General features: G+C 42.6%; 1 protein-coding gene across 1 annotated transcript; it reads right to left on the reverse strand.

Moving 5' to 3' along the window:
• Positions 1 to 9,877: 9,877 nt before the first annotated feature.
• FAT1 (FAT atypical cadherin 1) lies at positions 9,878 to 121,403 on the reverse strand (the record flags this gene model as incomplete). The annotated part of the gene is given in 57 exon segments (XM_045073780.1): positions 9,878 to 11,320; positions 12,109 to 12,144; positions 16,616 to 16,753; positions 17,959 to 18,590; positions 20,069 to 20,179; positions 20,290 to 20,443; positions 21,914 to 22,376; positions 23,007 to 23,164; positions 24,830 to 24,961; positions 25,102 to 25,903; positions 26,322 to 26,519; positions 27,089 to 27,232; positions 29,364 to 29,501; positions 29,755 to 29,969; positions 31,524 to 31,913; positions 32,912 to 33,145; positions 33,975 to 34,128; positions 36,595 to 36,791; positions 37,352 to 41,419; positions 46,666 to 46,876; positions 47,002 to 47,277; positions 51,628 to 51,767; positions 53,944 to 54,154; positions 54,504 to 54,833; positions 57,909 to 57,970; positions 80,781 to 81,095; positions 118,170 to 118,206; positions 118,209 to 118,250; positions 118,253 to 118,339; positions 118,341 to 118,364; positions 118,366 to 118,476; positions 118,479 to 118,733; positions 118,735 to 118,923; positions 118,925 to 119,080; positions 119,083 to 119,118; positions 119,120 to 119,176; positions 119,178 to 119,246; positions 119,248 to 119,364; positions 119,366 to 119,401; positions 119,403 to 119,486; positions 119,489 to 119,593; positions 119,596 to 119,637; positions 119,639 to 119,713; positions 119,715 to 119,822; positions 119,824 to 119,940; positions 119,943 to 120,086; positions 120,088 to 120,279; positions 120,281 to 120,316; positions 120,318 to 120,452; positions 120,454 to 120,591; positions 120,594 to 120,635; positions 120,637 to 120,744; positions 120,746 to 120,889; positions 120,892 to 120,999; positions 121,002 to 121,159; positions 121,162 to 121,363; positions 121,365 to 121,403. Coding segments are annotated over 57 exon segments (13,731 nt in total), but the record flags the coding sequence as incomplete, so codon positions are not given.
• Positions 121,404 to 139,230: the final 17,827 nt, after the last annotated feature.

Consider the following 139,230-nt stretch of genomic DNA (forward strand, 5'->3'; position numbering starts at 1 on the left):
ATGTTGCCTCCTTTATCCATTAAAGGCCTCATATTAATCAGAGTTTTAAAATATTCCGATCTGATAATTCCAGCATTCCTACTGTCACTGACTCTGTTTCTGATGCATCTTCTCTTCAAGCTGGTTTTACCTTTTAGTATGCCTTGTAATTTTTTGTTCCAAGGTGCACATGATCTATTTTTATTCAATAGAGAAAAGGAACTGTGGTAAATATGCCTTTAGTATATAGCAGGAAGGTGTGGGGGGAGAGAAGTGTTCCATAGGTCTCTGATTAAGACTGTTATGGAGCCTGTGCCCCTGAACTGTGAACTTTACTAATGTTTCTGTCCCCCCCGACCCTTTTGTGGGACAGGATGGTTGGAAGGGATTGAGGACTCGTATTTCCTTTCCCCCACATAGAAGTCTAGAGCTAACTGGAGTAGGGTATTTCTCTCCCCCCTCCCAGTTAGGTAAGGCTTTGATAAACCCCCAGCAGCTTAGAATCTGGGTAAACAGTTTCTCTTGAGGGCAGATCTTATTAAGAAGAATAGAATGCTCTGGACTCTTTCAAAATGTTTTTTCCCCCTCTGCCTGCTGAAAGCAGTAGAGAATTTTCTGTGATACTCTCTGTGAGGGCCTAGAAGGGCTTCTCATGGTAAACTCACAGAAACGTGAGGGCCCTCTCTAATTGAGTCCTTCCAGGGTTTTTAATTTTCAGACTTGTCCACACTGAGCCTCTACTAATTCAGTTACAGTTCAGATTTTCCTGTCACAGCTGGTGGGTTTCTGCTCTGCTGAGTTGTGATTCTCTGTATCTAATGTCTCTCTCTTCAGTTTTGGGGGTATTAGTGTGCCTGTGCCCTCACTTCTCTTATGGCTCTAGGAAGAGTTGCTGATTTCTCGTCTTGTTTAGATTTTTACCTTGCAGTTAGAATGGAGTGGTGGCTTCTAAGGTCCTTATATGCCAGGAATAAATAAGTATTTACAAAAAGTTTATTATGGTCAAATGGGGTTAATTCCAGAAACCAAGGGTTTGTAGAGCATAAAATATATTAATATATATTACTGTATATATAGATCAAAGGAGATAAACCACCTGATCATATTTATACATGTTAAAGTGATATTTTATTTTATTTTATTGTTATGTTTTAAAGATTTTATGTATTTATTTGACAGAAAGGAAGTGCAAGCAGGGGGAGCAGCAGGCAGAGGGAGAAGCAGGTAGGGGGAGGGGCAGGCTCCCGCTGAGCGGGGAGCCCGATGCAGGACTCCGGGATCATGACCTGAGCCGAAGGCAGCCACTTTAACTGACTGAGCCATCCAGGCACCCTAAAATGATATTTTAGAATTCCCTATCCATTCCTAATTTTTAAAAGTTTCTATAACTTTAGTAAGAACAGAGTGAATACTATAAAGAATATTTCAAAATAATTCTCTTTAACTTAAAAGAGAAATGCAAGAGTTATTTTCCTTTAAGTCGGGAAGAAGTAATGCCTACTAACATCACACCTACTTAGCATTGTGCTAGGTGTTTCTGAGAATGAAACGATATTAAAAGAGAAAAATGTAAAAATCAATATTTGCAAAAAGGAGTATATGTACTTTCTTAAATTCCAGGAAAAATGAGAGCACCTAATGAGAAGGTCTGGCACATAATAGCAATCAATGTAGAATTACTAGAAACTGGCTTCATCAGCAATGTGCAGGGCAATGTGTAAAGAAATTTTTTTAAAAACTAAATACCTCAAAACTTCATTGAGTATCTTGAAAGAAAACACAAAGGGACAGACAAACCATGCTCCTGGATTGAAAGCTTGAAAATTAATTTCCCAAATACTTTTTGCCAGCCCAACAAAAATAACAATAGCATTAAAAAAAAAAAATCATGAAGTTCCTTGAAAGAATGTGTAGAAAAAAGGATTTGAATAAATGAGGGGGAGAGGGTATTAGTTGCCAATGTTAAACCATCCATGAAAAGTTACAATAACTGTGGGGCACCTGGGGGGGCATAGTGGGTTAAACCTCTGCCTTTGGCTCAAGTCATCATCTCAGGGTCTGGGATGGAGCCCTGCATTGGGCTCTCTCCTCAACAGGGTGCCTGCTTCCCCCCATCTCTCTGCCTACTTGTGATCAATATGTCAAATAAATAAATAAAATCTTTAAAAAAATTACAATAACTGAAATCATGTGAACATTAACAATTGAAAATAACACAAGATCAAGTTTTGATGATTTCCCATCAGTGAAGGAAGGTTACATTATAAAAGCAAAGATTCATTTAAGAAAATGTAGGTAAAAAATATATGTATATAGGTTAAAAAATAAAATAAAATGTAGGTAAATACTTCTGTAACTTTGGTGTGAAAAGAACTCCGGCATGAAAAAGAGGATAGGACAGACAGCACTCAGAACCATAGAAGGAACAGTAGTAGCTACTGTATGCTGCAGACTCAACACGTCCCAGTTCTGGGACAAGTATTCTCCGTGCATTCTCCACACAATCTGCTAGTGGTCCTAAAAGGTTGGGTATGGCTGGGAGTATTTTATGGACGAGAGACTGGTGGCTCTAGAAGGTCATGTGATGCACCAAAGGGCCACAGCAGGTAGGGGATAGAGGCAGGATTTGCACTGTGGCCCCTCGGGCTCCTGAGAGGTGGTGTTTCTCAGCCAGGATAGATTTGACTGCACAAAAGTTAAAAGTTCTTCTCTTTTTTTTTTTTTTTTTTTTTTAAAGTGCCATCAACAAGTAAAAGCCAGTTTAGACCAGGGAAATGATTTGCGGCCTATCATATAGAATATCAATGACCTTCATTATGTAGAGGATTTTTTTTTCAAATAAGAAAATGATAGAAATATATTTTAAGGATATAATTAGAGAATTAAAAACTAAAACCTATATGCAACTTCTCATTGAGAAAACAAAAACCAAATGTATGGGAAGTTACCATTATAGTTACCAGCTATCACTTTTGAAAACATTAAGAGGAATGGTAGGTCCAAGTGTGATAAAAAAATATATACATATTGAAATCTGAGAAAAATTCCTGTGCACTACATAAAAGTCTTAAAACTGCATATTCATTTGACCTAATAATTCCACTGGTAGAAAATAGTGTATGGACACGTGGTTGTGCCTCACAGCATTGTCTGTAAGATTTAAAACCTAAACCTATAATTGGGGTTTTGGTAAATCAGTATAATCAATAGGTGAATAGAGCAGCACAGATGGCTGTCTCCCACCAAGGGGATGGTGTGATGGGGGAGGGGGAGAGTGCATATGGAAAGCTTCACAGTCTTTCTGGCTGGGAATGAGGGAAGGGAATAGGAAAACCATAAATACGCAAAGAATGGGAAATTCCCCAAGAGGAAGGAGCCAGAGGGGGGATTCCCCAGACTCTGACTGCCCCTGTCAGAAAGTGAGTGGTGTCTAAACCCACACATATAAGGAGTACACTCAAAGCAGTCCTATAGACAAGGGCTAACTCAGACTGGAGTGGCCACCCTTCAACGATGCCCTTTGCTCCTTGACCTTCTTGACCTTGGCCTTTCCAGCCTTGACCTTCCTAACCATTCTTTCCCTCAGCCAGGGCATCTAATCCAGCCTCCAACCCATGAACTTTCTCTCATTCCTCAAACATCCTATTGTCGGGACCACCTCCGGCCGGGAAAGTCCCCGCCGTTACAAGATGGCGCTTGGCTCACTGACAGCAAAATAGCTGCAAGTAAACAAGGAACGTTCTGGTGAAGCCTGCCTAAAGGAGGACATAGTCATTGGCTGTTTCAAATTTAATCAGCATAGTAACAGCACTCTCATTGGCTCTCCCCATTGCTTGGCCCCTTATTGGTCACCCTGCCACATATAAGCTAAGGAAGTTGACGGAATGAAGCATTAACACCATACCAGGCTGATTGTCGTTCTTGCGGGCCAAGGGCGACACCTATTACCCACTTCCTGTTTTCCATACGTTCCTTCTGCATGGAATGCTCCTTCCACACTCTTCTCTGGAATCGCTTTGCTTTCCCCATGAAGTCAGGTCCCACATCTTGCTTCTCCTTTCCTCCTCAGTGCTCCTGCAGGTCACAGTATGCCCTTTATCCTAATACTTACAAGCCACACGTACCTCTTTTCTTGCTGGAGTCCCACCACATGGCTGGGAAGCTTGGGCCGGGGGCTTGTTCTCAGTTGCATCCCCAGGACTGAGCATAGCATCTGGGCTACAGTAGACACCAACAATTTTTTGTTGAATAAAATGAGAGAATAAATGATTCCATTATTGCCTGCTGGCTTTAAGCTGATGTAATTTCCATGAAATTATGTCTTTCATCATATTTGGAAACTTCTAATTTATCAGAAAAAACATTGCTATTTGTCAGACTAATGGATTTTTAATGCATTTGTCACCCTCAAGTCATGAGACATTTTCTCTGTTTCTTCTGTTAATAACAAGGAGAAGTATATTTTTTCAAAGAATTTTTATGTTGCATTATAATAGAGGAGTTAATATGGATTTTATTTGCTGGCCTGCTTTAAGAAGAACATTATAGTTAGGTACTCGAAAAGTTTGTAAAACAACACAAGAATTTAAATTTTATTTAGAGTATATATATTTTCACCAAATGTAAATGTATCCTAATTTCAAGAGCTAAATATACCATTAAAGAAATACTTTGTTTTTTACCATTACTTTATATAATTTACAAAGTTTCATTTCATACTAAGATGAGAAAGATTGCTTGCAGAAGAAAATAGTTCAAGGGATATTAAGAATAGTGGACATTTTCCTGGTGATACATGTAAAAATACACTACAGAATCATAAGTACATGCACCGTGGCAGGGGTTATAAAATATATGTGCCCATGATTTTGGCTGGAAATCAGTGAAGTAAAGGGACAGATACGTGCTTATATGAGAACAGACCACCTGGAATTGGAATTGGCGAGTGAGGGGCTGATTTGGCCAGAAAGTCCTGAGACTTCCCTCTTGGCTCAGGGACCCCATGTGTGGACCCCTGGGGTAGCTATGGTCTGAGGCACCATACCTTTGTGTTTCTTGGGTCTTCAGGAGGCACGCTGAGAAGGCAGAAGAATGCCAGTCAGTTCGTGATCAAGTTCCAAAGTGTGTATTGTGACATTTCCAGTAGCAGGGATGAAGGGGAAACTGCATAGAACTAAAAATGACTGCTATTTCAGCACTGACATAGTCTAGAGTGCTTTAGGAGTTGGGAGAAAGAGGGTTCAACTTCGTAGTTCAGTTTTTAGTCAATATACATTGCTGCATGGAACACAACCCTTGACCACACTGAAATTTGTTTTTCCTCAAAGGCTACATGACCGCTCATTAGCAAGTTTTGCCCACTTTTATGTGTGCAGGGTATAGCAAAGGGTAGGCTAGACCAGTGTTTGTTAATGCAACCCAGGAGATAATTTAAACCGAATGAATGAATGAATGTATGGAAGGAAGGATGGAAGGGAAGAAGGAAGGATGGATAGAAGGACGGACGGACGTACAGACGGAGACAAGAGACAGAGTGTGAGGAGGGGCACCTGAGCCTCAGGAGCACTACAGTTTGAATCCCAGGTGAACAGAGAGGATACTTTACTTTGTTAAATGAAGCAGGTGGAAAAATAAGACGCGGGGTGGCAAGCTATAAATGTGACCCCAAACACTCCTCTAATTACTAAGAGTGGGGACTTAGTCTTGCCCATCCTTCACCGAATGGCAAACACGATGCTTCTGGCCTTCACTGACTAGAGCAGATACTCAGAAACAACTTCTGGATGAATGAGCAGCAAAATTGGCATCTTTTTTTTTTTTTTAAGATTTTATTTATTTATTTGACAAAGATCCCAAGTAGGCAGAGAGGCAGGCAGAGAGGGGAAGGGGAAGCAGGCTCCCTGCTGAGCAGAGAGCCCAATGTGGGGCTCGATCCCAGGATCCTGAGATCATGACCTGAGCTGAAGGCAGAGGCTTAACCCACTGAGCCACCCAGCGCCCAAAACTGGCATCTTGAGACTTTACCTGGCCCCACGGCGTCCAGTCTCCAGCGTGGAATGCTCTGACTTCGTAGAAAACAATGCAGATGCAAATGGCCCAAACTCTCTTGGATTCGAGGTCCTTAGTCAAATCTAAACTAGGTTAGGAAGCTTCTTTGAATTAGAGCATGTTCTATAAAGGCACTAAGTCAACGAAACTTTCAGGGATGCCTGGTGGCCCAGTTAGTTAAGCATCTTGATTTTGGCTCAGGTTCTCAGGGTTGTGAGCTTGAGCCTGCGTGAGACTGCGCTGGGCATGGATTCTTTCTCCTCCCCCCTCCCCCAAATATGAAACTTACATATGACACATCTTAAAAATAAGCTATTAAAATACCTGTTTGAAGACTGGGGTGGCAGTGAGGGAGGAAAGAGTACAGCAGCGAAAGCATTTGGTGAACATCTACTTTGCGCCAGAATGCTGGTGAGGACTTCTGCGTGTGCAGGCCGGTTCGCTTCAGTGATGCTTCAGAGGGAAGGCTGGGGATGGAGCTTTGAGACCAGAGTCAGGGCGCTGGATTTCAGTCCCAACACGGACCTGTGGAGTGACCTTCAGAAAATTATCTCTGAAAGTGGGAATGCTAAAGGGGAGGGGGGTCACTGGATAGATTCAAAGAGTTACTAACTGCAGAATGGAAGGTAAGCAGGTCTCCTGAGAAGCCTGGTTTCGATCGCTGGTTTGATTCCACGGAGCTCCTGTGTGGCACTGACGGCTCACACCTCCTTTTCAAAGGAAGCACCTAAATACAAGTTGGTTCTTCATCATACAGCTAATGAGCGGCAGGACACAGCTTAGAACTTTGAGGTCTGTGGCTCAAAAGCCAGCAGTTTCCACCTGCCACCGATGCCAGAAGGCACGAGAGTTCGCAAGTGTACCCCGAGAAACCAGTTTTAAAAAGGAGCCCTCCTGCAAACGGAGTTAAACTGAACCCGAAACTATGCAGAGCTACTTTAGCAGGGGTGCAAACTGCGGTCTGAGCCGGTCCTGGAATGCCCTGTTTCCCCGAGGCAGGGCATTCGGGGAAGCAGGGCACCTGCCGGGTGGGGTAACAAGTCTTGGTGGGCTCTGGCCTCAGACCCCGCAGGCTGAATGGGGCTTTACCGCTTGCCAGCTTCGCAGCAGACAGATGTCTGTTTCTCTTACATAAACTGTGAACGATGACAAGAGATGAATGAGATCCTCCCCCGTCCCCCTACATGGGGGTTGTAAGGGTTATGTAGCCACAGCTCTTAAAGCATGGTGCAGACACAGGTGTTCGCTGCTGCTCTTAATAAAGAAGAAACTGAGCTCTGACACTCATGAGGAGGGTAGCTCCAGAACCCCAGTGTGACTCAAAACTATGGCACAGAAATTAAAGGTCAGTCCACTGTTTCCAATGACCAGAGGGTATTTTTGAATCTTTTTCAAAACTTTTTAAATCTTGTGAAATTCCCCATTAGAAGTAAAAACGTAGCATTTGAGATCATTATTAGAAACAATCTCAGTCCAGTAAGAACTTTTAGTTGGAGAACCTTTGTGCATTTTACACATGTGGTTTAAAGAAATTTTAGTGAGGTCTACAAATAAATTTTATTTTGTTCCACCCTATCTTAAAGCCTCTACTGAAAGTATACTTACCCTTGAAAGAAGGGAAAGGCTCAATTAAGGTAATTACCTAAAAACACAAATCACAAGAGCATCATTGAAAAACGTTTGCCGTCTTCATTGGCAGGGACTAATATTCCGTATCTGGTGAGGAGGTGGGGCTGTGCTTCTCAGTCTCTGACAGGCCTGAAGAGGCGGACACAGCATCGGGGTGGATGAGGGTTTGTTCCTCCTCCTGTATTCTTCCTGTATCCTAAACTGTTAGGTGGTACTTACAAACATTACAATTAATTGAAGCAACCATCATTAGACATTATGAGAATTTCTCTTTACTCCTTGAGACAACTGGGTAATGGCTCTGGTTTAGAACCACTGAGCTATCTCTCATGTCTCCTAGAGACCCTGCTCTCGTAGCTCTTTGTGAGATCTATTAGGTCCAATGACAACTGCATTCAAACGTTACACATTTTCTGTGTCTAGCATCCTTTGAAAACCTAGCCTCTTCTAGAGCCACACTTTCTGACAGCATGGGGACAAGCGCATTCATTCCCTAAGGGTTCACATAAGCAGGGGTTTTCTTGGGGGAAAGAAAAATACTTGTCCTTTCCAAGTGGCTCATTCTGTTTGCAGTAGAGGCAGTGAACTGCTGTGAAGAAATGAAATTCTGACAAATAACTGGCTCTCAGCTGGTGCACTAATTGAAACTGAACCTAATGCTTCTGATGAAGAGTGATCATTAAGTCCACGCCAGTCTGCACATCAGAACGAGCAGCCCACGTGGACCTTCAGAAGGTTACAGAGCGGAGCCAGTGGGCTGGGAGAAGGCAGCGGTGGCCAGTGGAGGGGAATCTGGAACTGGAGCAAGGCTGAGGGTGGTGGATGGGCGCTGGGGTAGTTTTCCAGGTCTGATTACAACCTAACTGCGAAATTTCTATGAAGTTACTGAAAACTCCATAGGAATTCAATCTAATTTTGTGAAGATGATCCAGTTCCTGACTACTTTATTTTTCACAGAAACCAACTCAGAGCAGGAGGAGACAGAGCAGGATTTCCCAGAGTTCTACCAAAGCTTCCTCGCATCCAGATGCTAACTGTGCAGCCCTCAGGGCGGCAGGGAGGAGCCTGGGCCTCACCCCACGCAGCGCAGCGACGCGCACACCTGTGGTTTTCAGCAGCCTCCCCTCCCCCCGACCACTGTGTATATGCCGTGACGGGGAGCAGACAAGGTAGGGGTTTTTGTCTTTTTGTGAACAATCACATACAGTAGGTGACCAAAAAATTCTTTTGGATAAATTAATGAAATGGCTTCAGATTTTGAAAAGTAAAAGAAAAATTAAGGCAACTGTTTCAGAAAAAGGGAAAGTAGCAAGGTAATTGGAAATAAACATCATGTACTACACTTAGTGCAGCAGTGAGTGTTACCACCACCAGAACAGTGCGAACCCTGTATGTGCATTAATCCGAAAATCAGGGTTTAACTACAAGGAGGTGGGTTAATAGTTATAAGGCCTTCCTTGAACATCACGCTGCATTAGTACACAATTCCTAAAAAAATTAGTGACCCCAGAAGCAATACAGAGACCTAAACATATGAACAGGGAAACAGGAAACTGCTCAGAGTTGCACCTGGATACAGCAGAAGGTATGACATGAGGGTGCTGTTTCTCCGTTATCACAGCCAGCTCTGATGTTTAGACTTTGCACCTGATCTCCTCTGGTAAAGCAAAGAAGGCATTTACTTCATGTACTTAAAGGAAAAAAGTAGCTTTCTGAAGTTCTGAGAGCGCCTGAATCTGTCCTGCGTGTCATAGGACAGAGGGCAGGTAATAAGTACCGATTTCACTGTATCCACATGGCAAATAGCTTCTTGGTTTCAGACTAAATCATACACAAGTAGGTGTTTCTCGATTACAGAAGATAAAGTGCTTTGTACTTCGTTTTTGATAAAGTCAGAGGGGAAGACCATAGGAGCCTTTAAATGATACCCAACAAATACTGAGAAAATGTATAAAGTAAAGTTTTCTTGAAGTTTTAGTTGGAAAACACATATAAGAGCAGGGTCTTGGGCCTACACCTGGAACTCTGAGCAGGCTCCAGTGGCCGTGTACTGCCACCTAGTGGCTACATCTGTAAGTACCACCTGGTTTGGCATCTGTGCCCTTCACATCGAAGGCCCCAAAAACCTAAGGTCTCTACACCCGTCCGCGTTCTTTGGCAACTCCTCTTTAAATCCTAAGCAAGGGCCTAAACACAGGAAAAACAGGCAGTAACGCTACAGTATTTTATTAATAATTTATTGTCAGTAAGAAAGACTGGCTAATGGTAGTTTTCAGTAAAAACCTTTACATGACTGTTGCATCACAAATATACAGACACTATAAAAACTGTGTCGTGATGGTTTTGGTTCTAAACAGGTAAGCAGAAGGTCCCCATTACACTTTCCAGTAATGAAAAATGTTTATAATTCTAAAATACAGTAACTCATTTAAGACATGTCCATGTGGAAGATCTTTCCTCCTCCTATGTACAGCGAGAAATCAAAGACTATATTGAAATGTCTTAATGAAATGTCGTACTTCAGTGGAAGAGGACATATAATGAAACCCTGGTTATATTAAAAAATCAGGGTGCTAGGTAATGACGCTAACACCACCAAATTTCGGTCAAAAACAAATGCACCAAGTATTTGGAAAAACCTAGTTAAAACTATAAGAAATCAAATCTGTACATAAAATTTACAAAAAAAAATTAAAATAATCAAATCTATATAAATACATGAATCATGCTAACAAGGTGATAGGACTGATTTTTTGTTTCATTATTTTAACAGACACATGTAAATGCAGACAGAGGTTTGGAAATGGCACGGCCAAAGGAAACCTCCTCCCGTTACAGTAGGTTCGGACACCGGAAATGGCTAACTTGTCCAGAGGTGCGTGACTCAGTGCAGCCATGCCCATCGTAGCTCACCCAAAAAGAAGAAAAGGAAAGAAAAGCGCTGAAGCACTGCTGCGGAGAACGATGCGGAAGATCACGTACAGAACCAGCTCCAGGTTCGGTCGGGTCCAGGCACTTTGGGGGGAGGCTGAGCGTCACACCTGCGTGTGTTGCTGTGCATCCAGCGGGGGCACCGTCACCTCCTCGAAGTGACCGTCCTCCCCGCTCTCGTAGTCACTCATCATGACCTCCGACTCCACGTCACAGCACGCCGACACGTCAGAGCAGGAGGCCGTGGAGGCGTACACGGACAGGGGCATGGTTTCTGCGGGAGGGGCTTCAAAGTTTCTGGGGTACCCCGGAGGGAAGGGGGCATAGGGTTCTCTGCACGGACTGTTCTCGCCGGCGCCTGGTTTTTGAGGTTCAGACATATCGACGGGGTAGAAATTGGGCAGATACTGATTCAAGTGGAACCTCTGCCGGTTTCGCGAGGAGGAGCCCAGACTGCCCGCGGCGGGCATGTCTCTGGGAGGGTGTATGGACTCGAACTGGTCGCTGAATTCCGGAGGCAAGGGCGGCAGTTCGTCAGGGGCGGGGAAGTCTTCTGGTGGCGGTGGGAAATCGCTCTCGATGTCATAGCCTCCGGGGTAATAGTCTGTGTCGATGGCGTTCGGATCTGCTGAGTAGAGTGGGGTCTGCTCGTCAATGACCTCGTAATTGGGAAATTCTTGTATATCTGGCAGAGGAACGCTCGGCATCCAATCCGACGTATCCCAGTGATAGCCTTGGTAGGAAAGAGAACAGATTTCAGTTTCTTTCCTCCCTGCTATCTATGCCATCGCACAAAGAGCTCAGCATAGAACAAGCGCGAGGGCGTCCCACGGGTTCCTCCCTGTGGAATCCGCTGCTCAATGCTTTGAGGGCCTCCCGCTGCCCCCCTCACCCCGACTGAGTTTTGACAACCTCTCTGAACTAAGCTCTAGTTCCAAAAGGGGGACCGAGAGTTTCACGTAGGTGCCTGACTTTCAAGGAAAGCAAACAAGTCTGAACAGAAGCAGTGTGCCGGCATCTGAAGGACAGGTACTTTCCAACAAGCGCTTCCCAACAGCCCTTCAGGACCCACTGCTCTATCCAAAGGGGATCAGCTCAGGCTCAGGACACAGTGACATGCTAACATTACAAAAGAAAATTCCTTTATAGACATTAATAAAGGTACGTAACAAAGCATGCTTCCAAATCAAGCAAAATGCAACCCAAAACTGAAAAATAGCCCAAGTTTGGATCGATTACAACACCCAGTTTTTGTTACATTTACAAGGACAAAGAATCATTTTGGACTATAATTTTTTTTTAGAAACCCCCCGATATGGGGATGCTCCCTCCGCCCTGGAGATTACGGAACTCCTCGGACACGCAGGCGAGGCGACAGGTTTAGAATGCAGCACAGACAGCTCTGGACTCAGTTACTGCGGCATCCACGGAGCAGACAAGTGAAGCAAGTCAGCCGTGGGGGCAAACCTTTACCAATTTTTTTTAGTGAGTATCAATGAACAACTGGCATGCATAAGTCACCTCTTGATTTGCTGAGGTCAGGAGCAGCCAAAGACTCTTTTGGTGGCAGAGTAGAGAGAAAAGAAAATATTTATAATTAAAACAGAAAGATGACTGGAAAGGCAATCACGATCAGTACATAACACAATGCCCACTGTCTATCAAGGCCCATGCAGCCATGGACCAGCCTCGGAGCCGGAGCCGTGCTCCCCGGAAGGTCCGAATGGCTGAGAAATGCACGCGGCACAAATGAAATGGGACGGGGAGGAGAGGAAAAGACTGGGATGATGAACTCTGCCGGGAGCTCCGCAGGAGTTTACTTTCTTTTTCTTTTTTCTGGCTATCGGAACCTGAACGCACCCAATTTGGTTAGGAATAGTCTATAAGCCCCAATAGCACGTAAATTGAGAGGGAACTTAAAGGACACCTTCGTGATACTGAACAGTATGATGACACAATCCAAATACATCTAAGACACACTTCACAGCACAGTACAGCCCTCAAAGGTACGTTACATTCAGACAAATCCACTATTGCAGGGACTCATGAATGGACAGAAGAAACTCTCTACAAACCCTGCCCATTCTGAACGTGACTCGATCTTCCCATTGTTCCCTAGTCCTGGGAGAGAGCATGGGCTGTGCTGACTCCTGCCCACACCCCAGAGCTGCAAAGCCACTCGCTTCACGACTCCGGGTTCGTACACAGAACTCCAGCATGGAGGCCGCAGGCCCCAAAAGATGTAAATCCCACTTTAGTAAGGGCCCCGGCCCTGGGCAGGTTGCTTACCCTGGCTAAACTTCAAGTTCTTATCTTTGAAAGGCAAGTGGAAATCCCTTTAATAGAAGGATTAAATCAGATAATGTAGGTCGAGCCCAAACTCTTAGCTGTTGTCATGATTCTTATTCTTGGAAAGTAGTAATCACAGTAGAAATAGGGTCATTTCAGAGCTTTTCTGAATGCTTTCCATGCATTGTACAATTGTTCCCGAAAACCCATGTAATAAATAAAGAAATCTGGAGCAAAGAGGACCTGACTGGTGGTTCTCTTCTAGGAATTTAAAGCTAAAAGTGAACCACCATGGTGATGCTAAAAAATAAGCCAGTATTTAGTCAATGTGTAACTACAGAATTGTTTCTAAAGTCTACAAAAATGTAATTTCTTGGAGAGAACTTGACCACCTGTTACTCCAGAGGCACTAGATTCTTAAAATTCAAGCAAGCGGTCAACTTTAAATACAGTTTCTATTACTTTTCAGTGAAAGAGAACCCATGAAAGAATGGTTTTAAGTTCTGCTTTCTAAAATTCCATCCATATTTTAACTAAAATCCACGAGACAAAATACAGATCACAGTACCTGTTCCTGGGGAAGTTACAAGCTTCCGCCTGGCCTGCCCTATCCTGAAACCATCCTCTCAACTCAATCTTAAAAACACACCTGTCTTCCCAAAGACAATCCCCTAAGGGTAATGCACTCTTGATTGTGTAGAGAAAGGCAAATTCTAAGCCCTCCTGGAGATGGGATTTACAATTTAAAAGCTACTAGGCTGTGCAATTTACATGTGATTACTCCTACTTCAGTGCATTAATAAAGGGCTTATTTAAAGTAACATTAGGTGCTGATCAATGCCCTTTCAGAGAATTTTAAACAGAGATAAAGCTTCATATTAATTTTCACTACACCATATAATGAAAAGAATTACTTTCTGCCATGTTCTATCATTATCCTTAATCACACTCAGGTAATTATAAAAGCTGTGTGTTAGTGTTATTCCTATGAAGAAGATTGAAAAAAAGAAATGTTCAGCTAGAATGTAACTACTAAGCCTCTTAATACCATGTCATGTAAAGCCAAGCTGTCAAGATCCCACAGGTCACTTCTGATGTCTATATAAATTCACGACGAGTGGCAAAGAGTGACAAAGACGTAACATTACGTAAGGATATTTTTGCAACATATCTGGATTACGAATATACATACACACCATGCACAAAAGTACTCAACCCCCTCAAAACCACACACTTTTTTTTTATACACTACAACAGGCGAAAGCACAGGATTCTCTGTGGCAGGGACTATAAACACAAACACAGCACACGTATTGTGACTATACCTTCTTCATTCACCGTGTCAACGACAGCGTTGACAAGGTGGATTACAGTCACTATGGAAGCTTGTAAAAAGGTACAAAAGGAGTAAATTAGGAAAACCTTCAGTTAGAAAATAGTGCATGAAATAGGATTTCTTTATATAATTTCTACTTCCTAATTTAAAAATGTGAAAACTTTAACATAACACGTAATATAGTTATGCATGAGCCCTGTACTCTTGCTATTATGTATCTTAGATATCTTTCTAGTCCAGCTATACGCAGTCGTTGTTAATCAAAGGGCTAAAGTAAGCACACTATACTGTAATTTAAGACATATTTTAGCTCTAAGTTTTCTCACTTGCAGATCTAGTCATGACAAAACAATCCTTATTTAAACATCTCATGGGCAAAAGACTTCACATTTAAACAGTAAAGTGCTTGCTAAGCCAATTTTCTGGGTTTATTTAATGAATTTGTACCTTCCAAGAAAAATTTAGTATTACATAATAAGATAAAATATGTAATATAAATACAAAACTGGCTTTAATTCTGTTCTATATACTCCCAACTACAAATTTCTTATCTTTTTTTTGCAGACGGGCTAACAGCTGGGGAGCTAACATACCAGCAGAGAAATGCAGACTGTCTGCCTGGCTGTTTCCTAGGTAAATTCCCTTTTATTTATAGATCAGATTGTTTTAAAGCATCTACGCCAAGATAAACATGTGTGCATTGTGGAAAGCTGAACAATGGCCCTCCAAGATGTCCCCATCTAATCCTGGGAGATGGTGAATATGTTAGCATCCCTGGCAAAGGGACTGACTTTGCTCGTATGATTAAAGGTCTGGAGATGGGGAGATTTTCCTAAATGGTCTGTAGTGGGTGGAGGGAGTGAGGACTACAGAAGAATGGCCAAGGAGAGAGGCAATGTTGTCTTTGCAAGGAGACCATCTTCTAGAAGCTGGGAAAGGTCAGGGAGCAGGTTCTCCTCTAGAGGGGGCAGAAACACAGTGCCCTGCCAACACTTTCATGTGAGCCCACTGACCTACGGTGGGATTTCTAAACTACATAACTGTAAGATGATAAATTTACCTTGTGTTTAGCCACCACCTTTGTGGGGATCTGTTATGAAAGCCTCAGAAAACTAAAAATATAATTTAAGTCCACATTTTTTATCTGGACTTTGACTGATAAAAATTAAAATACAAACACTCCTGGATATGTTTTCTTTCTCATGCTAAATTTTCCAGCAATTAACTTTTGTAACTGATGGGCCACAGTTTATTAAAAGCCGTTAGCAGTATTAAGAAGAATGATGTTCTGAGGAAAACATTGACAAGATTCTGAAATTTATTTATGAAGAGCATTGAGGAACCAAAATATAAATTACATAAACTGGCAACACTAAAGTTTTAAATTAAGCCTAATGGAAAAAAGAATTCATTTTGTTGGTTTAATAAGCAAAGCTACGCTCATAGACTCCGTCACTAAGTAATAAGTAATAAACACAGGTGGACTCTGATCTGACACATAAGATGCTTGAAATCATACGAATGGAGTAAACTTGTGGCCATCTTTACTTTGGGAAAAGACTGAAATATATTATGAACTATTACTCTGGGTTTAGAAATTAATAATAATGGGTTAATTATTTGAAATGGCTAAACACATTACATTTTTATGCAAAAAAAAGGTCAAACTTACTAATTCTGAGCTGCAAAAATTTCCACTAACAACTATTTTATTACTGAATATTGACCATTTTCTCTACTGCTCTGTGTTGTCATGGCAAAGCTGTTACTGATGCAGTTTACCTAGAGAAATCAGATCAACAGAACTGGCATCAAAGATCCCACTGTCAAACTTTCTTCATTAGAAATATAATCAGACTTACTAGCAGTCTCTTAAACTGTGCTCTCAGTCAGTACGCTCTGATCCAAATGGGAGCTGGGGCCGCAGGGGAGTTGGGGGAAGAGACAAATAAAACCTTGTAATAGTGAAGGAGCTCCCGGAGCTGAACATTCCGACTACCCCATCGCCTCCCAGGGGTGCAGCAGGAGGAGGGTGGGTGGGGGGCTGTGGTCAGGAAAGCTGCTGCAAGCATTTTTTAAAACCCCACAAAACCTCTAGAACATTTACTATTGTGGGGGAAAAAAAAAAAAACAACCAACAATAAGAAAAACTCTTTCAGTTAAGTGTATTTTCTTCCCTACTTCCGACAGGCTGCTGCAGTTCAAAGACCTGTCCCATTAGGAACGTCTGAAATACTCTCCCCGCTGCAGACGCTCATGCAAGTTGTACAAGGGGCTGTGCACCGGTGGTCCTGAGTGGGACGTGAACAGTCGCAGCCTCCACACCCACGACACTCCCACACGCAATGCCATGCCCACAGCGTGGCAAGCAAGCCTGCGCCGCGTTTCAGACTCTTCACTCACCATTGTCATCGCAGGACTCGGACTGGAAGGAGCTGAGAGACTGCACCTCTGACAGGCTCTCCCGGGCGCTGTATGGATGCGAAGGCTTTTCCTCCAGGGGTTTCTTGGACAGGCAGGGATCAAGGTCCACGACTTTAGCTAAAAGGAAAAGGACAATGGTCAGCTCCAGGAGGGTGAGGCCTCCGCTCGGCTCGCTGCTGTGTCCTCACACAGGGCAAGCACACCCGAACGCTGCCTGAGCCTGCCGGCCTACAGGCACAACTGAAAGAAAACGGGGGAAGCGACTGAAACCTTCAAACCTGCAGGTATTCCGGCAGATTCCCAGAACAGAAAAAGTCTCCATAAACCCAACTGTGGAGATCATGAGACAGTATGGGGAATTAAAACCTCCTCTTAAAAATAACATACAGGGGCGCCTGGGTGGCTCAGTGGGTTGAGCCGCTGCCTTCGGCTCGGGTCATGATCTCGGGGTCCTGGGATTGAGTCCTGCATCGGACTCTCTGCTCAGCTGGGAGCCTACTTCCTCCTCTCTCTCTGCCTGCCTCTCTGCCTACTTGTGATCTCTCTCTGTCAAATAAATAAAATCTTAAAAAAAAAAAAAAAAAGACACATACAGCCATTTTTAAAGCATCAAATGTTACAGACTGCTGTTACAAATACTATGCTTCTCTTTTTAAAACATCCATCATACAGGGGCTCCTGGATGGCTCAGTGGGTTAAAGCCTCTGCCTTCAGCTCATGATCTCAGGGTCCTGGGATCAAGCCCTGCGTCGGGCTCTCTGCTCAGCGTGGAGCCTGCTTACCTCTCTACCTGCCTCTCTGTCTGCCAAATAAATAAAATCTTTAAAAAAAAATTCCATCAGGGGCGCCTGGGTGGCTCAGTGGTTTAAACCTCTGCCTTCAGCTCAGGTCATGATCTCAGGGTCCTGGGATCAAGCCCCACGTTGGGCTCTCTGCTTGGCGGGGAGCCTGCTTCCCCCTCTCTCTCTGCCTGCCTCTCTGCCTACTTGTGATCTCTCTCTGTCTGTTTAAAAAAAAAAAAAATCCATCATACAAATATTCTTCCTAATTTGTCCTAATAAGCCCCCCAAATCCTGAGAGCCCATATCCATCCCAGAAAGAGCTGCTCTCTCCTGAGTATGAGGTCCTTGATTGACAGACCACCACGGCTCTCGGCCACGACAAGCATCTCACATCACACCCCCAGGTCTGGGAGCCCGAGCGCACTGATCCCTGTCGTGGGCTCCACCACGTGACCGGGCCCACTGGCTGCTTTAGCAGAAGGTACAAGGTCACAGTTCAGCTCAGTGACATTTGATGCAGGTGCAAAGGGCCACGCTTACTGTCGTAGTCGAAGTCCCAGCTGGGCTTCTGTATGGAGTCACTGTCCGACGGGGAGTTTGAGGGCGGCGGGGGCGGCAAGTTTGGAGCCACGCTGCAGACGGCCACGGCTTTCCGGTGTCCGTGCACGGCTTCGGGGTTAAAGGTGCTGAACTCCGGATGCTCCGGGATGGCAGATCCTTCAAAGGAATTGCGGTCCAGGTTGTTCCTGGAGTCGCTTGGAATGCTTGGAGTGTAGGAGATAGGACGGACAGGCACCTGGGGTGGTATGTCTGAGTAAATGTTCTTATTGAGCTTGGCATCAAAATACGGTCTTTGCAAGAAAGCGGCGCTGGGGCCCAGGTGCTTGTCTTCGGGTTCGGCCTGGTGTTTCTTCTTCCGACTGACTATCTTGCGGCAGAGGACAAACAGCCCCACCAGCAGGAAGATCCCCGTTACAAAGACGAGAATGCCTATGCCCTCGGCCAGGCCGATGTTCCACGGAGTGGACACGTACTGATTGGGCGTGGCGTCCTCGCAGTGTCGGCCCCGGTACTCACGGCTGCAGTTGCAGTGGTAGGAGCCGTGCGTGTTCTCACACAGCGCCCCGTTGCGACAGGGGCTGGCGGCACACTCGTCAACGTCACTCTGACACCTGCCAAGAGCGAGGACAGACACTTGCCACACACGTCTCAAGAGGCCAGCCCCCCTAGTTCCCAGAGCCCAGGGACTGAACACAAACACAACAGCGTGAGTAACCACCAAAAAAACGCTACCAACAAGTTATTACAACGAAAAAACCCCTCATGGAGTAATTAGTCACGTGAGTCTACACGGGGTCCCTCGGGGAAAGATGCAGGACATCACGCTGTATGTAACTGATGCCACAGATGATTAACCCAAACCCACCGGCTAAGCATTCAGTCTGCGTCTCATTCTCTTTGTTCAGAATGCACACTGGATAAATGGCCTGCTGGCAACTGTTCTGAAAGGCTAGCTTAAATCTCTAAGAAAATCTTCCTGTTTAGAAATAGGATGGTTGCATAAAACATGTGAAAGATTAGAAATTTTCCATTTTAAAACAGTTCTCCTGCTGAAAACCTCCCACAGCCCCTCACCTGAGTACTCCCAGGCTGCTCCACCCCCTCTGCCTTTCCAAACGGGGGCAGATGTGCCCGACGCTTCTCAAAGCCTCCCCACTTTTATAAAATATATCTACTGCCCTTCCCTGTACTCAACTGCCAGTCAACAGTGGAGACATTTTTGCCAAATATATTATCAACTGACTGGAATTAGGAAAGTCAGTTTAAGAACTAAGACCACAGGGTGCCTGGGTGGCTCATCGTTAAGTGTCTGTCTTCAGCTCAGGGTCATGATCCCAGGGTCCCAGGATCAAGCCCCGCATGAGGCTCCCTGCTCAGTGGGAAGCCTGCTTCTCCCTCTCCCACTCCCCATTCTTGTGTTCCCTCTCTCAGTCAAATAAAATCTTAAAAAGGAACTAAGACCATGTGACTGATGGCAAAACTCACTACTCCAACCACCACTGAAGCAGAAGCGTAGGCAGACGCCCACAGGCCGCCCGCCCTCACAGCCTGCACACAGGACGGGGCACACCTCAGTGAGGCGGGAGCCACTGACAGACAACGTGCAGTTACTTGGTGAACCGAACAGTGACCGGGCATGCAGGAACTAACACGCCTGCTTCTTTCAAGGTGTAGCACGAGCCCCCCTGGGCCCCATTTTCCTCCCCCAGAAAGCAGCTGCTAGATACTAGATAGACGTGAGTTATGACATATTCTGAAGAGGGGTCACTGCTGTCCCACTGCAAAGACAGGTAACAACTCCGGGTGCGTCTGCCGTAACAGAATTACCGCTCCCCACACGGGTCCTGCCTGTGAGCAGCTTGTGCGTGAAGACGTCTCGAGGACGGAAGTAGGCATTTTCAAGCACGACGTTGCAGTTACCTGCTCCGTCTTTTAAAGAGTGAAAGGGTAACAGCAGCCGAGACCTCAGGGTGTAGAATGTGAGGTTCTAAAGCAGCGCTGCCCCACATGAACAGAGCTCTGCTACGTCTGCGAATGGACGTGACAAGACGGGGAGGTGCAAACACAGGTGCTAGAAGAAGCCAGTTACCTTTCTCCCCTAAAACCCGAATCACACTGGCAGACCGCACCATCCAAACTGTCAAAGCACGTGCCCCCGTTCTTGCAGGGCTCATCCTTGCAGTAGGGGCTAAGCTGGCACCTGCGGGGGGAGAGGAACAGAGGCATCGGCGTCACACTTGTACTGCAAAGGACACAACAGGGAACAAAAGGAGGCATTTCCAGGACTCTCACCCCGAGAGCCACACTGACCTCTGACCGGTGTATAAGCCTCTGCACTGACACACAAAGTCCCCGTTGTCCACGATGCATGTGCCGCCGTAAAGACACGGGTTGGAGGAGCACGGGTTAACGCTCAGCTCACAGGACGCCCCAACGTACAGGGCACTGCACTTGCAGTAATAACCTGTAGGTGCGAGATGGGAAAAAAAAGCTCATTCAGTAACTCAAAATATCTGAGTATAATACTGGTTTTCACTTTTAAGAGAAGCCCTCGTTAACAGCCGCGAGACCCGCAGAAGTTCGTACAGTTCCCGTTCTCTCTGGGCACAGTGTCGTCTGTATCAACAATCTCTCACTTCCGCTGTTGGCAAAACCAAACCAGAAGAGCTGCACGGAGAACCCATAATTAGCTTCAGTTAATCAGAACTTGTGGGCCAAGGACAGACAGCAAAGAAAGTCCCTTCTTTGAGTGACCATGCGGACTGAGAGCCCTTCCGGCCGAACACATCCCCGTTCGTCCGCAGCTCCCAGACTTTTAAAGGCTGCGATAGTAACGTGAAAGCCCTCGGGAGACTATGAACTACCATCGGGGAAAGGGACTGTCACAGGTGTCCCAACGAGCATAAAGAATGTCAGATTTCTTGCCAAGACTGTGGCCTGGGACGATTCATGTGGTAGACTTCCTCCTACTGTCCCTGGGCAGGACTGCGCTTCCCCGCTGCCGCTGCAGGGGGGCACGGCTGTGAGAGCTTCTCTAGCCCAAGACGCGCTCCTCTGAGCCCGAAGCTTTATGAGCCTGTGTGTGGCACCACGCTCTCCTGCTGCTGCTATAGGGATCACGGTAGCCCGTTTCAAGAAAAGGCTGCTCAGCCCCATCCCTGAGTGAAGGAGGATGGGGTCCCTGCTGAGCTGACGTGAGCATGCAACGTGAGCACAGGATAAACCTGCACGCGGCGTCCTCTGGTGGGGATAACCTGGCCTGTTCTTTGCATGCATAGGGCATGCACAAACATGTCCCCAAAATAACACAACGCCAAATCCTCTGAAATCCCACTGAAGCGCCATTCTCATTTTTGCTTCATTCATCACACACAGCTCTACTGATCAGGCACTGTGACTGTCCTGTCCTTTCACAGCATTACTGGGAAAGGGACAAAAAGGGACCAGGTTAACAAAATGCCATGGAGTCCTCTACTACTCTACTACTACTTCGGGACAGGACTGGTTATACTCCAAGAGGGTTCGAGGCATTCTGCAAAACCAAACCCCATCTGTAGCAAGGCTAGCAGTCCCTACATGCTGAGCCATCAGACCTAGGGGGCCCTCCGGAAGGAAAGAGTGCACAGTTCTGAGTCCCGGTGGGTCAGCCCCGATGTGACTGGAAGAAGACTGTGCAAAATAAATACCACAGGGAAGAGGACAGAGTCAGCTGTGGTTCACCAGTGGTTACTGGTGCGGAACGAGGAGGAAGTTCTGCAGCCTGACTGGGGGGAACCATCCTGAGTCCAGCCCTGCTCTGGTTTCCCTCAGTTCCAACACTGACTGCAGGATCCGACACCATCGTTCGCATGGGAAGGGGAAGCAGAAAGACCTGAGGCTCTTCCCAAGTGTCTCCACGTGTAGCGCTCTGAAGATGACTAGTGCCGAGGCCTACCTCCAGCAGGAGACGGGTGGCAAATGCCTCCATTCTGGCAAGGGTTGCTGGAGCAGTCTTCGGTAGCTGTTAGTAAGCACCCAGGAGAGACGTCCACCCATTCTTCAATGTGTGCATAGCTTCTCGGTTTGTTGTTCAGAGGGAGCTCCTGCCCGTTCAAATAGATGGAGTCCATACAGCCCCGGAAACCGTTCCCGACTTGGGGGCTTCTCCCGTGCCTGGTGCCTTGCTGACGGATGTGGCCACCGAAAAACACATGGTTATCCAGGTTTAGGGTTTTCAGGGTCCCGGGGGCTGTGCCTGATGCAGTATGAACTTGGTCTAGAACCAACCTAGCATAGTTTCCATTCACTTCTAGAGACACGGCATGCCACAGCCCATCGTTGACTTGAATGCTCTGAACAGACACGATGCCAGGACCACTTCCACAGTCAAACTTGTACTGCAGCCTTCCATTATGAATCTGTGTCAAAGACAATTACCATTCACATTACTCTTACAGGACCGTCCACGAGGAACTAGTCAAACATCCAAAGGAGAGGTACATTTAGTGACTGAAGGGAAAAGTGAGTGAGACTGCCTTTAAGCACTGCAGAACACACACTCGTCTCATCAGTGCCCAGAGTAAAAATGAACCTAACACAAGTTCAAGTGCCAAGTGCACCTCCGAAAAGCATCATGGAAATCACCCACAATTAGCTGTTAACCGAATAACAACCAAAAATAGCATCAGGTAAAATCAAAAGTGAATTAAATGCATTAAAAAAAAAAAAGACGATGATTAGCACTACTTAAGCAGTTACGAATGCTCTCTATAAACTGTCTCTGTAACATTAGTAAGATGTAATACCACTGAGAGTTTGAATGTTAACTGTCACGTGACCTATAGATGCTGTGAGAAACAGAAGTCAATCTCTGTATTATGGAAGAGCAAAAACTTTTTAGCCCCAACGTCAAAAACTTAAGAGAGGTATCAAGGAACTATTTAAATGTGGAATAAAACCATGTCCCTTAATTTTTTCCCCCCAAAATGGACAACATGAACATAAAACAGAATTTCGTGTTTTTAAAGTCTTCAGGTACAAAAACGTACCTCCAAGATGCTGTAGTCGGTCCCGCGGGCATACATCACAACCGCGTGAGCAGAGTAGGTTCTGAGCCTCATGGTCAGCTTCATCTCCAGTCTGTTTTCATTTTCCATTAGACGGTATTTCACAAAGCTGTTTCCAGTAAATGTGACCGATGAACTCCCTGAATCATGAAGAGGAAAACATGAATCAGAACCAAGTTGAAGCATATTTATAAAAGTGAGATTTCCCCCCAACAGTGATCCAAGTTTTTATCTAAGGTTACAACATTATAAAACTCAATTCAACGGAAAATGTTTATTTGCTTTAATAAAAAGCACAGCATAACTGGATTTCTTTTGTAAGAGAACTGGTCTACTATATCAGAGAGAAACGAATTCTATAACAACGAAAGATCTAAGTATAAAAAGGTTCAGTACAAAATTATTAGGAGACAATTGAGGAGAATATTCACACAGCCATGGTGGTCTGGGGAAACTTTTCAGCAAAGTATAATCCCCAGTCTCCAAAAATGATGAATATCACTCTGCAGAGGTAGTAATGGTTATGTAAAATTACACAGAACTGACAAAAATTAAATTTCAAAATGACAAGAGACACTTTAAACAAATCAAAACACCAGTAATAGACAGTGGGATGGAGGTAACATTCACGCTCACAGCACACGGAATGTTCTAAACACTGAAAACAAGACACAGATAACCCCGACAGGCAAGGAAAGCATAGGAACAGGCCAGTCCAGAGAGGAAATGCTAGGAGGAGTAAATAAAACTTTCACAGGAAGCTGCAGCAATGCAAACTAAAACAACTAGTTAACATTTCATGCCTACTGGATGGGGGAACTTGTTTTTTAATTGAAAACCTTATACTGACAAGAGAATGGACAGACGGTCACAAAGGACTGTAAGTAAGGAACTGGTGTGACTTTCTGGGAAGCTAACATAATAGAAATATTTAAAAATTAAAAGTGTAGTTAATCTTTGACATAGTAAATCCTAGTTTTTAGAAAGCACCAATAAAGGCTCTATGTATAAAGTACTTTTTAAAAAAATTAAAGTACAATTAACATACAATGTAGTATTAGTTTCAGAACTACAACGGAATGACCCAATAATTCTGTCCATTCTCAGTGCGTCACCATGATTAAGTGTAGAAAAGGATTTGTTGTTTTTTTTTTTTTTAAAGAATTTTATTTATTTGACAGAGAGTGAGAGGAGGAGAGAGAGCACAAGTGGGGGGAGCAGCAGAGGGAGAGGGGGAAGCAGGCTGCCTGCTGAGCAGGGACCCTGAGATCATGACCTGAGCCGAAGGCAGCGGCTTAACCCACTGGACCACCCAGGTGCCCCCAAAGGATTCATTTTTAACACGAGAAAACATCTTCACAACCTCAAGCTCATTTATAATTAAGGACAAAGCTGACAAAAAACAATCCAGCCCCTCAGAAGCATTAGGTTTATGGGCATGGACTTGGGAAGATGCCCACAACACATGTTAAGCCACAGAAAACCAAGCAGGAGACTGTGAGAGGTGGGGAGTCCAGTTTTTCTTTCTTTTTTTTTTTTTTAGTAAAGAGAATGTGGGGAAAACCACTCTGAGTATGTACTCGTGGGACTGTGATGTCGGCACGAGCAGTCAGAGGGAAGGAAGAGCGTCGCTAGTAACTCAGCGGTACACACAGAGAACGGAGAAGTGACTTCGGCTCTCCATTCGTCTTAAGCCCAACTTGTTATAATCAATGCGCTTTACATCTGTCAACTCCAATAAAGAGAAGGATGGCAAGAAAAAGTGACTTCTATATAAGAAGCATGCTTCATCACTGAACTCTTACCCGGGCACGGACCAAACTTGCCACCCGGGCAGACGCAGGAGTATCTGTTGTCTCCTGGATCCGGGACACACTCAGATCCCTCAGGGCACGGACTGTCTTCACATCCACGATGGACAAGTGGGCATTTTCCCTCTTTGTTTAAAAAACAGAGGGGGAGGGGAAGCTCATTAACAGGAATTTCAGGAAAACAGTCGTTACTGTGTAGACTTCGAAGGCTGCCCATGGAATGACCTGGAACCCCCCCCCCGCTGTCAGGGACTTGTATGTGTTACCTGTGCAGAGACACACGGCTGTTCGGTGGTGGCGCGGGGTCACAAAACTCAGTCTGGCCGTGCTATACGTTGACATGACGTTTTCATCCATGGTCACCTTCTCGTCACAGAATTTCCACAGGCAATCCAGTCCTGCACAGAGCTTCTGGAATACGTCCAGTATCCTGACACCAATGATTTCTTCAATATCCGTCACGGAAGAATTAATCTTGTGCAGGAGCTGCTTGGTTGAAATGGGGGTGCTACCCGAGTTCTCCACGAAAAGCAGGACATCCAGATGTGGAGGAGGCTCAGAGGGCTGCAAACTGACCATCTGTACGTCGTTCCTCCTCACCCCCAAGATGTTCCGTAAAGCCCGTTGGAAGTTGCGCCAGTAGTCCCCAACAAACTCCTCCGGAGTGAGATTGGCGAAGCGGAGTGTGATGCTGTGGTTCAGCATCTCCTGTGTCACCTGCCGGATGTGCACAGTGATGTCTGCCACCGTCGTAAATCTCCCATCGGTGACGCTGACGTTGAGGAGGTACTGCCCCACATCCAGCTTTTTGTGGGCTATCAGCTTACCGCCGGTGCTGGAAACAGAGAAGAGCTTGTCCATTTGGGGATCCAGACTGTAGGTTAAAGTGTCATACACATCTTGGTCTGTGGCGTGAATCTTCCCAATGACGCCACCTGAATATTCCTCTCCAAAAGCCGTAATGAAAATCTCTAGTGGCAAGATTGCAGGTGGATAGACGCTCTCCTCAATGACCCGGATGTCAACATATGTCAAAGATGACAACGGAGGCTTTCCATTATCTGCCACCTGTGAGGAAATTAAAACAAACAAACAAAAAAACCCAAAAACTCCTTTGTCTTTGTTTACAATTTCTTACTAAAATATATTCACACTGTTCATGTTTCAAAAAATTACCAATGACCAGATACTTATTTCTCTACATAAGAAGCCTAGCTAGGAAAAGGAAAAATATTTCTTCACAGCCTTTTTGCTAACTCGTAAGGAAGCTTAGCTCTGTCAAGGTCTATGAAGTGACCAAATGAATAAATGAGACCCCTCAATGTACACTGGGATCAAAACAAAGGTATGGCAAAGAAATAAAAACAAATAAAAAACCCCCACAATTCTCATTTTGTTTTCTCATGAAACGTAAGCTGTTCACACAGGAGACAGCTTCCAAAGGGGCTCTCCTCTAGGAATCCACAACAAAATCAGACTTTCATACCTTCACGTGCAGGAGGTAATGATCTTTCTCCTTCCTCTTTACGGCAGCGGACGTCAGCAGGACCCCTTGCTGGTTCACTTCGAAGGCCCCGTCCTCATTCCCACTCACGACAGTAAAGAAGAAGGGCGGGCCATTGTGCGAGGAGTCCCTGTCGGTCACAACCAGCTGCAGCACGCTGAAGCCCACCGGCTTATTCTCCTGCAGGACACAAGGACCAAAAGACACAAGACTTTCAACAAGACCGAATCTATATGGTACGAGACACAGGCAGGTTTTCTGTAACACGAATTAAATAGAACACAAAGCGCTGCTGTGTCCCACCGGACAGGACAGAGAAGACGGGGTGAGGGTGGGGCAGTGATGTGGAGGGGGAGGGGCAAAGGGGGCGGTGGGGGCTGGGGGAGGGCACGCGTGAGAGGCGAGGATGCACGGGCAGAAGTGCGAGGGGGATGGAGTCGGGGAGTCGGGGAGGCGGAACACGGAAGATGTGGATGAGAGTCTCGGACACTTCTCCAATACAGGACAGCAGAAAATAAGATTAAGGATCAAGCCAGTGAGAATGTCTTAAAAAGCACAAAAAGAGAGAAAAGTTTAGCTCTATCTTGAAAACACTCATTCTGTAATACTGACAGACGGATTTTACTCTCCCTGTTTTTCTAAATAGTTGTTTTTGGAAAAGAAAGCTGTTTCCAACAAACTGAGGCCGAAAGAAGAGCTCACTTCCAAAGGCAGGTGTTCGATGAGCCCTCTAGCATCCCCGAGACTACCTGGATGATGACGCTGTAGTTTTCCCTGGAGAAGACCGGGGCGTTGTCGTTGACATCCGACACGTCGATGTTCACGGTGGTCGTGTTGACCCGGGGCGGACTGCCGTTGTCAGACGCTTGAACTGTCAGTGTGTAACCTGAAATCTGTTCAGACACAAGAGAAAAAGAACACATGTCCACTTCACAAAGCCCAAATACGGGGTTTCATCAGACGCGGACTGGCAGCCCGGAAGGGCAGACCTGCGTAACCGTCCTCACGTGCTGTGTCTCGTATGCGGGCAATTCTCTGAGCGACGACAAGCACGCTGCAAAGACCTACACATCCGAGTGTGCGCTCAACAGAAGCGACCACTGGTGGTTAGAGTCTCTGATGCACGCTAGACCTTCTCATTCCGTGAAAGCATTCCCACTTTAATAAATAACAGATTAATGGAACTTGTAACAGAGAAGTAATACAGTGAGAAAAACGGAACAGAGCCGGAAGGCTGCTGCACTCGAAGTAAGAGGGATGGCAGCTTTCTCTAAGGCCCAAATGGGACCATCTGCCGAAAGCCGAGGGAAGCCGTCTTCTGGCCCCAAGGGTTTCCTCATCTTCAACACCTCAGGACACTCCAGATCACCCTCCCCATCCCTTTTACACTCAGATTACAGTCCCTGTCCAAATCCCCTAGGGTGAGTTCTCTGTGACCCCCTCCCTACAAAGGAAACTACGTCAAGTGAGGTGGATTCCGTTCGAGGGCAGGCCCCGTGAAGCTCTCTTCCAGAGGGAGAGGTGGAAGATGCCAGAAGTGGGCTAAACCCCAGAGTATGTTCTGCAGAACAGGAGTCCTGGAGGGTGCCCCAACAGGAAAGGGCAAACGGCCTGGGACATACCACATGCCTTTGTCCTGAACATCAGCACATTAAAGGAGCAGACAGGCGCGTCCGTCACAAACACTCATATCTGTTCAGCCAGCAGCACGGCAACCGTCAGCCTAACATCGGGCTTCCTAAGCTCTTGCAAAGTCCCTGCTCAACAGTAACAGGTCACAGAAGGAATGGAAGAACTGAGACTTGAACGAGGTAGCTCATCACTGTATTCCCAGATCCCTCTCATCTTAGCTCTACCTGCTAGTGTTCTGAAACTATACTCCACTGTCACCAATGTCCTTTTAATTCACTTCTGGACTTTGGGGCCTCTCCAGGCAGCTCCCTGAGTGTGTGAGAGGAGGGACAGAGGGACGGAGGGACAGCCTGGCGTTGCTCATACGAACTCACTACCTCAAGCTGCTTCTATCATCCTCTTCAGAGGCTCGAGCCGTATCTGTATTTCCAGCTTTCACATTTCTTAAGTTTGAGTAAAATCTCCAAATACTGGCTGAAAATTTCTCCTCACATAAGCCACTCTCCTCTAAAACTCAACACATCAAACCCCACAGGCCACTGCCTCTCCTCCCGGGGCAGAGTCAACGGCCCCACGACCGGCTCTCGGAGGGCAGTCCCCAGGCCCAGGTGGCGAACGACAACCGCCGTCTCGGACGCGGCTGCCTCCCACGCAGGGCCTTATCTGAGCTGTGCAGATTCGGATTTCTCCCTCACGGAGCCTCCACAGTTGTCTTCTCACTTGCTCGTCGGCACCTGCCAACCGGGCTGCTGTTGCGTCACGGTAGAGTACTGGAGGCTGGTCTGTCCGCCTCGCTGGCACCACTCACACCGACCCCGGCACTCACCTTCCCACTGGTCTCCTTCGAGAGTTACACCAGGCTCGCAACTGCTCACTAACTCCCGCTGCTTGCGGCATCCAGTCTGAGCCTCGGATGTGTTCCTCGCACACCATTCTACTGCGTCCCTCACTTCTTGGTAGGATTCCTCTACTCCAATACAGCCCAATACAGTCACCTGAATACTACACACATCCTCCTGTCCCCATGCCTCGGTTGACGAAATTCCTCACAGGGCCTCCCCTTCTCTCAACGACCATGGTTTTCTGAAGTCTCTGCCATTATTGAAAACCTAGTGACTAGCTCCATGAAGTGTCTCCAAACAATGGAGCCAAGAGTAGTTTCTTCCTGAAGATAAGCCTTTATTATTTAAACTTCTATCCATATGAAACACATCTCTTACACTCTCGAGATTTCCCTACTGGAATTGCTTTTCAAGTGTTTGTACCTTGCTTGTCAGTGCCTGAACAAGGCTGGTTCTACCCTTCCCATACTTCCCATCATGTGACAGATGTGAGCACAAGAACTTGTACGTACTGATTTGTAAACAATTTAAACCAAACTTTTGCACATACCGTTTCCCGGTCCAGAAGCTTGGTCACTTTCACTTCTCCCCTGGTAGGGTCAATCGTAAACGGACTTCCTTGGTTACCATCTATAATCGAATAGCGGATGTGGCTGTTTGAAGGTCCATCGGTGTCATCAGCCATAACCTAGAAAACATCAGACTCCTGCTTAGGAGACAGCTAAGGAAGGGGCAGGGGTCTACTAAGCCCATTTCTGGTATCAATAGCTAGCTGTTATAAAGCAGTAATTTACAACAGACTTAATAACTGACTATGATAACAAAAGACATTTCCACATCTTCCAATTATTTTTGAGTAAGGCCACAACAAAAATAACAAAAAAAAATCCTCCGAAATTTCCTGCAAAGATCCAGAAGAACATAGTAGAGAAGAGACACACCGTGATGACGGACTGCTCGAGAAGGGCGTCTTCACTGATCACTGCCGTGTAGGTGTCTTGGCTGAACACAGGGGAGTTGTCATTGATATCAGTTACATTAATGTTCACGGTTGCAACATCACTTAAGGAAGGCGTGCCTCCGTCAGTGGCCTCGACAGTCAGGTAATATTCATGAGAGCTTTCATAATCCAGATTCTCAATGATAAATATGGCCCCTAAATGGAAAACAAAATGACTTTCAGGACTTTTAAGTGCTACCGCTTCCTTCCATGGTGACGGGAACACACTTCTACACAAACCATTTCTGCCCTAAAAGTTTGCTTATTATTTATGTAGGTTTTCTAGTATCTTAACTCAGCAATTACAAATTATAAATCTGCCCACTCATGGATGCTCATTTATTTCTCTGTGGTATTTAAATTGCTTCCCTAGTCAACACTACCCACATCCCACTAGAAAGTGATTATATCTCTTCTCTCTTCCAAAACACAGTTTACTACAGACATCTCTCTAATAACATAAAAAGGAAAAAGAATTCTACTCTTCAGCTTTTATTTTCCCTTTCCTTCTCATAGATGTTTTCCTTTTAAAGAAATGTACATCTTTTTTTTTTAATCTCCAGAATAACTATTCACATCCTGCCCCCCCCCAAAATCACTTTTTGATTTAACAATTCCTTTAACACCCCACTTCTTCAGGGTGCCTGGGTGGCTCAGTCGGTTAAGCAGCTGCCTTTAGCTCAGGTCATGATCCCGGAGTCCCGGGACTGAGTTCCACATCAGGCTCCCAGCTCCATGGGGAGTCGACTTCTCCCTCTGACCTTCTCCCCTCTCATGCTCTCAAATAAATAAATAAAAATCTTAAAAAAAAACAAAACCCAAAACAACACCCTTCTTTATAGACCATCCTAGGAAGGAGCCCTAAAAACAGTAATTCTTTGATATGCATTAAAAATCCATTTTTAGGGTGCCTGGGTAGCTCAGTGGGTTAAGCCTTTGCCTTTGGCTCAGGTCATGATCTCAGGGTCCTGGGATCGAGCCCCACATCGGGCTCTCTGGCTCAGCAGGGAGCCTGCTTCCCCTCTGTCTCTGCCTGCCTCTCTGCCTACCTGTGATCTCTCTCTGTCAAATAAATAAAATCTTTAAAAAAGTTTTTAAACAGCATCATCACACTCCTACTCTTCATCTCAGTCACAGACAATTAAATACGGTTTGAAAGGAGTGACTTTTTACAAGGTTTGAAGACTTACAGCGGATTCAGACCACGGTTAACAAGACAACAAAAGTGTTTACACAGCAAGAGTCACTAGCTGCTTCCACTCTTGACCTTGCCAATAGCTGCCACTCAGTTTGATTCAAGGACTTCGACTACTCTATATAACTAACATAATGAAAACGTCAATTTTAATGAATCATCAGATGCCCCCTGTGGAAACTAAGATCAAAGAGGTCGAAACCACTGTTTCGCAGAAGAAGCTACTTTCACGTGGGAGAGAGCACGGGACTGGCACGCAAGGTCCTCTTCTGTCTTCTACTCTTTACCGTTATGCCAGCCTGACTGCATCACTAGAGTGGGCTTCTTTAATTTTTCACTTAAAGGTCTAAACCACTCTGAATCCCACTTAAAGTAACAACACAAAGAAAACTCAAGTTTTATCTTTTCAGAGTAGCCACAGCCGATTTCTGATCTCTCTGTAGCAGGTAAAGTGCTGGGGGAGCGAGCCTTTGGGGCAGAATCAAGGGCCTCCTCTCATTCACCGGGTAGGTCACCTGTTTTAGAATCTATGCTGAATTTTCCATGTTCATTTCCACTTATTATCGAGTAGGTGATTTCTGCATTTGCTTCAATATCCCGGCTGGCCGCATACACTTGAAGAACTTCTGTTCCGATGAGAATGTCCTCGGACACGGTGGCACCGTATTCACGGTATTCGAACACAGGTGGGTTGTCATTTATGTCCAAAACCGACACAACGACAGTGCTCGTTGCAGTCAACCTCCTCGGCAAACCTTGATCCGTGGCTTTCAAAGTCAGGGTGTACACGGCCTGCTGTTCTCTATCCAAGGGCTTTTCTAACTGAATGATTCCAGATAATTCATTAATGGAGAACTGCCCATCAGCCGAGTCGATGAGTGAGTAGGAGATCTTCTGATTCAGTCCTGGTGATACATGACCATATGTAAGACTTTTATTTTGAGAAATTTAAATTTTCTGAGAAAACATGCAGCGTATTTTTAAAAGGGAAAACACTCATACGCATTACTTAGACATTCTTATGACTATCACCTTTAAAAAGCAAATGTTTTCATTAACAATTTACTAACTTAAACATGATTTCATAGTCACCTGGCTTTTTAAGACGACACTCTATAGGAATGTATGCTAGAATACCCAGCAGCGCTTTTAAAATGAAGTCAAAGATCTGAGAAGCAACATTTTTGTTATTGCTCTAATTCTTCAGTACTAGTCTGACCTAAGAAATTATTTTTATTCTCTGCTATGCAAATGTTATAAACATGTGTCCTAGAGGATTGTACTCTCTATAAAATTATGAGAGGTCTGTTAAACTATACCAATGTAACATTTGCTTCTGTTCTGCTTCCATATTAACATCTCTATGGTACTAATGGTTTATTCACAACATAACACCTCAGTTCATTAATTCAAATGGATACAAAGATCTGTTAATATAGTCACTAACCATAATTTTAAGGACACCACAGATGTCCTACAATAGTTAAGTACATGGGGCACAATTTGGGGACTTCAAATATTCATTAAAAAATGAATTCATGGGTGGCTCAGTGAGTTAAGCCTCTGCCTTCAGCTCAGGTCGTGATCCCACAGTCCTGGGATCAAGCCCCACATCAGGCTCTCTGCTCGGTGGGGAGCCTGCTTTCTCCTCTCTCTGCCTGCCTCTCTGCCTGCTTGTGATCTCTCGCTCTGTCAAATAAATAAATAAAATCTTAAAAAAAAAAATTCATTATTCTAAAGATTCCATTCCACTTTTAAAGCTGAGAAATAAAATAATACAAGTTATTCGATATGCCTAAGGTGAGGTTAAGTCAAAGAGGCTGAATTTGGGATGTGTTCTGGGCAGAGGTCCCTGTAATCCTTGAGCACATCTTAAAGACAAAAAGCATCACCTAGACAGTACCTGCATCTGCGTCCGTGGCCTGCACCCTGGTCAGCAGCGTCCCAGGCTCTGTGTTCTCAAACACGGTGATGGCATATAGGTCGGCGGAGAACTCGGGGGCATTATCGTTCACGTCTTCTAATGTGAGCACAAGATTAGCCTGACAGAATCGGCCCCCTCCGTCTGTGGCCTTGACCAGGAGGTTATAAATTGCTTGCTCCTCACGATCAAGAGGGGCTAATGTTTTCAGTTCACCTAAAAACAAACAAAAATAAACGGACTCATTTGAAATGTTAAGATGCGAACTGCAAATGCACATCTTACCATTTCTCCCCATTTTCTCTTACGATGACAGAACTGGGGAGGCACAGTGGTATCAGTGACAGGAGTCAAGAGCTGCAGGAGCCCAGGGAGAGCTAGGTTTCCAGACCCTGCCGCCTGCCAGCTCTTCAACTCACAAAGATTTCGAGGCCAGCGCCTCTCAGATTATACATAATATAACAAAAACAGAAGAAGAAGAAAAAAAAGCACTACTTAATTTACCAAATCTAAAATATTTTTAAATTGACTCATAGCTTCATATGTTTACAATTAGTTCTGGGGCGGGGGAAGCTGCCAGAAAATTGTAATTTTAACAAAATACAAATTATAAGAGGGAAAACACTTTTAGAAGATTTAAATACAAATAGAATACTACTAATCATTTTAAGGAGTATGCTAAATAATTTATGTCCACGGATTGAAGAAAACAAACTATATACAAAATAAAGCAGAAAGTTTGAGAGATACTTAAATTTTTGAACTATTTTTTAAAAAAAGAAGTTGATACTAATCTCAATTTTAAATCCTTGGTTCAAGTAGGTGATGTTGTTAATTTTTTAAAATCTTTAAATCTTTTTTTTTAATCTCAAATTTTACACAGTAAATTGCTGTGTAGATTTTTAAAAGATGCCAATTTTGTAGTATCAGAGTACATTTTATAGGAACAGAATGTAATTTCAAATTTTACATGGGACCTAAAATCACCCGGATATAGGAGAGGACTTTATTGGAACATAGTTAATTTTGCAAAGCCCGTCTTTACCTGTGTCTGGATTTAGTTTGAATTTTTCTGCGCCTGGACCAAACAACGTGTAAGTCATGTCTGCGTTGGAGCGGATGTCCGCATCTGTAGCGGACACCTGCAGGATCAGCTTCCCAGGAAAGGCGTCTTCTGGAATCGTGTCCGAGTATAAAGTCTACAACGATTTTAAGTAATGTCGTGAACATAAAACATGAAGGGTTAACATGACTGCCAAGAGAATAATGGGAAAAAAATCATTTAACTTTGGTCACAGAAAACATGGGACATGACGGAATTTAAAATCCAAGGAGCTTTGAAAACTATTTTTCTTTTAAAACAAAACAGAGTCGTGTAACAAGTAACTCCTCTCTCTCACTGAGAGAGTCTAACCTGACATTTACGCACAGAAATCTGAATACTTGACATCTCTGAGTTGGGTTCATGTTCAACTTAAGTTCTTATAAGAAAACATAAGTAGTATTCCATATTTATCCAAAAACTGTAGAGTAAATGCCTGTTACATCATGTCTACTTCTTTTCAATACAGGAAATTCATTAGTTGCAATCGTTCCCAACACATGACCAGCTATAATTGCAGCTGAGACAGCAGTGATGCCCATGTCATGAGGGAAAACAGAGAATCCCCAAGGTCCGGGGGGCGGGGGCTCTGGGGCTCTTCTCCTCCACCCCTCCCTTCCCAGCTGACCGAACTCTAACATAACGAATGGTTAGTTCCACTTCCAACTAATCAGAAACTTCCACCATAAACCAAAGCATAAGACAAACAGGTTAAGATTTTGTTGACTTTTCTCTCTTAATGTGAGCTCAGTTTTAGGTAAACGACATTTTATGGCTCATGAAACAGGATATTTTGCAATACTGATGATTTCAAATGATCTAATGTCCTAATTTTATTATTTCCAAAGATGACAAGGCATTGTATCCAAGTCATATGCCAAGTATTTAAAAAAAAAAAAAAAAAAAAAAGAGGCAAGCAAGCAAGCAAGCAAGCTAGCAAAACACATTTATTTTCTGTAAGACACACAGACATCCTCCGCTCCCCCGCCACCAACCCACTCAAAACGCTGCTGCCAGAAAGTCCGCATGTGGACTGAACTCTTCATTCCTCTGGAGCGCCCTTCCCTCCTGATGGCACCGTACTGTCCGGAGAACGGCTCTGTCCCCTTCCACTGCTGCGACACTGCCCCAGCTCCTCTGCCCCTCTTCAAGGCCACTGTCCCCCACTGTCCCCCACTCCCCCAGCCTCCCCTTTATCTGCCACTCTTCATCCTTCCTCGGACTCCCCTCTTTCTTCACTGGCCAAATCCGTGTGTGTGTTCACACACACCCTCTCTGGAGTCTGGCGTCCGTCCACCTCAGGATACAAAGCTCGTGGTCTCTGAGCCAGTCTCCACGTCCCAAAGTCCCAATCCACATCTCCCTCCTCTGCTTGGCCACCAAAGCTCCACTCGCTGGCCTGCCTCCTAAAAATCGTCTCCTCCTGGGCTCTCAGTAACACTGCCCGTATGGTTCCCTCCACCCGCCTCTGCTTCCTCCTCCCTCTCCCCAGGAAATACCCCTGTGGACTCTCGGTCCCTTTTTGTTATTATCCTCTCAAGTGGATTCCAATGTTAGTTCACGGTAGAAACTGTCAAGTTTACATCTGTCCCGAGTCCCCATCTTCAGTCTTACCGTCTCTCTCAACGTCTACAAAACCTATTCCAGACTGTCCCACTACCTCACACCAAGTCTGACCTGGACACAACACGCTTCCTTTTAGACCAATGCCACCCTATGCTGCATCTTTGGTCTCTCTCCCTCTTCTTGTAGCAAACAGCAGTCACTCCTGATCCGACACATCTGCCGGGCTGTCCCACGCAGGCAGCACCTAGGACACCGGCTTGTCCTTCCTCTCCCTCGGCCCCCTCTGCCTACCCCCCAACCCAGGCTCTCACGTGATCACCTACGTGCACCTGATCCCAACACACTCATCGTCTTTAAGGAACTCTTCCTTCACGTCATCGCCACCTTCCAAGTACAAATGGGGGAGGAGTCCCGACCCCCGTGCTTATCTGAGCACCACGTCCCCGAGGTGGAGCTTCTGCTCCCTCCCCGGCTGCAGGGAGCACGGCCGCTCCAGGCCTCCCCCACGGCCCCGATGGGAGCGGCTCCTCTCCGGTGCACTTGTTCTCCTAAGTCAACGGGCTCTACCGCTGTAGCAAAACCCTCATCTGCCTCTTCATTTCTCAGGTGTGTGCGAGAGCAGGTGCCGCCCAAAACCAACTTATGAAAGCAAAATGGAGCTTTGCAGATGAACTACTGCTCGGGTGTCTTCCCAGAATAATCGCATCCCCCAAGACAGGGAATGAAAATTTCTCAGAGCTTGTTTAGAGTTAAACTGTAAGCCTGCCCATGATTTCCAGTGTTTTTGAATGAGACTTTGAAACGACTTAGCATTCCCCCAAATAGTTCTGGAGCCACTCCAGTTCCTGCTCCACTGAACACTCACCTTCGCTTAAACCGTCAGAGGTTATAATGTGAAACGCATCTGAATCACACCCAGCATCCCATGACAGTCCTACTCAGAGGGTGAACAAGGAATCATAATATAGAAATTCATAATATAGAGAGAACAGCCCACCTTTTCACAGACTGGACTGTTGTCATTTGCATCAAGAACTTTCACTTCAACTATGGCTTTGGATGAGAAGGTCCCATCAGTTGCTGTGATGGTCAGAAGATAATTGTCCCTTTTTTCCCTGTCTAGAGGTTTCTTCACATAGACCTTCCATTCATTCTGTATGTTTTCAATAGCAAACTGTCCCAAAGGATCTCCTCCTATTAAATCAATGGAAGAAAAGGACAGTCAAGTTTATTGAAATAAGGAACGATCTAAGTAACAGGAGAAAGAAACTGCTCAAATATATATATAATGTTATACATTATAACAAGAATTTTTACATTTTTACAAGAATTACTTTAAAAAAAAACTATTACATTTAAATTTGGTATATTAGGTTTCCGACTTACCACCCCTTCCCCAAATCACGGCATTAAAATGTGTACTGAAAAACAGTATTAAGCTAAGTAAAATGCAAAGCCTACTAAACAATACTTCAGCCTATGCTGAAGCTATAGTTAATTATAATGTATCTGTCATATGCTAATTCAACAGAATGAATCATAAAAATCAAAAACAGTCAAATGGAACAAGTGTTCACTTTCCTCAGGCAGAGAACTTGAAATGTAGCTTAACAGATGTTATTTCTACTTATTTCAGATATAACGTTACTAAAATCATCCCCTTAACTCCCCATTTTCCCAAAACATGCACTTCAAAATGTGTACCTCTAGCACAATTTATTTTTAACTTACACCCTCACATTGAAATATTTTACCTGTGATGTAATATGTAACTTGTCTGTTAATCTCCTCAGAATCAGCATCCGTGGTACTTAAGATGGCGATGACACCGCCTGGGGGATCATCTTCACTCACAGTCCCCTTATAAATCTCTGCCGTGAACCGCGGGGGGCTGTCATTGACGTCAGTGACTGTAACATCCACAATGGCTGTGGAGGACAGCTGAACCTTCTCACCGTGATCTGAGGCAACCACTCGAATCTGGTAATTGCCTCTCTCCTCATGGTCAAGTTCCTTCAGGGTCGTAATCCAGCCTGTCTCCACATTAATGGCAAAAGATTCGATGACTTCTACACTTTGTGACTGATCTAGACTGTACATGACTTGGCCATTGGTTCCCGAATCGAGATCGGATGCCCGGATCTGGATGACTCTACTTCCCCCTGGCAGGTTTTCAACAATAAATGCCTCATACGGGTTCGACTCTAACACAGGGCTGTTATCATTGGCATCTTTCACTTGGATGCTGACATCCACAGAAGCCACCACTTCGTAGTCCTCATGAGTGCACTTGGCAAGTACAGAAAACTGGTACCACTTAGTTGTCTCATGATCAAGACTCTTCTCCAGTTTCAGTCTGCCACTCTGCCTGTCGATCACAAAGAACTCATCCCTGTTACTTTCGGGAGTATTCCCTTTGACTAGGCTGTAAAGAATGGTCCCACTATGTTCTGCTCGGATGAGATCGATCTCTGTCCCAATAGGCATGTCTTCTGAAACCGTGTAGGTGTAAAATGGCTCTGAAAATTTTGGAAGTTGTATTTCTGGTGGAAGTATTTTTACATAGACGGGGACAACAGATTCTCTGGATGGAGACCCACTATCCACAGCTCTCACGAAGAAAGTGAAGAACTCATTTTCCAAGCCAATTAAGCTTTCTTTTGTAGTTATTACACCAGAGAGCTTGTTAATTTCCAAATTCTCTTTGACACTTTCAGAATCTGCTTCGATGGCATAGGTGACATCAGCATTGGATCCCTCATCAGCATCACTTGCAAGAACTTTAATGACTGATGTCCCTTTGGGAGCGCTGGAGCCAATGTCCACTTCATACCTGGTTGCTCGAAACTGGGGTGCATTGTCATTGTCATCTGTAAGGATGACGTTAACGGTGCAGAAGGCAACCTTTCCTCCAGCATCCTTAGCCATTAAACGAACCGCGATCACTTTCTCCGCTGGGGTTTCTCGATCGAGTTTCTCCAGAGTAAATATCTGTCCTCTCTCATTTGTGTAAAATCTGTCTTTGGCAAAGTCATTGACAATATGGTAAGTAATGTGACCGTAAATACCAGAATCCCCATCGGTTGCTTTGACCTCAATCACCAGGGTGTGTACGGGAGCATTTTCAGCTAACTCCACTTCATATTCGCTCTGAAGGAAAACAGGGCTGTGCAGATTGCCTCCAATTACAGTTATGTGAACCTGAGCCGAACCCCTAAAAACTCCATCGGAAACAGAAATGTTAAGACTGTAAAACGGCTTCAAGGTGTGCCGGCGCAGGTTTGAGAGTGTGATAATCCCCGTCTCACTGTCCATGACAAAATTCTTCTGGTCGTTGCCAGAAAGAATGGAATAGTCCAACTTGTCTACGTCTGAATTGTCTGCGTCATAGGCTTTGACACAGGTCACGAAATGCCCATGGCTGGCATGCTCGCTAATTCTGGCTTCATAAATCTGCTGGTCAAACAGCGGCGGATTATCGTTGAGGTCTGTGACCTCCACGGTGACGATGACATCACTGCTCAGGGGGGGCATGCCACTATCCACAGCCCTCACAAAAATCCTGTGTTGCTGGAACTGCTCATAATCCAAAGTCCTGACGAGCGAAATGAGGCCAGTGCTGCTGTCGATGTGGAAATGATCATGGCTTCTGCTGTGATTCCCGAACATGTGGTAGGAAATTCCTCTGTTGGGTTCGGAATCTGAATCGGTCGCTCTGACTTGAACGACAGATGTGCCGATGACGGACGCCTCCGACAGTGCTGTGGCGTAACCCTGCTGACTGAAGACGGGAGCGTTATCATTGACGTCTTCCACAATGATGTCGACAAACACCTCGGCATGGGCGCCGGTCAGGGAGTCGGTCGCTCGGATGCTCAGCTTATACGCTGGGTGCGACTCAAAGTCCAGAGGAGCTACGACACTTAGGACCCCGGTGTTGAAATTAATGGTAAACTGGCCAAAGGGATCTCCCTCGGAGATGCTGTATAACACTTTCAAGCCTTCCGGACTGTTGGCTTGTACGTGGACGACCGGACTGTGCAGCTGGATGTTCTCTGGCACCTCGGCGCTGTAAAAGGGTTTCTCAAACACAGGCATGGCTTTATTCATAACAGTGATGGGCACGATCACTTCAGCGGAAAAGGCTGGGTTCCCTCCATCTTTTGCGACCACTGTGATGAGGTATTCTTTATTTAAAGTGTCAGGTTCAAATTGCTTTTTCAGGGAAATTTCGCCTGAGGCTCCAATCTGAAAATGTTCGTGGTGCTCCTTCAGGTAGTAATTCACCTCCCCATTTCTGCCGCTGTCTCGGTCCACGGCGGTAACGTAGCGAATCACGTGGCCCACCACAGTGTCCACTTTGACAACGGCATAGTAAGGGAGGTTGACAAACACTGGTGCATTGTCGTTCTGGTCTTCTATGGTGACCTTGACGACAACGTGGGCCACTGCCGAAGGCTTCTGTTCTTGGGTCACTTCTACCACCACATCAAATGCCTCCTGCTGTTCGCGATCGAATGGTATGCCCGTGGTTGACAGCACGCCTGAAGTCCGGCTTATCTTAAATCTGCGGTCTGGGTTGAGGATCTGATAAAACAAGGGCTCATTGATGGGGTTCCCAATGGCAGTGATGACAGCTAACGTTCTGGCTTCAGTGGAATTCTCTTTCACTACTGCGGAGTAGAAATCCCGGGTAAACTTTAGCTGGCTTTCTTTGCTTTCTTTCACGTTAATTTTCACAGAGGTAAAGCTTACAAATCTGCCGTCAGAAGCTCTCACGGTTAACTCGTACCGGCTCCTTAACTGAGCTGTGTTCTGTACAGTTATAGTCCCTGTCTGGTGGTCCATAGAAAACTTCTCCCCAATGTTGCCTTCGGTGATGGAGTACATCAACTGTGAGAATGCACTCGAATCGGCATCTGTGGCATTTACTGTGATGACTTTGACTCCTCTGTATGTTGGCAGCAAGAGAGATGCTTCGTATAACGATCTGGAGAACACAGGAGGGCAATCATTAATGTCGATTACACGGATGGTCACGTTAGCCGCATACGCAGCAAATAAACGCGGTGTACCCATGTCGTGCACTTGTACGGTAAAGTGGAAAGTACTTGTTTCTTCATAGTCCAAACTCAGCACGGTATGAATAGCACCAGTGCTAGAATCAATAGCAAAGTATTTGTGTACAGATGGTTCAACAATGTGATAAACGAGCAAAGCATTGGATTCTTTATCAGCATCGGTTGCTCGAATCACTAACGGGATGTTCTTGTCAGTTAGCACCACACTGTTGATTGAAGCTGATTCGCTAATGAGTCCCGTATACTCTGCCTGCATAAAGACGGGCAAGTTGTCATTTTCATCTTGCAGGTGTACCAGAACAGTTGTGTTAGTAGACAAACCAGCCATGTTAGTTCCTTGGATGATCAATGTGTAAATGGGCAAAGTTTCAAAATCCAGGGCTTTCTGAGTGATGATACTTCCAGAATGTGGATTAATATCAAAAGCATCGGCTACATTTCCATCTTTTATTTCATACACCACCGATGACTGACTGTGGGCTGTGACCATCCCGACGAAACTCCCAATGCTGACAGTTTCACTGATTTCCACAGAATATTCTTTTGATGTAAACTTAGGAGAGGCATTGTCCGCAATCGTGACAAAGATATGCACAGAAGTTATTTCACTCATAGGTGGACTGCCTTGATCTGTAGCTTTTACCATTAAGTCATATTCCACTTGGCTGTTTCGATCTAACTCTTTGGCAGTTTTTATAGAGCCCAAGACGGGATCAATTGTGAAAGAATTTCCAATATTTCCTGGGGGTGTGTGAAAAAAAAACATGTTAGAGAAAAATATAAGGACCAATACAAGTCACAGTTGGAGATACAGAGATAAAGCTATCCTCAGAAGTGATATTCTAAAATGAAACAGAAATTCAGGAGTTATCAATATTTGAATGGAACTCATTTCATTTTTAGCCACCTATAATACAGTAGATTTTTCTGAGTTTTGTCCATAAAGTATGAAAAGCAAGAAACAGAAGAAAGATTACTCTATAACCTAAAGCCAGAACTCACTTGCTATTGGTTGAGCCAGATACTTGTTGTGGAATGTATGGTTATCCTTTTGTAAGGTAAGGTAAGAATTTTCCATCAGTTCCGAAAAAACCCTTTGGAACATACTTCTGGTTTCAGCATGTATCTCCTCTAAGTTCTCAAGATTCTTATTCATTATGAAAGGGAAGACGTCAATTCACTAAGAAAAACTTTAACAAGCTTCAAGAGAGTTGTCCCTTATTTTAAATATTCAGGAAATTGATGAATTATACCTTGTGTATAATCTGCCCCACTATGCAGGCTTCAAAGATTTCAGTCATACTCCCTTCTTAATCTTTTCCGCGTGAATCTGCCCTCTGTGTCCCTGGTTCTCTCTACTGGGGGTGATCTCGCCTAGATGGACAGGCAGCCATGTCTAGACACATTTTTGGTTATCACTACCTAGAGTGTGCTGCTAACACCCGCTGAGTAGAGACCAGGGATGCTGTTAAACATCCTACAATGCACGGACAGCTCCCATAAGGAAGGATTTTTTGCTCCCAAGTATCAGTAGTGCTGAGAGAACAAACCGCCCCCCCACCCCCACCAGAACAGACTGTGTTCCTTGCTTCTCTTTGGACCTTTTCTAGCTATACTGTATACATATATTTAGCTTCAAATGCAATTCCGTAACAGTTCTCGATTTTGTATCATCACCGAGATCTTTCTGGAGACACCAGCAGTTTACTGAAGTTTAGCAGTTTACATCTCTGGATAGATTCAGGCAGTGCTGTGGGGTCCTCAGATCGATCCATCCACCCACACTTCATGCCTTTTCTGTTTCACACCAGGGTCCAGAATCCATTATCCAAGCCACAGTACTGCATTTATTTTCCCCAAATGAACTATTACACTTCCCCACAACAAAGCTGACTTGCCCCTTACCTGCTTTTTTAAGTTTTGTTTTCCTCTAGGTTTGCAACTGTGTGGGGTACACTTCAGAGGCCAGAACAACTTACTGAGTGATGTGCAAACCAGGAGATTGACCGAGCACCCCTTTCCCCACATCACTACTAGTCAACACTTCCCCTGTAGCCTTCATTTCCTTCTTTTAATATGTTTTCTCAAAATCCATGATACCATTTTTTCTGAGGCCAGATCCAGTCTGGTTTTCATTAAGCCTGCCTGGCTCCGCGTCTAGGCACCACAGTCTGCAACACAGCAGAGGCCCAGGCTGTCTTCAGGCCCCCAAGTTCCAAGCTGAACCCTCACGCACAAATGGGGTCACACTGCCTCTACCACGCCTCGCAGACCTCTAATTTCTTCCTGTCTGCATTTATGAGTCAACAATCCCAGATTCTCATGTTGTGCTTTAGCCAGTCACCGAAACTCCAAGGACCTCTTTCTTCCTACGTGGGCATCACCCCATCTTTCAAAAGCATGACCGGTTGCCTGGGACTGGGAGGGTGACCATGAAAACCTGTGGACGATGGTTTTCACCTGCACCCCTCAGGCTATCCTATGTCTGTACTAACAGCAGCCGACCTACCACAGTTTACATTTAACCGTCTCATCCCTCTCTTATTTTATACGGTGAAACCTTAAAGCTTCAAACACGCAAGGCCCTCCAGAGCGGAATAAATACATATTCTACCTGCGCTAAAGCAAGCTGGTGGCGTCATTAGAACTTGCCATCTTCTGCACAAAGTACTCGCTGCCCTCCGGCCTTGCTAGCTCCTCACACCTCAACCGGGAAAGCACATGCTCACTGCAGCATGACTGTATTTGGGGGGTCCTTTCTGGAACTGTCTTCCCTACCTATTCTCACTGCTTCTTCATTCATTCATTCAGGTTTTACCCAAATGTTCCTCTGCTTAGAGAATGCGATGGTGAAGCCTCCCTTTACCTCCCTAATCAGAACGGCTGTTTCTGCCCCCATACCCTCTTCTTTTCTTTATAGCACATATTGCAACCTTCTTATTCATTCTCCCTCTAGGACATAAGTCCCCATTTAAGCATGGCTTGTTTTACTATTTATCATCTGTGCTTAGAAAAATGCCTGACACATAGGAGATACTCAGTAAGTGTTGAAGTTGTTGTATGGAAAGATAATAAGGCACTATTTTTATCTGATTTTGTTTTCCTGCGTTTTACTTCTATCATCTCCAGCAACGACTTGTTAGATTAAGCACTACAGTTGAAAGTATTAACAAAAAAAAGTCTACTAATCGGAAATTCCTGAGAAATTTTTACCAGCATGTAAAATTGAGGAACATTACTACCTGGAGTATTATCTTAACAAGAGGCTAAACAGGAACCCAGGCAGTCAATTAGCAGACAGCTCCTACATACATCTCCACTGTGGCAGAACTTCTTGGGTTTGCAGATGGGCAAGCAACATGTTCCTGTGGCAGAACACGAAGGGCCACTGAGTGGCTTACGCAGACCCCTGTCTGACCTAGTAACAGCTACATCAGATACTGAGACACACACGCAGTATTTGTAAGGGAACTCCCAGCACAAGCAGCAGAGTCTGCACCAGCTTGGAGGCTTAGGCGTTCACTTTAGCTGAAGATACTGGTGATTTCTAAATAGTCTTAGATTATTGTTTGAAGAAGGCGATTATCCAAACGTGAATCTGTACTCATTAGCAAGGACTGTACTACACACATACACCCCAAAGGGCATGTCAGAGCTGTGCGCAAAAATCCATTTCTCCCCGCTGGGCACACGCTGCGGATGCTCAGTAAAGTGCTGCCTTCCTGACCACTGGCGGCCTCGAGTAGGAAACCTCCAGTTTCTATTGCAATTATATTTAACCTAACTTTGGGGAAGGAAATCAATTCTAGTTATTAAGTTCAATTACTGACTGTCTTTTATTTCTAGGCATTGTGACAGTTTTGAAGTTACAATAATCTACCTAAAAAAAAAAGAAAAGAAAAGAAAAGAAAACACCAAACAATCCAGAGTATGGCCCTGATTGTCTCTAAACACACAAGTCAATTGTTACGGAAAATTTCCTTTAATTAATTCTTTTCCCTAAAGACTCTTAATCAGACCAAACTCTTTGCTCAATAAATTGCTGCTAATTAAACATGCAGTGTTACAGCCTGAATCTATAACTAGTTTTTTGAACTTTACGAAATGTAATCTGACATCAATGAGAAGCAGGTGAATATAATAAGTAACTTAAATGAAAGGAGGTACGACCATTTTACATTTCCTATTATTCCAACAGATTCACATACACACGCTTCTGCATTTTAATGGTAGCTGCTGCCTACAAATGCTTTTTGTATTACCAAATCTAGAAAGATTATCTTCTTAGGAGTCCAAATTCTGTATTGAAATAGGTCCTTGGTATCATCTATTCTTTGAGGGGAGATAGAGTTCCATTCTTGGAATACCAAATTACTAATCCCATCAGTCATTACAAGCATTTCAAGAATGTACATGCCTTCAGTCAGGCACCAACAATCATATTTTAACCACCCAGTTGTTGAAAATTATGTGAAAGCTAAGGGAAAAGTTTAACATTTTCTCCTACACAAACCCAGGCGGTTTGTCTATGAGAAAATTATTTTGCTGAACTGCTCAGGCATGCACAAATGGAATGCACTGTTTTTTTTTTTTTAACAGCTAAATTTCTAAAGAAGTGGAAAAACCTGCATCTTTGTTCAAGGCGCTAACTATACTACATTTGAATCCTGAACCCCAGGGAAGTACAGAGAATCTTATTTTGTAATTGACTAAATTTGGTTGTTTTCAGTGAAAGAAATGAGGCTTCAAATGTATTAAGAAATAAAAATAGTTTAGTCACATAAAACACATCGATTTTTTTTTTTTAAATTACTCTTCACGCTCAGGTTTTGACTATATGACCTAGAACTGATGCATCTACCAATTCTAATGTGTAGGAAAGGCACAATTTTTAAATATGCAGAGGAACGGACTTATGCAAATCAAGTTAAGTGCACGATATTCTAAAATCATTGTAAAGACAAAAGAATGAGAGAGACTATATTCTTTGCACTAACGATTACCTTGAGAAACATGGAAAAACGGAAGGAGGCTTCTTGATCCTTCATCACATACTCACTGCATGTGGCACGAGTAGGGAAGGTCCCCAAACAAAATGAATTCTGACTGTACAAATCATATGCTCTAAAGCAGACCCCTATTTCAATCAGAAGCTTCCTTTTTGCATGAACATATACAACTGCGGACCAATGATGGCCTCTACCTACATCCCACGCCTAGCACGGCACTTGACACAGAAAACAGGCTTCATCAGTCCATGGAATGAGGAGAGGAAAGACTATGACTAGCATCATACAAGAGAAGAGAGAACAAAACATTTTACTTTGATCCTCTTTGTATCTACCAGCAAGACTCGGGATCTCTTGCCCGATCATATGAAGAAGAAATGTTCAAACCCTTCCTTGCCCAGCTCTCCAAAAGACTTCCTGGGCTTTGCAACATCTCAACTTTGGGGGGCCTACATAACAACCCAATTCCATGAACGAAACCAAACTGTTAAAGATTCAGGAGGGTGAAAGGGGCAGAAAAGCTAACCCTGGAAGGGGCAGCGGAGGAACGACACCCAGCACTCTGTCATGGAAATTCCTACTATGCCCAAGAGAAAATGCTCTGACTAAAAGTGAAATCACTGAAGCCAGTGGTTTCTTAAGAGTGTTTCACAGTTAACAAGTATTATAAAGGAAAATGTTGTATGGTTAAAAAAAATTGTGGAAATATCGAATTGAATCAAATACAGTTTTCTTCACTCTGGAACTTCTCAGAGCCTTGAACTATGCTAATAATGTGAATCTTTTTATTTAACGTAAGACTTTTTGCTTTCTATTGAGTGAAAAGCTTAAAAAAAGGTCTTCTTTCTCCTAACAAGAAAAATGGTAGCTAAAGATTAATTTAAGCAATTTTTACGGCAATACACAAACGTTTCTACATACAGAACTAGTTTTAGAAAATAAATATACTTTTTAATCTACTGAGTGCTCCAAAAATACCTGATTCGATGGAATACAGCACTTCAGCATTCTTCCCTTTGTCCTTGTCCAGAGCTGTAACCTGCAACACAACTGAGCCGACAGCCGCTGATTCATAAACCCGCCCTTCATAGGAGGAACTTGTGAACCAGGGGGCGTGGTCGTTTGTGTCGCTGACATTAACAACAATCCGAGCAAAGTTTCGCTTTACAGGGACATCTTGATCCCGCACCTGAAAGAATCAATAGGTTATCAGTGCTGTCGGAGGTTTCCCGGTCTTTGATTAAAGATCACTCAGAAAGACGTGAAACCCTTCAGAAAACAAACGGTGGCCAACGAATGAGCAGAAAGCCATACCATGACTGTAAGAATGTGCTGGTGGATGGCTTCATGATCAAGTGTTTCAGAAGTCGAGAGAGAGCCTGTTGCAGGGTCAAGACGAAATTTCTTGAGACTCAGTGGATCAATGCTGCTCTGCAGAGTATAGATCAGCTTGTTTTTCTCATCCTTATCCATTGCACTGATTTGCAAAATTTCTGTTTCTGGCACTGTGTCTTCAGGAATAACAACTTCATACTTTGATGTAGAAAACTGAGGACGGTGGTCATTTGTATCTATTACTTTGATGAATACCTATTAAGGACATAAAGACTCACATTACAGTAATATCCTTAACTGTGATATTTTATTATTTACTGAATCAAGGGGAAACATGAGATGCACATTGAAAAAAAAAAACCTTTTTTTTAGCAAAATGAAACAATGAGAAATAAAAGAAACAAAAATCTAGAATAAAAAAAATCTTTAAAATTTTCCATTGATATATTACCCAGATCTGTAAGATAATGAAGACCTTTCTAATTTCTTGAAACTAACTTTGAAGGGCAAATGTAACATCCTTCAAACGCTTCTTTCTGACTGCACACTTCATTTCTCTCAGGTCTCCACAGGAGAGAGATTTCTAGAGCACTCATGTCAGGAGAACACAGAATTTACTTCAGCAGGATTTACAGAAGATAATTTCCTCTATCAGATCTGAATCTGCAGCTACCAAGCAAACGAGGGGACTATGGTACTAGATAAATACCGTATTCAAATTTCTTGTTCTAATTGTTGAGACTCCAAATTCCTACCAACAAATTAGAAATGTGCTTTAAAAATCTTTACTACATTTTTACAATCACAAAACCTACATATAAATAGTAAACCCATTCATTTCCTAAAAGCACTTTAAATACACTAAAGATAAGCTCTCTTAAATACCTCAACACAGAATAACAACCTTAAAGGGGGAAAAAAGCCAATACTGAAAAAAACTCAGCTGAATTTTAAAAAATATGTGTTTTTTTTTTTTTTTTTTTTTTTTACTTTAACGCTAAGAGGATTAATTTTCAGACGGAAAAGACGTGTGTGGAGATAAGGCATAGTGGAAATCACTACTGACTACAAAGATGGTTTATGGTTACAAACAAGAAATCTGAGCTTCGTTGGCACGTGTGGAATAAAGAGGTTTGCTAGTCCTGACGGCCCAGGAGGCCGCAGTGTCAGGAATGCACAGGTGAAGCTATTATCCACCCCGGTGCAGGCATATGAGCTGCAGGTCTTTCCATGACGATTATACCAGCGTTCTCATAAAACACGACAACATCAGTGATGGATTTGTAACATTACACTTTATATATGTATTAAATGCATTTGCTAAACCCAAGAAAGGTTTTATGTGGAAGTTACATAAACATTTAAAACCACAGACCGTTTTTAAAGGTCGACGATCCACAAGCGATGGTTTTATAATTTCTCTAAGTTTAATCATTACATATTCATTTCCACTGTACATTTACATAGTACTTTTCTAATGGAGTATTGGGTAGAGGTAGTTGATTCCTGCCCTCAAGTCAATTAGTCACAACTCGGTAGGAACAAGGAAGGTAAAAACCACCAATTCTGATACAGCGATTCAAAGGAAGCACACTCACAGAGCCCTTATCCACGCAGCACGCACCCCCACGTTACCGGGGAGCAAGTACGATGAACGTACAGCAGTCCCTGCGCTCGGGAAGCTCTCAGGCTCGGCCGGTGAGGTCGTACGCACTCCGAGATCAGGCTGCACATATTACCAAGCGAGTTATCAAGAAAGCCTTTAGGAGTCCCGAGATGGCGAGGGACATTCTGAAAGCTTTTAAGGAGAAGGTAAGGCTTTGCTTGCATAGGTCTTAGGTTGGTAATCAGTACTTACTAGGATGGGGTTTGGGGGGGGGGGAGACCTTGGTCAGAGACAGGAAGGCAAGAAGTGGCATCAAACACCCTATCTCCTCGACACTAGAGAGAAGGACTTGGAACTAAGGGATGGTAAGAGCGGGGAGAAGGTGGCATCCAGTGCGCAGAGCCTGGACTCGCAGGCAGAGGCTGGAGAGCTACAGCTCGCGTAGGCCCTAACCAGCTGATCAGAGGAAATTCACCTTTACCGCCTCTTCCCAACTGGGCAGACCCCTGCGGTAGTGGACACAGCCAGGTGAACCGCAGGGACAGAGGATGGAGACAGGCAGGGGACTGAGGTGTCCAGCAGCAAGTGCACACTAGCGCGGCTGCGACCTCACCTACCCCTCAGAGGGCCTTGTGAGGACAAAATCACTATGTCCCTTTCCCGGTGACAAATGGAAGCCAAGAGGGTTACAGCCACTTGCCCAGGGACAGGGTAAGAGGCAGAGCCAATATTCAAACCAATCGACCTGTGCATAATGCTGATGCTCAAGAGAAACAGAAGGAAACATTAAAAGCAAAGCTGTTTCAAAGAAGAAAAAAAAAAAGCCGTAACTGGATTTGGTTAAGTGATCTTGAGATAGGAGTGAAGTGAAGCAACTTGAGTTGATACTGGTCAGATCCCAAGCAGCAAACAGCAGGACAGGAACGCAAGGAGCAGTGCTGTTTCAGCAGAGCACTGGGACCCCCCACCTCCCCCTCTGCTGCTGATTCACCGTGGCTCACGCGACAGTGCCCCCAAACCTCCGACCTGCATGCAGCGACGTCCGCCCTGGTGCTTCCTGAGTTTTACCACAAGCCCAAATCTACCCTGTCCTCCCGTTCCTCAGCAATCCAGTTCTCATCTCCGTGTCGCCCTCCACGTGCGTTTGCTGCTCCGTTCTCATCCCTGTTCGGATCGCCCTGTCCTGGGCCCACGTGGAAACTGAAACCTAATTACTGCCTGTACCTTCACAGGGGAGTCTGGGCTCTGGGACCATATCTTTTGAGACTCGGACTCCCCTTTCCTGCCAGCAAATCATGAGGATATTATCAAGACTCCCTGAAAATAACTCAAAAGAAGTTTTTAGGTATAAAGGCAGCACTACAACTTAAGATATTTGTGTCCCTGGGAAGACTGCAATTTATTTCCTGGGTTTTACAGGAAATTTTAGTCAATCGACTTCACATTTCATATGAAGTTTTTAATGGTACTTGCTAAAAACTGCAATTATTTGGGAAGGGGCATACTGCTACTCATTCATTTATGTCACAAGCAATAAATGCTACAGGTAAATAGATCGTCTTCATTAATGAGAATGGCTGGCACGGACGGCCACTGCTACTGCTTAAGTTCCTTTTGCTGGATTTCCGCTTAGTAGATTATTTGAACTGGTCCACGTACAGTTATACTCTTTAAACCTTTCAAAATTCACCCTGTTAAGTTTATTACAACTCCATGTTTTTATTCTCATTTTCATGCTCTAAAGTTTAATTTCTATAATGAGAACGGTTACTGACAGAAATGAAATTTTAATACTGTACTAAAACTTTTACATAACAATCTCAAAATGACCCCAAAGCATGGTACATATGTCAATTTTAAATACACTAAAAATCACAACCATGTGGAGAAAGAAGGTCTTTTTCATAACTGGCTCTGAATCATCTACTCATTTATTAATTAAAAATACATCACAGACTTTTATTCTTCAGCGCAACTAAATGATGTAGCAGACGATCTCTCTCATTTGAGATTTAAATTAGTATCATCTAAAGATAAAAAACTGGAATTCGGAAGCATTTCTCTCCTAATATTTAATTTCTTCCTTTGTCTTTTAGGACACAGCAGATAGACATGTAAATCTTAGCTTCCACCATCCTAAGGTGAGCTCAACGAGGTTAGGACTGTTTCCCAGTATTCAGTTTCTTGAACAATACCTTCCACAACAAATGTTCAACAAATTCTCACAGAGCCCACACTAAGAATCAAAGAGAATTTAAGGTATAGGATTTTAACATTTAAAATTTGAAATCCCGGGCGCCTGGGTGGCTCAGTGGGTTAAGCCGCTGCCTTTGGCTCAGGTCATGATCTCAGGGTCCTGGGATCGAGTCCCGCATCGGGCTCTCTGCTCAGCAGGGAGCCTGCTTCCTCCTCTCTCTCTCTCTGCCTGCCTCTCTGCCCACTTGTGATGTCTCTCTGTCAAATAAATAAAATAAAAAATCTTTAAATTTGAAATCCCAGTAATCTGGCCATCTCTTAAATCACCATGTAGGAACAAGTAAAGATGTTAAAGTGATTACAAGAACAATTCTATCAACCATTTTATACAACCCTCGTTAAAATAGCCAAAAGGGGAAAGAATTTAAAAAGTGATTTAGAACATGATTAATCACTTTAATGAGCTTTAACGAAAAGGACTTGGACACATTCATCCTCAAGAGCGATACAATTTATACTAATGCTGTTCAAAGTCAGTATAAAATTGAAAGATCTTGATAATCAAAAGTGGGTAGTTGTTTCTAAGTCTTCTTTCAGAATTTCCAAAACTGGTTAATTACAGTCCAAACCTACATTTTCTTTCCCTAAATACAAATCCTTGGTGTGCCTCTATGTAAGCCCTATCAATACAGTAGCTGTGCTTGGGAGTCTTAGAGAACAGAATCACGTGGCCTGCGCACCCTAAAATCAGAAGGTCATTAGCAGCCCACCTCTGACGAACGCATCATCAGTGATTCACTTACCTGCGTGAGGATAGTGGTGGTTCCGTCTGTAGCTTCAACTGTGAGGTTATAGCTTGATTTCTGTTCCGCATCAAGAGGTTTGGCAACAATGATGGTCCCAGTGCCCTTGTCCACATCAAAGTGGCTGTCGTAGTTGCCACCTAGTTTAAGTTAGGACATACAGAAAAGTATGAAAACCTCTCACTTCTTTTGTGGCTTTCTAATTCTTCATGACAGAGGGGAAAAAAACCCCACTTCTGATATACTGCTCAAGGTGATCCCAAGGAGCTTTCATTTTGGAAGACAAGAAAAGGGCCAATTAGAAAGACAGAGCCTACTAACGCAAACTTGAGCCCGAACTGTCAAGGGAAGCTACTGAGAGGAAAGCAAGAAAGCAACTCTGAACGCGGAAAAACACTGCTAATATTGCCAATGAGTTACTTTCCATTCGCTTTTTCGGGGGTTCTGGATAGGTCTTTAATTTATATATCCCAGTAGCTATATATCAAACATCCTTTACTGAACAGAGTCAGCCATTCAAATGCTTAATTACTCAAAAAAGATTCGTGATGCCTGAAGCACACTGCCCTAAAAAATAAACTATTAAAAACAAATGTTAACTCTGAGAAAAATCATAGCAGTTAACATCAATTAGTTCTGCCTCTTATACACTTAAAAAGACATTTTCCTCATTGTTGCCAAACACAAAGCTTAATGAATCAAGTTTCTGTGCTGCTGACATCAAATGCATTCCCAGTTACGTTCTAGGTAGAACTCTTCCCACATCCACTGAACCGGAGATACTCTTATCAATGAAGTGATATGGAATGAAAATATAGTCTTAATGTCATGATGAGGCTCTACTACTAAATCTTACCGAAAAGTAAAATGACACGCACATTAAAACAAACCAAAAAACTTCAGTGAAATCTAAAACTAAGGATGATTTTGGGATGTCTTAGAAGTCAGCATGATGTGTGCAACTGGAATGGGTGACCATGGGCGCGCCATGAAAACAAGGGGCAATGGCAAACAGTCACTAGAAATAAAAAAGGTTTTAAAAACCGATGCTTTTCTTTTAGATCCCATAATCTAAGGCAAATTATGGGATCTCAGCAGATACCTTCTGCTGTACAGTTCGGGTCACAAGTCATCTGAAAGATGGAAAACACTTCTCTAGCGAGTGTGTCTCCTGGCACAGCCACAAAGAAGCAAGCAAGCATGGAAGGCAAGCACAGAACAAGGAAGAGCGTCAATCAGACCAGTTCCAACGGCGGTCAGCGTCACACACAGCCCAGTCAGGGCCTGGCTCATCTGGAAGTGTGACAGGAGTTAACAGGGAGCCAACAAACGACTCTGATTGTAGTTCACTGTGAAAATCATGTTTCTTCTTTAAAACTGAAAGTGAGGGTTTCGGAGGTGTGGATGACCTCAACGATTTCATACAACGCCCGGAGCTGGGGACGCAGCCGAACCGCGTGCTGGGGGAAATGAAGCGGTGAAGCCCGCGCCGCCCACGTCGCAGCCGCCTCACATGCTGACACGACATTTCGTGGGAGGGTGGCTATGGGCTGAAAGAGGGAAGCAGGGATCCGCGGGACCAACTGGAGAGGAGTCACAACCCATACTTATGCTTTTAAAGATCCTGATGATTAATAGCACGTGAGGAAATACCATTGAAAAAACAAAGATGTCAAAGTTTAAGGTGAATTTCTTTCCTATGTACAAGAGAGTAAGGGAACACGTTCTCTGTCTAAACTCAATTAAATGAAAAACAAAAAACTCAAATAGGCATATAACCTTTATTTTAGGGTCAATGAACCTCCTGAACCCTGCTTCCCACATTCCCAAAATGTGGTAAATAAAACACAGAAGGCCACAGATGGCATTCTCATTTTTAAGTTATACAATTAAATTTGTAACATTATTCCCTATAAAATACTGACATGTGACAGTCACAGTTATTTTAAGCATTCAAACCATATTCGCTAAAAATAGCAATGTGCCATATGTTATGTAACAAGAAGGAAAATTAAAAAGTTGTGCTTTTGGACCACAACATTCAGGTTTCTAACTCCTTCATGCACTTCTGAAAACCTTATTTTAACATTAAGGGTATGGTACATGCATGGCAGCAATTTTAAACAAGTTCAGTACACGGCTAGGTGTTGTAAAACCTTTTGTGATCAAAATACTGCAATTTAAGACAAATTCTCCACTTCTAAGTCTCACTTAATAATTTTAAATCCAGAGATATATACAAAAATCAGAAAACCAAAGATAGGTTCTCCTCAGTGTAACCTATGCAGGGACAATAAAACTCTGAGGAAGACTCACCAATGATGTCAAACCAAAGAGGCGTGCCAGGAGGCTCCACAGAGATCACGCCAATCATGTGAGCCACTGGATCGCTTTCCATGACAGTGAAGGAAAAAAATGGTTCTTCAAATGAAATTGGCTCCACTGATGGCTTGGGTTTGGAGATCCATTCAATATGGAGTCGAGTGGTTGATGACTTTTGGGGGCGACCATTATCAACTGCCTTAATCTATAAAATATAAGCAGAGGGGATGGAGGGAGCAAATTAGAAGTTACATCCCACAACCGAAGCACAGACTGGTTTGGTCTCAAACTGAGCCAATTTCAAACACTTCGTTTCTGTATTTGCATATTCCCCATGTATAAGCCTTGATCAAAAAGAGTGACCTCTTCATGCCACACTCGACATACATAGTAACTGGAGTGATGGCTGATAATGGAAACCCGAAGCAAGATTTCCCGACTGGACACACACACTGAGGCCCCTTCTTGAAGAGAGAGAAAGTTTTCAGAGAAGTGACATTAAGACCAGATGAACGAAAGTATGTGAGAAATTCAAAGATGAGATCCTAACTTACTGAAAGAATATCATATTCTCCAGCTCCAGAAAACTTCTTGGATGAAACCACTCCGGTTTTGGGCTCAATAAAAAATTTGCCATGTTCATTTCCATCTTCAATGCTGTAAGAGATTTCCGCATTGGGACCTTCATCTTTGTCTGTCGCTATAACACGATAGATGGGCTCCCGCTTGGCATTTCTTTCTCGTTCTGGTCTTTCCCGTTCTGGGAGCCTGATTTTGTAGAACTTCTGCAGGAACTGAGGTTTGTTATCATTTTCATCAAGGATTTTCACAATCACTCTTGCAATGGTGGATTTGGGGGGAATACCGTTGTCAGTCACAGTAACCTGTTTTTGAAAAGTAACAGATCAACAAATGTTTTTAAAATATAACTATATAAAAAGTGACTCTCTTCCTAATTAAAGATAAGCCACATTTGCACAGACCTGCAGAGTTCACACACACTATGATGCACACCATGTTCTCTCCTTTGACAAGAGCCCATGAGGAGGCAAGATGATGATGTGTCCTGTTCCAAACAGGGACGGGGGAGCGACAAGGGCCCAGTAATAGGCTCTTCCCTCCCCACACCACCTCTCCCTGCACTACCGTACCTATAACATGAATGTTGCCAAAATGGGAAGCTATCAAAAACAGCTTATTTAAAAAAAAAAAAAAAAACAACTTATTTTTATGCCAAGAAAAGATACATAAAGATTTTGCTTTTAAATATGAGTCCGGTGACAAATAACATACACTCTATGCACTTAAAAATCAAATCTCCACATATTGCATTAAAAACCTTCATTTTTAGGCCTCAACAATAAAGCAAGCTAAATCTTCAATTTAAAATATATGTGAAGGAGCATGCCTTTTAATACTAGCTGTCATCATTTTGTTCTGACTCTTTTCTCGTTCAGAAGTCCTCCACGTTTAGGACAGCAGATATAAAAATTTCCATTCAGACCCACTTATTAAGTAAGATTTTCAGTAAGAACAATGTGGAGTAATGGTCATTCTCATTATTCATGTACTCAGCTGAGGAACAGAAATCAGAGTCTTTTCCCCCCGAACCAAATGTCCACTTTTACTTTGCTGTGGACATTAAAAGCAATGGCCTTAGGAATAGCTATTTTTCTCTCACCACATCCTCCAAAAATAATGGTTGAAATACTAAAAATATTAAAGTATAATGAAGTTTTCTGTGGAACTGTTTTGTTAGGTTTTTAAAAAGCTTGGTGAATATAAATCCTGTTGTTTATAGAAGCGTGAATATATCCTAATGGTACTTGCCAAGAATATTTAAGGAGTTGCTTAAAGTACATGATTTACAATCCCACACTCTAAAAATAAAACAAAATATACACTTACTATTAATTTTAATCTCTCAAAACACTCCCTTTTGATCAGTTCTCATATGGTCTTTAGGGACAAGAAAAAAATCAAAGAGAAATATAAGTGGGCACTATGTTTGTGGTAATCATACCAAAATGTTAAGGCTGGGTTTAATAATCAAAAGCCAGTAACACAGTTTTTTAACATGGGATAGGGGAAAAAAAACCCTCTTCTTTAAGACCATCAAATCAATGCCAGTGTTGGCCCTCAAATCCACCACCAAAAAGGATTACAGAAAACATACAAGGTATGTAGGTCACAAACCATTACAAAGGCTTATTTCCCATCAACATCTTCATATTATCTACAAAGTCCTAAGTATCTTGTACTTGTTCCCATCCAGCCTTGGACTTTACTATAAAAAGGTGGCTTTGGAGGGAGGCACACGGTGGACAGGTGTCCACTGTAGTTCTAACCAGGGTGCGGCCGCAGCAAGATGTGAATGCCTGGGACCTGCCACCCTGGAAAGCAGGCCACCTGCTTCCTTTCTTAGGGAACCACAGTCTCATTCTCAAACACTGTAGGGACTGAATCAAAATTCTGAACTCTGATCTAACAGAAGGAAAATGAATTTAAGGGAACTGTACGACCTAAGACTAACTCAGATGTAACACATGAAGAGATTTACAAACTTTAGGGAGATCTGGGAGCGCAGTCAGTTAGGCATCCCACTCCTGATTTCAGCTCCGGTCACGATCTGGGGGTCCTGGGATTGAGCTCCATGTGGGGCTCGGGGCTCAGCAGGGAGTCTGCTTGAAGATTCTCTCTCCCTCCACCCCTCCCACTGTTCACATGCTCTGTCTCTCCCGCTCTTGCTCTCAAAATAAATTTTTAAAATCTTAAAAAAATAACAATAATAATTACTAACTGTAATGGTGGCTGTGAAACCACATTTTCTAGACAGGATATTCACAAGCACACACACACACTACAGAGCTATAAAAAGTATTTTCCTGACAAAGAAATTTGGGCAAGGATAAAATGAAATTAAGCAGGCAGCATTATGAATAGCGATAATATAAAATGGGAGACATGAGTATTAATAAAAACAATCAACCACCGTTCAGGCCTTTCCCAAGCACGCGCACTGGAAGAATGGAGGACTCGTGTGGTATCTCACAGGTCAACAAGCACTCAGTCTTCCCCGGCTCCAATGACCAACACTGGCTTTAACATGTGGTAGTGGTTACCATACGAAACCTCTACGTGTGGTAGAAACCTTTCTACGTGTGGTAGAAAGTCAACAGAGGTTACGTGTCGGCTCTGCTCAGTTTTCCTCTCCAAGAGAAACTCTCCCAACTGCCCCTTCTCAGCCTCTTCCTGACCTGGAGACCCTGGCACCCAGCAATCGCCTGTGGCCTCACCTCCACATGACCCTCTACCTTCCTCCTCCTATCCCTGCTCCTGCAAGGTGCCTACCATCCACCAGCACGCCAGTGTAGGACAAGCCGCGTTTCTTTCAGGGACTAGACATTTTAAATTACCCATGAAAACAAGAAGCCTGTCAGAAGAGATCATTTTAGAAAAGCACACATCAGTCTTTAATCTTTTATTTCAGAAATGTTTAAAAATCACAAAACTTTCTCCAGTTCAGTTTAAAATGCAAAAACAATGCAATTATTTGAGAACAACACAAAAACCAGAAACAAACCACAGTTGAATGAGATCAATTAATATCATATAAATATCCTGGAAACAGAATACTAAGGAAAAAGATGTAGAAGGCATACAGAAAAAGTATGTCTTATGTAAATGAAAAGGCAATGTAAATACTATTGTTTCCAGTTTGTTTGCTCTGTATGTATGCACAAAAATTAGAAAAGAACTTACACAGTGATCTTGTTTTGGGGAGAGACGGATTTAAGGAGACATGAACTACACTAAAAAATGTTTCCTTTCCCCTTTTCTTTTAGTAATGACCAGAAGCTAATACAACAAAATCATAATACTTATGAATATTAATGTGAACAAGAATGCTTTCCCATATTTCCAAATCTCTTAAATAATTAAAATAAAGAAATGCTTACTTCTAATATATGTTCATCTTGCTGCTCTCGGTCTAGTTTCCTTGATGTCGTTGTGATAAGACCTATCAAATGAAAACAGTTCATTAATCCTTACGGATAAAACCAATTACAAAATACTGTCATTGAAACCACACTGAGTATAAAAGTCTGAGCAAATCTTTGGATTCCCAAGGGAAAAAAATGATTAATCCAGGTTCAATTATTTTATTTACAAACAATATACTTTCTCATTTTAATGATTCTTCAACAGTGGATAAATGACAGAGGATGAAGAAAATGGCAAAATTGAAATCAGTTACACTTTTTTGTTTGTTCAGTGGTTTGAATAAACATTTTGTCAGTAGAGATTTTTAAAAACTAAGATGAAGTTACCCAGGATTTCAAACTCCTCTAACTGCTGCAGTGATGATTAAGAACTAACAGAAAAATCTTCCATAACTGTATTAAATAGGACCACTGGAAAATCTAATGTTGACTACGATTTATTATCTTTAAATCATTTACCCTCAGAAGTGAAGAACGGTTATAAAAGTACTTTTCCAGGAAATACTGTTCAAGTATCAATTTCCAGTGAAAGAAAAAACATAAGTGATCCTCAAAGAAACCCTATATTCTTTGTTTCTTTGATCTTTCTATCAAACTAGAAAATCTATAGTTTCAATCTCTCTCTAGAACTTTAATCAAAGTTGGCTGAACTGTCAACACACATTGGATCGTGGAAGACCATTAAAACTGATTAAATATATTCTGTACTTCACCAAACACAAAATTCCCAACTGCTAAAATATCTGCTGCAGCCTGTGCTGAATGACTCTGATGTCGATCTGAAGCTCAGGTGAAACCTTACATAGCAAGACAACTGCAAGGACCCTTCTCCTGCCCAGCTTTTTGTGTGCCCCCACCCACCACAAGGAAATACTTCAAATAATTTATATTTAAGAACAGACTTTATTGCTATAATTGATTTTCCCCTATTAACCTAACTAATTTCACACAACTACCAATTAAAGGCTATTCGAAATGCTTCTCTAAAATTTGTAAGATTTGTAAATTTCATGTAATTTGAAGTTTTTTTTTTTTCCTCAAATAGTTAGGAAGGATCTCAATCAACATTATCTTCCCCACAATTCAACGAAGCAATGCGCTCTTGTTAGTAAGAACAAAAGACTATATCGTAGACCAGAATCGGGGGGGGGGGTTCCCAAACCATACTTCTAGATTAAAAGGGGTTCCAGGAAATGCTTTACAATGCTTAATGGTGTGAAAACGCTGCTTAATGTGGCAGGGGTTTGATTTTCATTAGTAAAAACCTTTTAAAATTAATCCCTCTTTTTTCCTATCAAAAGTCTACAGTTTCTGATTGTAATTTTACATAGTTCAAGAAGGACAGGAAATCACTGTGATTAGTCCCATCTAACTGCCCTAGTGTGCCCTTCAGAAAGTTGTTATCAGTGGTGACACTGCAAGGGCAACACCTTAGCATGGTCACAGCAGAAGAGTGTCCTGCTTCCATAGAACATAATCATTCCTTGCACGAATATCTTTTAGCAAATAAGCTTCCATAGCAAATAAATAACTCCATTAGCAAATAACATTCGCGACTGTCCAGTTTCCTTACAGCACACCAGACAGCTCACAACGGATGTGCCTGCCTCCCTGCTACTAACTCAACAAAGACAAAAAGCAAACCTAGGTTACTTGCGCTCTCCACGTTTCAAATTAATTCTCCTTTGTTAAAGCAAATGGAACATTAATTTCATTCGAGTACAATGAATTCTAATGTTCCTTCTACACATTTTCTTAGCCTGGTCACTGCTAGCCAGTCCTTCGCCTCTTAGCTTGGACACCACTTCTGATGCCTGCCCTGACAGGTACAGCCTGGCGTCCTGCTGCGGAGTTCAGGGCTCTGAGGTTTGCTCCACCATAACACACCCCCCAGGACTACAGGCACTCATCTCACGGTCTTCAAGAGGACAAGAGACTCCTCCTTGTCCATCTTGGTTATCCTGCTCTACTTCCGTTGGCCTAAAAAAATACGTAAATGTGTGAACACAAGAATTCCTTAAACCCATAAAACAGCGGCATTAAAAATAGGTGTCTGAGTGACACAGATGCCTAAACTACACCTGGAAATAATGACACACATTAAAGGCTTATACGCGTGCCAGCAGAAGACCACATATCATGCATCTGGAGACGGTGTGCCAGGCGGGCCGTGCGACAGTGGCGGACACGGAGAGACACAGGTCCCAAGTGCAGGTGAGCAGCCGGAGGCGGACAGATTCAGGTTACACCACAAGAGGGTGGGAAGAGAAAAAGAGAACGGAGGGCCAATCTTCCAGGGGCCGGCCATGTTCAGAAGCCATGAAGAAGATGAGGAAGCATTTGGCTCAAAGAAAACCATGTGTCCCACACGCCCGAGGCAGAGGATTTGAGGAAGTCCCTTCTCCAGGTACACTGAGACGCTGAAGAGAGAAGCTGCAACAAGAGTCAGGGAGGCAGGAAGGAAGGAGACCAGGGAAGGGTTTATTTTACGAAGAGGAGACTGTCCTCATGCAGCGATGTTCTGAGTGAGCACAAAACAGGAGGGAAGATGAAGATCTAGACCCGAGCTAACCGGTACGGGAGCCACCGGCCTTGTGTGGCAACTGGAAGTTAAGTTCCATATAAAATTGCTCATGAAAACAAGACATTTCAGACTGACAAGATGACCTTTCTTTCTAGATTCACAGCACTCCTACCGAAAGAAATCCTACCAAAAGTGCCTCAGTGCTTTCTTTTCCTAATACCACCCACCTGGGGTGCAGTGGGGGGGCTGCGCTTGGGGAGTGGGATGGTGGCAAGAGGTGCTGCGCCCCCTAAGAGAAGGGGAAAATTCATGCTTCTTGTGGAATTTGCATACAAGATGAACCCTGACCAGAAAACAGTTTCCTAATGAAGCAGGACAAGGTGAGGAAAATTGCAGATAGTCCCAGGAGGTACCCTTTACCTTAGAGCAGTGGAGAAAACCCGGAGCTACCCAAATCCACCGTGGTCTGACCACACCGACTCGGCGGGGGAACTCCTTATGCATCTCCTCACGCTCACTGCCCCCGGAATCCGGTACCTCTCAGTCCTGCCAATTCTTCTGCCTGGCCTACTTGACAAACACCTGTGTCAAAAGATGGACCCAAAGTGTACTTTTCCTACATACCCAGGACGTATTATTAACCCTGTATGTATTAAATAGCCTAATAAGTATATCCATTTCTTTCATTTTAAACAGTTGTGCTCATCTGTAATGTTTATTACAAAATCCCAGGAGGACATATATTTAACAGAAACAGCACGATTATAGAAACAGCAGGATACCTCAGAGCTAGAGAGAAATCTTCAAGATTATCGAGCTCAGCTGCCTGAGTCAAAGAGAAGTGAAACTGTCTCAAGGCCACCAGCAAGTCATTATCAGAGCTGGGATTAGAGCTCAGTTTTCCTGAGGCTCAGATGACAGTGTGTGGGATTTCTTTTCCTCCCCATCACCCTATGCTGCATAATTTCCTGCACTTTGCTATTTCAAGTCTCCACAAACTCTGAACTGTGACTTACATACAGTTTAACACCACACACACACACACACACACACACACACACACCAGCAAGAGTTCATCATTATTCATTTAGTAGGTCAAAAAAGCAAGTGAGAAAGTAAAACAGAGTGGACAAAAGCAAGAAGAAGTTTATGTAGGTGCTTGCCTTTTGTAATTCTGTGCCTTATCTTTTCTGCACAGCACTATTAAATTAAAAATGGAAATGAAAGAAAGTTTCTCTCCTTGGCATAGAAAAACACCTCACTATGCAGACCAATACTATTATAAATAAAGGCGAACTGAGGTAGCAACTACATTACATTCTCACCCAGTAGCAGCTACCAATTTACCCCACATATGTAGGTAAAACTAAGAAACCAACATTTCCTGTGTTTGAGGATCATTAAAAAAAAAAAAAAACTCTTCATAGGGGCACCTGGGTGGCTCAGTGGGTTAAAGCCTCTGCCTTCAGCTCAGGTCATGATCTCAGGGTCCTGGAATCAGGCCCCACATCGGGCTCTCTGCTCAGTGGGGAGCCTGCTTCCTCCTCTCTCTCTTCCTGCCTCTCTGCCTACTTGTGATCTCTGTCTGTCAAATAAATAAATAAAATCTTAAAAAAAACAACAACACACAAAAAAACCTCTTCATAGCTTTCCAAGGCCGTATTAGAATTTAGAGGAGAATCCTTGTAAGAAAAGAATGTTAGATTAACTGTTTCACTATAAAACTTTACTCTTTGACATTCCTTTACATCAATACCAAAAACTACCTCCAAACTTCCCAAAGAGATCAAATGGACGTGGCAAAGCAGGTAGCACAGAAAAGCGAGCATCAGAGGATCAGCAGGTGAGGACTGCGCGAGACAGTACGCAATGGTGGAGCTGTGTTTCGGTATCCTGTCAAGTGTTCTGCGCACTGCTCTAAGAATGCAGACATGCTTAAGACAGAGTCTTGTTTCCAAGAAACAAGGGTGAATGCAAAGGCCACATTCAGGAAACAATATGGAAGTTAGACTAGAGTGGAGGGTTCATACAGAACACAGGGGGAGAGCTCTGTATTCCAAGAAAGCTTGAACTTGGCAGGATGATGAGACACCTATCGTCTAGCCATCTACTGTTCTGGCAGACGACCAGCGCATTGCCCAACATGCAAGTGAGGCCACCCAGGACCCGCCAGCCCCAGCGCCAGCCAGCCAGGGGACCACCATTGCATGAAAGATCCATCAAGCCTGGAGAAACCAGAACCGCCCAGCAGAATCCTCCACTCAATGTGCTTGTTTTCAAGCCACTAAATTTCTGGGACAGTTTGCTACACAGCAAGAGCCAAATCATGCATCCAATGACCTCATCTCCAATTGTTACCTGACTTACTACATGCCAAGGTATTGTGCTGGAGATTTAAGTCCATTACCTCATTTAATCCTGATGTATATAAATGGTGGTACCTGTATCATAAAAAGTAAATTCTAACACTTTTACAGGCTCAGAGAGATGAAATTGCTTACTCAAGGTCTTTCAACAAGGTGGGGAGTTGGAAGTTCAATACTCCCGGGGCATCAGAGTCTGAAGTCTACAGTAAGAATGAGAGAAATGTGGGGAGGGACTGAAAGATCTATCTGGGTCTATTAAAAAATGGTCTGAAACGTCAGGGCTGCGGATATAACTAGACAACAGCCAGAGAAGGAGGGGGAAAAAATTCTGAATAGGATTAAGGTCCAACCACAATGAGAGAGCAAATACTGGTGATCAGTAATAGGAGTTTTTAGGGAAACAAAATGGGGTGGTGGGAGGGAAGAGTCTTGGTTTCAGAGGCAAAGAAGTATGGCCTTGAGTTCCCCTTGCTTGGCAGGAAATTTACTTTGAGCCATTTTCCAATTACTCTACTTGAGAATAAGCAGAGGAAGGGGAAAGACCAAGGGGGAGGAAAGTCTACTCAGCTAATCCACATTCCCATTACTCGGATCGTTTTCCTCTAACCCCTGCCGCTGTTTTGGCTTTTGCGTCCTTTTGCTCATTTTATAATAGTGCAGGAACTATAGCAACATACATTGTAGAAAAACACGTGTCCAGCAGAACTTTCTGTGATAAATGCTTCAATGTGTGCTGTCCACTATGACAGCCCCCCAGCTTATGTGGCCATTAAGCACTGGAAATGTGGCTGAATTTTTAAGTTAACTTAAATCATTTAAATAGTCACAAGTCATTTCTGCTCTTTTAGGGAAGATCCAATTTTCAAAGGATCCCTGTCAAAACCTAAAAATGACACCTACATCCTCAAAATCTTCTTCTGTGGTTAGAATCTGAAGCAGTCTTTCAATGGCAAATATATTTGCTATCAAAATCTACGTTCTGTAAATATCTGTCTGAAAGAGTGAAAACCAAACGTGTCCAAGATTCGGACCTGCTGCTGGCTCCACAACGCTCCCTTCCCTACTCCGTCCCTTTCCCCCAGTCTCCTTTCTCACTGGGCTCAGGTGGGTACGAAGAAACCTGGTCCTGGCTGGTAGTTTACAGCCTCACTCAAACACCTAAAAATCAAGAGCCTCTGTGATTAAACACTTTGGGGAGGGGGAAAAAAAAAATCAATATTCTACCAACCTGTATTTTTGGTTTCTGCTGATTTCTAAGAACTAAAAATTAACCAAGGACATGTGTGTTCATGAACAGTGATGACGTTGTCATAGGCTTAGGAACTGAAAGTCACCCACTTGTTCAGTCCATTTTAAGTTATTCAACCTATTTTTTTCAGAACGTTGTCCTCCAACATGGCACTCCGAGACACACATGTAAAAGCCTAGGACAAGGCCCACGTCCCTCAAAGGTGTGCAATTCATTTAAGGAAATAGCTCTCAGACCTAAAAGGTATACACAACTATTAAACTATGGTCTCGGGGCGCTTGGGTGGCTCAGTGGGTTAAAGCCTCTGTTTTCAGCTCAGGTCATGATCTCAGGGTCCTGGAATCGAGCCCCACATTGGCCTCTCTGTTCAGCAGGGAGCCTGCTTCCTCCTCTCTCCCTCTCTGCCTGCCTCTCTGCCTACTTGTGATCTCTGCCTGTCAAATAATAAAATCTTAAAAAGAAAAAAACAAACAAACCACACTATGGTCTCATAGCTCACTTTTTAGGCAATGCCAATGGTGTGCTTTTGAGGATCCCACTCTGGGCTAAGCACTTTATAGAGGTGAATAATCACAGCAACACCACAGGGGAGCTACTAACAGACTATCTTAAGGTATTTGAGGCTTTTGAGGGAGTAAAGTCACAAGACTAGTAAGCGGGCAAAGCAAAGATGTGACCCTAAGTCCATATGACCCCAGAGCCCAAACTCTTAGCTCACACAAATAACTCTCGAATGTGTAGATCATAATTGCATATTTAATATGTATAATGACCCAACCACAAAATTATTCAGTGAACACACAGGAGTTTCCTACATTATCTAGGGTTACCTCTAAGCAGCCAGTCGAGTGGATGTCCTCAAGACTCCGTATACTTTCCACAATGCTTTACTAATCACGATTCTATTGTGAGGAGCCCTTGACTATAGTCATGCAATTTAGGTCTATTACTTTCAACCGTTTTCTCCACTGATTTTGCTGAAACACTTTAATATATATTCTGTTCTTTACTAAGTTTAAGAACTTTTATTGTGGCGTATTTGGTAGTAAAACAAGTATTTAGTTTAAGACTTAGGCATCTTCAGTGAGGACAAGGTAATTTCTCACATGGAGTTGTTACGATCTGGAAGTGGGATTGCTACCTTTCTACTTTCAATCCCTTCCTTAGCAAGGATTGCTCCCAGGACATTCAATGTGCTTTAATAATCAGCAACAGTCAGGACAATTACAATAAAACCATAATACCCCAGTGAGTAGGCAATAAAAACAACATCGCTCAAGCCAAGTGTCAGACAAATGTTACAAAAACTAAAAGGGTAAAATATGTATCTATGACACGTAATATGGGTACACACCTTCATAAAAGGCTAAAACCTCAAATTACTAGTGGGTGACCTCTGAGAAATGGAACGAGAGAGCCAAAGGAAGAGGAGAAGAAAAGGTACTTTCATGTTTTACTTAATACAGTTCTTTACTGGAAATCCTTTATTTTTAACAAGTACATTGTTTAAAGAAATTTAAACATGAAAATAGTTTAAAAATCAGTGTGAAAAGACGAAAGTGTTTATTGATTGAAAACTAATCTTAGGCTGGAAGGACTTAAATAAAGGATTTTCTTTTTAAATCTGGAGTCTCTAGCCACATATATAATAAAAAATTAAGACTTAGAAATATGATAGTAGTATATCTTTTACCATTTTTTTCAATACTACTTCTTTTCATACAGAGAGGGGAGAGGCCAGAGGGTAGAGGGACAGGGAGAATCTGAAGCGGCCTCCACACCCAGCGAGGAGCCGGATGCATCGGGCTCAATCCCGTGACTCATGAGATCATGACCGGAGCCCAAATAGAGAGTCGGAGGCTCAAGCCACTGTGCCAACGTGCCCCTCTAACATGTTTTTTAACATTAAATTTTAAAATTTAATGAAATATGTCACATGTTCTAAAATGTACTTACTGTAAAAACTAAGCTTGCTAGAGCCAAAGAGTGTTTGAAAAGGAACAGGAAGCAGGCTCTCAGTTCTGGCAGGAACCTCCTAAACCACTCTGTTTGAGAGCCACCCATGGGCTAAGTCTTCTTTTTAATTAATATATAAAATATGCAATATAATATTGTATATCAGTTGTATCTTTAATATATTATTTCTCGTGTTCTTTCTTCCTCCATAGTAAAACAGTGAAATACAAAAATGCCTAAATATTTTTCAGTAACCCTATTAATAACTTCCTTAATGACTATAAAATGTAAAGTCCTAATTAGAAAGTTGTTTCAACTAAAAACCAAGACAGAAAAAAACCTTTTATTGTGAATAAACCGAAACAATTTCTTGCTGCACTCCACGCTCCTCGCCGCCTTTAATCTTCCTCGCTGCTCTTTTAAGAGTTCATTAAACAAGCACCACAAGCCTCAGGGTACCATGAGAATAATAAGAAAAAAATGTTTCAAAAACCATTTACCCAGTAAAATATTCTTTGTCAGAAAAAAATTTACCTGTGCTTTTCCTACATTTGCCATAATGATCTTTTCCAGTTTAACCATAATGACCTCTCATTCCTCTGACATCCATTATAGGTTAAGAAAAAAAACCAAAACAGTAAAATGCCTACTACCAGGAAAAATTAACATTAACTCTACAAAATAAATAGAGAAGATATGAGAGGTCAGAAGTTAAACAAAAGCATTTCAGAACTTTATGGGGTATGTATTTTAAATTCTGGGCTCCTGAATGATTTTTTTTTCTTTTTTAAATGTCCATGATGCACTACAGCCTGCTCTAAGTTCACTAAGCTACTAAAGAACTATAAGGACTAATCACACGTATGGAGCATCAGGGAGGAAACACAATTAGTGCTTACTTTCATTTTTAAAATGAAGTATTAAAGCCAGGCAAACAGTGAGACAGGGAAGCAGAAGACAGTAACCGTATAATGCCATGTAGCACACGCCTGTCTCTCAGTAAACGGCTTCCTGTGGGACACTGTATCTGACAGATTTGTTCCCGACCAGCTTTAGGGAAAGGGAAATGTGGGTGCCTGGGTGGCTCAGTAAGTTAAGCATCTATCTTTGGCTCAGATATTAATCCCAGAGTCCTGGGATTGAGTCCTGCACTGGGCTCTGTGCTCAGGGGAGTCTGCTTCTCTCTCTCCCTCCTGCTTGTGCTGTGTCTAATAAATTAAATTAAAAAAAAGAAAAAGAAAAAGAAAAAGAAAATGTTCTCAGGTCAAGGCTAATGACTGTAATTTACAAAGATCCCAGCTTGAGCCCTGAGGACTACCATGCGGTAGACAGAGGGAGGGAACCTACACCAAAGACAGAATTTCTCTCTTCAAAACTTTAAAGACTCTCCTTCCAACAGGTGAAATGAAAATCATATGAATTCCCCCATTTTTTAAATCTTTGTCAACTGTAAAGTGACTCTTAAGCAGGAATCACAGGTACCATGTGTGGTTCTAGGACTGGATATAGGAAATGAATATGGGTTGGTCCTGGCCCTCAAGCCCTAAGCCAAGACTGAATGCCCACCCAAAACAGGAAGACAAGCACTTGTGCTGACAAGGCAGAGAGGACTTAGAAAGACAGGCCAGGAAGCTGAGCATCACTACCCTAGCTCCATTCTAAAAATACAGATCACCTCCCAAGCCAAGAGAGAACTTTCCATTTTTCCTAGACTTATCACTCAACATCCATCCCCTTGGAGCGTCAGACTATGAGCTCAGAGGCACTCTGAAGGACCGCGCCGTCTTTATTTAGGTGGTGTTCGAAGAACATGTGTAACCGCAGCCTGTCGAGAGCCCCTCCGGCAGCTGTGGCCATCTGAGCGGCTACTGTTCATCACTGCGGTCCTGGTGCCGGCAGGATTAGGCTCAGAGCCAGAAATGGCATTCTATTCATAGGCTGTCAAGGCTGCAAAGGCCCTCGGTGCTCACTCAACTCAAGTTTTCAGAGTCCCAGGGAAAACCCTTATAAAATGAATCAAACGACCAATCTAAAGTCACACACAGGCAGTGGCTGGCTGGGAATTTATACCCTGACGTCTCCAAGACGTCTCCAAATCTCTGCTGGCTTTAATGCTTTTACTGGCTGTTTCTCATTGAAACCTCATGGTATTAAAACCTAAGGTAAACACAAGATCAAAAGCCCAATGCTATTCACTGGGAATTGCCCCGACGTTCCTGTGAATGTCCGATACAGCAGAGGTAGAGAGGGAAAGAGTCCATCTCATAAGGCTCACATCATGTTGACAAAAAAAGTCCCATAAATGGAAAATCTTAAAATACAGGTCTGTAACACATGGAGAAAAATCAAACAAACAAACAAACAAACAAACCAGAATACCCCTTAATAAAACTTAATCTTAATGGGGCGCCTGGGTGGCTCAGTGGGTTAAGCCTCTGCCTTCGGCTCAGGTCATGATCCCCAGAGTCCTGGGATCGAACTCCGAATCGGGCTCTCTGTTCAGTGGGGAGCCTGCTTCCTCCACCTCCAGCCTGCCTCTCTGCCTACTTATGATCTGTCAAATAAATAAATAAATTCTTTAAAAAAATAAAAAATAAACTTATCCTAAGGACTTAAGATGAACAGATTTTAGGAGTATCTACTTCAACGTGTGCAAAAAAGGCAGTGAATACAACTTTACTTCAGTCTCTTTTTTCATTTCACTATAAAATAAAAAAATAAACTGGGGGAACAGGTAAGAAAAAAATCTAAAGATTCTTCTTTAAAATATCTGCTCCTTTGGCAAAAGACTACACATAGGTAAACTTTTTCCCCCTCCTTAAATGAATTCCTGCTTCTGTAAAGTGACTGGCCCTTTATTTCCTTCCTTTGTGGTTATCAAATGGTACCGGAAACCCTTGGAAGTTGTTTGCAGCTGTAGCTACTTCCTATTGCACTTTGTTCGGCCTCCTGTTCCAGCCACATAAAATGCCATTGGCTTTGAGAAGAAGAAGAAAAAAACAAAACAAAACAGTGGCTGTGTGCTACTGGACTAGAACACAGATGAGTACCCAGCTTACCTGCAAACCTGGGAGTCACAGAATTTCAAGTCTTTACCGCACGTTAGGGATTACTACACATCAACTATACACATACACAGGCATATATATGTACCTAATTTATATAAACAGCACCAAATCTATCTGTAATCAAATAAATCTGTCTCATCCTGAATTTAAAATAATTCCACATTAAATAGTCCATCCTATATATAAATAAATGAATGAAAAACAGGGCCCTGTATAAAGCTGTCCTCTACAAAGCACAAGCCGTCATCTGGTACTTGGGGCCATGAATATCTTAACTCAGAATGAGGGAAAGGGAACAAAAACGGAGGAAGTAGTCAAGATTTGATACGTAAACATAATAGTCAATTGTGAGAGCTGGAATTTCAAGCTCTGAAGTACTTCTAACAGGACACGGCAGCATCAAAAAAAAAAAAAAAAAAAGTGTGAAAATCTCAAAACCTGGAAATATTTTCTAATGAGAAATAGGCTTTTTTTCCCCCCACAGAGGAGATCTCATAATCTGTCATCAACTTGCTAAATCGTACCTGAGACTTTGACCGTGATAACAAATATCCTAACTACTATTCTTTGAAGAATAATTTTAATAACACAGAGAAGAAAAACACAGATTCTGTTTGTAAGTATTCACTGCTTAGCAATGGGAAAGATTCTCAAGTTTTACTTGATCAAATAGTCTACCCTGAGAAACAAATCAACAACTTAACTAGTCCAACTAGTAAATACATCAACCTATCAGGAGCCAGAAAACTACCTCAACTGGTTTTTATTTGGCTTGCAAGCTAAGAATGGCTTCTACCATTCTTAAAGGGTTGGGGGAAGAAAAAGAACCCACAAGAAGAATATATTGAGACACATGAAAAATACATGAAACTCTAATTTCAATGTCCATAAATAAAGTTTTATTGGAACCCAGCCGTGCCCATTCATTTCCATTCTGTCTAAGGTTGCTTTCACTCAGTGACAGACTGGATGGTCCACAAAGCCTAAAATATTTACTCCCTCGCCCTTTACAGAAAAAGTTTAACATCCCCTGCAATACATGGTTAATGAAACTAAGTTTAAACATCTAGTGTTATTTAGAAACTTCATGCCTTTCAGTCTAAAAATATCACAGAAGTAAGATCAGCCTCAAAACCAACCATTATGTCATGCAGGAATTCCTCAATACAAAGAACAGAGAAGGTACAGAAAAACTGGCTCCAAAGCACATTTACATCCCAAACCCCAGGCCACAGCAAGTGAACAAGTGAACATGGGAGGGACTGTGCTTCCAAAAGCAGCAGTTAGGGGAGATGTGCCTTTCTGGTGTCAACCCCCAGGTGTCTTTACCTCTCTGAAGTCGTGGGATGATGTATAAAATGGGAAAAACACACATGGGAAAGGCAGCCGACTCCTGGTACTGTTTGCACTCTCTGGCCGTCTCACAGGGCTCCTTCTCAAGAAGTATGTGAGGCTCCCTATAACCTCTAAAGCACAAGGCACCTAACACATAATGAGCTACACTCATCACTGGCCCCTCTGACTTCTAACGAAAGTTTTGTCCCGGCTTGATCTAAAAGTGAGGTCAAGGGATGGTGGCAGGGTGGAAGAGGGGTCCAGGAAAGATCAGAGAACAGCACAGAAGGGGGCAAAAGAAGGGAAGCCACAGTTTGCTGGTTTCTCTTTGGCGGTCTTTTTCAAGCTCAAAGCTAAAAGGCAACAGGCATGAGAGAGCCTGATGGAAATCAGCCCAAAGGGAGAGAAGCAGCAGGACTTACAAGATTCAAACTGTGGTTTGTGCTCCAGATCCAATAATGAGATGAGATCAACCTCCAAAAGACCTGAGATTTTAGCTCTACAGAATTGATAAAGGAAACGCTAAGAAAATAGCCAAAAGCCTCAAACTCTTTTTTTAAACCATTTAAAATTCCAAACAGATCCAACACCTATCAAAGAGCCTAAATCCTTCTATTATGCACATGTAGACATACAGTAATTACACAAGCTCACATGCATATATTAAAAAATAATGCCTCTAGTTTTACTTAACAAACTTTTCTGATGCATTTATTTTTAACCATAAAAATTGTTCTCAGTTTATTTGTTCCCAACAGGAAGACACACATCAGCAGATGAGAAGATCTAAAAAACATATTTACTAGACAGCATAAAACCACTGGATCAGCAAAATGGGTGTTGAAATTGATGTGGATATGCACATATATTCCTATAACAATGTGGCAAAGTCCATCCATAAATAAAACCACTTTCCTAAAGCGCAGCATCACCTACTACAGATAAGAGAAAACCCAAGATGAGTATCACTATGTGTCTTATGCTGGTACCTGTTTAGAAAAAGGAGAAAAAAATAATAGGACTTCTTGCTTGTATAGAAGGGAAAGAAACTGCAAACACTAGTTTCCTCTAGATGTTTCAAAATGTAGATTTTATCAGTCAAGTATGATGAGGCCAGAAAGTCAAGAGAGCACGGTCACTGAAGAGGTCATCTATTACAATTCCCAGAGAGAGGACACACCAGGCCACACCATACCACAGGGCGGGCACCCAGGGACCCACCACATGGGCCAGGAGGAAGAAGGAAGGAGGAGAAAGCATGGGCCAGAGATTCTGTTGCGGGTTCTACCAAATAAACAAAGCAGCACCAGCAGGTCAACTGGCTGGTTTCAATTATTTCAGTGGGCTCTGGAGCAGAGAGGGCTGCCTGGAACCTGAGCCTGGGAGATGAAGGCAGGTGGAGAGAAAGGGCTCGGGTGCAGCGCAGCTCTGTGAAGAAGTGATTCCAAGCAGGGCTCTGGATGGGCTACTGCGCATATGAAAAGTGGATCGTCTGCTTTCTCCAAAGCTGGCTAGTCCGTGAGGGAGTCTCTGCCCAGGTCAGGGGGGGCCCTAGACACGAGAGCATCAAAGACATAGAAAATATGACATAGTTAACATACTAATAAAGGAAACACAATGTCTACGGAATTTAAAAGGAACAAAAATTTTCACTGGGTTTTTTTGGGTACCTTCTGAATTTTGTACTCTGAATGCATTACCCATTTCTAACCAGTAATTTAGGAAGTAGGTTATACACACACAGGCATGCATGCAAGCACGGACACTCAAACACACATCTGCTTTCAATTCTTAGTAAACAGAACACAGAGAGAATGACTGGTACCAGCCAGAACTTGAGAATCACCATTCTGGGCATTAGATACAATACTGTGATGCAATTTTGTGGACCGAAGTGTACAGTGATCTGTATCTCTACAAACTCTAGAAACATACCCCAAATGTTGCTAAGTTTCTGCTTAAGATAAATCTAGAAACTCAATTTTCACTCCTTAAAACACACACACACACACACACACACACACACACACGGCTAAGAAGACTCCTACTACTTATTACTTGAGATTTAATTTAAAGGTACAGACATATTTATGGCAGTTCTAAATTAAGTAAGCCATTTTTCCCCCCCAATTAAAAAGCAATAGTTGAACTTCCACTTCCAGCCAGGGGATCAGATTTACCCTCCACCAGGAAATATACAAACAAAACAGACAAAATAAATGAAGTAAAGGTTTATGGGAACACCAGGTATCAAACAAAGACAGCAAGCCATCCCCGAGATGGGAAACAAACAAGGCAAGACCTACAAACATTCCAGCTTACAGCCTCAAGACAGTTTCTAGACGACTGTCCACGCCCAGGGGAAAGGGGCGAGAAATGGAGGTACAGATCCGCAGGAAGACTTATTCTCAAATGTTCCCAGTAGCTCTATTTGCAGCAGCCATAAAGTGCAAGAACACAAATGCCCATCAACAGGTGACTGGGTAAATTATAGTGTGTCTCTGCAAAGGATATTCAGCAATAAAAAGAAACGTACTTTTGGTACTCACTCCCACATGCATGAGTCTCAGATATGCTAAATCCAAGACACTTTACCAAGAAAAAAAGAGTATACATTCTCTGGAGTCTATTTACCTAAAGCTTTAGGAAATGCACACTCATACACAGTGACCCAAAGCAGATGAGCGGTTGCATGGGGATGGGGGCAAGGTTGGGGCGAGGGTTATAGAAAGATACAAGGAGGCCAGGGAATCTTCTGGAAGAGTCAGACGCATTCACTGCTTGCGTGTGGGAATGGTTTCATAGTTGTATTGCTATGCCAAAACTTATCGAATGGCTGACTTTAAATGTGTGTCAGTTAGACTTCAGTGTAACTTTTTTAAAAAAAGAGCACTTCTTGCTTCGTATCCAAAACTTGAAAATACCAAATAAACAGATGAGAGACTATAACTTTGGTCTTTTCTAAAGCACACCCATGCACAAAAGTAACACTTCAAAATTATGTGCCGATTATGAAAGTAGCCTTTCACTCCTCAGAAGTAAAATTGTTAACAATGAATATAAAGACATTTTGTTCTGCTCGGGTGGTTTCAGTTTCCTGAGGCTACTTGTAAATCATGAAACCTGTGAGGTGCACACTAGTTCCTTTTGTTCAGGACCCCCTTCTTCACTGTCCTTGACACAAGAAGCCGTGAGGGGTCTGCAGGAGCTAGGGCTGCCGAGGCTCAGACAATCTAACATTCTCTGCTCTTGTCTGTCTCCCACAAGCAATGGCAGGATTTAAGTTAAAAGAAGCAAATTTAACAAAGTCTCTTGAAGACAGAGAACTGACTGTTGCCAGAGGAAAGGTGGGGGTCAATTTGGGGTGGGGGGGGGAGTGAATTTACCCTGAAATTGGACATATTCAAACAAAACATGTTACATAAATTCATGGCGTCAAAGAAGTGTGTGTGTCAGCAAAGGAAAACAGAGCAAGTCTCTTCTGCTTATTCATCCTGGGAAAGAAAAGCTCTGCCCTCCTACTTAACGTAAAAACCATCCGAGATGGGACGCCTGGGTGGCTCAGTTGGTTAAGCCGCTGCCTTCGGCTCAGGTCATGATCTCAGGGTCCTGGGATCGAGTCCCGCATCGGGCTCTCTGCTCAGCAGGGAGCCTGCTTCCCTCTCTCTCTCTCTGCCTGCCTCTCCGACTACTTGTGATTTCTCTCTGTCAAATAAATAAATAAAATCTTAAAAAAAAAAAATTCAAAAATGTTGATTCAAACGTGCTGTTTGAACCTAAAATTCAGAGTATCAAATCCAGTCCTAGGAACGGTTTTTTTTTGTTTTGTTTTGCTTTTCAAAAAAATATTTGTCCTACTCTGACAAAAGGAGAAAAAAAGCACTGCAGATACATTCTCTTCCTCTCCAAAATGAGTTGGTGAGGTCATCTGATTCAGATGTTATCAAAAGTTCCGAAGAATTACAGCCACATTCTTGAAAATAGGTCATTATTTATAAAAATAGCATAAATACTGGGATGCCTAGGTGGCCCAGTTGGTTAAACATCTGCTTTTGTCTCAGGTCATGACCCCCGGGTCCTGGGATTGAGTCCTGCATTGGGCTCTGCTCGGCAGGGTGTCTGCTTCTCCCTCTGCCTAGGGTTCCCCCTGTTGGTGATCTCTCATTCTAACAAATAAATAAATAAAATCTTAAAAGAAATTAAAAAAAAAAAAAAAACACAAAAAAACCCACCATACATATTGTCTTTGAGCTGTTGTTCTGGTTTGAAGGTTTTCCAGCACACGCAGCCACTCTCCCACACACTGCTCTAACTTCATCGTGTGGCTGCTAGTCATTATCACCATCAAAGTGCCTCCCACCAGGACAAGCACCCCGTACCTCTTCTCCAGCCACCCACTTCCCCACCTTCAAAACCAGCGCAGTAACCTGTTCGGGGGGCCTCATCCTAACTACACTTACCCCATCACTCTGTTTCTCACCTCCTCCGGAGGCGTCCATCTGAGCTTGGCGCCACGCTATCCCGTACCCCACAGGTTCCCCTTTGCCATTTCACTCATGCAGATGAACTTTCAAAGCATCTCTTAAGGTGCTGTATACAGAAGAGAGGCTCAGGAAGGACTCGATGGAAAAACAAATGACTTGAATAACAATGAATTTAGGCTTTCTCGAGTCTGTTGCACATTCTGATATATCACCAGGGTCCTAAACTGATGTTTACCACTAAAGAGCAGGTAGATTCATTTTATTCCATCAAGTGTGTTTATCCTGCATCAACCTACCAAAACCTTGATTATCTTATGCACAGTGAACAGGGCAAATGTAGCCCGTGCAAATGGAAGGGGCGGAGACCTCTCTCCCATGAATGATTCTGAGTGGTCTGCACTGTGTGTAGACGTCCCTCAACAGGCGTGCAAAAACTCATCACTAATCACAAGACGGAAGGACCTGGAAGCAGTTTTCCCCACGATCCCAGAGGTGAGAGCCTCACTGCCGCCCAGATCTCTGGATTTCCAGCCCAGTGATTTTCTCACTCAGCCATTAATTATTTAGGAACATGATTTAGGGTCTCCAGGTGGTGTTATGGTCGGTAAATCAGGGGAACTTCATTCTACTAGACTCTTTCATCAGCTTCCACAATCTGGCCTCCAATAATACCGATCTACCCATTAAAAACAGGTCTGCTTTGAACGTTTTGAGCAAGATGTATACTTTAAAGCACTGCAGTTTGGGCCCCGAGGATCAGGCTCAAAGTTTCTGCTGAGTTGGGAGAACAGAATCATCTGGAGACAGGCCTTGCAAAGTTAGATTTAACCTTTAGTAATGTCCGAGCTAAAATACACTTACTTCCTGATCTTTAGAGACTTTACTCAACTTGTGAAATGGTTAGACTCTTTTACTAACCATGCAGTTTGTAATATATTTCACAACAAAAACATCCTTGTGTTCTAACTATAGTTATTCCCCACTATTATCTATCTTCAACTCATAAAGAAATAAAGTCTCCTTGTAATCCTCAATTTGCTCCTGCCGTGCCGACAGCGGGATGCACAGCTTTCCACCCATGGGCTCCGGAGCAAGCCGTGGACTCCTGGAAGGGGTCTATTCTCCCTGAAGATCAAGAAGTCTCTGCAGACAGCCCACCTAAGAGCTGTCAGGAATGAGAGCCGTAAGAGGAAGCCGCAATGCTACATTAATCACATTTCCGCGAGACACACCCGCAGAGCAGTGGAGGGGTCATTTCGGAGGCCCGGAGAGAAGCAAGGTTTCGAAGCAGCTCTAACCGACACCAGCAATTTCAGCGTCTTTCTTCTTCTCCTTAATTACACACTGTGCCCAGACCCAGAGTCCTGGCTCAGAGATTCACAAAGACATTTACTGCTCGTTTGTTTGCCTGTCTCTGCCCAGAGGACTCACCCTAATCTAAGAGAGAGAAAAAGAAGACAAAAAGGAAAGCATTTTAAAATCGAATTCATGGAACAACTGTAAAATCAGGGGTAGTTCTATTCCTGAATCATCACCTCAAAGGTTTAACTTCTAGATTTCTTGTCTCCCAGTTTGACTCCAAAATCCTGTGAAATTTTTATAAACTTATCTTTTTTCTTTGATGTTTCATAGTGCCTTCTAATTTTTTGGCTTCATTTTCTTTCATTTTACTTCACCAAAACGAAGCTGAACTTGGTTACCACTTGTGCGGTGAAAACCAGTCCGCAACTAGGCCGCTTCAACAAGCCTCTGGTGAATCATTTACAGATGTGAATGCCAGTCTCCACGTCTCCACGTCCCTGTATAATCTCTTATTCCAGCCCTCCTCCCAGTGCTTCCAAACAACTCTCAGATCCCCCTTCTCTCTTCTGTAATTAAATTCGTAGACGGCTCAATTATTCTTTTCAATTTATTTTTCGGTCTTCATTCTGTTTCATCACGGTAAGTGTGCTCTTTAATCCCTGTCACCTGTTTCACACATTCCCCACCCCCCCCCACACCCACCTGCCCTCGAGGAACCATCCGTTTGTTCTCTATAATTAAAAGTCTGTTTTTTGGTTTATCTCTCTCTTGCTCTTTTTTTTCTTTGCTTATTTGTTTTTTTTCCCCTTAAGTTCCTCATACGAGATAGTACAGTATTTGTCTTTATCTGTCAGACTTACTATATATACTATATATACTCTCTAGCTCCATCCATGTTGTTGTTGCATATGGCAAGATTTCATTTTTCTTAACAGTTGAATAATATTCCTGTGTGTGTGTGTGTGTGTGTGTGTGTGTGTGTGTGTGTGTGTATGTATACATATCACTTCTTCATCTGCTTGCCTATGGATGAACAACTGAGTGGATTCTGTTGTTCAGCTATTGTAAATAATGCTGCTGTAAACATTGGGATGCAGGTTTCCCTCTGAATTAGTGTTTTTGTATTTTTTGGGTAACACCCAGTAGTGCAATCGCTGGGTCATAGGACAGTTCTATTTTTTTTTAACTTTTATTTTTAAAGATTTTATTTTCAGAAAGAGAAAAAGAGCACACAAGTGGGTTTTGGGGCAGGGGCGGGGGCAAGTAGAGGGTGAGGCAGGCTCCCTGCTGAGCAAGGAAGCCTGAGCAACACTGATCCCAGGACTCTGGAATCATGACCTGAGTGGAAGGCAGATGCCCAACTGACTGAGCCACCCAGGTGTCCCTGTTTTTTTTTTTTTTTTTCTTTTCGTTTTTTAACTTTCTGAGGAAACCTCCATACTGTTTTCTGGAGTGGCTGCACAGTTTGCATTCCCACCAACAGTGCAGGAGGGTTCCTTTTTCTCCACATCCTCTCCAACACTTGTTGTTTCCTGTTTAGCCAATCTGACAGGTGTGAGGTGAGGTCTCATTGTAGTTTTGAACTGTATCTCCCTCATGAGGAGTGAGGTTGACCATCTACTCACGGATCTGTTGGCCATCTGGATGTCTTCTTTGGAGAAATGTCTGTTCACGTCTTCTGCTCATTTTTAAACTGGATTACTTGTTTTGGGGATTTTGGATACTAGCCCTTTATCAGCTATGTGATTCGTAGAGATCTTCTCCTATTCTTTAGGTTGCCTTTTCGTTTGGTTTCCTTTGCTGTGCAAATGTTGTCTATTTGATGCAGTCCCAACAGATTAGTTTTGCTTTTATTTCCCTTGCCTCGGGAGACATATCTAGAAAAAAGCTGCTATGGCCAATGTCAAAGAGGTTACTGCCTGTGTTCTCCTCTAGGACTTTTATGGTTTCAGGTCTCACATTTAGGTCTTTCATCCATTTTGAATTTATTTTTGTCTGTGCTATAAGCAAGTGGTCCAGTTTCATTCTTCTGTGTGTGGCTGTCCAGTTTCCTGACCCCAATTTTTGAAGAGACTGTCTTTTCTTCACTGGGTGTTCTTTCCTGCTTTGTCAAAGATTAATTGATCATACAGTTGTAGGTTTATCTCTAGGTTTTCTACTCTGCTCCACTGATGCATGTGTCTGTTTTTGCACCAGTACCATACTGCTTTGATGACTACAGCTTTGTAATAGAACTGAAGTCTGAAATTGTGATGCCTCCAGCTTTCCTTCTCTTTTTCAAGACTGCTTTTCTTATTCAGGATCATCTATGTTTCCATACAAATTTTAGGACTGTTTGTATTACCTCTATGATAAATGCTGTTGGTACTTTGAAAGGGACTGCATTAAATGTGCAGACTGGTTTGGGTAAATAGACATTTTAACAGTATTTGTTCTTCCCATTCATGATCATAGGATATCTTTCTATTTCTTTGTGTCATCTTCAATTTCTTTCATTAGTTTTTTATAGTTTTCAGAGTATAGGTCTTTTATCTCTTTGATTAGGTTTATCCCTAGGTATCCTATTATTTTGAGTGCCATTGTAAACAGGATTGTTTTCTTATTTTTTTTCTTTTTCCTGCTTCCTTACTGGTGTATAGAAATGCAACAGATTTCTATACATTGATTTTGTACCTTGTGACTTTGCTAAATTCATTTACTAGTTCTAGCAGTTTTCCGGTGGAATCTTTAGGTTTTTCTGTATATGTCATCAGCAAATATGAGAGTTTTACTTTCTGGTACCCATCTAGATGCCTTGTATTATTCTTTTTTGTTATCTGATTGCTGTGGCTAGGACTTTTAATACTATGCTGAGTAGACATGGTGAGGGTGGACATCCCTGTCTTGTTCCTGACCTTAGTAGGGGAAAAGCTCTTACTTTTTCACCATTAAGAATGATATAAGCTTTCATATAAGGCCTTTATTATGTTAAGGGATGTTCCCTCAAAACTTTGTTGTTGTTGTTGTTTTTAACTTTGTTTTTTGTTTTTTTGTTTGTTTAACTTTGTTTTTAACTTTGCAGGTTTTTTATTATGAATGGATGTTGTACTTTGTCAGCTCAATCATTCTTAAATCATTTAAATTTTTTTAGAAAGAGTGTGCATGCATGCATAGTGGGGAGGGGCAAAAAGAGAATCTCATGCAGATTCTCGGTAAATCTTGCACTTAAGTTTACTTTCAACAATCAGGACGGACTCTATGAATGACAAGAGGTTTTAAAAAAATCAATATTTTAACTTTTTTTTTTTTTAAAGAGAAAAAACATGCACACTGATTTCTACCCAGTATCTTTGTACAGCAGCTTTGGTACAGAGATACTAACCTCAAGCTTCTTTCTATCTCAAGAATTGCTTGAAGAGTTGCCAAGAGTTCGACAAAGAACATTACAAAGAAAAAGGGGGGGGGGCAGCAAAGACTGGTAAGGAAGTAGGGAATACCTCCTTAATTCTGATTTTTGTATATTACTTCCTTAATGTATGAAATAGACAACCCAGTAACTAAACACGCCAACTCCCCTAGAATTATGAAAAAGACAGAATTAGCAAAGACATGACCGGGGAATGTACATACATTTCAGTCAATCTCCCTCTTCAGAATTTTCTGTTAACCAGATTCTACTGAAAAGTACCGCATCACTGAAACATCCCTATGTTCATAGGCCAGTGATCTATCTGATAAGTTTTCTTTCCTACAAATAAACTGTCCTCTCAATGTCATACGGCGATTCTGCCTTAACTGTGATCAAGAAGTCAAAGAGTATGATATAAATGGTTGTTACAGGGAAGCTATGTGTTGGGGTGGGGGGGTGAGAGACAGAGAGAGAGAAAGAGAGAAATGAAGCAAGATTGGAGAAAAAAAATCAGAGGTGCTGTCAAATGTAAAAGAACAAAGATTAAAAGTTGATAAGGATTTTGGAAGAGGATTTTGGAGTCGAGGAACTCTCCACTTACAAGCAGGCGGGAAACAACCTGGGGAAATCAGGAAAACTTGATGCGTCAGTTCAAAAAAGTAACTGCTCCCAATTTGAAAAACGTTTAATCTTGATCCCCTCTAGGCTGTAGAGTCATGGCACTGCTTTATGAAAAAATGCTAAAACCACACAGAAAAATACTATGAATTGTGAAATAAATTCCTTTGATAATTCTTCATAAAATGCAGACTTCAGAAAATTGGAATACTTAGCAGCAGTAGAATTTGCAGGAAGTTTAAGACAGACCACTAACTTAGGAGCTATTATTAAAACACTGTATTTGTTTTTTTCCCCTTAAGTAAAATTCTACTAATGAGCAAAGCGATAAAGTAAGCTCTATAAAGACAACTTCAAAGGGGATAAAGAAAAACATTTGGACTTAATTCTCATCTGGAAATAAAGCCTTGTTCTGAATAACTCAAGAGGGAAATGATTTATCAAAATAAAGAAACGTGGTAAATTTAGAAAATTCTTAACTTCCCCGTATCAAGAAGTGTAAGCATGAACATTTCACATAATACCATTACCACATACCTGTTTTAGGATGTATTGAAAAAAATCCTTGTGGATTTCCACTCGTTATTTTGTACATCAGCTTGTCATTAGAGGTAGAATCTGGATCAAATGCCTCTATTTGCACCACAGATACATCCTTGGGAGAATTTTCTATTACTTCTGGATAATAAACAGGCTCTGACGTCTGTGGTGCGTTGTCATTGACATCCTCAACCTCTATGTAGATCTCGATAAACGAAGAGAGAGGCACGACACCCCGATCCGCTGCATAGACCGTGAGCCAGTAGTGGGAGGTGGACTCCCGGTCCAGTCGCTCTGAAGTCTCTATGACACCTGTGAAGAAAGACGACGACACGTCAACAACAATGGACCCAGGGTCAACCCAAATAACAATTTTCATTTCTCAAGGGCTTGTGTGTCGCTTACAGCTGAGAGACCTTGGACAAGTTGCCTAACATTATTGTGCCTCTGTTTCTTCCTAGAAGATGGAACGCATGTTTACAGGTTGATTAAATGAGTGAATAGACATATTAACAATCAGAAGAGCGCTTGGCACATAGCATCAGCTGTAAAAGTGTTCGTCGTTATTAGTGTTAGGGGTCAGGCACTATGCAGAACACTCTATGAAGAATGTGTCATTTAAGTCTCGAGAAAAGCAGTGAGATGGGCACTAAGAGATCAGCTAATGGCCCGACACTCTGTGCCTCTGAAGATGAAATTTGCAGGTTTTCCTGGAGGTCCATCAGGGACCTCTAAATCAAAAAGCCGTGTCCCAGATCAGAGTCCCCATGGCCTAGCAGCCCCTGCTTCCCACACTGCATTCCCATGGCCACCGCCAGAGTTGAGATACGGAGGCTGCAGCGATGCTGCTCCACACATGGCAGTGCGGTCTACACACCCTGCAGAGCACGGCCCCTCCAAGTCCCGAATAAAGGTCTGCTCAAGTCTCTTGTGCACAGAATGAAACCGTTTAATCCCCTTAGGCTAATGGCAAGACAACCAGTGTGCTAAATAAAGTGTCCCAGGACAAAGTAAGATCCCCAAGGGCAGAGGTCACATCCTTCTTGAGTACCAGGACAGCACCTGACCCAAGGCCAATAATATTAAATGAACAAACACGAACAGATGCCTTAACTGAAGTTGGTACAGAAAGTCCCTCCACTGGGACCCAAACTACAACACATTTCCTACTAAATTAACCAGTAAAAGGTGAATTACGGGATTACGAAGAAGCGGGTTAACATGTCTGTCATGTTCTGGCCCAGCCACTAAAACCAGTCAAAAGCTTACTTCATCCCAGGATTAACCACTTCCCAGGGTGATGATAAAATGAAAATATCCATTACTCTTGGGCAAATCCCACCTTTTTATTCAATTTATCCTGTTATCCTGTCCTTTGGCTTTCCCAAAATATGTCACTGTATTTTTTTCCTTATGCATTAATCATTCTGAATGAATGCTACTTTTGGGGTTTCAACACTATGGTCCAGGTTGGACTTTGGAAATTCTTCAACTCTAGCATTACAGGTTTCCCACTTAATGCAAAATAGTACAGGAAAAAGAACAAACGTCAATTTAATCTGCACTGAGAAATGAAACAGTATTTATCTCAACCAAACATAAATCTGTATGTGTTACTTTTTGATCACTGCATAAATGTAAATCTTTGCTTATGTGAAGTAATTAAAATCTCAAAAACTCATTTGTTTTGAATGTCACATCATTATATCGAACATTTCCCAAAGGTTTATAAGTTATAAATACCAAACTTAACTAAATATTAAAATATGAAATAAATGATCATGAAATGAGTACTGCTATTCAGAAAGCATACTTAGTTCCAACTGTTTCATTAAGTCTTATTAGCAAATGCCCAAAATGGATCTGTAATACTCCTAGAAATAATGAACAAAGCCTCACAACTCTTAAATAAAAAGGAGCTAACTGGTTTCCCTGTGCAACAGAGGTAATGGTCAGAAAAGCTCAACATGTTTTCCTTTTTGTCTGTACCAAACATAGTCTATGCATACCCAATCTGTTCACTAAATTAGTAAAGTTCTACTTGTCTTTACCCTGAAAGAACAGCGTCCTTAGTGACCAAGGAAAAATAATCTCTAGTTTCTCCTTTCATTGGCCCCATCAATGGATACACAGAAGTCAGGGAATAACAGAACGCTCTCTCTATTAGGATTGCATATTAATAAATGAGTGTGCATATGTTCCTCTGTGTTCTGCCATTAAAATGGAACATAATTCATTTGACAGGAGAAGTGTTAGCAAATCTCAGGAAGACAGCTACATGGTGCTTATATTCACTTCTTTCTGGTTCTAATACTCAAATCATTCATGCTGCTACTGACTTTTTAAAATTATGTCTCACTAAATGTGATCTGTAGGCATTTAATGACAATGATCACTACAGAAACAAGTCTGCTCAGTGCTTACTATGTGCCAGGCCCTATGATAATGGTCCCACACATACTACCTTATTTAGCCGTTATAGCCAACCTGACTACACATGTGGCCTTATTACATCCATACCACAGATGAAAACCTCAGTTTAAGAGATGAGGACCTTTCCCAGAGTCATAATAAATGTCAGAGCCAGAGTTCAAACTCCACGAATCTCTAACGTCAGTGCCATCAGTCTGTGGTAGTTCGACAAAGTGTAATAAACAAAATTTAATGTGAAAACTCTAAAAAGACAAGAGTGAAACCTCTTACTCATTTGTTTACACATCAGGATTCAGAAGAACTCTATTAAATGTCCATTTGCATATAATAGCTTTCTCCAGTTTCAAGGTAGAAGAAAAAGAAAAAATATATTTGCATTTTTTTAATAAGTATAATATAAAATGCAAATACAAGGTTTAAATCACAGACAAAAGTAGGTATTTCTTTTCCATCAGGTTCTGCTTCAAATCTAGTCTGTGAGCACCCAGACTGTAGTGTTCCAAGACGCCTTCTGCTGTGAGCTACTCTTCTCCCCCTAGAGGACCAATGATCCCCTTCTTTGCATGACTGGCCACCATTAGGAGGGGGAAGTTTCCAAATCTCAGGTAACTTCCAGATATTACTAAACATTAAAAGTTAGAGAGAAGGGGGCCTGGGTGGCTCAGTCAGTGAAGCATCTGCCTTCTCCTCAGGTCATGATCCCGGGGTCCTGGGACCGAGCCCTGCACCAGGCTCCCTGCTCAGCTGGGAGCCTGTTTCTCCCTCTCCCTCTTACCCCTGGGTGTGCTCGCTCACTCTGTCAAATAAACAAATGGAATATTTTTAAAAAGAAAGAAAAGAAATAGCCCCGGTCAAGGGTTCGAGGTAGAAGTGGGATCTGAGATGACCTGACTGCAGAACTCAGGGTCTTCACCACAGGCTATACTGTCACGATCAGGCCCAGGGTCGCGGTCACAACCCCACAGCACCAAGGACACTGGTGGCCACCAGGAGAGGCTACAAGTTTTCAATTGATTAAGTAATGGCCCTCCCCACACTTAAAGGATATTCAAAGAGAAGATTCAAGGCCTCCACTTGGTCAACAGACGTTCAGGGGCAGTGCCCAAGTACTATTCTAACCACTGATTCGAATTCTAAGCACTATTTTAAAAGCAGAAGGTAGGTGGGAAAAGACTACATGTATGCAAAGCTATTTTATGTTCTGCTTCTTCATCCGTCTGCTCAGTCGCGAGATGCATCCACGGAAGTCTCCCAGGCAGGAACTTGTGGAGCAGGCATAAAGCATCGCAATGAGTTCCACCGGGAACCTAGGAAGAACGGACTGCACTGGTCCAGGACCGGCTACTGCCTAATACAGCAAGAAAGACGGAGCAGATCTAGCCATGGTGACCTCAAAAATCAACAACAGTAGACCAGCAACCCTTCAGCAATCCAACAGTGCAACTCCCTTGTTTTTACAGAAAGGTGGAAGGATTTGCCATGGGCAGGAAGCTGAGCAGGTAAAGAGTTCAGAATCCAGAATGAGGCACCACCTCGATCAGCGGCTCGTCACAACTGTTCATTCTTTACAGGGGTCCTGGCCTCTGAGATGACCCTCAGACCCACTGTCAGGAAGCCTGACCACAAGCAGGGTCCACTCTTCCAGTCACGGTGTCCACCGTCCTACCCATGCCCCCAGTCCTTCCGGGAACACAATCAGTATGGACACACGGATGTCTTCTGCAACCTTCATTCATTCACAAAAGAGAAATCTTCAAAATTCCACATGGGGACTTCTAGTTAGTTCCTTTGACACTGGTAAGCAGCACCTAAGATTCCCAGCCAGCCGAGGAAATGAATCTACGGTTTATTCTCAAAACCACCTCACTCCTCCTTCTCCCATGAACCCGCTTCCCATAACCACTTCCAATAACCAGCTTCCAATAACCACTGATTCCGCACTACGTTATAAATTCCCTTTTCCTGAAACAATTCGCAAAGGAACCATCAACAATTACAAATATTCAAACTCCAGTGTTTAAGGTACTTTTCATTAACACATACCACAGTAATACCATACTGATGGGCACATACAGACACTGGCGCACTAACTCTTCCCTGTGGTCTTCCTCGTGTCTTCACGCTTCTTCCCTTCTTTCTCTGCCATCTCTCCTCTATTTTTTGATTCCGCTTTCACTTCCTGAGAGAGCAACAATGCACGCAACCAGATGTAAACCCAGGCTGTTAGAGTGGGAGGTGGGAGCCCAGAGCTTCCCCAGCAGTCCCTCCAGCCAGAGGAGGAGTGACCAGTGCTCCAAGAGAAAGTAACAGTGAGAAAGGCAACATGAGAACAACACCTTTCTACTGATCATGAGGTTCTGGTACACAAGCAGTAGGTAAAGTGGGGTGCTGCTCTGGGATTTTGGGATGTATATTTTGAGCATGGAGACAAGTTTAGACAAGCCTGTTATATGCAACACTCAGCAATGTTACAAGGAATCATTCCTTTGCTTTAATGAAACATGACGGAGGCAATAAATGACTTGGCTTCCAACCTCAAGAGTACAATGAAGACATTTTCAAGAAAGGTTGTTAATAAGCTGAAAAGTTAGAAAGAAGCCGGAAATCTGGAGCTATTGAAGTAAAAATATTTATCATTCCAAACATACTCTCCAGGATTTCAAAGCCACCACCAGATGTCACTATGGAAACTGACTTTAAATGTGCATACAGTGGAACAGCTAGACTGAAAGGGGAAATAAATACAATGTAATTGTTCAAAGAGCTTGACCAGTGTGGCTGAAAATGGAGCTCACGGCAAAAGGTCTTTTTGGAAGATTCACGCCTGACCATAAATAATTATTAGACACTGATGCTGTCTTTCCATAGCCTGATTATTCCAAGGTCACAGGGTACAGTATCAGTTGCTCAAGTAAATGACCCAAAAGTAGAGAAAGGTTTCCAAGAATAAGTAATTCCTACTATCCACCCCTGACGGCTAATGATGTTAACCCGAATATCGTCCTTGAATAGCAAAGGCCAGCATGTCCTCCAGCTGACACAGGTGGATCAGAATGCTTTCAACACACTCATTTTTAAGGCAAAAGTAAAATTATACGTAGCCACTATGCTGCCAAAAGTATTTTAACTAACTCAAATTTCCATGGCCACAGAACATCTTTCTTTCTGGAATTTTCCTATTTTCTTTGTTCAACAGGTCTTGGCCCCTTATCAAGCCCCAGTGCCAGAGGTTTCAACAAAACCTTGCTGCTATTTCAGATTCTGCAGCAACTCCAGCTCAAAAATACTTATCAGCAGTGGCCTAGCAACATAAATTTGCAAACTTTACTCTCCTTTCTGGTAATCATGCCACATTTATTTATTTATTTATGTTTAAACTTTTCTGGAACCAAACTTAGGACCGCCTCTTCAGTCAATCAGGAGAAAAACTTAAACACGAAAAGTAACTGTTTATAGTATTTTTCCTACAGGGAAGAAACAACTGACTACTTCTTCCTCCAGTTCTGTAGTCTCATACACAGAATAACTCTTCTGGAGTTAAATGTTTTCCCAAATATAAAAATAATACTTACTCTAAAAAATTTTTTTTCAACAATATACACTTTAAAAGAATAGATACCTTCTACACACTAGAGATGCAGTATCTGTCTATAATTAATCCATAAATAGTTACTCAATTTTTTCCTGCTAATTAGGGAAAAAACAGAAGTCCCACAGTTGTCACACTCAATATTAATGTGTTATGAAATAAATTTTAAAAAAGTAGACTATAAGCTCCCTCTTAAATGCAAACCCTCAAGGGCAGACATGTTTTGTTTAGGGCATGGTAACTGTAGGAGCTTGTTAAGCATGTGTTGTTGATAAAAGGATGTCCATCACCAACCAGGTAATTCAGAGAAACAGTCACAGCAAAGAGGAGTCCAGGAGGCAGGACTCAATGTAATGGAGCAAGGTACACAAGATCCTGGACCAGAAAAAGAACATTAGGAAAAAGCTAAGGAAATCTGAATGAACTATGGGCTCAATAAAGTACTGATAAGAATATATCAATGTGTGTTCATTAATTATAACAAACAGACACACTAATATATGATGTTACTAGGGTGAACCATATGTTACATAGGGGCACTATAGGAACTCTGTACTATCCATTCAATTTTCCTTTTAACCTATTTGTTTCCTTCTTTAAGTGATAAAATTGTTCTAAATTTGTTTTTATCTGATTTTCATTACGTACTAAATTTTATATACATAAAATTATAAACTGTATTTTACAATTTTTAAATTTAAATTTATATATATATATATATATATATGTAAATCAATTTTTTTTAAAGTAAGCTCTACACCCAACATGGGGCCTGAACTCACGACCCCGAGATTAAGAGTTAAAAGCTCTACTCCATGCTTTTGATAATAAAAAGAAAGGTCAAAATCAGTAAGATGAATCAAATACACAGCACCCTCCATGGGCCAAGCAAACTGCTGGGCAGTATATGGGCACACTACTCAGTTCAACAGATAGCTCTTTGCCCTCTTACAGCTAAAGACCGAGTAAGTCATGTCGTAAACGTCTTTCTCCAGTTTAACTAAAGACAGTGTACTGATTATTACCATGACTTGATCTTTCAAAACCAATGACTTGCTGTGTCATTTGATGGGAAGCCACTTGTAAGTGGAAACATAGCAAGTTCCATGAAATGTTACTGATACTGCTGATACTATTATTACCAAAAATACATATTTAGAGCTCATGATACGCCAAATACTAAACACTTTCCATACGGGAATTAACTTCATCTTTCCAGCAACTCTAAGAAGTGAGGTAATATGACCAACCATATTTCACAAGAGATGAAACAGTGTCAACAACTTGCCCAAAGTCACCGTTTGCTCTTGGTGGAAATGGGATTCAATCCCACAGACGGGCTTCAGAGAATTACACCGCAGCACCTCCCAGTCTCTGGCTGTGTCCTCTAATTAGAGAGAAGCATGAAAGCAACTGAACACAGCTTGCAGTTTCCAGAGAAAAACTCCTGGCTACAGTGGAATGTAAAAAATGTAATGACCAGATGGAAAAAATTGTTTTTGCTGTCTTCATGGCATTTGGGGATCTAGGTAAAGTATCTGAGGCTACAGAAACCTTGTTGTTCTGTGCCATTAAGACATTAAGCACATTTCATAGTTTCAGGAGAAAAAGGAAACCATTTTAATACATAATAGTATATATATGAAAAGGCTTTAAAAAAAAAAAAGGTATGAATGGGGTCCCTTGGGTGCCTCAGTGGGTTAAGCGTCTGCTTTCAGCTCAGGTCATGATCCGGGAGTCCTGGGAATAAGGCCCACATCAGGGTCCCTGCTCAGCCGAGAGCCTGCTTCTCCCTCTCCCCCCTGCTTGTGCTTACTCTCTCTCAAATAAATAAAATCTTTAAAAAGAAAAAAATTGTGTATATTCATTACATACAAAAATGTCAGTAATATACAAGTTAAGAAAACAAATGAAAAACCTTTATAGAAGTATATAAAGTATTACTTTGGTTTTGTTTAGTTCTGTTCTAAAAATAAAAACCACACAAACACATAATTACATGTGCAGGGAGGTGGGAAGGCATACAAATAAACACGATGATGGACGGCAATTAAGAAAAATCAACCCACGAACCAATTTTTTTAATCCTTAAATTTCTTTAACAATGAATTTTAAGCCCTATTTAAAATGCACATGATAAAAAGACAAACTGTTAAGTACCAGCAGTCCTTTAAAAGTTTTGCTAGTATCACCTTCACATTTTATTTTCCCTTTCTATTTTTACATATACACTTTCTTTCCAAGTATTTATCTGTTCCATTTAATATAAACAGATGTGTAACAATGGACAATGTGACAGCAGCAACAACTAAAATTCTAAAGTATTTATATGTCAAGTGACTGTATTACAAGTTTAAGGTCTAGGAAATTCTGTAATTATACAGCCCAGAGTTAGGTCACAAATTAATGATTAAAGGGAAAGTTTTTTATGCCGTAACTGCCAATCTGTTTTTTCATTATTTAAACTGCCTATTTAAATCATCTTAATTAAAATGTAGATCTACCAATTCTTTCAATTAAAATTGTTGCAATAGCTTTAAAATTAGCTGAGGAAGCTTTCTGACTTGCAAACTTACTAAAACATATTAAGTTCATAATCAGATTTTAAGCATCATGTTTCAAGTCCAGGGATTTCTTCAGCTTTGCAGAGAGTCATTCCCATGGCAAGCTCTGCTAAACCATGTTTTCATGCCTTGTTGAGAAGCGATTCCAAGTTCTGATTTCCAAGTCAGAATCATTAATATTGTTAATGAGGGCTTTCATGGATAAGCTCTCTTTAAGAGGATCATCCTTAGATATCAAAAGTAACATCTGAATACACATTAAATGGATAAAACTACATACATAAAACAGCCTCTGGAGGCATTAGAATTCAAAGGCTATATTTCACATACTTAAGGCAATGTTTCTAGTGGTTTGCTGTGTATGTTAGATGCTGTCAATGTTGATTATTTTTTCCACATTATATTTACTGGATGCACATTGAGCAAATGCTACATGCCATATTATTTAAGATTTTATTTATTTAGAGCGGGGGAGTAGGGGGAAAGGCAGAGAGACAGAGAGAGAGAGAGAATGAATCCCAAGCAGGCTTTGTACTAGGTGTGGAACCCAACTTGGGGCTCTTTCCCAGGACCCTGAGATCATGACCTGAGCTGAAATCAAGAGTCGGACACATCACCTACTGAGCCATACAGGTGCCCCGAACCGTATTATTTAATCCTCACAATTACTCTGTAAGTTTGGTGGTCTTTCCTCATGTTCCAGATGCAGGGGTTTTGAGCTGAAAAGTCACTTGTTCAAAGTTGTTTATTCACCATCATAACAGAATACATTAATCAATGAATTAGCGAATTCCCTTACCAGTTACCTATCTTATCACAGCACTTATATTCAATAACTTCTTTAAGCCTCAAACGTTAAATTGCCTTAAATTACCCAACTAGCTGCAGAGAAGAAAGAATCCAAAATGTGGCCTACTACTAGCTCCAGAGACCAAACTCCTAAGCACCCGGGTGCTTTCCTTGACTTTTCTTATTCCTATGGGGTAGCAGAGCTGTGACTCAACAGGAAGGTCTGACTCTCAAGTTTGGCTATTTTCTTGTAAGCCTGTGTAAGTGATCTTCATTAATCTACCGCTATCAACGAAAAGAAAAATTGACACATAACAAAAGATTACCAGCATTTGCCCATGGAAGAAGGAAGTACAGGACTTAAAGTATAAACCCAACTAAACGTGGGCCAAACAGATCCCTACACAAAGTAAGAATCTCATCTGACTACGTTTAGGATAAAAAAGGAAAAAGGACATGATAGCATTCAACACTGTTCCAGATTCAGAAAGTTACTATACACAGCTGACCTCTGAACAACACGGGTTTGAAACGCACAGCTCCCCACTTACAAGTGGTTCTTTCTCAACAAATGCGCTCTAGTGCTATAAATCTAGGTTCTCCTCCTTATGATTTTCTTTTCTCTAGGTTACTTTACTATAAGAAAGCCATATATAATACGTGTAGCACACCAAGTACGTGTTAAATGGATTATGTTACTGGTAAAGCCTCTGGTCAACAGTAGACTATCAGTAGTTAAGCTCTGGGGGAGGCAGGTTATATTCAATTTTCAACTGCCAGGAGGCTGGGGATGCAGCACTCCTAAGCCCCACATTGTTCGGGGGTGAACTGTGTTCTTCCTATCATTCTGCCAACATAAAAATTCAGACTGGATTTATATTACATGAAATCTAATAGGTGGTATATAAGGCGTTATATAATACTGAAGATCACTATGAGGTCATAATTGAACTGTGAATGCAGTTAATAACTTGAAAATACTGAGTGGTGGGCAGTAGATCCAAAATGCTAAAAGGTTAAGCCATCATCTATTTAAGTTTGGTATCAGATAAAAACTGGTATTTTAAGGAATACCCCTCTTCGGAAAAGAAATCTCAGTGGCTTTTTAATCTATCCCAAAATGTAATAAACAATTTTTTTTAAAAAACTGTATCTTGTAACACCCTCTTCATTAAAAAGGACTTTGATGTTGCTTATAGTGGTCTAGATCTTCCTAGAGATTAATGTTGAAATTGGCATTACTGACTGACACTTTAATTCATTCAACAGAGTTCCTACATTTTTTTAAACCTGCATGTATAAAAGATGAATCCAAAGTGTCCTCAACAGAACTTAAGAAATGTCAGCAACTAGAGTGAAGAGTGATGGACAGGTTTCCATAAGCCAGTGGAACAACTGCCCGAAACATTTGTATTGCAAAGTATGTTTTAGCTTGAAGAAGACAAGGCGCTATTCAACGATTAAAATGTCAGTTGCAATGACGAAGCCTCATGCCAAAATCCTTCCAGCACTCCCTGGCTAAAGAAGGAAAGGAATGAGCTCCCGCTGCTACCATCGAGGATTATGCGGGCCACTGTATAAACACAGCTCTTTCCAAAAGAGACAGTTGTCTCCCAAGTCCTAGAATGCATCAGGCTGGTAGAAGAGCAAGTTTTCCTTTTTCTAACGTTTGTTTAGGCTGACTATAAAACAGATTCTAAACACAGAAAACTGCACCTATTTCTTTTTCTTAAAATAAAACCTAAGACCCACGTGGTTCAGCTCTGCCCAAAGGTAGGTGCGTTTCACATGAACTGAACACCACCAGCTGAAGCAAATACAAATCTCCCCTCCCTTTCCTATCCATTCTAAAGTCACATTTTCCCTCACTTTTGATAAAAAAAGAAAAAAAGTTCTGTACTAAATTCTATTTTAATTCAAAAGCAGTTTTTTAATTTTAAAAATTCAAATTATTTTACAAATTTAAAAAGTGCAATTTAGAGGCAATATTAACTTTAAAGATTTACTCTGCTGCCAAACCCAGTACCTTTAAGAACTCAGAAACTCAGGTTATGCCTCAATTTCCTCATATATGAAAAAGAGGAAAACAAGATGTATAAGATGTATTATAAGGACCAAGGGATTAGCATAGAAATAAAGGTAATACTAATAACCTATTGTGATGCTTGAGAAACTCAAAGTCAAGATTGAAGACGACTCTTACCAGAAGTGTAACACTTAATTCCTAACCTCTGTCCTACAAGGATGCTACTATCAGTCCAGGGAGTAAACTGGCTAACAGAAACTACATTATGACAAAGTAGTATCTGGAACAGAACTACGAGAATCACTTATGAACCAGGTGACCAAAATACTCCTAAGTGTTCTGAACTGAATCCTGCAGAACCAAAGAAATTTAGACCACTGTGGCAACACTTTCAACAGACATAAATAATTTCCACTGAAGGTATAAAAAACACGTTATGTGTGAACACCATGCATTAATGCATTTCCTGAAGCGTCTTTGAGATCTGTTATTAACTCTCCCCCAAGCCCCAATAACGTATAGAATGACTTTTATGAGACACTATTAAGTCCCAATTTCAAATATGGCATGATAGTCAAAACCAGGAAGAATCAAATTAGATATGTCTGGAGCAAAGAAAGTACATGTCTGTCTTTGCCCCACGTACTATCTCCTTCCCACTTATTTTCATCAAATTCTGATCAAATTTCAGGAAGGTTCTGACAGTCATTACAGATTTATGAGTTAAAACTAACCAAGTTCAACAGAAGTCATTGCTAGAATATACTGTGATCACTAAAAAAAAATTATTTGAAGCACAAGCCTTTTATCTATATATAGTTAACCCTTAGTGACCATATGTGGGAAATTATTAGCATCACATGGAGATGAGACACATCTGAGTGCCTCCTTAACTAAAACCTGGGAAGAAAAACCCAAGACCCCACTCAGATACAAGAATATGAATCATATACTTCCCAAGATTTCTCTCAAAAAATTGTAAGTGTCTCTAACTCGAAGTGTTTTATGACCTGTATGTGCAAAGACTTTTTTTTTAATTTAAAAAAAAAAAAACATGCTTCTGAGAGAAAAGAACTGGCTTTTAATGATTTCCTTTATACATAGTTAAAAACAGCACTCCCATCCAAGGGTTTTTATCCAAAAGAAAAAAAAAGTCTATTACCAAAGGGGAAAATTGGTTTGGCAAACCATCAGAACTGACAAGCGTGGAAAGAAAAAGAAAGACTTTTCCTTGCTTTCTGCTTGTTACTAGAATGATTACCTGCTATCACAGGGGTCCCCAAGGAGCCAAGTGTAAAGCCTGGACTGGGAAATAAAATGAACAAGAGGGCTTGCAGGACAGTAAGACATCAGTGGTAAGGGGGGAAAAAAAAAAAAGAAAAGAAAGCGGAGCATCTACCACAAAATCGGAGGGAGACAAGCTGCTGGTACCCCTCCCCTGTAAGGCAGGGCTACTCCCTTCCCTGGGACTGACCGCCCTGGACCCCCGCCATTCTCCTGCAGTTGCAGACCACGGGGCTCCGCATGACTGGCTCCTGCCTTTCTCACCTACCTCATCTCAGCTTCTAGCCACACAGGCCTGATCATATTTTGGGGGCTGTTCTTGCTAGGATCAAAAATTGCCCTAAAAGGCTGGCTCTCCACTCTCCACTCTGTCATTCAAGTCCCAGCTCACACTGCCTCCTTAGAAGTCCTTCCCTGACAAGACCGGTTCAAAGAAGGTCTCATCAGTAGCCTACAGAAAACCACCATCGTGCTGCCCTGTTTAATGTTCTCCATGGCACTTCTAAGCTGAATGTGTGTGTTTGCATCTTCTTTGGCATGTGTTTAATCAGCGGTCTCCTCTTTCTAGAAAGCCAGCCCCACAGAGTCCACAGGATTATGTGTGTACCTTGTATGGTGCAGAAACCCCAGCACCCACACGCCAGTGTGTGGAAGGCAGTCACTAAATGGTCACTGGCAAAACAATAAAAAATAAACATAAATAAAGAAATGGTTGTCAACAAGTGAATGAACGAAGGAATTCATCAAGGCCTTTTTTCACCGTCTGAAATCTTGCTTCTGTGAAATTCTCCCAAAGTTTCACTTGCAAAGGCCACTGGGGACTTCCCCAAAGTCCTCATCCCTTGGGGAGCCAAGCAGGAGCTGAGAGTGCTGCCGCATAGACTCTCGGGCCACAAAGATGGTCCTCCCTCTCCTGTTCTCCATCCCCACAACCTCCTGCCAGGCTTCTAGGAGAGTCCAATAAACTGGTTCTTCTCCCAAACAAGATCACAGATCCACCAAAGATCATGAGGGCTTGTTATCTGGTTCCTCATTCTCTCTGCTCACCCTTTAGAGTTATTAATCCTGCTAGCAATCAGAGAGTCCCTCTGAAGATGGTCATATTCCCTCAGTAACACCCAAAATCTTCACTGAAAAAAAATTTTAATATAATTTAAATAAAATTTAACAAAATATTGCATATAGAATTTAATAAAACTGTATTTTCCTGTTGTTTTCAAGAGTTACAGCACAGTAAAATGACTATTTAATTAATTCCACTAAGCTAACACACACGCATTCCATAATTCACTTAAGCAAATAATTGAATAAGCAAATTAATAGTTTAGTAAAATACTGATATATACTTACCTACTTAAGAAAATACGCTAAAATTAATCATGTTTATTTTTATTTAAAAATGTATTAAATCTAGGAGTACCCGGGCAGCTCAGTCAGCTAACAGGTCATGATCCTAGAGTTGAGCCCCGTGTAGGGCTGCTTCCTGTTCAGCCTAGAGTCTGCTTCTCCCTCTGCCCCTTCCAACCTCCCCCCACTCTCCGCACCTATGGCCTCTCTTTTGCATGTTTTTTTCTTGCTCTCAAATAAAATCCTTAAGGAAAAAAAAAATGAATGCATTAAATCTATAAGAAATTCTTCATTCCGTAGAGCCTTATCTACTCCACTCAGGTCGTTAGAACCATGGGTATTTGACAATAATAAACTAGATCATCTCCTTCAAAAAAAAATAATAATTTTTAAAAGATGTTTTTAATTACATTTTTTTTTAAAGTCTGTGATCTGGAATGAACCCTCTCTCCAATTACACTCTCCCCACCCCAGATGGGAGGTTCCACCACACAGCGTATTCAGTGCTTTGTGCTGGACACTGGAATGACTCTATAGAAAGGCCAGAGTGTTTTTGCAAATTTCCTGCTGATGCTCATACAAGACTCACTGACTACTGTTAACTGTGCTTTGTCCCGAGAAAAAGGTGCCTGCCCTCCACACCTGAACATTCCAATGCACAGAACGTAGAACTGACACTTGGCCTCTTTCCAACAGGATGAAATAACTACGAAACTTCTTAGGAAACTTTCAATAATTACCATGTATTTTCCAGAGCAATCAATATTTCTTTTCCCAAGTCAATGATGTATGTTAATCATCAGTTTGGGGTTAGCAAGGGGAAAAAGAAATGAGGAACACAGGTCCCTTTACCCCATCACTATTAATCCCTTCACCTCACCAGTATGAACTGCAGCAGGTGACGCTTTCAGATACATAATTTAAATAGGGTCACAAAACAAAAATGTAGCAAATCTAAACTTAAAGGGTAACCCTCCAGATAGTGTAACATAGTAAATATAAGAGGTGCTCAGTTCTGTGTTCAGTTGGACTAACTGAAAATGTTAATCTCTTATTGTTTTTGGCAACTTTCTTTATTCCAACAATCAAGTCATAAATTTCAGGAATTCGGCAAGCAAAGCCCCATCTGTGCATGAAACACTGTATCTAAAAAGAAGAAAAATCAACCAGTGTCCTAATCCCTTGGGAAAAAAATAGAGACAGCCAAAGTCTCGAAACCAAAATGACTGAGAAGTAACCAAGCAGCATACACCCTTCTCATGTGGCCTGTGATTCACCTCACCTTTCTTTCAGTCCTCGAAGGGCATTCCAAGGGCATCAGCCTTAGATGAAACAAAGCATTCCAAAAAGGCACGGGCATTCACATGAAGCACTTTTCACAGGGACAGCAAGAACAAGCCTTACATTTCATGAATGAATAAGCTGTAATGAAGCATTTCTGTCTGTCCTTAAATAAAATTTCAAATAGCTGATGGCGCGTGGGATGGCAATCAGAGAGCGTTAAATGACCACGACGATGAGAAAACTAATAGGAAAGCCAAACTTCCCTAGGTTTTAGTTAGAACATAAATTATATGAAGACCTAGAATTTTACTTCAATTGAAAACTCTTCACTGAGATGTTCTTTAAATCACAGATTGACAACCAACAAACAGAGGTCTGGGGTTGCTTCAGAGCATCTAGTTATTCCTCAAGTAAGGTCTATACATTTAAAAAAAAAATGTTTTTAACTTCAGTTAACTTTGCCTTTGAATACATCTCAGAGGTTCTTTTAACTTTCTGAAGGATTTAGCCAGTCATTTCCAACCTGAATAATGCTTTCTATATATGGGATTCTGTAATTAACACAGATCTCTGATTTCCATAAAGCCAACCTACATTTGGTTACTTTAAAAAACAGGGAAAACTTTGTTAACTTCTGCAAGAAACTACTTTACTCCCTCCAACTTAGGTAAGAAGCATGGTACTCTCTCCTAAAAAAAGAACACAAAGGCAGACCCTGTTCTGTCTGGTAGGTAGGCTGCACCATCAACACATCCAAGTTCACCATATGTATTTGTAGACAGGGGTCCATTTCTAAGCAACCAGGCTGGAGGAATCTGCTGCTATAAGGAAATCTACTTCCCTTAGTTAAACAGTCTAACTGTAATGTCACAAAAAAACAAAATTAATCAAATCCCTACTCTAAATTCTTTGACTCTCTGACTCACTTTTAACAATCCCTAAAGCTTGAATTCAAATATGTACAGGAAGTAAGCACTGGAAGCACTGGGGAAAAAAAGCCCTAAAGAGCTGTAATCAACCAACTGTTCCATTAAAACAGACAACCACTGTCTGGTTTAGAAAAATAATGGATTTCTTACTTCCAGATGATTAAAGATGCATCCATTCAGTACGGCTGCCTTTAGAATGAGTCCCCCAAGGCAAGTAAGACAGAAAGTTTGTGTACCATAATTATTTGTGAATTTTCTTCCCCACCCAAATTTGGAAGAAACCATGTAGATAGAGATTTTTTTTGTCTCCACACCTCCTCCCATCTTCATCATTTTACCAGTGAATTGGACTCTAAAATGTCAGTTTTTGTAAGTTACTGCAATTTTAAGTATGCAATATGAAGCAAACAAAAATAAAATATTAGTGGATTTCTCAATGAAGATTCTTTTTTCCCAAGGGCTCAATAAAATTACCTTAGTATACTGAAATCAATGTATTAACCTCATAATATCTGGGCCTATAATTTTAATATTTAACTGAGATTCATTGCCTAAATCATCAAAAGTTCTTTTTTTTTTTTTAGCTGTTATTTGCCCAATTACGTTTTGAATAGAAACCTGTGTGTTTTACCTGCTTCATACTCTTTCCTGGGTCCTTCCTTAATAGCTGTCAAGAATTGCTTATTGCCCGGGGCGCCTGGGTGGCTCAGTGGGTTAAGGCCTCTGCCTTCGGCTCAGGTCATGATCCCAGGGTCCTGGGATCGAGTCCCGCATCGGGCTCTCTGCTCAGCAGGGAGCCTGCTTCCCTTCCTCTCCCTCTGCCTGTCTCTCTGCCTACTTGTGATCTCTGTCTTTCAAATAAATAAATAAAATCTTTAAAAAAAAAATAAATGTAAACAAGAAACTTGCTTTAAAAAAAAAAAGAATTGCTTATTGCCCGATAAAAGATCTTTGATGATTTGTTCTGAAATCATCCCATGAATAAGATAATTTGTTTCAATTCAATCACTGTACTGCGGAGTACATATATTAGCTATGGACTTGGGTCATATCAATTCACAAGGACCACTTAGGGAAGAAAAAGATAAGAAACTGTATTCTTGGTTGTAACAGTAAAAATTACTTTTTTTAAATTACTTTACTCTAGTTGACATGTGCATTGTATTTTAGTTTCACATGTACAACAGTGACTTGACAATTTCTATGCTTACCAGACTAAGTGCAGTCACTGTCACCATTCAACATTGTGACAATATCACTTGACTATATTCCTTATGCTGCACTTTTCATCTCCATGACTAATTTTATAACTGGACGTGTGTACCTCTTTACCTCATTTTTAATCCCATTTATTATTTGGAAACCCTCACAGCAGCTCAAATTAGAAATTCATACTAAACAGAGGCTTTTATGAATAGTAGCTAACCAATTGAAATAAAAAGCCTCCATTTTTAGAGGTCCTCCCCAAAGGACCTTTCTCTGGCACACATGAGACACCTTTTTTTTTTTTTTTTTAAGACAAGTTAAAGAAATAAGCCCTATGACATCACCGGGGAGCCCCCCCCCCAAAAAAAAGCTAGGAAATCAGAATATGGTCTCAAAAAGCTGGTTGTTGTTTTTTTTTAAGATTTTATTTATTTATTTGACAGATCACAAGTAGGCAGAGAGGCAGGCAGAGGGGGGGGGGGAAGCAGGCTCCCTGCTGAGCAGAGAGCCCGATGTGGGGCTCGATCCCAGGACCCTGGGATCATGACCTGAGCCAAAGGCAGAGGCTTTAACCCACTGAGCCACCCAGGCACCCCAAAAGCTGGTTTATAAAAAAATAAGAATTTTCAAACACATAACCAGACACATAACTAACAACCACCATTTCAATTATGACAGTTCCCTGAATGAAGCAAGTTTTTTCACCAAAAATACTGGCCCCTTTCTGGTTTCTTATTTTTAAATCTAAACAGTTAGTGTCAGCAAGAATGCAGAGAGATGAATATTCTCAAACTGCTAATGAGACTTTTGTTTCTGGATAAAAATGCAGCAATTTGTCTTGTATCAGAAAGCTTTTTAAATTTTTATTTTCTCTGACCTGGTAATTCTGCTTCCTGAAATTTATGTGAAGGCAAAACAGAAACACACCAACAAGGAAACAATTTAAATGTTCTAAATTGGCTGTTATTCTAGATAATAAAGTTTTTCTCTCTCTGATGACATTCCATATAATCAAGAATCACGTTCCGTAAGAATACTTAAGAATCCTAAAAAGCTGTGGATATGTTAAAAGGATGTCAACATTATATGTCCACCATGTATTTACTTTTTATTTTTTAATCTAGTATCTGGAGCTGTAGAGGTGTGTGTGTGTGTGTGTGTGTGTGTGTGTGTGTGTGTACAGTACACACAATTTAACAAAACTTCTAGGGTGCTCTGGACAGTACAATTTTAAGAAGTTTCTTCCTTCTTTATAATAGTCTACATTTTCCCAGACTTCTACAGTGGTGATATATTGTTTTATTGGAAAATAAAGCTCATTAAAAAAATATCTTTTTAATTTGACTGAGATCACAAATAGGCAGAGAGGCAGGCAGAGAGAGAGAGAGAGAGGAAGGGAAGCAGGCTCCCTGCTGAGCAGAGAGTCCGATGCGGAGCTTGATCCCAGGACCCTGGGATCCTGACCTGAGCAGAAGGCAGAGGCTTAACCCACTGAGCCACCCAGGAGCCCCTAAAGCTCATTTTAGAATGTGGGTTAGGTCTCTGCCCATTTTGCCCAAATGCCTGAACAGAAAATCAACTCTTCAAAGAAAAAAAGTCAACATTATATAATCATTTTCAAACTCCCCTTCCATGACCTTTAATGGGACTTCTAAAGCTAACAGACTCCCCAGCAGGAAATAAAGCTGCTGCGGAAGGGATGCACCCGCAGAGACAGGGCAGGGCAAGCTGTCAGTGGCTTTGGCAACAATTTCCTTTTATTATTCCTTCGCTCCCAAGTGCTTTTCAATTCCAGGAGAAGCCTGAGGAAGTTAATAGGTCCTTAATACGTGCTCTGCTGCCCGAACAGATTCCTGTTCACAAGGTAATAGTTGCGACCCCCACTGGGCCCTTTCACACGGGCTTTAGCAAATCCTCCCCGCAGTGAGGTGGCCCCAGGGCATCTCTGTTTTCTGCAGACCAGGCTGTGACCTAATCAATGAGGTCCCCAGCAAGACAATCCCTACATTCAACAGTTCTGAAGAAAGGAACAGGGATGGGGAAAGAGTTCAGGCTTTACCGAGGAATGCTATTTACCTGTCACAGTGATGGTTTCACCCGACAGGGGTTTAAGGGGGAAGAAAAAAGGAAGAAAGAAAGAATAAAAAGAAAAAAACCTCCAGGCGTTCCAGGCGTTTTCAGATTTCTGGCCAGCAGCACAAAATAAACATATTTACTTAAGCTTCATTCACAACTTTTGATGTGTGAAACCGTGGAAGCCCAAATGGAAACAGGTAGATCTGTGATCTCCAAGGGCAGGAGTGCAAGGACATAGTAGATTTTTAACAGTCTGTGTCCATTAAAATGCCAATAAAAATGGTCATGACTAGAATAAATACCACTGCAAAAGTCATCTCGGTGTTCACGTCCCAAAATTTACACAGAAAATTCCAAAATCTAAAAATATGACTTTTTAACTCAGAAAAGGACAACATCAAAACAACACAAAGAGAAGTTTACGTAAGAGGGACGTCTCTTGACTGGCCATATTTCCAAAGAGAAGTATATAAAAAATAAGGGCTTTGAATTACTTATACGAGGTTAATAATTCTGTAAACCCACAAGAACTTATTTGTTAATGACTGAAGGCTGCTTTCACTTGGAAATGGCAGACAGCATCTAATCAATTCTTTTGGAACATAACTGCAAATCTGTCTTGAGACATCATACTTTCAAAGAAAGATTTATATCTCATAGGTCAAATCAAATTAGATTTTCTACCAATCCCAAATATGCCTGCAAAAAAAGCAGTATAATAGGCAAATTAAATAACAGATGTATATCCTGGAAAACAAAAAAGGCACTTGATTCACTCAGAATTTTATAAAAGCTATCACTGGACAATTTTTAATTGAAAACAAAATTCTAATTTGAAATTAACTGTTAGGTTGTTTTAAGACATCCATTAACACAAAGCAAGAGAAAGCCCGAGTCAAGTGATTACAAAATGAGTTTCCATCTGCCTCTGACACTAGTTTAACATCACAAGAATTGCTTTACTGTAATATTTTAAAAGCCATGCCAGGATCTAGGCCATCAGCATCTTTGACAAAGAAATTTTCTGTAACACCAGCATAATGGTTTCTAGCATCCTCAGTGAATGCCATTAGAAGAGGGTATCTGCCTCCCACCAGCACTGAACTCAACATGCAAAATCACTTAACCCTTTCCACCTCCCCATCCTGCAAGGGCACGCCAGCCAGTCTTGCCAGAAGGGACAGACCACGAGGGCCACCACCTCACCCAGGTGACTGCACCTCGCTTTACATCCACAAATATTCTTTAAAGTGGCTGAATTCTACACAGATCTCTAAACCTCTGCTGTGGTAATGGACACTGGAAATGAGGGTAGTCCAAATTGAGAGGTGTTCCTAAATGCAAGATACACACTGATTTAAAGATGTCACGTGAATACAAGAATGTAAAAGATTTCATTAGTACTTTTCTATGTTGATTTCAGATTGAAATGACCCTCTTCCGTCTGCAGGATTAAATAAAATTTATTAATAAAATTAACTTCATCTGTTTCCTCTTTAGTGTGGTGACTACAATATTTAAAATTACATATGTGGACGGTATTACTGAGCAGTGCTGCTTTAACGTGTTAGCACAACTCCTTTGGAGATTTGAAAAATAAAAAGCAAAAGTAAACACTGGCAGAATTTATACAATTGTGCTAATATAAACTGAAAATCAGCTCACGTTTTCACATGGATACTCGTATCTAACTAACAGAATCTAAACAATGGAATACTTCCAATAAACGGTTTTATGGTACATTCTGGAACAGGAAGTGTTTTGTTGTGTTTCTTTTCATGTATACAGGTTGTACGGTTTAGGTACCTATAATTCAGGATCATCTCTAATTCCAAAACAGAATTTATGACTGTCACTCTCTAAGATCACTGGTCTTCTGTAGACCATATTCAAGATTCACTATTTATTAAAGTATCAAATTTTAGGTCAGCACCTCTAGATTAGGTTTCTCATGAAACCTACATTTCTGTTATAGAATCTCTATTTCATTCCATGAAAGAATTTTACTTTTTTAAGATTTATCTGAGAGAGCATGTGCACACGGCAGGGAGGGAGAGAATCTTTACACAGACTCCTAAGCCCAGGGCAGAGCTCAAGCAGGATCCTGACATCATGACCTGAGCAGAAACCAAGAGCTGGTCACTTAACTGACTGAGCCACCCAGGCAACCCGCCATGAGAGAGTTTATTAGAAACTTGACCGTTTGAATAATGATCACTGAACTCTCTTAGGCAGTAAACAACGGCAAACACGCTTTACTGAGGTCGCTTGTTTTTCTCATCTCTAACAATGATTTTTACTTGCTTGTTTTTCTAATGTCTTTGAGGTTAAAAAAAAAATACTAACTGGGGTTTCCTCACATCTTCTCTAAATGAACCCTGTAAAAAATACAAGCTTCCTTTTCCATATACAGATCAATGTGTTCAAAGACATTAACTCTTTCAAAATTCCCAGACAGAAACATTAGAATATTTAGTGCAGCAGTATAACTAGGAATTTCTGCTTCAAATCGTGATTTCTATTTCAACTCATCATGGAGCCTAATTTCCTATTTATTCTGTTGCAAATATGTCCCCTAACAAATCTCATATAAGCCAAATTTAACATAACAGTAAGCAGCACTACAAAATACATCTTTATTTTTAATACATTGCCACTGAAGCTGAAACTCAGCAGAGAGAACAGGGATGTATACGAAGCCCCAAGATACCAAAGCAACACGTGTCCTCCCCTCTATTCCCGTTTCTATCTTCACCTTCACGTTCCCCAAATCTTCCACCTCCTTCTCATGCCATTTCCCCCACATCTTTCCTCCTCTAAGAAAAAGCAATAAATGAGTGAAAGAATTTGTGACAAATTAATTAGCAAGAAAGGTGGTACTAATGAGCAAAAACAAGATACAGAAGCAGAAAGCCACGGTGGAGAACTCCCTGCTGCCTCATACTCCTCAACCCACCTCTTCCTTCCGCATTAAAATGAGGGTCAAGAACTGGGATCCTCCCAGGAGGCAAGAAACTTAAGAACTCTTTGTGATCGAAACTGAAAGAGAGAAGGAAGAGAGGGATAGTATCTAGGTATCTTCAGACCACATGCAATCCTCCTGGTATCTCTTAAAGATCTAGCTTAAGTAGAAACGTATTAAAAATAACTTGAAAAAGTACTTTAATACTAGTAAATGTTTTAACAGCATTAAGAATCTGAATATATAGCTGAGTAAGGTATAAATTTTTTAAGACACCACAGATATTTTCCCAATTTTCAAAAGCCTTTAAATTCTTGTGCACATTTTCTATCCAAAAGGAATGTCCTCATCAAAGGGGGAAAATAAAATCTGATAAAGTATCTCTACAGTAGACTAAAAAATGAATCCCAAACTTTGCAACTCCTCCCATCAAGACGGGCAGCCTATTTTCTTACCTGCTGAATCACCTTATGTGGACAACAGGATGGGGGAAAGGAATATGTAGGAGTTCTGAACCTAGGCCATGAGATCTAGCTACTTCTCTCATCTAGCTCTTGGAAAACTGACATCCAGGCTAGGCAGCTGAACAATGACAGACACAGGCCCCAGGAGCCCCTGCCTGCAGCCAACATCCAGCCAACTCCCAGAGCCAAGCCACCAAGCTTATCAGCAAGGGACCTTATGGGAACAAATCCAGCCTGAAACTAGCAGAGGACAAAGCCGGTGTGGGTCCAGCCCAAATTGCCAACCAAATGAACTGTAACCCAAATAAATGGTGGCTGTTTAAAGCTGCTACATTTTAGGGCAGTTTATTTCCCAAAATAATACAATTCTCTATAATGTCCTCCACAGTGCTTATTATCAGCCCATATGTAATAAAAGTTACAACTGAGCTTTGAACATCTTTGCACTTGACCCACCACATTTTCTAATCTCCCTCATCTAATCTAGAAACCCAGAACCATTTGTGTAAAACTCACCTGTTCTCAGATGTCCAATGTGCCTCCTCAAACAGATCTCTACCCAAATATGCAGAGAGAACTTCCACAAAGGCTTTCAGAACTTCCTTTAGTCATCCAAAGAATTCTTTATAAATTAGAAAAACAGAATTAACCTAAGAAGCCACTGCTGTCTATTCACATGGATGAAAGGTTCAAGGAATTAGAGGCCAGGGTAACAAAGGCAGACCAAGGCCAAGCAAGAGTTTTTAAAAAAATTTGCTATTCAGATGCATTCCTTTATGTGAGAAAAATATTCTTAGTTTTCACATACTTTATTCTCCTTCAAACAGCCTCATCACTGGATTTCCCTTAATTCAACTAGGCTTTAAAAGAAGGGTCTGCTTATCTGTAAATAGCACCCCATCAGCAGAAACAACCAAAGACTTAAAATAAACACAAATAGCTTTTTAAAAGGTTACATTTATACCACTCAATTTAATCCAGGAAATGGACAGTTTCAAAGACTCTGTGAATCTCTAGAGGTAATTACTTCTTTGAAGCTTTAAGAAATTCACCAATAGTGATAATAACAAAAATAAATCCTACTGAGAGTCTTTCAAAAGTCGAAAATTTTGCCATATAATGTATAATGTAAATGGATATTCATCTACTATACTTAGAAGTAGGGGCAACTGGGTTACTCGGGCGGTTGGGCAGCTGCCTTTGGCTCAGGTCATGATCCCAGGGTTCTGGGACTGAGTCCCACATCAGGCTCTCTGCTCAGCCAGGAGTCTGCTTCTCTTACTGCTGAATCACCTTATGCAGATGACAATAAACTCCCCTCCAGCTCTCGCAAGCACACCTGTGCACTGCTCTCTCTCTCTCAAGTAAGAGGATAAATAAAATCTTAAAAAAAAAAAAAAAGGAAGTAGTATTTTCCATTCCAGGGGATGCTAGAGGCAATAGCCCACTCCACAGTCCAAGAAAACAGTAAGGCCTCACCCACTATTATGCACCTGAAAAGTCACAGATTTTAAGATTTCTAACTCTAGGCTTTGGTACTCAATCTGACATATTAAGTTGTTTCCTCACAGAATGAAATATAAACAAAAGGAAACTGCACTGCTACTGAAGTGTTATGGATGTTGTTGTAATTTTCTTGTTTTTAGCTACTTCAGAGGTACAGAACGAGAGGGCATTTGAAAGGGAAGAGCCGTTTTACTGCATTGAAGGAATAGGCAGTCCTCAGGCACGTACGACACTTCCACTGGATACAGAAAGGAAATTCTAATTGGGAGTAGAGAACAAATTTAAAACGTCTTTCCCAGTAATAGTTACTTATGGGTTTCCTCTTAATATTCTGGAATAATCGAACTCACGTTCAAATTGGACCCATCCGTCAAGTTCTAGCTGGGGGCCTCCCACGCATGCGCCAGGAACAGTTCCAGGCACCAGCAATCTAGAGCAAAACAAAACAAAGTCCCTGCCTATGCTCATAAGGCTTAGATTATGAAAGATAATGACCAAAACAGATTTTTAATATGCTAAAATCATTCTTGACATACACTACATGTAAAACACCACTGAAAAAATTATGAGCCTTAATTTATAAAACTTTATATTCTGTAGATGTGATGATCCTTAGTTTGACTTATTTTAAGAATCAACAGCACTGAGCTAATTAAAACCAAACATGGGTATTATTCATGTTCATGCTTTCCTAATCAATCAGCTTTCATCTTCTACATGAGGCTCACACACTATCTAGAAAAGATACTTCTGAAAAAGAAAAAAAAAGTATTGAGATCAAGCCTTTAAAAGAAACTGAGTTCTATTCTGACGCTTCACCCAATAAACTCAGTATTACACAGCAAATTCATCTTTTTTCCATTAAAAATGTAAACACCTTCAGCTGAGCAAAAGATCAAAAGAACAACACTATGTGACAAACTTTTCCTGGGTTTATCAAAAGATGAACATCACTGAGTAAGTATTTACTAAATACCAGCTTTGTGCCTAGCACTGTCAGAAGACAAAGATGTACGGGACTGCCTGATGTCAAGCAGCTTTAAGAGTAAAGGTGCAAAAAAAAATATTAAGAATTAAAAGCAAATGAATTTCAGAGGAACTTTTAACTAAGAATTTACAGTGGGACTGCTTTAAAAACACTTTAAAGTTGACTCAACTTTAAAGTCCTTTTCCAAAGAGCTGTTCTTGCTTTCAACTAACCAAATGTCTTCAACTTACAAAAAAGAAAACTTCCTGAAAGATTCCAGAATAACTGTTTACAAAGACTCATCTCCATGGGTCAAAAAACATACTGACTTGAAGGGATAGGAGTATAATTCGCAGATCAGAACATTTTGCCACATATACATCTATTCCAACTGTCACTGTAGAGTTGTTCACTGCTCCTTTTACAATAGGAGAAAACCTTTTAATTATGAGAAGAGCAACTGTTAACAATAGGCATTATTTTCCATTTTTTTCTTTTGTACAGAATAAGGGACTCTTGACACAAAACTAAAATGGTTTATTAATTCCCAAATGCTCTGATTTTTTAAGTCCATTTAAATAAAATCCAGTCTGTGAAGAAAGTTAACGTTATGATTAGAAGTCTGACAGATTATTCTACCTTAATAAATAAAAGCATGCTAGCGGAGCAGCAGAGGGTTTCCATGGTAAACTGCCAACACAAGAGATCAGATCCTGGCCTAGAGGGCTGCTGCTTCACTTAAAAATAGATGTATTGTTAAAAAAAAAAAAAAAAAGATATATTGTGTATTGTGTGTACTGCAATTATTTTACTATAATTGTCTTGTCACTTACACAGGAGACCAGACTGATGACACAGGTTTGTAAAGAACTACAGGCCACAGCATCATTTGAAGGTGACAGAGTGCTCTGAATCAAATCAAGCACACACACAAGTACACAAGAAAGTGGCTGCTACTCATCTACTGTACAGTGGATCTACCTTATTTATAAAATAGCAATGACACCTACATGTTAGACTAGAAGCCATGAAGTGTATACAAAACAGGTGCAGGCTGTTGAGCCTTTTTCAAATGCATGTCACTAAGACAGTCACTGTCGTCATTACCATTACCATCACCACCAGCAGCACCACCACCAGCACCAGCATGACCACCAGCATTGCAGCACCACCACCACCATTCTCACTGCTATCTGATTCTCCTTCAAGAGAACTCGTGAGGACTGGCAGCCCTGGAACTCCCAGAACAGAGATATAAAACCAGAAATCCCGGGACATAAAGATTCAGCTCTTCACGAGCCTCCCGCTACGACAACCTAATTGCAGTCTCTGAAGACAGAATGTATAGTTTTCCACAGATTTTCAGAGGTTTTTAGGATGTCAAAACTATTAAGAACCAGTGCCTGGAAGTCTAGAAACGGACAGGAGGTAAAGGAAAGGTTTCCCTCAACCTTATAAGCACCATCATTCATAGGGTACAATCGGTTGGTTTGTTGTGCAAACAAGGGCTACACTTGGCCCTGTGGGCCACTGTGCTTAGGAGAGGCTAGAAGAGGAGACAAGACGACTCTGTCCTTGAGTTCTGGGAGACAGACAAGAAAGAGATAAATAACACCCTGACATGTGACAGAAGAACATACAGAAAGTGCTCCTGGAACAAAGCAGACTACCTGTTCCAAGAGAGGCAACAATGGCTCGAGAGGCCGAGGCCGACCTAGCCGAGGTGTACTGGGTGCCTCTTTTCTGAGTCCAGTGGTTCAAGATTTAGCATCCACACACACAAGAAGCTCACAATTTAGAGGAAAAAGGACAAATACATATTCAAACGAGAGTGATACTTATAGTAATATATATTTTAAAAAAAAAAGACATACAAAAAAAGAAGAAAAATGAGCGAAGGCTTGTCAGGAGAGATTTATTATGCAGTCAGGGTTAGTAAGAGCCCATCTAGGGGTCAACGTGTCACCCAAAGGCAGGGAGACAGGACACAATGGGGCGGAGCAGGGCGGGGAGGGCCTGGCTCCATCTGGCTGAAGTACAGGAGGCGTACGGGAGCCAAGGAGAGAACACGGACTAGTGGCAGGGGGAGGCATGTCAGCCTGCACTAAAAACTTTGGGCTTTATGTAAGGGAGACACCAAATGGTTTTAAGAAAGATCTGATGAGAGACAGAAGGCCTCTGTTTCAAAAATTAGGTCTGTATTACCACAACACCCTCAAAGCCCACTTCAAACCACATCAATCTTTATTATACCACCACACACACACACACACACACACACAGACACACACTCTGCAAAATTCAATGGCACGAGGTCAGTACGTACCATCATCCCCATCACTCATCGTATCTTTAGAATTTCATACAGGCCCTACATGAACACAGCATATTACCATCTAATTTTACTCACAAATTATTGGGATGATCTAGGGAGATAACTTAGTAAAAGAACTTGAAAACAGTGCTGGCTCACAACAAGCATCCAATTAATGGGACCTCTCATATATACAGATGATGACAGAAAAAGCTCAGGCACCTGGGTGGCTCAGTCAGGTAAGCCACTGCCTTTGGCTCAGGTCATGGTCCTGGAGTCCCAGGATCGAGTACCACATCAAGGCCCCCTGCTCAGGGAGGCGTCTGCTTCTCCCACTGACCCTCTCCCCCTCTCAAGCTCTCTCTCTCTCTCAAATAAAAATCTTTAAAAAAAAGAAAAAGTTCATCAGCAATCAAAGATAATATGGTTAAATAATCACAAATGAGAAATAATTCTTAAGAAACTACAGAAGCTGCTAGGTAACTTTTTTCAAAAAAAGAAAAAAAAATCATTGAGGCTGAAACTAAAAAGATGACAATCCTGACGAATCTCTTCGGACAGGTCGGCTCACTCAGCCAAGCAGAGGACCCGCCATGCAGCGGGTTCCACACCCTCCTCAGTTTTTCCGGAGTGGCCACCGTGTCACCCGCAAGGCAGCTTCACTGGGCAGGGGCTGCCCCAGCAAAGCGCACGTGTGAAGAGTTCCCTGGACCTCCTGTCACTGCCGTTACACCGGGGACCTGCCAATTCAGCAAGTACAGGCATGTGCCTGTGAAGAGGAAGCTTTCCAAGCCCATTTATTCCCGGGAACAAAGATATGAAAGACTGTGCTTCATGGCATGCTGTCTTGGGCAGGATACACTATTTATAACCAACATTGCTTGACTTTTTTTAAAAAGTGCCATGAAGGTAACTGCAAACACACTGTTGATGCAAATACACTTGTATGTTGTTTGCAACAGTATACAACATACAAGCAAACAGATAATAAAATCTTGACAAATCCAGGCTTATGAATGAAAATAACCCACAAACTGGGACGCCTGGGTGGCTGGGTCGGTTAAGCTGCTGCCTTCGGCTCAGGTCATGATCCCAGGTACCTGGGATCAAGTCCTGCATTGGGCTCCCACATCGGGCTCCCTATCCAGCAGGGAGCCTGCTTCTCTCTCTGCCTCTGCCTGCCACTCTGCCTGCTTATGCTCTCTCTCTGACAAAAAATTTTTTAAAATCTTAAAAAAAAAAAAAACCCACAAAATCAAAACAACAGGAACTCAATGGTTAAAAACCAAAATCCAACAAGGGACAAAACACTAAAATGTTTCAAGACCCACTCAATTTTCATAATTGGGCAAGGTAGGCAATAGGAGGAAAAACAAAAACAAAAATAAACAGGCCATATATTAGCCGAGCATTAGATGTCTATACACAGAGGCCACTCAACAAGTTATGAGCACTCAAGTCTTCAGCAAGTCTTAGAACATAAAAATGGTCCCTTGCCCAAGAGGGCTTAGAAGGAGAACAAGTTCACTGGCACAAACCAGATGGCCACGGAGGACAGATGCTGAAGCCAAGACCTGCATTGAGGACAAGGCCAGAAGAACAAGGACTACCAGGACCGTGACTCAGTGGAGAAGTGGGGGGGCTGTTAAGTTAACGTCAGCTATTCATTCCGTGGGTTAAAAATTAATTTTAAAGGTTAGCCAGGACCCTAACAACCATCTAAAAACATTGTTTCAATGAGAAAAAGCTCCAATTTAACATCCTGTACAGTTCACACCAGCAGCATTTGTATTTATGAGATGACTGGACCTTCACAATTAAAAACCAGATCCGTCTTCACTAAGGAAAACTCACTGTCTGTACTCAGCACGAGTCCCCCACTACTAACCACTTCACTGGAATAATCTTAAATTGCTTAAATGCCACCCTACATATTTCTAAAATCCTGTTCACTTCAATGCTAAAGACCAATACAACAGCTTGAGAAGAAAGGATGGAAGAAGACTGTTAAAGTCAATACTCCTTCAAGACCAGTCTCAAATCTAGGATTCAGGTCTCCAGCCAGCTCCTCTCAACCCAGTTCAGCCCACTAGTTTTTGGGGGCAATTGGGTGGTTCACCATTAAATGTCTGCCTTCAGCTCAGGTCATGATCTCAGCGTCCTGGGATCCAGCCCCACATCAGGCTCCCTGCCTCTCCCTATGCCCCTCCCACTGTGCTCTCATAAATAAATCTTCAACTAGTGGTTTTCAAATGGGCTCCCTGAGGGCATCTCCAGATCACTCTGTAAAGGGTGAGAGGCAGTGAAGTGCAGTGTTGGCAGGCCAGCTGGTTCTGCCACTTAGTACCCACGTGGTCCTAAGCAAGTGACTTCACTTCTCTGTGAATGTCCCCTCACCAGTAACATGGGGATAGCTATCTATCTGGTAGTTGTGACAACTAAATTAATGGAAACACACAGAGTGCTTGGAACAGCCGCCAGTGGTGACAGTGTCTGTGGTTTATTCTAGGACGCCCTTCATCCTTACCATCATCATCATCACCGAAAGCACAGAGCATATTTTCAGTTGTTTCTACTCCATCCTGGATCTGGCCCTTACACATCCTTTAGGATTATATAAAGGCAATGCAGAGCTCCCCCCACATTCTGCAGAATACCACCTGTATCTCAGCCCAGAGAGATTTACAACACAACTCCTCCCCCAACCAGTACTCAGTCAGGACCTCAAGCACCAACTTGCTCAGTATCAAAACAAGTAACTAAAGAGAAGCAGATCCTGTTTTCTCTCAAAACAAAATGAACTTCTTTAGGATTCCTAATTAGATTCTATTTTCACCTTAACATCCTCCAGCTTCAGAGGAGGAACCTAATCCTGACAGAAATGACATGCCCTCCGTGCCGCGCGCGCGTGCGCACACACACACACACACACACACACACACACGGGCGTGCGCGCAGACCATTACTCCTAAACCCAGCAACAGCACATTATCATCACATAATTCCTGCCAAGCCCTGATTTTCAATCTCACTGTGGCTAAGAAGTCAGTTTCTTTTCTGTTCAACTTCCTGAGGAAGAGAACAAAAAGAACAAGACAGGAGCCACTGCATAGGAGACAGGAGATGCCCACACCAAAGCCCCTCCGGCGACAAATCTGCGGACTCCGTCACGCGGCCTCCCCCCTGTCCCTGTTCCAGTCCCTGCTGCCAGACACTCTAGACACAGCCCCAGCAGGCGGGAACAGGTCCCTCCACACACACCACACTCCTCAGGGCTGCCCAGCTGTTAGCCACTCTTACAGACTTTTTGGTCCCAACACTTGAGGTCATTAATAACATTCTTTGCATTCTATGTCCTGTTATGCCAGCAGGCTCTAAGAAAAAAAGCCTAGGTCCTTGGCTGTATGCATGATACTCTACTTTAAGTTGGGAAAGCAAGCGTTTTGTTTTGTTTTAACTGGAGTAATTAAGATAATTAAAATATTCAGACTTCTGCCAGATCAGAAAGAAGCCCCGGAAACATCTGCCCTCTCACTGAGGTCAACAATAAGGTTAACCTAGATTGAGGGGTGCCTGGGTGGCTCAGTGGGTCGAGCCTCTGCCTTGGGCTCAGGTCATGCTCAGGGTCCTGGGATCGGGCCCCTGCATCGGGCTCTCTGCTCAGCGTGGGGCCTGCTTCTCCCTCCCTCTCTCTCTCTGTCTGCCTCCCTGCCTATTTGTGATTTCTGTCAAATAAATAAATCAATCTTTAAAAAAAAAAAAATAAGTTAGCCTGGATTGAAATTCCCTTCTGGTCCCACTATACAAAATCTGTTCATTCTGTGTCCCCTAACCAAGGAGAGCCAGAGCCAGTCCCCAGATGGGTAATCCAGGAACCGAGCAGTAGCTAACACACACTCATGGTGTGAATGTAACCATGGACTCTTGTGCCTATTTTTCCCTCCCATACTTCGTGAATGGTGATATCTTGTTGCAACAGCTGTACTTCCATATTAATTCTTCCCATGTCTTTTCACCGAAATGTAAATTTCAATTCTGAAACCACAATTGGGATTCTAAGAGCAAACATGGCATTAGTAAGTTTAGAAACTTGTAAGTTTAGAAAATTGCTCTTATCTTAATGAAAAACATGGTCTCCCCTAAATAAGTAGAGAAGTACAAGTGGAAAAAGGGCAACCCTCTTACTGGGATGCATTATACTACTAACAGCCAAAAACTGTACCAAAGTACTCTAGACCAATGAAAACATACTTAAGGCAACTTATTACAATACATACATCAGGGGACTAGACCCCAATTACCAACAATTAAAAAAAAGAAATCTTTTGGCCAAGCATGTTTCTAGACATTACCTTACGTTAAAGGCTAACAAGAAGCTGCACCATTTTACTGATGCTCAAGTAATAGTTAACTTGATGTGTACCTATCGGCCAGGAACACCAAGCTGAATTTATTCCCTAAATCTGCAAGAGGGATCCTCCAGATTCTGTTCTGCTCAACTCTAAAACTGACAACAAAACAACTGGGCACATACGTGAACTGAAAATGGGGGTGAATGCTGAGAAGCAAAAAAGTCAGACAAATAAAAATCTAAATGTGAAATTACACATGCTTCAGCGATCTTCCACTAACATTTGTTAAATCTGCTTTATGACCAGCCCTGTAGATTTTTCAGGAGACAAAGGGAGGGGGTGATTTTAATAAGAGCCCTGGAGATTGGCTCTCTAACATGACCTATTTCCCAAAATCATTTTCACCGAACCTCCAAACCCAAGACAGACGAGCCATCATGTGGGCACGGATTTGTCAGGACAGTTCACCAACATCCAGAGGCCACTCCAGGGAAAGCATGTGACACAGTGAGAGATTATCAGAGGAGTCAAATGACAATCACCCCCACACAGGGATTCCATTCACCTCCTTGCAAAGCCAATTAGCAAAATATGTACAAAATGCAGAGCTAACAGGACTGTACATTTGCCTACATATTTTAGATAGTTCATAGAATTTCTAGTTAAAAAACTACTTTTCAGGAGATGTTTCAAATTTAAGTTTTTTTTTTTAAAGAACAGGACCATAAAAATAGTAAGAACTAAATTCAGATTGCTAATTATATTCTCTGTTCTATGAAAAGGATGCAAATGATACACCTATTTGACAATGCTGAAATAGGTCCAATACCCAGAAAAACTTACTTATATTACTCAACCAACACTATAGTTTTAAAGTTAAGTCAAAGGCAAAAAGCAAACAGTTAAGTGGGCAAGTTCATGGTCCTGCACAGGCCCCTTCCTTGGCAATTTAGCCCAGTATAACATGTTACACTAGAAAACAAAGTAAAAGTAACAGCATGAAAGAAACAGGCAATGAACAACTTCTGAAGTTCTAGAAAGTGTGTTATTAAAGCTGACCTGAGCCAGGCCATCTTCAACTCATGCTAAAATTTAGTCAACTCATGCTGACTTCACAGGACCCCCCGCCTGTGTTCCTGAACTTCTACTTTTCTTCATCTGACGGGTACCTCTCCACAAGGAATTTGTTAGACAAAACCCCCAAAAAAAAAAGAACATACCTAAATTTACCCCCCAAAAAAGAACATACCTAATTTTACTATTTCTACTGCCCCCAAACATATTGACTTTTCCTGAAAGAATTCTGTACCACGACACCAACTGTCTTGCCAAGAATCTCTAAAATAACTTGGGCTGATAATTCTATTGCCAAAAACACATCTTACAATGTGTAACAGGCCAATGTGTAAATACTACTCAATAATTTTGATTCAATTCCAGAAAAAGATAAACAATCTACTGTGTTATTAAGTACTTTTTTTTCTGTAAAGTCAAAGACTACACAACAGATGACCAAGAATTTCCAACTTCGCACCTTCAAAATCTCAGTATTTATAGAGATACTCCACGGTTTCGTACATACTCACCAGCCCCACCGCCCAGTCTCACTTCCTCCCCTCAGCCCCCCTAAGTAAGCTCTGACACTGCCATTCAGCTCTGAAAATTACTACAGATTTCAGAACACAGACCTGTTTGGTTGGTTGTTTTTCCCCTTTTTTCCTGGTTGTAAGAATATCCCAATCTCTTATTAAATTTTATAGGGCAAAAAAAAATACTCATTTCTAAATGAGTCTTTAAAAAACAACAAAAGTGGTGCCTGGGGTAGCTCAGTGGGTTAAGTGGCTAACTCTTGACTCCAGCTTGGGGAGCCCCACACCAGGCTCTGTGCTGAGCATGGAGCCCACCTGAGGTTCTCTCTCCCTCGCCCCTGTTCGTATATGTGCTCTTGATCTCTTTAAAAAATAATACATACACACATAAAAAGCAATGTAAAAATACTCTTTCCCCTTGAAAGAAAAAACCCAAAAAGCAGTGCTCACATAATTTAAGTCATCAGGTAATGTAAAGTAAAAAACTATGGTTCTATTTTCTGTCTCAACTTTTACTTATACCAATTCCTTTTAGGCTTTCAAGAGCAAAAAGGGAAAAAGGGGGGAAAAAAAGGTAGGAATAATGGTCCTTGGGAAATTCACAAACATAGTCATTGTTTCAGCTGCAGTTCTTAAATTTTGGATATTCTTGCATGTAACCTGAAAATTCAAGTTAATATTGGATAGTATGAATATATATATATATATGTATATATACACACACATACACACACACACACACACACACAAATTTCTCTTTAGGTGAGTAAAACAGCATAACCAACAGCCATCAGTTAAACTATTATTTAAAAATCTGGCTCTAGTAGCCATCTTCTGTCCCCAGGGGTGAGCACCTCATCTCAGCTGGGCCACTGGAGACCCACACTGAGCACCAAACCCTACTCCCCTGTCCCTGTGTCATCCCCCCGACCCTGCCCCCGCAGTCCCCACCTCTGCTCCAACAAGATGAGAGACGTGATGGTGAACCAGGAGAAGCTGCGCATCGGTGGGAGAAGACATGCTCGTCAAAAGAAGGTGGTTCACAGAACAGCTACAGCAGACGATTAAAAAAAAAAAAACCTTCCATTTTGCTTGAAGAAGTTAGAGGGAAACACGACTTCCAGTATGAAAGGAGGGACTGCGCTCAGAAAATCGAGGAGCAGGGATGCGGCAGGCCTCCCCAGCAGAGAAAACACTCGCTGTGTCCACGCTGATACATAGCCAAGACAGACAAAAAACACGACCCAGCATCTCAAAGCAACTAGGTGTAGATGGTCTGACCAGTCCATGAAGACGGGCAGCCACTCTGCCCACACAACCTGCAGATAGCAAAGCCCCACTTACTGCTGGAGACCAGGGTAACAGGGACATTCCAGATCGTGTGCCAGTTAAGAACAAAGCAAAGTGAAAGGAGTCAACTTCTAAAGAAGACAGAACCTGAAGAAGTTACGGACAGTGGCTATCATGTATGAGCACTCCTTTTTTAAAATGTGGTTCTGGGGGGTCCGATAAAATCTAGAGCCCAGTATTTTTAAGTCCAAGCCCCATGGACACTGCAGCTCTTGTCAGTTTTTGCTTAGACACAATTCATTCTTTGCAGCTAATTATGCTGAAGAAGCTGGGAATAATGTTTGAAACAGGCTAATAAAATTCTTTGCCTAGTATACAGTTTTATTTTTTAGGCCATGGACACTAATTTGTACACAAAAGCAAAGTGGGTTTATAGAAAGCTAATCATTGCCCCAACATACAGCTGACAATCTCATGGAATCTGATTATACTGCCATTTATAATCTTTAATGTAAAAAAAAAAAAAAAATTGTGGTGTTTTATACATTACACTGAAATTTAAAGTTAAAAAAAAAAAAAGAAAAAGTAAATCTCTAGTAACTAAAAGAACAAGTAAAAAATGAAAAATAAATAAAAACCTGGTATTTTCGAAGAGTGGCATATAATCCTAGATAGAGTTAACACAGGTGAGTGGTATATGACTCATTAGAAAAAGAATCCCTTTAATAAGCAAAAGTACATTAAAATATAATAGCCTCTAAAATAACTGATTTCTAGGATAATTACATGCTTCTTGTACTTTAATACATATTAGATGTACACATGGTTGGTGGAGTGGGTGTTAAGAATAGAATTAACTTATGGTATTACTGAATATAAACTTGAATTTTCAGTGTATTAAGAAAAACATCTTTTTTAGAATGGATATGTTCACAAAGGAAACATCAAGGAGATTAATAAACTGAACTCCATCTAGGGCAGTTCACCTAGCACTGTGATTACTACCCAGTTTCCTTCTATTTCCACTATCATTCTCAGAGGATGTTTCAAAGCCAAAATAATCACTAATTTACTCATATGTCAGTTTAACACTTAATAAGCAGTTTCTACATGCCTGGTACTTCTTGCTAGGGCTAAGGACAGAAAACACAGGCGCTAAAAAGCCTGTCCTGGAAGGTGGTACGGGGCTGATTGTGTCCCCCCAAATTCATGCATTCAAGTCCCAATTCCCAGTACCTCAGAATGTGATTTGGAGAAAAGAACTTAAAAGAGAGAAATAAAATGAGGTCATCAGGTGGTCCCTAATCCAACGGGACTGGTGTCCTATAGGAGATCAGGACCCAGACACACACAGGGAAGACAGAGGGAAGACAGAGGGAGAAGACAAAGCCAAGGAGAAAGACTCCAAGAAAACCCATGCCCACACCTCCAACTCCGACTTCTAGCCTGCCGAACTGCGACAAACCACCAGTGTCTATGGTTTAAGCCACCCCCATCTGTGCACTCTGCTATGGCATGCCCTCTCCCTCAGGGAGAGACGGACCCATAACTCCAGTGTCTTGTGAAAAGCAGCTACATTAGAGATCTGCCTCAAAGTACGAAACAATACACACTCTAGCCTATACTGGCTATCTTGGATATTCTGGTTTTAGGCTCTTACTCCAGGTGGAACGAGTCCCATAACAAAGCATTCCTACCATCTCTAAGACGCAAAACAGACTCTCTAACACATGCTGGGCAGACTTCACACGTTATTTTACTTTTCATCACCCATTCATCTTGCAGCCATTTTTGAGTGTCCCCATCTCAGAGAAGACGTCCGTCGCAGTTAGATAACTAACTTGTCAAGATCACCCTGAAAAGAGCCAAGTTCCCTCCATGCAACACAGCCCTGCTCTGCTTCTGATCCTCAAAAAAAAACCTGGAGGACCTCTTAAGGATAGCAGCCCGCATCATGGAAGTTTCAGCAGAGCCTGCTCTGTGCACTGCGTTGTCTCCTAGGGGTACAGTAATCTCTGAGAGGTGTGCTAGGGTAAGTGCGAGGGGCTGTTTTAAGTCTGCAAAGAGTCTGGAAGGGTTTCTCAAAGTTACAGCAAAACCATAACCATGCCTCTGATAATACAGAACACAAACTAAAAAGATCAGTATCAGTGGTGATGAGGACAATTTTTTCTCCTGGTTTCTTTTTGTTTTTGTTTTCTTTCATTTTTTTGTTTGTTTTGTTTGACTCATTTTACGCCACGTCATTCAGGTTCCTTAATTCCAAACTCAATGCTTACTACACAGAGAGACACCTATAAAAGGACAAAAAGCATGCAGTGTGTACGCTGACAGAGGGTCAACGGTTAGCAGCAGCTAGCACCGGGCAGAAGAAATTTCCTTTAGGAAAACCAGAGCAGTAAGAACGTTATTTACCTGTTTCTTCATCTATTTTGAAAACACCAACACCAGAAAACCATCTCTAATCGAATAGCGGATCTCCCCATCTCGTCCTGTGTGTCCTCATCATGAGCAGATACTGTCAATATGGAGGAGCCAATAGGGACATCTTCTTTCACAACACCCTTTTCCACGAAGCTGGAAAAACACTGGTGGGTGTAAGTTCTCGTTTCACATCAATGACCTCCACTTCAACATAGCAAGTGGAAGACAGAGAAACTGGCTTCCTTTGTCTTTTGGCCCTCATGGTGAGATTATACACTTGCTTCTTCTCAAAGTCCATCAATGGTGAACAATTCTGACTGCTCCGCTGAGTTTATCCACATCAAAGTGTCCTTCTCCATGGTCCAGAAGACTGTATCTCACTTGACTAGACTGGCCTAAGTCAGGATCATAGGCCTCCAACCACATGATTATGGTTCCTTCTGGAAGGTCCTCTCGAACTTTCACACGGTAATTAGGGGGGATGAATCTAGGTGGGTTGTCATTAACATCCTCTAATGATACCTTCAAAAGCACAGTGGAAAGCAACTGGGGCTCTTTCCCGGGCTTGATCTCTGGCCTCAATCTTTAAGTAATGCACATGCTGTACTTCCCGATCCAAAGGGTACACGATTTTAACAACTCCCGTCATGCTGTCAATGGAAAATTTATCTGTGTCTGTAAGAATAGAGTAGGTCACATGTCCATTGGGCCCTAAATCTTTATCTGTGGCTTCAACCTGGATGATTTTCACTATTCAGCTCCCTGTCTTCGCTCACTTCAACAAAATAGCTCTCCTGCAAAAACTCTGGGGGATTATCATTGGCATCCAGAACTCTGATGTCTAGGAGACGCCACGCGGCCTTCTGTGGTATACCAAGGTCAGAGACTGTAATGTTCAGGGGGGGTACTTGTCTGTTGTTTCACGGTCAAGCGGTGATATAAATTTTTAGCATTCCAGTTTCCATGTCAATAATGAAGCAACTATCCTCATTTCCTCCCAGAAATAGCATAGACCAGTTTTCCATTGAAGCCAGTGTCAAGGTCAGTAGCATTCATGAAAATTACGTTGGGAACCCACTGGATGGTTTTCTTTTACTTCAATGCCAGTGGAAGGGTACTTCTGAAACTGAGGCGCATGCACGTTGACAGAGTGGGAATCGAAGAAAATATCTTCGACCTCTCCCTGACTGGTGTAACTTATTTGCCTGCAGGAGCTTCTCCGCCCAGCATTTTGGCAACACCGGTCTCTTCACACTGCAAGTGCACTGGCTTGCGCCTGGCAGCCACGGTTAGGTTGATGTATAAAGGGGGGGGGTGCGGGACATGGTGGCGAAATTTTCTCCATCTGTAGCTGTGATTCTCAGGCTCTGAAAGGACACCCTGGTCCCTATGCCATCCAGGAGCGACTGCTTCAGGGGGACAACACCCCAGAGTTGGGATTTAAGCTAAACCGATCTAGTTTCATTTCCGGCTTCAATCTGATATTGGACCAACTGAAGTTCGTCGGCATCGATGGCGGAGACGGTGGTTATCTGCTTCCCCGACACCTAGATCCCTGGGAATCGTCCCCTCACAGTTGACTTTTCTCAAAACAAGGGGTGTGTTGTCATTCAAGTTATTCAGAGTCACCGTGGCAAGGACTTCAAACTTCCCGGCGGTACGGCAAGCCCCAGTCTGATGCTCGGATCCTCAGAGTATAAACTCGAGGCATCAGTTCATAGTCCAAGTCTTCTGAAGTGCTCACAGCACCAGTGAAATGGTTTTAATGATAAACGGCACGTGATTTAAGTTGGCAATGCTGTAGGTCACATAGCCGTTCTCACCCTCGTCAGGGTCTACCGCACTCACGCTCAAGACCGTCGTCCCAATGGGCACATTCTCATCAAAAGAGGCTTTGTAAGCAGTCTGGGGTAAATTCAGGGGGATTGCTATTCGCACTTAAGACTTTAACCAAGACCCTGGTGGAGGCTCTTCTGTCACTTGTTGTTACCTCGAGTTCAAAATGGGACGCCTGCTGTCTTTTAATTGGTTCTAAAATGGAAATGAGACCAGTGTTGTGATTTTTTAAACTGAATTTAGCTTTTCCAGGTGTACTTTTAAAAAACATACTTCAAATGAGAGTAACTAGGCGTGGACTTTCACCAGGACCACAGGTGTATTGGAAGGAGCAAATTCACTGATCTCCGCTCTATAAACATCTTTTTCAAACTTGACCGGGCCGGCTTTGAACTGCGGAGAAGTCACACGAATGACTTTTACGGAAGAGAACTGGGGGAGGAGTCCCTTTATCTTTAGCCTGCAGTGTCAGATTATAGCCAAAAGGATGACTGTCCCAATCGATGGCACCCACTGCTTTGACTTTATATTCTTTGCTCCCCGGGGAGGACCTCACTGTTCTAAACTGTTGAAGGAGGCGGTGGGGTCGCCGGCCACAATGCTTAAGGAAGCTATTTCCCCCATTGGGACCCTGATCACAGTCCTCCACGGTCACGATGGCGTACGTTGGGTCCTTGTCCAGCTCTGACGGGGACAGCGTCACTGCAGTTATGACAGGGGCACACCCGTTGGGCCTGCTCCACGTGGACGGTCAGCTTGGCCATGCTGCTGATACCACTGCTTCCGTAGAGTTTCATCCCACGGTCCACAGCTAGAATCTCCATTTCATAAAGCCTGGTCTCTGCATAATCGAGTCTACCAGTTAAAACTACCACACACCGCTGGTTGGGTGAATTGCAAACATGTCTGTTCGGTCTTTGAAACTGTAGTAAAACTCTCCATTGGTTCCTATGTCTGCATCTGTGGCGCTGACTCTTGCAATGCTGTGGTCCTTATAGCTGTGTTTTCAGGCAAGGAAACGCTGTAACGAGTGTAAGAGGGTGGTGAGGAGAACAGAGGTCTCAAGTCATTTGTATCCAGCACTTGTACCCTGACCTTTGCTCGGGCTTCAGCGTTAGTATTTTTTTCAACCGCTTTGACTATGAGGTGTAATGGTCTTTCACTTCTCTATTCAGAATAGCTGTATTTCCTCCTTTGGTCCTTATTCTTAAAAAGCAAAAGTCTCCAAGAATGTACTCTTCAGCTTTGAAAAGGTTTTCGTTGTCTCCGGAGACAATTTTGTACCGTAACTCCCATGATGGATTTGTAAGGTAAATACCCATCTTCACAGGATGCCCCACATAGGTTTTTCGCTGCCGAGTTCTCGTGCACCGTGACATTGTACTGGAAAATGTGTAAACTGGAGAGGCATCTGGGCAAATGTTTTGGCTTCCGTCACCATCTTCAAATAAGCTGGAGGAGGAGGAGGAGGAGGAGAAGCGGAAGCAAGACCAGGGGGTCTCCCCATCGCTTAACCCTCAGGAACCTAAAACAGAACAAAGAAGTAAGAATCAAGACCTCAAAGAAATGAAAACAATGTAAATTTGTTCTGTTAGTTTGTCTGGGAACTTACATCTTAATAAAGTATTGTACATCTGTATGAAATGTAAATAAATGTAATAGTTTTATTAGGTTTTTCACTGTTTTCCAGGTATCGATACCTCTAACATGTCTGGAATTACTAGGTTTTAGGACAATATTTTTCTCATACTTTGATGACTCAAGTTAAAGAATTGTAAGGCGCGTCAAAGACTGCCAACTGTTAACAACTAAGTTGTATTCTGATATTTAAATCTTCAAGACAAATATAACCAATTGTTAACAAAGGGAGACATCAAACATTTTTTAGGTTTACTCATACACAATAAATTTAATGCCCCCAAAGCTCACAAATTTAATGCCACTATAGTACCCTAAGCTCAAGAAGCTTTGAACAATTTAGAACAAAAACTCTAAAAGGTGGTTTCCTATGACCTCCCATAATGACATAATGTAATCTCCTTTCAAAATTTATCCTGAAATTATTTCTTTATAAGAGTAATTAAGTTCACTCCCTACAAAATTTAAGGGTTTATTGTCTTGCTTAGCACTACATTAACTACTTAAGGATATTAGAATAATTATAAAATAATTACATCATTTTGATACTGAGGTCACTTCTAAAACAAACATGAGTCAAAAAAAAGAGTCCACTTACAAATGGGAAACCAGCAGCTTAATGTCAAAGAGAACTTTTCCTAAGTCAGCAAAGCAAATTTCACCACCACCACGTCAATGTTTTCTCACCAATGCTGTCAACGACCAGTGTTCACTACTGAATACCAGACATGCAACATATGCACACAGCTAAAGCATCTAAGCTAAACACATGGAGAGGGCCCAATCAAGGCAGCAAGAAGGCAGGCACTGTAGGCAGGCGCTCTTCCATCCCAGAGGGTGAGGTGGAAGGCAAGGAGGCATTTGAGACAGGGACTGCCTTTAACGCAGGAAGGTAGGAACGCCACTGGGCTGGCCTACTGGGGTGGGCCAGAACAATTATTTTCAGACTGACTGCTCCTCTACATGCCAACAAATTCACCTTGCAAATCAAGGGAGCCTCACAAAACATCCCAGTACTCAGCAGAGGGCAAGACTGCACCTTGGTGAAGGAACTCTCAGATGAAGATGCACGGAATGAATGGGGAGCCCCACCCAAACGTGAAAGCACCCGGGGACTGGAGTGCGGGTTCAAAAGGCCAGCTGAAATTAGCACAGCACCATTAATTTACAGTATCTTAACTGCACCACTGCCAACTTTGCCCCATTAGTCATTTTAGGAGGAGGAAAAAAAAAAGAAGCCCTGATATGCGCAAAAGCAGTAAGAAGCTTCACTGATACTGAATTACGCTGCAGCTGGGCACCCTACCTTGTGCTTTAGCTGTCCTGCCATATCCTCGGCCAATAAAGTCAGGAGATTACATAGATTTTTGGCTTCCAGGAGAACAATCATCATTTAAACCAAGTATGAAAATGATATTCTCCCCAATCTCTTCAACTGGTCAACAGTTCTAATATCCAGGGAAATTTGAATTATGTAATGATCCAATGATGTTATCAAAACAAGGGAAAACTTCAACTTAATCTACAGGTATTGGGAATCTGCTATCATGTAAAGTACGTGGAACTAAAGGTCATTTCCTGATCCTGAGGCATTTACAAACTAGGAACAATATGTGTGTGTTGTGCGTGTATATATGTGTATATAAATATATGTATAGAAAATGCTTTGGGAAACACTTAAAAAGCTGATGTTTAACAAGCACTGTCTTTTGTTATACAAGATCTAATACTGCTATCTACTTTACAACAAGGTATTATGCCAGGATTCTACTGTAAACAATTATTTTTGCTATATTCTACATATAAAATATTATACAGCCATTAAAAGGAGTAAGACAGCACTCTACATGTTGCTCTATGGAGACCATCCAGATATGTTAACTGGCAAAATGAAACCGACCCCATTTATGTTTGTAAAAAGGGAGAGGAGATGAATTGTGTGTGTAAGACATGAATGCGCTGAAAAATGAACAGAAAAATTCTGGACGGATAAAAAATAAACTGTCAACAGTGGTAACTTCTGGAGAATGGGCAGCTGAGGGGGAATGTTCATGCTCCACTTTCACTCTTCTATCTGAATTTTTTAGCTCATGTCCACGGTGTCTGCATCAATCATTTACTCCCCTCACCAATTCCTTGATTCATTCAGCAAACTATGTAATGAACACCTGCTATGGGCTAGGAGTAGTTCTGGATGCTGGGGATACAAAAGTGAGCCAAACTGGCCACAAAGCCTCATGGAAGACAGGTTTCCTGGTGAGAAACAAGCAGAGAGTATATCACATGCTGATGAGGAGGCAGGAAGCAGGAAAACAAAGAAGGGCAAGCAACGTGGTCAGGAACCTGAAGGGAAAGAGAAAACCCTAGATTCAAAAGGCCCAGGATGCATTTTAGGATGTTTAGTATTATCCTGGTCTCTACCCGACTAAAAGCCTGTTGGATCTCGTCCATCTCACTCCACACTCCATCTCACTGCGAAAAAAGTTTCTAGACAACGGCCAATGTTCCTTGGGGCTCCAAATCACCTCCAGCAGAGAAGCAGGAGTTAGAGAAACAGCAGAGGACCACTGCGACTGGGGCACATTGGTTGGGGGCTGGGCAGTAAGGGAGATTTTTTTTTTTTTCTAAAAATTTTTTAATTTTAGAAGCATTTTTAGGTTTGCAGAAAAAGTTACAAAGATAGTTTCCCCTATCGTTAACATCTCACATTATTACGGTACACTAGTCACAACTAGTGTTGTGTGTACACTAGTCACAACTAGTGAACTAGTACTGATACACTGTTATTAGCCAGTTAGAAAACCACTGCACTAATAGAAGTGACAGGCCTTGGTGGCTTAGCCTAGAAATGCCAATACTAGAGGTGAGGAGCAGCAGTTAAATTCTGGATGAATAGGAGGGACGGGGTGGGGGGGCAGGGGAGGGAGCAAGAGGAGAGAGAGGGGACAAGGGAGACAGGTACCAAGATTCCAAGGACTGGGTGCTGAGCATGGAGAAAGGAGCTGCCAGGCCCTCCGAGAGGCACAGGATCTAGTGATTAAGATCAGGAGTTCAGTCCTGGAAAGTTAAAGTGGAAATGCCCACTGTTACCCAACTAATGATTTCAAGTGGGCAGGGAGATGTGTGGGAGAGGTCCAGCCTGGAGACAAAAATTTGAGAGTTGCCTGAAAATACAGAAGATGCTATTTAAAACCCAAAACTGAATCAGATCACCCAGGGAGAGAGCACAGATGGGGAAGCAAAGAAAACCAAGCCCTGATGCTCCCCAAGATGTGGAGGACAGAGGAGAAGTACCAGTACAGGAGACGGGCCACAGTCGCTGACGTAGTAGGAAACGGCGGCGCGGTGAAGACAGGACAGGTCCAACAGTCTCTGAAGAGCTGAAGCCCAACATCACAACTTGGAAATGACCCCATCAACACTGGCTGGCCCCACGCTGCTGCCTGACCCCAGATGCCTTCTCAGGCAGTAACCCCCACCCAATGGGAGACCCAACACATCACTTCACTGATTCTGTCCTCCCTCCACGGCCGCTCAGCCACTCGGGCTACGCCCGCAGCACTCCACTCTCACAGCCCCTTTCCTGAGCCTGGACCACCTTCCTCAACCCACCCACCAGCTCTCCTCAGGGGACACCTCAAAGCCGAGGACACCTGATGGACCACACCCATCACAGAAACCTTTCCACCCCGGAACCAACTCACAGACCTGGCTGACAGAATGCCGCTGTGATTACAATCAATTGTTAAAGGCAATCCCTTGGGTCAGGAGAAGAAAAAATCCATTTTTAAGTACTCCTACTTACTGTTAACCTTTAATAACGTAACCCAAAACCATGAACTCAGGTTCTGCTATAAAATGCCACGACCCAAGAAATGGTGGCCGTTCCTCTGCGCCAAACAAATCACAAGGTTGAAGGGGAAAAGGAAAAAAACCCATAAAAAGATACTAGTATCATTTCATCTGAAAAAAGTACATTACCTAGAGTTCAGGCTCATGAAAACGACAATGATTTTTAGCTGAAAACTATATTTTGATATTTGGAAAGTGATCATACTCCTTGAACTCACAGTAAGTTAGCAGTTCTGCTATGCATTTTCCAAAGTGAAAACCACCAAGCGTGTTTACCTAGTTCAGCCCTTACAGAAAAGGACCTCAGGTCCACAGCTGAAAAAATCTTTAGCATAGATTTCTGAAAATCCATAAATAAGAGAGAAAGATCATTTTTCTAGTAGAAATCAGATATTAACATGCTCATATTTCTTCATTCAGGAGACCTTCACGTCAAGTATTCTGAGTCAATGACTGTGACGGCACGTTCTTCACAAAACAGAACACAGCCCGGGCGCTGAGAACGTAACTGCATCAATTCAAATACTTAGGTCTAAGCTGAAGATTCGTATGCTCCTGAGACAGGATTAGGCAGTTGCAGCACTACACATGCATAAATTCTATAAAATGCTGTACATTTATTACTTAGAGACCCCAATTCTTAATAGCCTGTTAGTCCTCCACACCATAGGGAAACAGTATCAATTCCACGCGTGGTGACAAAAATACACAAAAATATTCACACGAAGAACTCTGTGTTCTCCCTCCCCGTGCTCTCTCCCACACACTCCCATTTTGTATCAGCAGCAGTAAGAGCGTCACTGGAGTTGAACTTATTACGGAAATTCAGAGCTTAATGCTCAGTTTGAACAGTGTCACATTTTTAAAGATATTTTTGAAGATGTCTAAAACTGCAGGGAAGATACCTACATTTTCAAAGAAAAATGTCACAAAGATGTCAAAGAGAACATGAAATGTAAGTGACTCTTGTTTTTTTAAAAATATAATATATTAAATAAACATTTAATGGCCTCTAAAATCATTTAATAAGAGTCAGAAAAAAGACTGTATCCTAATAAGGAAGTCTGTTAATACAGCTATGACCAATGTGCAGCTTCATAACAGAGACAAGAGAAAAAAAAAAATCCTTTTCCTAATAAATTATAATAGCCATGAACAGAACTCTTAAAAGTTTTTATTGTTATACTGAAAAAATTAATGGGTGGGTCCTTTATTTTCTAGGTGCATACCAGATTTTTTTAAGCCTTGTTAAGGCATCTGTCAGTAACAATGGGGGTGGAGGGCCCAGCTATGATGCAGAACAGAAGAGCAGCCTTAGGCTCGGTATGTATCAATTAACTGCTTCTGGTAATTCTTCATGTTGTTAGTTCTGATTGGAGCTGCAATAAGCCTGATTACTCTCTCAAAGACATGATTTAGATATTGCCTTCAAACGATCAACAACTGATTCCCATCTACCTCTGAGCAGTCTCCAAACTACTAATACTGACAGCTGAGAACCCCAAGTCTCTCCCCTCAGCACCTCAGAACTCTTCTTCAGGACTTAAAACCTTAAGAAAGTTAGAGACCTCCTAATGTTTACGTAGCCTCCAAATAAAATCTGCTCCGTGATTTACCTCCTGTATGAATCTATAAGCCACGTCTACGGGTATCTCAAGAGGATGGTCTCTGGCTGTTCCTAACTACTGTGTCATAAAAGAAGTCAGGAGAACGCCGGTGGCATATACACATTTCTGGCTGCTCGAGGGATGCCTCGCTCTTCACTTCTCTCCTCTTTCTACAGACATGACATGACCCACTACCTGTTACTCACCTCCAACCACTTTCTCCTCACCCACGCTCCAGGGCAAAAACGTTGCTCAGAGAGGCTCCATAAACAGAGTTTACCCCCTGTGATTTAGATCATTTCACCTAATGTATTTTTTTTCTGCAAACAGGAATCACGTAAATGTCACATTGTCAGGGTAGCCAGTAATTAACACTGGCCACTTCCTTGACTCCCAAATTAGTAAAGTTTACTGGCCAAATTATAATTAGAGTTATTTTCAGAGGTATGTACAGGCATTTCACTAAATAGATCAGGAATGTGAATAGTTCCCTGTATGGTAAGAAAATGCAAAATCTGCGGGGAAGAGTCCCTCCTATTCTTCTCCTTAAAATGCTCTCTTCCCCTATTCTCCCTTCTTCCCACCTCTTAGCAAAGATGGGATCCACCCCAGCTACAAATAAAGACACCCTGTAAGGCCCAAAACATTCTGCCTTTTCTGAAGCTCCTCTCTAAATGATCACTCCCTCTCAAGCATCACACTGAAATAAGTGCCGTTCTCAAAAGGCCCCTTTGTATACACACACACCCCTTCATCCCTTCTGGAAAATAAACTTCAAACCTTCCCCTCCTTCAAACTCACACACCTTGGGTTTCACTTTCTTGTTCAGAGGAAGTTCTAAAACTGAACGGGCTCTGGGCTACCTTGACTTCTGCCTCCTGTAAAGACCATTTCTCCCCCTCAATGCTCTCCAGGGCCTCACAAACAGCTTCTCCTGGTGTCACAAGCCAATGGCAAATCAGATGCCCTTTTCTCAGCACTCGCTGACTCAAGGTCACACAACTCACACCCTCCCTGATACCACGGTGTCCTTCATGCGTCACAGACGACCTAAAACATGGCAATCCGCAGCACAACACGTGAATGACACTATGTTGTCCTGATTCTCTTCAACACTCTTTTGCCTTCAAGTTTGTCATTATAAACTTGTCCTTCCAACTGTTGGCACAAGGTATTATCCTCAAAGACCTCACCCACTACCTCACTTTGGAATCCCACATTCCAGCCTTACCTCCCTTAAGAGCAGGAACACCTTCCTGAGATACCATCAGACCTGCGGGGACCGAGCCTTTCACCCACTCCCAATTGCAAAACACCAGCCATTGCACTCGATTATTCCACTGCACTATTTCTACGCCAGCGAAGAGTTTCACCACTTCCCAAACCACTCAGGCTTGCAACCGAAGAAATCAAGAAAAAACAGGCTGGCAGACATTAAAAACTGTGATCTTGCCCAGGCTTTGTCCCTAACCAACTCTGTGGGTTGAAGGAAGTTACCTAATCCTTGGATTCCATTTCTCTATTCGCAAAGCTAGAGACTGTACTAAAATCTTCACAGCCTCCTCCCTCCAGGGAGATACTTCTCTCCTCCCCACCCCGCCCCGACCACTTCCCTCTGTCTCGCCCAGGCACTCTCATTGTCTGTCTTGTCTCTCTCTCTCTCTCTCTCTCTCACTCACTCACACACACACACCCCTTTTATTTCTAACTACCAAACCTTCCTATCTAAGTTATCGAGACTGGGACTTTCCTCCCTCAATTTCTGAAAAACTGTTCCCTTTCTATTTCTGCTGCTGCCTCCTAGTTCTTGTATTTTGCTCAGGCACAGCATTTCCTAGCTTCCCAGTATTCCAACTTTCTGGCCGCCGTACTACTTGGCCTATCAACCACAATCTCACAAAAAACTTCTTTGCGACATTAGTCCCTAGTCTACGAATACTCAGTGTTTCCTCTTAGCCTGCTTATTAAGTGTATTCTTCTTAGCCTTGTATTAAAGACCTCTGATAATTTTACTTTCTACCTATTTAACTAATTGAATCTCAAATTAGCTTACTTTCTATTTCAAACCAAAAAGGCAGACTTCCCACAGGCTGGGAACAACCAAGCTGTCCAGAGCACATGACACCACCTGGTGGGTGAGGGTTCTCAACTTAAAAAATCTCCACCCCACCTTCTTATATAAAAGATAAGCTAATCATTGTTTTTTTCTGCCCTTTATCCTCACATTTAGTTATTGTCACCTGTCTTCTACATTTCTTTCTTTCCTTCCCTTTTTAACGCCTGCTCCATTAAAAAAAACTATCCCTCCTGTCTATAAAACAAACGTAAGCCCAAATCATAGATTTTCTATTTTCTCCTTGTGCCAAAAAAAAAAAGAAAACAAAAAAAGTATAAGTCATAAATCATATAAAAACAGAATCGAAGAGACATCTATAATCCACCAACCCTTTTCCTAACAATAAACAAATCATGTCACAACTAGGGTTTCTAAGATCTGCTTTGCACGTGTCATTTAGAGTCCCTTGCATTATTCCCTTCTGATTCACTCTTCCCCCAGAAACTCACCCTAATATCAACCTCTCCGTCCCTGCCCAGCTCACCAAGATGCTCGGATGAAACTACCGTGTTTTTTATCACAGTGGATATAACCAACTGCTTATTTGTCCTTCTCCCCCACAGGACTGTAAGCTCTGTGAGGGCAGAAAATGTGATCTGTTCACCCTGTATCCTGTGTCTGGCCCAGTGTTTTGGCACAGAGGAGATCCGCAGTTGCTGAGTTTCATAAATGCATGGAGACTGGGAGGCAGGGGTCTAGTAGGGGACGGAAGGGAAGGAGGGATAACATGGGAAAAATGCACATCCATCCTTCTGAAAATCCTGGTGCAACCACCACCAGGCCAGTAACAGCAGTGCAGATGGCTGCCCCAGAGATGGCTCTGATTTCTAGCAGCTGAGAAAGAGGTCACCACCCACCTCAGAATGCTTCCAAACAACCTGCTATAGCAGATGCCAGAGATCAGTTTCTGCGATGCAGAGCTTATCCTGAAACTCTCTGCTTGAATAGTCTATGAAGGGGAAGGTTTCTATTCTGCCTCATTTTCCTAAATAGTTCACAAAAAGACACTGAACTATAGATATATATCCACATATAAAATAACCTTTTGGGATTAAACAAGAATTTGGGCAATACATTTAAATCTGGGACTTAAAGAAAGGTAAGCTTTTTTAAAAAAAATGTTTAAAATGTGAAATATACAGATTCTTCCTCTGATGGACTACATTTGAAATCAGAAGACAAAATAGCAATGTACAGATCTTAAACGAATAACCTGGATCACTCATTTCAAAAACTCCTTTTCAGTGCCCAAGGAAAAACTAACACTTGCAAATTGACCAATTAAGTGAGACAAAAAAAAAAAAAAGTTTGGCTTCACCATTTATACAATTGGTCAAAAGAAAGCTTACCTACTGCAATTTCCCACTCATAAAGATTAAACAGACACCTAGCCTTACGGCTTCCTGTTATTAAGTCAGATCCTTTAGGCCACAAATTAGGCCACTGAGACAACATTTAATGCAACAATAATGCACTAATTTGATTCAGTTTACTGAGTCTATGTAAAATCAGCCAAACTGGGGTGGAAAACAGGTGGTGGCAGACTTGACAGTGAGGTTAAATGACCGTTAAGATCCCTTTCACTTCTAACATTCAAAGAAATAACTGCTTCAGCGGTGGCTCAAAAGCTAAGTCTACAGAGATACACAAGAGAGGCAGGGAGCAAGGGACGGAAAACAGTATTAGTTTACACATAATTTTCAGATTCCCCTTTGGCACCTGTCCACAACATGGATTAAGTGATCTATTAACATGATGATAACCCACTGGGGGGAACTTCTAGTGACTAATTAAAAGATACGAGGAATATACAGGTGGCCTGAATGCTTTTATTAAGTCCTTTAACAATCCTGCTTCCGCTCAGAGTCACAAAAGAATGTGGCTCATTTAAGATGTTCCTTTTTTAAAGAAATGGGTACACAAATGCATACTGTATTCAAGTCAAACCTTACTCTGAGCTTGTTAAATGCCATGTTTAGCTTAATGAGAGTTACGTCAACTGTTTGTTCTTTTAAAATTTATGCAATACTTTAAATATTTTTTAAATCCATCTTAAGGTTTGATAGTACCATAAGAACAGAGGAATAATAATTCTAGTTGTGGAACCAGAGCCGTTCTTTTAAAACCCCAAAGATAAAGCCAAATATATTTCATGTATATTAACCTCTCCAACTGCAGAAACACATTTTCATGAATAACTGTTAACAACTGGACACGGTGGATAACAACCACAACTCTAAAAATTGGAAAGAATACTACCATAACCTAGTTTTAACACGTGCACCTACCTATCTCCAACTATGGAACTCATGTCTGAACGGACCAAGCCTTAAGAAGCTGCCTTTATCAAAGATAAACAAATGAAGCTCATTTGCCTTTTTTACATTTTTCCCCGATTTTAATATTCATTGTAAATATCTAATAAAAAAGGAAAATAAAATCCACTCTACTCTAGCAAGCACCCAGAGTGGTTTAACAAAAGCCACTTAATGAAACCGTACTTCAAACACATACAAAAAAAAAAAAAAAGCTTAAGTGCATAAAAAATGTTTTGAGTTTACTTTCCTAAAGCATACAATTGCGTCCTTGTTTTCAAAGCTCTGCAACTCACATCACTGGGAACAAAAAAAATCTCACGGAGACAACAGAAAGTTAGCTTCCTAGAAGAAAGCACTGCGAGTAAGGGAAAGCAGTGAAGAATGAGAATCCCTTCTTAAAAAAAAAAAAAAAAAAAAAAACCTTACAAAAGTTTCTCTTCTAGGAAAAACAACAACAACAACAACAACTAAGAAGCAGCACACTTTTGCAAAGGTTTAGTCCCCGCAAGTTACCAATCGCACCTATTCTATCTACACTGAACCAGTTAGTACTTAACCCTCAGGGCAGCGATCCCTCGGGGCACAAAACATCTGAGAGAACTCCGGGACTCCATTTCAAAGATCCCATCTCTTTTAGCTACCGGCCTCTCCTTTCATCTCACCTACGCCGGGACTCTCCTCTAAATTGGAAGAATTAACCTAGGGGCGAGATCAGTTAAGCCATTAGCAGGCACCGGAGTTTACCGGGGAGAGCGCGCGGGGGCGCGACGGTGAAGTTTCCGAGCTCCAGGGCGCAGCGGAAGTCCTCGCCCTCCCGCCGCCCGGGAGCCCCGCGCCGCGGCCGCCGCTTTGATTTCCAGCAATGGCTCCAGCAGCGGACCCGCGCCGCCCCCGGGCCGCCGCCGCCACAGCCCGCAGCCGGCTCGCGGCGGCACTCGGGTAGGTAATTACCATTCGGGCGCACGTTTGCAAATTATCCCCCTCCCACCCCTCCGCGCCCCACGTCCTCCCCCGCCGCCGGAATCCCGAACCCGTCCCGAACTTTCCAAGCCGGCAGGCGCCGCGGCACTGCACCACCTTCCCGCGGAGCTTGCTTTCATCCCTTCTCCCCGAGCGCCGTCCGGGGCTGGACAGCGAGGGAACAAGCACCCAAGGAGCCTAAAGTCCGCCACCCCGAAGCAGCAAGTTGCATGCCTCCTGGGCGCAGACGGCTCCGCCCCGGCCGCGCACCGGCAGCCCCGGCGCCTCGCTGCGCCCCCCGGTCACCCGGCCCTCCAGACCCAACTTCGTTTCTATCAAACTTACAGCAAAGTTGGCCCCAAGTGGCGGCGGCACTCTCGGGGACGCGCGTCTCGTCGTCGCCTCAGCGCGCCCCCGAGCGGGAGCCGGGTCCTCCGGGGGCTTCGCTGGGCGGGCGGGTCCGCATGGTGGCGGCGGCCCTCCCTCGCTCCCCGCGCGCCCCGCTCCGAGGCCGCTGCTCGCCGTCCGCGCACACCGCTGCGCGGCCGCCCTGCTCGGCACCGGCGCCTCACGCGCCCGGCGCGGAATATATATCCCTCCGCCCGCAGCCACGCCCGCGAGCGCCGGCGCTCGTTTCTCCCGCGCGGAAACTCGATCTGACTTTCCCTGGCGGCCAGACTCTGAGCTCGCGGGTCCCGGGCAGCGACTCCCTGCCGCGGGTCAGTGATCCCCTGCCGCTAGAGCGGCTCCCTCCTCCGAGGAGACAAGCGAGTGCCCAGGGTGCTCCTGCGACACTCCGAGGAACGCTGTGGGGCTTGCTGTAGTGCGGCCGTTGGTTATGGCTAGTACACAGATTTGTGCAGGGAATGAGTATGGAATATTTCCTGCTAGGAAAGGGGAAACAGTTTAGCTTTAAAGGGGGGGGGGGGGCAGCTAAGGCTAATAAGGCTTCCCCTGGCTCCCTTTAGATTCTCTAGAACCTTCGGAGAATTCCTAAATCTGCATTTGAAAGCCTCTGTTCTGGGTCTACAATTGCTCGGTGGAATAAAATCTTCCAAAAGGTCTCAAAAGGAATGCAGTCGGATCGGATCTCTACTACTTCCTTCTTCGGTCTACACGAAGATCCAGGGAAAATGAAAGCGCTTTCCTCCGCTCCACTTCATGGTGCAGAGCTAGTTAAATAACCTCCCCGACCCGGGTTCCGAACCCCAACGCCGGCCTCTTCCGGCAGACACGACACCAAGACTTCCCACGTCTGCGGGACAAAAGGCTGCTGTGTCGCCTCGTGCGCGTTCCCAGCCGGCAAGTCCACCGCACTAAAACTGTGAACCCAGTCTAACGTGGAACTACAAGTTCCCTAGGGAGAAGGGGAAGCCCCGGGCGCTGGACGCCCCCCCCCCACCTCGGGGAAGCCCCTCTTCCAACCCACGCCAGAGCGAGCAGTCTGGGGTCCGGGACTGTGGGGCCCATCCTCAGCGCCGGCAAACCTCAAGACGCAGGCTCCGCACAGCTGAGCCTCGGCCGAAGCCCGGGGTGCCCCTAGGCATTGGAAAACAGCCCAGAGAAGAGGGCGGACATGACCTCGGAAAGTTTGTGGGACTCGAACATTTAACACTGTGAAGACAAAGAGATCTGATTTCCCCGTAACCGGTGGAGGGGGCTGCTGGGGGAGCTGCGAGCAGATGCGGGCGGGTGAATCTAGGGTTAAAGAGAGAAATTGCTTGGTTCAAAGTTAATGCAGTCTCTTTTTTAAACCATCCCAAAGAATGTGCTTGAAAAAATAAAGGTGTCCCAGCAGGTAATGGCTGGGAAGCAAAGATAATGCCTGCAGAATGAATGTGCCGAGCCGTAATACTAAGAGTATGTGGCGTATTCCCTGCGCATTATTTGGAATACATAAATCCCACACACCCAGAAAACACCATTCTCCAAACCCTTGGCCATGGCCACAAATGCGCATAGTGCTCCTAGAGTTACAGGTCAATTTTATACTTCGAACACGTAGTAAAATATGTGACCTGATCTCGGAGCTCTACCGGCTTGCGCCCCTTGCGCGCCTTGAATTCTAACTCTCAACAAATCAAGTCACACAAGAACGCCAACAGTTTTTGCTGGCGGAGGGAGGTAGAATTGGAAGGGAAAGAATAGTTAAAAAGTAAAAAAAGACATCATCCCGTAACATAAAATCACAAGATGTCTTAAATGGCACAAAAGAACTCCTGAAAAAAAAAAAACTACCATTCATTAGTAAGTAAAAACCCTCACTCGAGCTAAAAACATCTGCTTGGGAATCCCGATTTTTTTCAGGCTCACTGCTAAACCTAACTGCCTGGAAGAAGTTGCCACTTTTTCGCCACAGGAACAGGCGAGAGCCAGAGATGGAGATTTCAGACCCCTAGCGCTGCCCGCGTTTTTTTCTGCTCTTTTACCCCTAACGAAATAGAGATGCTCTTTTGCCACCATCGAATTACTTCACAAGAAAGAAAATGTAGTTCAAGCTCCACGTTTGTCCTTTCGGTCGTTGGCAGCCTCCCTAACCCTGTCCCCAAAGGCTTTTGGAAATTAGGGGAATAGGGGACGGTTTCCAGAAAAAAAAAAAAAAAAAAAAAAAAAACGCTTTCCTCGTCGGGGTACGGCCTCTCCAACCAGTCCACCCAAGCTAGTATTTGAAAATTAGATAGCGAACGGGCTGGTGTGGGTGGTGAGTGAAGGCTGGGAGCTCACGCCCACGTCCCTGGAGCGCCCGGCAGGTCCAATTTCGTTCTCGGTCCGCGCGGAACCCAGCAAGATCGCGCGCCTTGGCCGGGTGCCCGGACTAGAGGGCGCTGGCGCCACTGCAGATAGCGCGGGCCCCAAGTGCGCGCCCTCCCTGGGCACCATTTCTATAATAAGTTACATTCAAAATAATGCACAAACAGTATAGCTTTTCAAGTTCTTTTTGAACAGTGCTGTGCATGTATTTTATGAATTCCAAAACCTGTGCAGACTGATCTTTCCCATTCCCGAGCCATGTGTACAACCAGAGAGGGTGTGCAGCTCGCTAGGAAGAACCTGTAGGATTGCACCACGCTTCCGTGCACTAGCTCAGGGCCAACACCCCATGTAAATTTCAATTTACGTTTTAAACTTAAATACAAAAGGTTTATACTAAAACGAAGAACTCACCAGTCCAGCCGCTCGAGTCCTTGGGTGCTGGCACTTTAAGACCTCGGGCAGCTCCGTGATCCCCACGCAATATTGGGTATTTGTTAAAAGCCGTATCTGAAGTAACCAACTTTGCCTCCCTCCGATCTTCAGCATGTCCCAACGAGAGTGCGATCCGCGCCGCGCTTGCGGGACCCATGGTGGCCACATCTCCGGAGGCTCCCGTCCTGGGTGGAAAGTTGAGCAACTAAGAGGAGCGAATGGAAGAGGTGCGCAGGGGCTACGGAAAAGGGCGAGGAGAAGCCAAGTTTGTCAGGACATGTCCAGGCAGCAAGCCGCCCGAGTTTAGGAGTTTGCGGGCCGAGAACTGCGGCGGCATCGCTGCCTTTTCCCCCACGTTCCCCCTCCCTCTCTGGAGACGGTGGGGAGGGGTGAGGTGACGTCAAGCGCCCCGACCTCACCCCCCGCCCCCCGCGGCGCGGACGGATTCTCCTGCGGGGTCCGTCTCCCCGACAGTAGCTACGAGCGAGCACCGGCTGGGGCGGTCCTCCCATGCCGCAGCGCTGTGTAACCCAGAGGCGCGTGATCCCTCTCCACCGTGCGGCGTCTCCGCCCCGCTCCGCCGAGCGCTGGCGTTTCCTCGCACTCTAACACCGGAGCGGCCCTGAGCCCCGCGCACCCTCTCTGGTGTTTCTTTCCTTGCAGTCCCCTCCCGCAAGCGTTTCCCACGCGTCGAACCTGCAGGTGGATGTGATGCTCTTCCTCTTCTGCAGCTGAATTCGTCGCGACGGTGTCGCCCTGCCGGGTTTTTGGCAGGGCGGAAGGAAGCAAGCACAGTCTCTGCAGACTGGCCTGGACGACTTGTACTTTGTAGCCCTCCAACTCTGGATTGTGATGTATTTTAAAATATTCTTGTGCTCTCAGCGCTGTTTGTGGTCTTTGGTGTTGAAAATCACAGAGCCATAGTTTAATTTTCAAATGCTGTTCCAAACGCGCCTACGTTTTTACAATACACGGTACGCTTCCGAAAAACGTCGAGAAGGTTCCGGGTGTGGGTGAGAGATGGAGGAGGAGCCAACTTTTTAATGTGTCTACAAATCATACATAGGGATAGGGGCCAAGACCCAAATCAGTCGTCTAGTCGTAACGGGTAGACCTAAGACAAATGCAAAACACTATTGAAATTCAATTTATAAAATGGAACGCATCGTTTTTATGTAGGCGTCCAGACTCCAGGAAAAATATCTGACTGTGGAGTGTGTGTGTGTGTTGTTGTGGTGTGTGGTGGGTGGTGTTTTAAATTGTGCCGCTAAAGTCACCAAAATAAAATCAAGAAGAGATCAGCGTGAAATTCCCAGGGAGCCATTTCTGTGAGTTGACACTGTCCCACAGAAGGCTGGCATTCAAATTCAGAAGAACCCTGGACAAGGGTGAGGGCTGCTGGGATCAGGTTCTATCAGTACATTTGCAGCCATTGGTTGTAAATCTGGTCTGTTGAGCTGGTCCTTTCTCTTTGCTGGGGTAAAGAGCAAAACCCTGAGGGACACAGGAAACAAGGGGCAAGGAGTTAAAACAGTTCCCAGACAAGGAAGATTAAATGTTGGAGTAGTGTGAGGAAGTCGGGTAACCTCTCTAAATTTCAGTTTCCTCAGCCTCATCTGTAGATATTGAATCATATTGTGCTTCACACGGTTAAAAATGCATTCGTGTAGTTATCCATTGTCAAAAAAAAGGTACTGAATGCATAGTTAGTTGCCAGGAAGAAAGAAAACATTCATTGATGGCGGGCAACACTTTCACTGAGCATCATCTAAAATGTATGGGCAAGGCACACCAGCTGTCAGTAGCCCTTTTCTTACCCGCCCTATCCTTTGCAGGGGGTCAGCTTTCTCATTTTCTAAAATTTGGAAGAGTAAAAGGGAGGTTATCACACAGTAAAATTCCAGATAAGGTTTTGATTTAGAAGGGAGGAGAGGGCAGGGATGAGGAGCTAGGAGACAGAGATTTGGGGTAAAGGACAGTAGGGGCCTCTGCAGGACCAGAGGGCAGCCCGTAAGGTGCCCGATTCCTGAGGAGGGAGGGGCAATCAAAAGAAGACTGGTTTTTGGGAGGTCCAGCCTGTCAGTGCAGGCGACCGACACTTCTCAGGCTTCATTCACTATTTTTCAAGTACACAGGCTCGCGTCCATTTTATGGTTAAGAGTTGAAGTTAGAAAATTGACCACATATGTAAACAGATTTCTTTCTTACTGAGTGCACCTACTTTTTCCTGCCGCTGATCTCTACTGTGCAAGATCAATTTGATCTTTTAGAGTCACCATAGGTTAAAAAATAGGTAAATCAAAGTGATTTCCCATTTTTTTTTTATTTTAAAGAAAAAACAACACAAAAGAACTTACCTAGAATTTTGATCGGTACCAATCCCAATAGCTATGTTTAAAAAAAACCAAGGGAGAGAGGGCCAGCAAATTCGGTAACAACCCACCAAAACTTCCCGGAATGGCTCTATCCAATACCTACATGGATTAATAACCGATAAGATACACAAGTAGATTACACAAGCCAGAAGTGGGTATGATTTAGTTCATTTAAAATTCAGTTTATTTTGTTCTCACTGTGACTCCATTTTCAGTATATGATGTCAGGGCTTGTGGCTGTAGTTGCGCTTTACCGTTTTGTTCAGGGCCAGATGAACGTAAATTTTTGTGTCATGAGGCAAGAGAAAGGGAAAGGACGAGAAAAGTTGCTCTTCGTACAAGTCTATATTAGTAGACTTGACTAGTTGTTTTTATGAGAACGCACTACAGAGGTCAAGGTATTATTGAAGTTTTTTCATGTACTCCAATATTGAGTCAACTTCCAAAGTAAAAACAAAAAACTTCAACCAACTCAAAATAAAAACCTCAACCAGAATTATAGAAGGATTTGCTCATTCTGCAAGTATTTATCAAATACCAACAAAATGCTATGAGAAATTATAAAGGACTCGAATTTTAATGAGTTAGATAGGTTTAGTGATTAAGAGATATTAACACGGCCTAACATGGACTTTTAGTTGTTTGCTTTCATTGCCAAACACTAAAACCAGAGAAAACCACTAAACTTAAAGCGGAAAAGAATTCTAAAATACTTCTAGTTCTAGTCCTAGGATCAAATAATTCCAAGTAGTCTGACTGACTTCTCTGTTCCAAGTCCCTGCTCCCATATCCATCTACCTGAGCTCCCTTTCTGCCTACACTTCCTGGAGGTAACTCCCTCTTCCGCCCTCTCTGCTTCCCCAGCTTTGGCATTATTTTACTCTTTGCATTCAAATACAGCTCTCCTCTGGGATCTGCTTGTACTCTCCAAGGGGTCCATTAGAACGGACAACTACTCGATCTGATAAGAATCAGTAGTGGTTAACTAGAAGTGTGAATATGTTAATATTCCTAGTCCCTTCCAAGTGCCTTGTATCAAGGGCTTTCTTAAAGCTAAAACTTAATGGCAAAATTTTATTCTAATGGTGAAATTCCAGATGCCATGGCCAGTTGGGCAAATATTTGGAAGCATTACAGATCACTTATGGGATGGCTATTAAAAAA

Source organism: Mustela putorius, unplaced genomic scaffold, assembly GCF_011764305.1.
Source record: "Mustela putorius furo isolate JIRA1106 unplaced genomic scaffold, ASM1176430v1.1 tig00537255_pilon_pilon_pilon, whole genome shotgun sequence".
NCBI lineage: Eukaryota > Metazoa > Chordata > Mammalia > Carnivora > Mustelidae > Mustela > Mustela putorius.